The sequence below is a fragment of the Tachysurus fulvidraco genome, chromosome 1, assembly GCF_022655615.1.
Source record: "Tachysurus fulvidraco isolate hzauxx_2018 chromosome 1, HZAU_PFXX_2.0, whole genome shotgun sequence".
NCBI classification, from domain to species: Eukaryota; Metazoa; Chordata; class Actinopteri; order Siluriformes; family Bagridae; genus Tachysurus; species Tachysurus fulvidraco.
The window spans coordinates 21,294,116-21,430,796 of record NC_062518.1 but is presented as its reverse complement, the minus strand read 5'-3'; the positions used below and the strand labels follow the sequence as shown (position 1 = coordinate 21,430,796).

The window sequence follows — 136,681 nt, the reverse complement described above, 5'->3', positions numbered from 1 at the left end:
CGTAATAACCACTAAGCCACCCCGCCCCCTAATCGACAGATAATTATACACACATATTTATGAAATTACATCAAGGTTAGAAAGACATGATATTTATGTGGGATGGAGGGTATTAACAGTTTACACTTCAACATGGCAGCTAATTACTGTATTCATCCATCAGCCGTAACATTAAAACAAACCCAACCCCCGTGGTACCCATTGTCCTGCAAATACTACTTACTTGATCCATTAAAGCATTGATAGACTTCAGAAGATCTCTCAAGGTGTGTTGTGATATCTGACAAATCCTGTAAGTGGCAAGATTTAGCGTCTATGGATTGCTTGTCAACACTTTGCCATTCTCAGTCACTCAGATCCTCACGCTTGTCCATTTGTCCTGCTTCCAGCACATCAACTTAAAGAACTGACTGTACACTTGATAGTTGACATTGTGATCAAATAATCAATCTTATTCCCTTCACCTATCAGTGTTTTTTATGTTGTGGCTGTTCAGTATATAGCAGCAGCAGCAGGATTGCTAACACTTGCTCTATAAGTAAACATGAATGACAAATTATGACTATGTTTGCTTGTGCAAGAAACATAGCTAGAGCTGTATATCTAACCTGTGACAAAGTGCTGTCTCAGCACTTTCTTTACTACAATATACTCTCCTTTTGTGGGAAAATATGCTTTTTTTTTTTTTTTTAAAGCCAAGCACAATGTCTTAAGTAGTTTTGTTTGAAACAACAAAAAATGTGCTGAGAAAGCAGTTGGTTTGTAGTTAAGTTTTTCCTTTTTTTTAATCAGCTCTGAAGTGGCGATAAGATGCCAAAACATGTAGTCTAAAGAAAGGGAACTTATTATTTGAGTTTTAAAAAGGTTATCTTTATTCTGCTATGTTTTGACACAGAGAAAATCTGGCTATCCCGTGCACACTAAAACTATTATAATCACTGATTACCAAAGTGCAGCATTTAGCATTGATGTAATTTGTTTAAAAAAAAAAAAAAAAAAAACTCCAATGGACCAATACAGCTGGCACTGAAAATCTTTTTAAATACAGTCTCCTAGGGGGGCTTAGTGGTTAGCATGTTCGCCTCACACCTCCAGGGTTGGGGGTTTGATTCCCGCCTCCGCCTTGTGTGTGTGGAGTTTGCATGTTCTCCCCGTGCCTCGGGGGTTTCCTCCGGGTACTCCGGTTTCCTCCCCCGGTCCAAAGACATGCATGGTATGTTGATTGGCATCTCTGGAAAATTGTCCGTAGTGTGTGTGAGTGAATGAGAGTGTGTGTGCCCTGTGATTGGTTGGCACTCCGTCCAGGGTGTATCCTGCCTTGATGCCCGATGACGCCTGAGATATGAATACTGAATGAATACAGTCTCCTAAACGTCCCAGATATATAATAGGACATGCTGGATGCTATAAAATGTTATTTTATAAGCTGCTAAAGAATACAGGTGAAAGCAATCATGTTAAATGAAATTATTAAACCATATGGGCAGTGATTAATGTGATCATTCCAACTAGGACTGTCCTGTTTCAGTATACAGGAGATTCATTTTAGATGATTATTACAGTGTTTGCCACCTTATTTCTTAAAATCCTACAAAGTTCTACCGCTCAAATATAGAGAACATCCTGTTTAGTAGCATGGCTGTATGGTTTGGCAGATGCTCTGGCCATAACTGCAAATTTCTCCAGAGAGTCATGAAAACAGCAAAACTTATCACAGGTTTTCAGGGCATTTACTAGTTATGGTGTCTGTAAAACGCTCACAATATTACCTCAGATCTTAGTCCCTGAGCACACACTCTGAGCATCCAGACATGAATAAGCACACTCGGTTTACCTGCAGGCTAAAAGTTTTCTAAATAGCCTCTAGTCAAGTTCAATCCAATGTTCACACTGTCAGAGTCTGAGAACAGCACCAGAGAGCAGAGATTGCAATGAGTATAGCCTAGTTTAGCCTCATTCTGGAACTAATATGCAGAGATGACAATAATCCATAAAAATTCGGAATATTTAGGGTGATCTGGCCAGAACTGTGATTCTGCATACATTCTCCAACTAGCTACTGTATATAGTTCGCATGGCTATATCTTTCTATCAAAAAGACCAGGGAAAGAACTGCTTTAAGCAAAGTGCATGCATTCGTTTATTTTTGAGCTCATCCTCAAATCCAATTTTGTTTTCTGTTTTGTTGGCAGGCTGTTGACTATGAGAGTCGGAGCTCATATTCCTTCTCTGTTGAGGTGATGAACCCAACCGTTGACCCACGTTTCCTGCGCCGTGGCCCCTTCAAAGACCGTGCCTCCATCCGAGTGGCTGTATTGGATGCAGATGAACCGCCACGTTTCTCCCGGGCCCGGTATCACATGGAGGTGTCAGAGAACTGTGCTCCGGCATGCACCGTTGGACGGGTTAGTGCCGTGGACCCAGACACAGGACTCAGCAGCAACATCAGGTAACGGCCTGAACACTTATTTACATATTTCATATCTCTTTATTGTGACACATTCTAGAAAATAATTCTGCTTTACGGTCCTTGACAGCCAGACCCCAAAAAGCTGACTCTTTCTATATAACCTCTCTGCATCCCCACCTATGTCCCTCAGTCTCATCTATGTAAAGGTTCCTGAGACTCAGCAACTTCTGTGAATTTGGAGTCTAATATATCTGTGAAATGATAGGCCTTTAAAGTGCTCTTAGTGGCCTTTGTAATACTATTCCAAATATCTGTTATGGACTGCCGCCCCCAAGTCATCCATGACTGATTTAATCTTAAAAGCTCCACAACCCAAACAATCACTGTTCTGAAGTGTCCCCAAATTTTAGAGATCCTACCCAAGCACATTCAATCTTCCAGATAGGGTACTCCTAACTGGCATTGTTGCTCTTGCCCTACCTTGCACATCTCTGCCAGTGTTTAGCACCAGTTTTCTACAGGTGTACCCGGAAGTCATTGCTTTTCAATTTTATCTTTGATTGCCTTTTCATCTGTCATGTATCTCCCCGATTTACTCTATCCTTCATGCCTCTAATGTCTTTGTATCACTCAGTTGTCCATCCTTACCTGGTTCACTTCTACCTCACCTCTCTGTCTCTTTCTCTCAGGTACTCCATTGATCCTCAGTCAGATCCGGAGGCTTTGTTCCGCATCACCCCAGATACTGGGCTTATCACCACGACAACAGAGCTGGACCGTGAGCAAGAGCAGTGGCACAATATCACCATCATCGCCACACAAAGAGGTAATAACAGGTTTCCGTCTCTCACGCTCTCACAGTTAGATCCGAGTTATATTATTACAAGATAGCAGAACAACATGTAGGCTTATTGTTACAGTATATAGAAACAAAATAAGTCAACTTATATATTATAAACTGTTGTAGCAAAGACATCATTTATATTTACATTATTTACTGTAGGGTGTCACCCAAATGAGGATGGGTTCCCTTCTGAACCTGGTTCCTCTCAAGGCTTCTTCCTCATATCATCTCAGGGAGTTTTTCCTTGCTGCCGTTGCCTCCGGCTCGCTCATTAGGGATAGGGATAGATCTATAGTATTTTAAATTTTAAGGCAATCTTTTTAAAATGAATTTTAAACTTTTAAACTTTAAAAATTTTCCTCTTATTTATATTATTATTAAATTTATTTCTTTTTCTTTCTCTTCTGTTTCCATACTTCTGTAAAGCTGCTCTGAGACTTGTTTCACACATAACTTTTTTAGATTTGAATGCAATTGTGATTCTCAGTTGTACTGTAGTTCTGTAAAAGAAATATGCAGACCATATGGATAAAAAAATGATGAATGATTTCAAAATGTAAACTCTGCTTGTCCTTCCAAAATGTAAACTCTGCTTGTCCTTCCTTGTTTATGGTTTATGCTCAGCAGAGATGCTCAATTAGATTTGACCTGAATTGACAGATTTTTTATTTTATTTTTTTTATAAATTAGATTTAAAGATCACACAGTGCACTACATGTAGTATGATGGTGAAGAAATAAAAACCAAATGTTAAAAGTACATATTACATATTTTAATATTTATTTATAAGGGGGCACTGTGGCTTAGTGGTTAGCACGTTCGCCTCACACCATGGTATGTTGATTGGCATCTCTGGAAAATTGTCCGTAGTGTGTGAGAGTGTGAGTGAATGAGAGTGTGTGTGTGCCCTGTGATGGGTTGGCACTCTGTCCAGGGTGTATCCTGCCTTGATGCCCGATGACGACTGAGATAGGCACAGGCTCCCCGTGACCCGAGTAGTTCGGATAAGCGGTAGAAAATGAACGAATGAATGAATATTTATTTATCATACTTGAGTAAGATTATAAGGAATAATAATCATGATTATACAAATGAACTATTTACTTATTTAATTTCAGATTAACAAAAAATTGGGAATTGTTTTTTTTAAACTGAAGTACAGATAGCGATGTGCTCTCTTTGCTTTTTTTTTTTTTAGCACCATTTTTTCCCCCTCAGTTAAATTCTTCTCCTTGCTGTTTTGCCAAAACTCAGAGCACTCATATTTTTCAGCTGAATAACTGTTACATTCTAGTGGTTCTACTCTACAATCACACACATCTCTACTGAAAAAATGTATGCAGTTCTACATTTTAGTAAGTCTTTATACTAGGACAGCATTCTGGAATAAAATGAAAAAAAAAAAAATTTAAATAAATAAAAAGCCCCCAAAATGCCATACTGTAAATTTGTAAGCAGCGCTCATTCAAATTAAAAATGATGAAACAAAAGAAACGGAAAAGATATACAACGATTACGTATGAAAAAATTGTAGTTGATTAATATACAAGGCACACCAATGTTTTGTCCCTGAATAGAAAGCTCAAGGTTTAGAAATGAGAGCAGAATACAGTTCATTTATCTGCCAAAGTTTTCTTATGAAAAGTGAGGATTTATTATTTCAGACCAACGGAACCTATTTCTAGGAATGTTGTGCGATGTGCTTTTATCTATAACATGTTGTTCCACTGAGTGTGTGTGTGTGTGTGTGTGTGTGTGTGTGTGTGTGTGTGTGTGTGTGTGTGTGTGTGTGTGTGTGTGTGTGTGTGTGAATACAGTCCAATCTAAAACCGACGTCTGACACTGAATGTTAATGTGACGAGTCTTTTGTAGGCATACTTTTTCAGTCTCAGAACCAATCCATTATAAGTCCAAGCCTATGACAGGTCCATACTGTCCGAGACAGCCGAGCACAAGCTATTTATTTGATATGACAAGCATTAATCTGGAATGGGAGAAATGATCGAAGATCTAGTCCAGTATAAATTTATAAAAAGTGTCACACTCTGGCAGTACCCCAGCCAAACTACTTGGTATGGTTGCTTGTGTTAAATCAGCCAGACTCTCCCTTTGCCTGGACCTGCCTGGCCTGGGTGAACTGGTCATGTACAGTATATTGATTTTTCCTTGGCAAGCAAAATCACTACATTGTAAAAGTGTGGCCAGGAACCTTGTACCTTGGGCTCTGTGAGGTTGGGAATAGCTCTATAGATGGATCTGCATCCTAGAATGGACGGATTGCATCTGACAAAGGGAATCTAGAAATCTATGTATTGTTACACTCTAAACAATGGCGCATACTTATAGCTAGCTTTAATATGCTGTTTTATTCAAGCAGAATGTGTGGATGCTGGGTGAGTATCGGATTCAGGAAAATAAAAAAAACATAGCACGGGTCCAAGAAGAAAAAGACATACTCTTATTCTGAAAATAGAAAATATATAAATGCATGGCGGACACGGTGGCTTAGTGGTTAGCACGTTCGCCTCACACCTCCAGGGTTGGGGGGTCGATTCCCGCCTCCGCCTTGTGTGTGTGGAGTTTGCATGTTCTCCCCGTGTCTCGGGGGTTTTCTCCGGGTACTTCGGTTTCCTCCCCCGGTCCAAAGACATGCATGGTAGGTTGATTGGCATCTCTGGAAAATTGTCCGTAGTGTGTGTGTTTGCCCTGCGATGGGTTGGCACTCCGTCCAGGGTATACTGTATCCTGCCTCGATGCCCAATGACGCCTGAGATAGGCACAGGCTCTCCGTGACCCAAGGTAGTTCGGATAAGCGGTAGAAAATGAATAAATGAATGAATACATGGCATAGACTTCGCAAAACAGGTGTATACCCTACTGTAGGTAACAGCCCAGTGATATGGCAGAGGTGCATATAGGGCCAAAAACCCTTTGTGATGGGGTAATCCATTACACTACTGTACATGACTAACTAACAAACACTGCTTTTTTATTCTCTTACATCAGATAACCCCAGCCAAGTGTCCAGAGTGCTGGTAGCCATAGAGACATTGGACCTGAACGACAATGCTCCAGAGCTGGACAGACAGTACACAACAGCCATGTGTGACTCCACCTCTGTCGGACAGGTGAGCTGATCACCAAAGACTATTAACTTTTACATATACAGTATATTTATTGTCATTTAAATTAGTTTAGGCTTTCGTGCTTTTGACGGACATTTATGAGTAGACTTTTTGTGTCATTGTGTTCCACACACTATTTGAGGGTGCATGGGTGTGTGCTGTTGAAGCATTAAAATAATTGGTTATGGGGTGAAATGATGCACCAAAGTGAAAAGTAAGACTGCTTTAACCACCTCAGAGAGCATTTCCTGAAGAGTTTTATTTTGTATTTTTCTCCCCATGCTTTGGGAGTTTCCATGTGAATGGGTGTGTGAATATATGTGCATCTGTGCCCTTTGTTGGCATGGCACCCTATCCAGGAGGTCTCCAACTTTGTGCCCTACTGTAAGTTCCCTGGGATAGGCTTTAGATTCCCCACAATCATGTGTAAGACAATTCCACAAGCCCTCTGAAGAACTTACTGAATGCCACAAAGCATTGACCACGGAGAACGCTTCCATAAATGTTACATAAATGTCACCTTACAGAAACCTCTAAAAATAACACATTTGTCAATCTAATGATTTCTTTGTGACTTGTTTATATAACATTTATTCTGTACGGCCTAATCTTTCAAATCCAAAATTTCCTCATCCATCGCTGTTTGCCTTCTCACCTTTTTATCCACAAACTAATTGAATATCTACTCCACTGTTTGTTTGTGATTTGCTGTTTGTCTCACTATGTCATGATATTTTCCCACATGTTTAGTTTTTAATTGGGTCTCCGTGCCCATCTGCTCGGCTTTCCCAACACATGTCTTCGTTCAGAGGTTTAATTTGCACTCATTTCTAGAGCTCCCTTTCAACTTCGAACCGTCTACAGCAGCAACGTTTCATCGACTTCCGAGATGTACTGAGCTGTTAATGTGACTTGACAGTCTCTTAATCTTCATGTATTATGGAAAACATACAAAAAATGTTCTTCCCCTGCTGCAGCAAAACTGTCCTGCCAGCACTCGCTTCTGAACCACATTACACTCGTTTTTCTTTCCAGCATGTCCCCAAGGTGTGAGGGAAGATCCTTGATGCAAGATGGTGGGGTATGGTTATTTCTAGTCTAAGTGGGTCTCATGGGCTGGAGATACAGTATATTAAGGCATGTGCTAAACGTGTATTTGTAGGTTCTGCTAAATGCTCAGAACTTCATTCACTTTGGTATTCATTCATTCATTCATTCATTCATTCATTCATTCATTCATTCATTCATTCATTCATCATGACTAACCTTTTCCAGGAACACGGCAGAGGCTCCCTTGATAGGATGCAGTGGCAGACTATCTCTAGGCGGCTTCATACACATACACCACCAGTCCCACACTTATTCATATCTTGGCATAATTTCAAATCCCCAGTCCACCAACCAGGATTTTTTTTTTTGCGAAACAGCACAAACAGTAACCGGAGCTTTACGGACTCTTGAGTTCTGAGGCAACGAAGCCAACATATAAAAATAAATAAATAAATAAATAAATAAATAAATGTATGTGTGAATTGTAGCTTTATTCTCTATATCCTTTATTTTTCATTCTTTATTGATTGCTGTCTATTCATTGCTCTCTTATTCCCCATCTCTTCCTCTCAGGTGGTGCAAGTGTTGAGAGCAATTGATAGAGACGAGGGAGGGAACGACAGCACGGTCTACTTCAACATCCCTCCTGAGTCCAGTGCTGCACTCAACTTCAGCATTCGAGAGAGTGGAGGTGTGCGTTGTGTTTTTGGCCCTGTCTGATGCAGTCTTCCCGCCCCCCTCTTTTCCACTGCTTCTTTCTCTTTCTTTCTCTATGCCTTACCAGTTTCCTCTCTCTCTGCTTTCTCTTTACATATATTTCTGTCTGCAGCATTGTCTTCCTCTGCATCTCTCGTCATCGTTTGTATCTCTGGTTCCTTTGTTGCACTGCTACTTTGTTTGCCTTTGCTTCTTCCTGCCACATATATCTTCTTTCTGTGCTCAGACAGAATATGCCTTGGCATTCTCCATAGCATTCAGACTCAATGGTCTGGACAAATGTAGTCCCAAGCAGGAACGGAATTAAATTTCACTTGACTGATTTCAGTGGAATTAAATGTCTATCAGGCTCCACTTGAGCTTCAAGCCTTCTCTTTTCTTTTTTCATCTAACCATCTATCTCTCCATTTCCTCTTTCCCTTTTCTTGTTTATTTGTCTGTCTGTTTTTCTCCAGGTCCCACTGCAAGCCTGGTTCTAGTCTCTCCTTTGCAAGCTCACTCCCGCTCTTCGACAACCTCTTTGACGCTCCATGTTCCTCTGGTCCTCAGGGATGTATCATCAGGTCTGACTAGCACGGCGACAGTCACTGTGTCAGTGTGTCCCTGTCTGAGAGGAGGTGCACGAGCCAGTGAGAAGGAGAAGCAGAGTGATGCGGAGTGGGAAAGGGAAACTGTATGTTTACCCCAGCACTCCTCTTTGCCTTCTCCGGGTCTCAGCACAGCGGCCCTTCTGGCGATTTTAGCATGCGGGGCGACACTTTTGGGTATGACTGTGAAAAAGATCATCTAATGACTAGTCATTTTTTTCTGTGTATCTCTGAGAATGCTTTCTGTTCTAATGGCCTGTTGGAATCATTTTCTCTCTCTGGAGCACCCTGCAATTTCATTGGAAAAAAAATATATCAAACCACAGACAGTATGTATTCCATTTTTATAAATGACAAAAAAAAAAAAGATTTCTCTCTTTTTTTTTGTCCTTTTCCATTTCCCCTCTCTCTCTCTCTCTCTCTCTCTCTCTCTCTCTCTCTCTCTCTCTCTCTCTCTCTCTCTCTCTCTCTCTCTCTCTCTCTCTTTAGCTGTCACTGCTCTGTCTCTGTCCCTGCGCAGACAAAAAAGGGACTCACTTTCTCCTCTAGAGGAAGATGACGTAAGGGAGAACATCATCACGTATGATGACGAGGGAGGCGGTGAAGCCGACACAGCTGCGTTTGACATCACGGCACTCCAGAGCGCCCCGCACGGTGCAAGGAGGGGATACCGAACCCTTGACAGTCGGAACATGTGAGTCGGTGCAAGTAAAATTTTAGCTCACAGCACACTACATAGTCTTTTCACTGTGCTTGCACAGTGACGAATATAAACATGACAATATTTCAGCTAAAAGTATCTTAATCTTTTATTGCTTTCCTAATTAGACGCCTCTCTCAGCGTGGCCAGGATAAATCACGAACATACAACAGCTGGGCCCAATCAGGACCTATGGACAGTGGGCAGTACCCTAGCCAGACTCCTCTATATGGCCGTTTGTGTTACAGCAGCCAGACACTACCTGTGCTACGGCGGTCACAGGGTCCATACGACCCTGGCCTAACCGAATTGGGATACCGCTTTTCTGGTGGCCAGCCAGATCACTCCCTTGTAATCCATAACCAAGGTGCAATGGTGGGGCCCCTAGAACCGGGACACTTGTACATGGGGCCTAGTGAGATGGGGAATAAAGAAGGAACTACGTCCCAGGATGGAGCCACTGCATCTGAAGAAGGAACGCCGCAGAAAAATGATACCAAGGAAGATTTGGTTGGTGACGCCCAACCGAGCCAGGATCTGAATTGGGTAAGAATCATCTTTTTTTTATATAATAACCAAGCCGATTGTTTAAAAAGGGAAAAATAAATAAATATATTTACTAAATATTATTCCTTAATAAAGGTAATAATGGGATTTAATGGGATCCAAAGATTTAACTTCTTTCATTGATCATCAGTTTTCTACATTACGCACAAAGACGCAGGACTTTAGTCTTTTAGTCTGTCCAACTCTAATGTCCACACCTATACACTGTGCTCAAACAGACCACCTTCGGTAGCTTTCATGCTTATACTGGGACAACACCATAGTCTGCTGCAACATGAACTGAGTCCAAACGTTTACAGTCGCCACTATTTCTACATTGGCGCTCTCATTATGCCTTATGTTTGAGAACAATGACATTCTTTTTAACTCCTGTATAAAGTCATTGTAATTGTGCTAACAAGTGTCCCCCATGACATTAGCATAGCATAAAACCGCAAAAAATTCTGAGCACCAGGATAACTCAATACATCACAAATATCTCAATATAAACACATAGTGTACTTTTTCTTTAATTTTAATGTGATTAATTCCTATCTAGACGATATATATATATATATAGACGATGCAAAAATTCAATCATTTATTGACAAGTTTATGTGAACAGATTATCGGGAGTTTTGTGTTTGTAGGATGAAAGAAAATGATTACTTTCTTGCAAAATATTATTGTGAAGGGAAATAGAATTGATTTACATGCAAAAGAAAATGAGACTGTTGGAGTCCAATTTACAGAGCTCTCTTAAGCTCCTCAGTTTAATCTCTGCTACGGCTTCGCTTCTCATCTTATCGTCTTTAACTTTCTGCCTTTTCAGGATTCATTATTTTCTCATCTCAAACTATATATTTATTCATAGTAACTAATTGTTTTTCTCTGTTTTTTTTAATGTTCTCCCCGTCTTTATAAAACTCGATCCTTCTTCCTTCTCCTCTCTATTTTGCTTCATTTAGAAGCATAAGCATATCCTGACCCACTTTAACCTTCCTGCTCCTCCCCATCCCCAACAGGTGCAGTCAGATTCTGTGCCACGGGAACTGGTGCTGACTCGATCCGGCTCACTGGCCAGGCCTGGGGTTTCAGGTGGCTGGTTGTGTGATTCAGCCACATTGCCCATGGCAGGGCGACGGTCCTCACGTGCTGGGCTCTCACCAAAAAAGAGTACAGCTGGCTCCACAGATGGCACAGATGGCACAAACAATGCCATGCAATCTGTCAGCCGCAATTACTCCACTGTCCTGCAGGGGGAGCAGCAGAAGGACTACACTGCCAGCTTGAGCCGAGGTGGATTGGAGATGGGAAGTAGTTTTGTGGTAGCAAGGCCAGAAGGTGGGATTCCACTGTGTGTCCCGGAGAGCACAGGGTTTGTGGCAGACTGGCAGGAAAGGGTGGGTGTGGGGGCTTACAATCTGGGAAGGAGGGATATGATGCCCCAGCTGCTACCCTACCCTGGGCAGGGTCGAGGGGCATTTGGAGGGATCCTGGGATATGGAGGAGCTTGGCCATCAGTGCCTGAAGCAACAGGAAGGGGCATGCAAGGAGGTGGTGGCCAGTCTCTGACCTTAAGAGTTGGAGAGTTTCTGCGGTTACGTCTGGCACAGGTGACCTTCGATCCAACACAGCCACCGTATGACTCGGTTCAAGTGTATGGCCTTGAAGGCACAGGGTCACGGGCTGGCTCGCTAAGCTCCCTGGAGAGTGAAGGAGAGAAGGAAGCCAACAAGGAGGAGTGGGGTGGTGGGTTGGAGGAGTGGGGCCCACGTTTCCACAAACTAGCTCAACTCTTTCAAGAAAGGGAAAAAGAGATAGACGTTGAAAAGGAGAGCGAGTCAGTGACACCCAGAAAACAAAACAATAAGGAGAATCAGGAGAAAGAGGAGCAGTCTGGAGATGAGAGGAAGGACAAAGACTGAGAGTCGGCTTGAGTCAGGGATGGTGTAAGGGTATGGGAGGGATGAGTAAACAGCAACCAGTGTTAGAGTAATTGCTAAAGAAGGGGGGAGAGAGAGAGAGAGAGAGAGAGAGAGAGAGAGAGAGAGAGAGAGAGAGAGAGAGAGAGAGAGAGAGAGTAATTGGGTCAGACATTGCTAAACAAACACTAGCTAAATAGAGAGAGAGAGAGAGAGAGAGAGAGAGAGAGAGAGAGAGAGAGAGAGAGAGAGAGAGAGAGAGAGAGAGAAAGCTATGGTGTGAGTGATTGATGCAATTTAAAGCAATATGTGTTAGAAGGCAGAACAGTGAGAGCAGAAGGAGAAACAGGGAATGTTTTGTTTCTCAGTTTCAGAGTATTAACCATTCTCTAAATGTTGCAGGGAGTGGTATTCCCATGATATCTTTTTTTATTCACACACACACACACAGAGAGAGAGAGAGAGAGAGAGAGAGAGAGAGAGAGAGAGAGAGAGAGAGAGAGAGAGAGAGAGAGAAAGAAAGAGAGAGACTTAAATTATGCTTTTGGGGCAAGACAATACCATCACAAGGGAGTCTGGAAAAAAATAGCACCATGACTGATAAACAAAGAAATACATAAAGGTGATAGATAAAGGTTTGTACAGGAAGTGCTGAACTGAATTTGTCTGCTCATGGTGTTAGCAAAATGTTTATCATGAAAATCAACCTGCACACTTACAGAATAGACATTTTTCCAAAAAAACAAAACAAAAAAAACTTTTTTAAAAGTTAAAAAAAAGAAAAGAAAATTAATTTCTTAATTTCTTTTGATGCCTTTTCAATGCAAAACATCTTGACTTGGATTTAAGATGGACCCAAAACATACATATGTCAAAGAAGAGGAAAAAGTGAAAGAAGTTCACATTTGCAACACAGGATATCCAACTGCCATGTTAAAAATGCGAACAAACTTCTGACATGGCTTTAAATGGGGCTACAGGTGTAATGTGATCTAGTGTCAGTGTTCTTTTGCCGGATCCATGCATACAAAATTATAGGGTTTTTTTTGTTTTCCACTTTTTTTTTTGGTGAGTAAAAGCACTTTTCAGCACAACGATAATTTGCTGATTATTTTAATTCAGTTATCGTATTGACGAAGTCTGGAACAATTTAAAGAATATTCTGATGTCAAGAATTGAATTAGCTCGAGAATTCAGGAGAAGTCTGGAATGCACTTTTATATGTGAAGCTCAGTAATAGATATGACGATACCGTTGTTGTTTTTCCATATGAAAAAAAATCAGTATAAATATTATGACATTGTATGTAAATGTAAATATTGAAAACCAGTGTGTCAAGTGATTACTGAGTACTGAGTGCGTACCGTAGTATTCAACAATAACAACATGAAAAGTCATTTTAAAGAAAGCTAGGAAGATGAAAGATTCAAATGTCATGTTGGATTACAGCACGGAGAGCTGAATCACCTGCAGAGGAATAAACTGAACTGAGTGGACTTGTCTGGATTATTTTGGATTAACAACTCTACTATAGGGCATCAAGCCTAAATGGAATCCAGAACTTATCCACCTGACTGCTGAAGTCAAAAATATTTTGTCCCACAGCCAATGTACAGAATTTTCATCTAAAGATGGACATATGGATGTAGCCATTTTTTCCATTCTCTCTACAAGGGTAAACACACACACATACAAAAACATACACACAAAGGGTTGCGTTCTAACAGGATACAGATATCAGTATTAAAAATCAGAATATTAAAAAAAAAAAAACACATAATGTTTACATTTGAATCATTTAAAAATCAACCAAAATATATTTTGGGTATGTTGCTTTGGTAATCTCAAACCAAAGATTATGAAAATAGCCAACATTCCCTGAAACCTCCTTTGGCAGTTTAGCACCCTGTTGCTGAAAGCCAGGTAGCAGCAATGTCACGCCTTTAAGTAATTCCCATGAGGAGGGGACACTCTTTATAGACACTCCTCTTAAAGTGGCTTGACATGGTGAGGGTTTGATATCTAGCCAGCCTGTAGGTCAAGGTGATGACATTCACCAAACAGTAGGCCAGGATCTGAATAGACACATTAGGCCCTTTGTCTTTCATTAACTTTTGGTCTAAGGACAGAATGGATTTTGTGGCCTAAATAGTACTATAGAGCAACAATTAATGCTTTACCAGGCACAACGTTATGGAAAGCTGCGAGGTCAATTGACTGATTTACAAAATCGTGTGACATGACCTTGCTCAGAAATCCATAGTTCAGCAACAAGGTAACCACCATCCCCAAGTCAACAGGTCACCCACACTTGCCATGCAAACTATTTGCCCAGATATTACCTGTGATTTGATGTGATTTTTATTGAAGTACTTGTTAGCAAAAGGCATTTGTCAGAGACACCCATTTCAGAACAACGTCTTGCAGAGGATCACAAGGTGGGACCTTAAGAGATTCCAGTATAAGGAGGAGATCCCCAACTAGGCTCGTATGGAAATGTGAATGCAGGTACCACAAGCCTTTCAGAATGACCCAGAGATAATATTCGAGCTGAGATAGCATCCACATATACTGTAGCTATACGGTCATGTCTACCATTCCCTAGAGAAAAAGGTAGTACCTTTAGGCACCAATTCCAGCTTATGGTGAATAAAGCATTCACAGAACAGATTCTACCTAAGGTGATTCAAGACCCATACAGTATACTAGGTGCTCTTACATTTAAAAATGTTTCTGGACTGCAAGTTCTCTCTATAGAACTGCACCAGTACAGCAGGTTGGATTGAGTTAAACACACTTGATATTATGTGTAAACCAGGTTGATAAAGCATCAGACTAAATCCTGGTCTAGGTTTCCCACCATGAGAAGCAAGGAGTTGACTGGCTTTTCCATGGTCTTCCAATCAACAGAACTTCCGTATATTGACTGTTTCAGTGCTCGCAGTAAAACGGATAATGTATTGCCAGTGTATGCCACATGGCATACAATATAATAAGTTCCCACTAGGCCATCATTCATTTAGTGCATGCGGAGAGACCACAGGCATGTGGCTCAGGTGGTCTTGCTAGTGATCCATCATTTTAGCTAAAAGCTGTGCCATGGACCTTTTTGTCTGAATCATCCTTTAAAATCTTGTCCTGTAAAATAATGAATTCCTTTGCAACCAGTAATCTGTAAAATGGTGCACTGGTGCTGTGGGTTGTGTACCACCATCAGATACCACTTGGGATATTTTGAGCGTGTCTACTGTGCCACAGCTAGTTTAGAGCATGGCAGTAGCACATGTCAGTAGATGTTGCTGAGATTGAGAGCAATTTATTAAGAGCAATAAAAAAAGGAGGCTACATATATGTTTGTTAGTTAGACAGTGGGATCTGAAACTAGGCATACTCCACAATGTGCAGTAAGGTACAGTAAAGGCTACCCACTCGTCCACACAAACCTCATGTAGGCACATTCCTGCTGGTTGGTTAGAAGACAGAGAGGTCATGATATATTCCAAGATGGGAGAAAGGAGAATGAGACCTAGTTGGAAGACAAAACAGCAAACTTGTAAAGGTATTTATTAAACATCACAGTGAAGGAGAATAGCAATACTAATGAAGCCATTTCAACTCTAGATGCTTCTATAAGGTGTTCTACTGAAAAGTGCTCAAAATGTATAAAACTGTACTCGCTATGGCAAACGAAATGAAAGGAGACTATTGCAAGCTTTATAGGAGATGGGATACAGTACCAGTAACTCAGAAAGTACCGTAGTTACAAGTTGCTAAGCAGTTAGCTCCACCCAGTATACATGCATGTTCATTAGGCTATTTTTGTGCAATTAATCATAACAAAATATAGCTCATTGTATTTTAAAATAAACAAAACTCACCACAGGGTGTCAGATTAATGGTACTTATAATATATACAAAAAAACCCAAAAAAAACCTCAACCTACCGACTCTGCAGAACGTTGTCTGTAGTAAAATTGTAGAAGAACAATAGCACACAATGTGTCGTTTCAGGAAGTATTCAAAATGTATTCAGAACAAGTTGCTTTTTATATCTGTTGTACTGAAATACAATTTTGAATACATTTCAGAAGCCGTAGTCAGTATTCCTCCATCATGCTTTTTCAAAGCCAACCCTTGCACACACACACACACACACACACACACACACACACACACACACACACAGAGAGAGAGAGAGAGAGACACACAAATGCACACACACCTTCTCAATGTCCTGCGTGATCTGATCATTAAGTGGGACGTATTTTCTCAGAGCCACTGTGACTGGGCCAGACCAGAACTAGATCCACTGTATTAGTGTACAATCATGATAACGGGTAGAGGAGGAGGCCGAGCCACTACACCCCACACATCTTTTATTCACCAAAACAACGGCATCTCATCGGTTGATATTAAAACTTTTGAGTTCTCTTTAAGCCTAGTGCTTTTCTTCTAGAACCTACTGTACATTTATAAATGTTGCTCCAGTACTAGCACTAGTTCTGCTCATGTAATGCACTTATACAATATACAGGATTTCATTCATTAGCAATACATTTCTAACAAAATATCCATTTTGACTAGCATTGTGGTTGAGAATGTTGGTATTTGCTTTAAGGCTCGCCATGTCTGGCTTACCACAATGGCTCTGCCTCCTTTTTTTCACCATTATTAATCCTGCTCTATGCAGAGTGATATTAAAATCTCATGATGCCATATGAAAAAAAAAAAAGTCTATTTATTATATTATTCTGTTGTATTTTCTCTTTTATTTTTTGTAAATTTGAATAAAAGACATATGTTTTGAGGGTTTTGTGTGTGCTTAAATAAATAATTTCCTAAATAAATCCATTTTTGACTGTCCCTCATGAAGTGTCTATTTTTACCTGCAAGTGTGTATTCTTGTGTATAAGTGCGTATGCTTGGCATTGTCACGGAGTAATAAGCGGCCAGCCACTGAGATCTCTTTGGATGCACTCCAGGCAATGTCAATGCTGGACGACTCCTACTGTGAACAGTATGTCCACTCCAATCTCTTTTCCTACCAGTCTCTGACAAACACTGAACACAAAGTCAATAATAGGACAGAGCAATGCATTCGGAACTTTAAATAAGACAAACATTGACTCTAAAAGTGTATTGGAAGGCAGGGAGAGATAAGGAAGTAAGGAAATAAGTGGCTAGAAATATTAACATACCTTGCATTCAGAGTCTTTTTATTTATTTTTCAAAATTTGTTATGTTATAGACTTTAAAAAGCAAGCTTTCATGTGTCCTGTCCTAAGAATTGTCTGTGTTTCTGTGTCTGGCCATGCAGTCATTATATCCAAATTGGTGGAGTGTTCCAGTGATGGTGGACCTTCTGCAAGTTATGTAGCTCTGGAACTCTGGAGCTCAACCAGAGTGACCAACAGGTTCTTGGTCACCTCTTGGTTACCAAGACCCTTCTCCTGTAGATTGTTGAGTTTTGCCTGGTGGACCAGCTCTAGGAAGAGTGCTGGTTGTTCCAAACTTCTTCCAATTAAGAATTACAGAGGACAATGTGCTCTTGGGAACCTTCAATGCACCAGATCTGTACCTTGCCTTGTAAGACAATCTTGTCTCTGCAAGTAGTTCCTTTGACCTCCTGACATTCATATTTGTAGCTTTGAAACCTTTTACAAATCTTATCCAGTCAATTGGATTATTCTCAAACAGCTCCCTAGTTGGTAAATCAGTATATCATGTACCCGAATTCAGGCATTGGTAATGGCCTTTGTCCATAAGCAGAACTCTCAGTTTATACCAATGCAATTAAAATCAGTGTTTTAACTTCTGGTTTATTAAGATTTTATTCATTTCTAGATGCATTTAATATCTGTGAAGCACATTGTAGCAGCTATAGACAGTTGTTCAGCCTCTCTCTTATTATTATTATTATTATTATTATTATTATTATTATTATTATTATTATTATTATTATTTCATTGTTAAAATTAAAACCACACTGAAAAAAGACACAACTCATGTACTCGAATAACTCCAAAGCATGGATCATTAAGATATTCCTGTAGTGGAAAATCTGACTGTATAAAATCTAAACTTTTACCTCCAACCAAAGTGCTGAAAATGAAGAAATAAATATTTCCTGACCGAAAATAACAATTAACTATGGAATACATTAAAACTATCAGCACTTCATCTGATACTCAGATCAGGATCAATCGTTCAGCAGTGGCGAGGTATAAAGATAAAATACTGACATTTACTACCTATTTTTGTACTGTGTAATGCTACAGTAACTTTAGCTGTGCAATTTCAGCTCACTGTAACAAGCTTTCTTTTTTTAGAATAATGAGGCTATTAGTCTTCCCCTGAAGCCGTTTTGTATTCACCGAACAACACATTCCGTCAGGAGGAACATAAATACATGCAGACTGTATATGTCTGGTTCCTCTAAGTCTCTTATGCTCTTGTATACTTGTGTCTGATATTACAACAGTTCATGTGTGCTCTGTTACCTCTGAATGTTTCTCCATCCCAATAATCTTTTTTTTTTTTATAGTTAATAATCTATTCCTTTCCTGGGTTAAAGGGGCATGAGTGCACCTGTTCAGGTGCAAATGAAAGACACACTGCTGTGCGTTTTCAGACCATTAATCCATACAGGATTGAAGCATGATGTGTATTTTGTCTCCTTGTGATGCCTGAGCATCTGGGAGGTGACGATAAAGAGGGGTTGACAGGGTCAGGTCTGCTAAGGTCTACAAACCATGCAAACAAGGGAAGTAATTTATGACGGTAATTAGGAAACGTGTCGTTCGACAGTCTGCAAGGTTTTCATATGAACGGTCTAGGGTAACAACAAAACAGCTCAGCTACTGAAATATTAACCTGATTGTTTTTAAAACATATGTCTTGTTTTATTCTCCTGGGAATTATAAGAAAAATAGACTGCAATGTTTCACCTTCATAACTGGGAGTTAAATTTCTCCCAGTTTTCGGAGTAGGAAAAAATAATCCAAAGCTGGAAACACAACAGTTGCGTCACAGCAAAACCATCCAATAGAAGAACACATGAAGTAGGTTATACCAAAGTCTTTCTAGTAACGTCAGTCTGCTCGGCGACCATCCTGGCAACGATCCCAGGCAGTTATTTTCAGACCGGGCTTCTGGATGTGTTGACAAGATGACCTTTCAATGGGATACTCTTAAAACCATACAACAAAATAATATCTGGATTTTGGCCTGTTTTTTTTTCCATCTTGCTCTGCCTTCTACGTATATACTGTATGTGTTAACTGCCAGGAAAATGTGCCATATGAGTGTGTGAAACAGTGATCATGTCTCATATGTCTCATATTCTTGCCATTCTGGACATTTTCTTTTATAACTAGAGAGGCATATATACATAGATAAACAGATAAACTACATAGATGGGGCCAAAAAAGTATTGTCCAGTAAAGATTTGGAGATTTCTTATATAGCTTCTTATAGGACACTTTTTAGAGTCTCAAATAAAATATTTTACTGAAGTAAACAGAGTAGAAACAGAGTAGAATCTCCTTAGGTAGTTCTAAAAGAAAAATATTTTTCTTTTTTAAATCGTTTTTCTTTTTTAATGTTTGGCTCTCTCTTTTTTAGTAATGAGGAATGGTCACCTGTTTGATGCTTCCATAACTTTTCATTTAAAGAGTAAAGCAGCCACAGGTTGCTAACCCTAATCCTAACCCTAATTCTAACCCTAATGGATTTACAGTATTTTGGGATTGTTAAAAGATTAATAAGGAAGGAAATTATACAAAGTAAGTATACAAAATTTACTATTTGGCTGTTAGAACACCTTACATAAGATCATCATCAAATATTTGACATTTTCTGCCAAACTTGTTTTTTTATTTGGAACATTTTTATTTCTTCTTTATTCCATACCCTATTGTACCTCTGTTATACTCTACAAGGGTATATGGTACTGTATTTGTGGTACTCACAGTTCTTACCACTTTATGCTTGGACTATTTTTTCCTTTCCTTATATGTATATATATTTTTCTCACAAAGTAGACAGAATGCTCTATTTAGAGACCAGGGTCTTGCTACATGCTTATCCTGGCACAAAGCATCAAATTTAGGTTTGTCTGTAAATGTTTCAAGCAGTCTGACAAATTTTACTGTGCACTGTCTAACCTCAGAGAAAGTAAATCCTGCCTTGCTTGTTGTAGCCAAAAATATCCCCAATCAATAGTTTCAATAGTTTTGCAGTTACGCAAAGCCTCAATTTTTATTACACGGTTCATTTTTTTATTACAAAGAATGAATTACAAGGCTAAATAATATGTTTCATTCTAAATAGAGAAAGTTTTAGCAGAAAATGATACATACATGCGTTGTCTCTGATACATGCTATTCACTCCTTCACCTTTAGTGAATATTTTACCCTGTTCAGGGTCACAGTGGAGTCAGCCCAGTGGGCAGAGCATTGCACACACACACACACACACACACACACACACACACACACACACACACACACACACACACACACACACACACACACACGCACACACACTCACACACACACACTCATGCACACACACTCATGCACATCTAGAGGCAATTTAGCATAGCCTTTCCACCTACAAACTTTCATATTTTTGGATGGTTGGGAAAAAAACCCTAAAGCAAACCCACACAGCCACCAGGAGAATTCAGTTTTATTTCTACACTGATTTTAACAATATACCTAATCACAAAACAGCCCATTTACATCCATGGAACAATTCAGATGTGGCAGTTTGTGAGGGAAAACTCCAAATGAAGACAAAAAATTCTTATGAACAACCTGTATATTAGGAATAAAAGTCCAGGAATGAGCATATAACACTATTTTGGGAGCACAAAAGCAAGTCTTTAAGTAAGAAAGTGAATCCCAAGTTGCAGAAGCTCTGAGCAGATTACCCACGCAGCAGGAGCACTTATACTATTTTTGGTAATTGTTTCTTCTATTCACTGTTATATAAGCAATTTAAGTCACTGTGCAACAAAAGGATGTGTGGTCTAAAAAAGAAACGATGCCGTAAATCTTACTAAATACTTACAACGGGTTTTAAAGCGAACACTGGTAATATATGAGAACCATTCACTGAGGCACTAAAAGCTTAGCATAATAAGTTTTTTTTTTTTGCAGGCAAATTGTTCTCGAATGGTACCATTGAAACAAGTGTCTGATTTTTTTCCCCCAGAAGTGAACTAAAGGTTTGGTTTCAGAGATACTGCAGGTGAAGATGAACCACATACTTCATAATTAGCCTGTTGAATAATTAATGCATCAAAGCAGAGAGAGAAAACCTGTATTCACATCATGCCAAACATCAGGCTTGAGTATGCGTCATGTTGGTGGGTTCAGCAGGAAACTCATACCTTATTCTTTTTGATCCATGGATACGTTCCCCGGGCTATCACGTACAAACACAAGTTTTTTTTTCTTCAGAAATGTTATCGGTGATGCAGTACACACTGGATAAAGTACTCGTGTCACATAAAGCAAAGGGTTATATAAAACTTTACTTTTAACCATTTCATTCATGAAGCTTTGCAGATCTACATTTACAGCATTTAGCAGACACCCTTATCCAAAATAACTGACATTTTATCTTAATTTATACAACTAAGGGTGGTGGCAGCTTGGGTACCTGGGAAACAAATGCCTAACCTTATGATGGGTAGTCCAACACGTTAACCACTAGTCTACTACATCCCCAGAGTTAAAAATTCACTGCATCTTTTACATCTTCCAAAGTGCTCACTGGGTTGGAAAGCGGAAAATTAAATCTTCATTAACAATCTTAATTAGCCTTCGATCTCCCTTAGGTAAGTCGACAGAAAATCCATGCATGGATAAGTTGTGAGGCTAGTAGGCTGGAGAGGGTGCAATTTGGGAGAGGACGATACTTAAAATAGGGACAGTTAAAAGAACAGCGAGCGTTGAAAGATCCAGTAAGTTGAGAGTGGAGGTAGAAACCGGGAAGTCGATCATCTACATACAGTATATTTTCATACTATTATCAATGCTACTATACACCATTTATAATCAGTTTCTTATAGTTATTCTCTTTTTTGATTGTTTATTCTCGAGCTTGAGCCAAGAACAGGAATCTAAGGCTACCGTAAGCACAGACTTCCTGAAATGTAATAGTTGAAGAACAGAATTTGGCATCAACCGGATGAATCCAATCCCTGACCCAACTTTGAGGGTTGTGTAATGGTGTGTGTATTGTTTGACCCTTATGAAGCTTTGTATTGTTTATGCAGGTCTAATGAGACATGTCACTATGTGGTCGGGCCATGGATGAACGAGAAATGAAGATTAATCCTCCATTATCTGCAGCAAACTCCATTGACCAGATCACCGCAGCCTACAAACACGGTAGCCCTGGACTACAGTTCCAAAATCATAAAAACTCAAACACACATTAATTTCTATTCCCAGATTCAAAGTATTTCACGGTGTATTTTCATCTGTTCATACCAAACCTTTAATACTGTGATGTTTCTTTGGTTTTTAGATTTGAATATTTTAGAATATTTTCTTTCTTTCTTTCTTTCTTTCTTTCTTTCTTTCTTTCTTTCTTTCTTTCTTTCTTTCTTTCTTTCTTTCTTTCTTTTTTATCTCACCTACATTTTCTCAAACTTCAACAATACTTACAGAAATTGGGTGATCAAAAGTCCTATACAAACATGGACCACAATTTCCACCAACCATGTTGGCAAAGAATATTCTACACTGTACTGTATATGGACTGTACTATAAAATGGCTCTTTGGTTGCAAAAACATACTGTAGTTCCCCAAAAAAGTGCCCTAAAAAAACTTAGTGCCATATTGTCCACCTAATACTTCTTTGTTAAAAATCTTTACTTACTTAGCAATTACCTTATGAGGAAAGCAATCTATTTCAATAATATTTTTAAAAAGATATTATTTTATATCAAGTATATTGTCAGTAAGTAAAAATCATCTGTAACATTACCAGTCCAAATTTGCTCAAAGCCTGTCTTCGTTTGTACAGAACCTTGTTTATCCTGAAACAAACACCTCCTCTCAGAAATATAACATCAAATGCCGAGTTCTCCTGTCTGATCTGTCTTTAAGGAGCAGCAGCTCAACAGGAAATGTCAATGTGCCATGTTTTCTTCTCTGTTAGATATGAATAGTCATGAACAAATATTTCAGGACAGCTCTATAAGATGATATAACATTTGATAGAAATGTGGCTAAAAAAAGAGAAGGATTTGTGCCATATTAAATTCAGCAGAGGGCCTATAGTTGACAGGAGGGTGAATGCAGGATGTCTCAGACTTAGACCGAAGTGAATGGACATTTAACAATGGATTTGATCGCTAATGAACAAAATACAAAATAATGATGCTCCTACATGCAAAGGATAAAGTCAAAGACTACTAAAGTACTAAATGAAAGAATGTTCAGCCTTAGCATATTGTGAAGGAGAGTCCTGGGAATTAAAATAACAGTTATTATGCAACAGTCAAAGATGGCGGGTCTGGAGGGCAAGAACTGCAACAGGTTTTTCATTTTTGATTCATTTCTTATATTTTCTTATTATCTACAGTATCACCACCACACAATGTGTCGAGCGTCTCTGAGATTTGAAGTCTGGAATCAAGCAAAAGAAAAAAGGTACACAGATTTAACCTTTATTTAACCTATTGGGATTATTGGTACACCAGCTATTTTTACACCATTAAAAAAAACAAATCTTATGGATCCATGGATCAAGTTAGAAATGTAGTATCCAAACACAGTGATCTTTTACATTTACAGCATAAATGAGGAAAATAAGTTGACTGCATGATCTCAGCGACCTAGGGGCCATATACTGAAAAAAGGAAATCACAAGTCGTTTTTTGTAATAAATAAACAGAAGAATCTTAACAGGAATTCTAAATTTATTCAGGAGACAATGCGATTTGGCAATAATATGAGACATATGATCCCCTTTGTTTTTATTCCCATGAACAGTCTGGCTGTGGCATATTGAACCATCTGTGACCGAGACAAGGTGAACTGAGGCAACAGTAATCCAGCCGAGATGAAAACGAAGGCATGGATCACAATTTCAAGGTCCTTACAAGAAGTGTTTTCATGGTGTAAGAGATCTAAGTTGAATAAAGCTACTCTTTACAACAGTTTTGATTGATTAAGGAATGGGAGCAGGGGATCAAAACAAACACCATGATTTGAATTTGGGAGAATCTGAAATGCTTATGCTGCCACCTAGTGGCAATTTATTTCTATAATTTACATCTCCACTTCAGTAGGTGGCAGTAGTAGTAGTACTTCTGTCATTAATACCACAGCCATAATAATAATAATAATAATAATAATAATAATAATAATAATAATAATAATAATAATAATAATAATAATAATAATAGTCATTGCTTTTCTGTTTAGGGATTTTTGTGGTTTGATTACTCTGGCCGATTAAGATTAGGAAGCTAAATGTTACTTAAAATGCAAAGCATGTGCTCTGTGTAGACTACATCGAGTTATGAATGTATAATTGAACTTATGTTTATTTCTGTTTGTACAGAAATATGTTCGAAAAATAGTTTGATTTTGGTCTTCAGTGAGTTTTTAGTTTGTCACTGAAGCAAAACCACAGAAAATCGATATTGCACCACCTATTTGTAAATAACTTGTGTCTGTCCAGTCAACAAGGTTGCCAAGTTCAAAGTGTAATGTTTACATTTTGCAGATACAGCAAAGCAAAAAATGTTTAAGAGTACTAACTTGTCTTCAACTCAAGGGCTAAACAAAGAAGAAAGAATGTGTTTGCCTTTTCTTGTTCCCTAACATCATGAGTTAGTTTCAAGTATTATAGTGCATTTTGTGAGTTGTAGGTGGGATGAGGAATTGGGCCAAAACAAGCATCCACATGCTGTCCTATCAAGTGCTACATCAAATTAGCATTCTTTTGTTGTTGTTTCTCCCTGTTTGCAATCCAGTTGCCTTCATTCATGCTACTTAAAATTAACTTTAAATTTCTACAACACGTATCCCCTGACTTATTCTTCACTTACTCCTCTTCCAGCCCTCAAAGTCAATTTGTCATAGTCCACCACAAGAAATATAAGGAAGACCATTCAGAATGCTAAGGTTTCCTTCTGCAATGTTCCCTGAACTGCTCTGCTCAAAATCTCACATCAACAGTAACATCATCACTCTTCTGATTCTAATGATCATGACCAAAGCATCAACGCTGGCAGTATTGTGTAATGGAGAAAATGTTGTCCAGTTACATGATTGGTTGTTCATCAACATCTTTGATCACCCTTCTGAGGGGAAGGATGCATATAAATAAGAGGCAAAAGTGCAAAGAAATAAAAAAAAAAAACTATAGGAAGAGAGTGCACTTGATTATGCAAATCTTTCAGAAGAAATTAGTTGAAAAAATAGCCCTCATTGCGATTTTCCATCAGGGGCTTAAACAAGACACACTTAGTCATTATTAGAATTGATTATTGTCACATTTAATAACCTTATAAACATTTCTCCATGGGAGAAAAGACAATCCAGCCTTAGCCATGTGTCAACCTGCACCAAAGACAGTGGTCACACTTGTTTCACCTTTAATAGTACATCTACACAGTAGGGAAATGGAAGAATGTGGAGAAATGACTCACACCATCACCCTGTACCTAACATCACCTTCCCACCTGAGTAGCAGTTCAAAGTGGAAAGTGTATGAGAAATCCTCCATGCAGTACTGACATAAGTAAACCACAGCTTCATTCTCTTAAAGCATTTGTTGCTTTGTAGCACATCTTTTTCTAGTCTTCATCGACTTGTAAAGCACTTCCAGGACCAGGCCAAAGACCTCCATCTAGATTTACAACTGATGATTGGTCTTGGGAGAATGGATTCTAACATAGCACTGAATCAGCGCTATTGAGGGTCCATAATGACATTCTTGGAGCCCTGGATGGGAAAAGCTCTGTGGTTTTGGTATTACTGGACCTAACCGCTGCATTTGACACCGCGGATCATGCCATTCTCATCTCTCGTCTCCAACATGTTGTTGGTCTGCAGGGTGCGTTGCTAAATTGGTTCTCATCATACCTCACTAACAGAACCTTTTCAGTAATGCTTAATGACTATTCTTCCTCGGTTGCTCCTCTATCATCTGGTGTGCCTCAAGGATCTATTCTTGGTCCTACTCTGTTCTCACTCTACATGCTGCCACTTGGTCAACTCATCTCCAATCACAATGTTCAATTTCATTTCTATGCTGACGACCTCCAGATCTATCTTCCTGTGATTCTGAGTAATTGTTCTGCATTGGACCCGCTCCATAATTGCCTTCAGGATATCAAACAGTGGCTTTCCCAGAACTTCCTTCATCTGAATGAAGAAAAGACTGAGTACATCCTGTTTAGCCCAGATTCATCCAGCAGTTCTCTTACTTTTGGTTCTCTAACACCTCAGTTTGCTCCTACCGTGCGTAACCAGGGTGTTATTTTTGACAAGAGTATGCACTTTGACAAGCAAATCAGTGCAGTAGTAAAGGCGAGCTTTTATCAGCTAAGACTACTCAGCAAGGTAAAATCATTCTTGTCTCAAGCTGACCTTGAAAAAGCTACTGTATACATGCCTTCATCAGCTCAAGGATTGACTACTGTAATGCTCTCTACACTGGACTTAATCAATCACTTCTCAATCGGCTTCAAATAGTACAAAACGCGGCAGCACGTCTTCTCTCCAACACCTCCAAACGCTCACACATCACCCCTGTCCTCCACTCGCTTCACTGGCTTCCGGTACGGTTTAGGGTGGAGTATAAGGTCCTTCTCTGTGTGTTCAAGGCCATCAATGGTCTGGCCCCAGCCTATCTCACAGAATTAATAAAGGTCTACCGACCAGCCAGATCTCTCCGCTCCTCTGGACATACCTCTCTGGTCATTCCCAAATACAATTATGAGAAGTTTGGAGGCCGGTCATTTGCCATCAAGGGACCAAAGCTGTGGAACGCACTTCCAGCACATTTACGATCCATCACTGTGCTGAGTGTTTTTAAATCACAGTTGAAGACATGTTTATTCATACAAGCTTTTAACGCGTAGACCCGGTTTCAACTGCTATTTTATGTTTCATTGTGTTCTTATTGATTCTATTTATTTTGTTTTTTATTGTTGTTTTACTGGAAAGCACCTTGTGCTCCTTTTGGCTGTTGTAAGGTGCTCTATAAATAAAATTTGATTGATTGATTGATTGACTTTGTACCCCCTAGTGAACTCTAAATAAGTGCCATTCACCAAGTATTGAAATCTTACTTAATTACCCACAATTTTCAAGGATTCTCTTGGCTACACAACACCCCAGTTTCATGGCCTGATAAGATGATCCTCAACTGGTCATCAAAATGCTAACAACCCCATCCTCATAGCCTCAAATTCAATTCAGAGCCTAAAAAAATGAAACAAATCCAAAAAAATTGTAATCTTAAATATTTAATAAGGCCACTTAATGTGCACTCCTTCCACGCCAGACATATGTGCCATAGACCTTGGGCATGTCATGCCATCTGACCTGTACTGTATATTGATTATAGGTGACCTCGGTCCCATACAACTGTTTTTTTTCCAGCACTGGAATAAAGTAAATCAAAAGCTATTTTTTGTAGGGTTCTACATAGAAAATCAAAGGTTTTCCACAGCAAAACAACCAAAGTACCTTTAGGGTTCATTGAAAAGAACATGCTAAAAAAAAATTTTTTTTAAAAAAATAAATAGGTATTTCTCAATGATCATTGAATAAAAACCCAAGTGTAAAGTCATCAAAACAGTTGTTCGTGCTCTGAGAGTATCTTAAAAATGAACCCACACAAAATGAATAATCTCCTTTTTTTGTCTTATACTCTAAAGGTTTTGTTTTGGTTTGCTTTTCTACAGAGACCCTTGAATATCCCCGGAATCATTATTCTTTGGACATTATCTTGACTATATACAGTACAACTGTAAAAAGGACATTAGTTACAGTATAATCACACTCCCTGGTTTACTCATAAGGGATAAAAATAAATGTCATTTAATTTAAAGTATTTAATTTTTTTTTCTGCATTCTTATATTTCTGTAAAGCTGCTACTTTTAGACAATGTCTATTGCAAAATAAATTGCAATACAAATAAAATTAAATGGAAAATCAAATTGAATTATTGGGGATTATATCCAAGTTTGGCATAAAAGTGAAGAAGTGTGCATTCATGCATATCTTACAAAAAAAAGTTTAAATAAAAAAAATAAACAATTAGTCTGTCTTGCTGACATTATTCCATAGTATGATGTTACCAATATTAATTCTATTATATTTCAGGTGGTAATGGTGTGACCTGGGTAGAGTACATTGGTCGACTGGAACACACCCATTTAAGAAGGAGAGAACAAAGACCTTACACACTCATATCTGGTAAGAAAGAAAGCTTCCATTTGAGCAGGTTGAACTGGCAAAACAAGTACTTTTATCAGAGAACATGAAAACATCTCAAGAATGAGGAGACAAACTTTCACAATGTCAGACTTTTGTCTTAAATTCGTTAGAGGTGGTTAAGAGGTTCCTGGTATATTTGAAGTCTACATCTACATTTATCAAGTGATCTTCTTGGCCCCATCTTAATGCTAATGTAAATGCTGTATTTCTATTCTGTTTATTTATCCTTTATTTATGTAGATAGTAGATAGTGGACCAATGCTGTGGGTTAATTTCAAAAGTGAAACAAAACCTGTGAGTCATCATGGCCATTGCTAGCTACTATATATAAGAAGCCCCATATAGTCTGAACTGAAGATTTTTACCATCAGCACAGATTTTTACCATCAGTTTAGATTATGTAACATGTTTATGTAATCTATCTCTCTCTTTCTATATAAAATGTATATTAATCTTAAATTTATATAGTAGATTATCACAATTTGTTTGTGAGGTTTTGCCCTACAGATCTATCTATCTATCTATCTATCTATCTATCTATCTATCTATCTATCTATCTATCTATCTATCTATCTATCTATCTTATATATTATCTATTTTTGCAGAATTTGCTTTTGTTCACAGAAAACTACAAATATGCAAAATAGTAAGCACTGGATTCTTTTTCTATCACTAACTATATTATATGATAGAAGACACTATTTTATATGATAAGCTGTACTCAGTTTAACACAGCACGAACTTAAGAAGGCTTTGTCTGAATGAACGCTGTAATGATGCAGAAATCGGCCAAAAATCTTGGAAAAGCTGCAGTAATTTTTTTTAAATTTCATGAACCTCAGAATATCATGGAGTTTGTTTCATTTTTGTAATGGTAAATTTGCACAATCCTGAAGGGAACAAATTGTATTCTAGTGTTATTTGAAAAAACAACAAACAAACAAACAGTGTACACCTGAAATATACTGTACTTTTAGCTACAGTTCTGCATAGTGTCATTGCAGACCATTGTAATAATATAGTTAAATTGTGATAAAGTGGAAGTGCATTTCTAGCTAGTACTTTTGTATTTAGTAATAAATACATATGAATTGAGACATTTAGCCAATTGACCTTCAAATACTGCAACACCTAGACATGTAGACAGAGTTTTATGCCATCAAAGAAATGATCTACTTATGTGAAATTGTTAGTGATTTAAAAAAATATTCTGTGCCATAGATTTAATTAAGATAATCTCACACAAGCTCATAACTGAGATGGAGGATGATGACTTTGATGATCATGAGTATGTACTGTAAGGTGAGTTTGTGTGTGTGTGTGTGTGTGTGTGTGTGTGTGTGTGTGTGTGTGTGTGTGTGTGTGTGTGTGTGTGTGTGTTGCACATCATAGTGTAATACAGTAAATACAAGAAAAACCTGATGTTATGAAGAGATGGGAAACATACAGTACCATGTTTTGACAATATTCGTGCTTTTCTGTCTGAATAAAGGTAATCAGGTATAGAAAATGCAGACTGAAGAAGAAAATATTGTTTGTTTGTTTTTTCTGTTAAGAATATCGGGGTTCAAGCAGTGTAAAAAAAAAAAACCCTACCTGCATGCATGAATAAAAAGATCCGAACAATTATTTATTAAGTGTGTAAGCACATAAGTTGGAGATGGAAAAAGACAAAAGACAATTATTGTGTTTTAGAGAACGGTGTTTGTAAAATTCAGCATCTTAAACCACAATTCATTAAACTCTGAATGCCAATTGAATCTAATGATAGCAGTTCCATGATTAGAGGACAATTTATACATGTTATAACCAGAAATATGTAATTGTACATATCATGTAATGAAAAGGTTAACACTGTCCACTCAGTTAGCTTGACAAAAGCTACCTAACATTTGGTCTCTCTTCGGTCACTGACACTTATTCAGCCATTGTTGAACGCGGGTATCCGGCAATGCCTAGGGTTAAAGATATGCTTGGGAGCTACTGCCTTGCCCATGTCATCTGGAAGAGCTCTCGTCTCTTGTGGCACACAGATTGCCTGAAGATGGGTTCTGTGTATCTAGTGATAAAACATTTTCTCCCGAAGCTCACAGGCAAATTTTGGTGGTCCACTACACACAAATCATAAGGATGGTCTGTGTTTGCGCCATCTGTTTAGGTTGGTGCACCAGATTTTGCACCAGATTTCTCTTTCTGAGAGATATTTACTCTCCAGACCGCATGATAAGGAAGCAGGCTGGGGAATGCCATCTCCACCTGTAGGTGGTGAAATAAGCATTCACTCATTCATTCATTCATTCATTCATTTTCTACCACTTATCCGAACTTCTCTGGTCACGGGGAGCCTGAACCTATCTCAGGCGTCATCGGGCATCAAGGCACTATACACCCGGACGGAGTGCCAACCCATCGCAGGGCACACACACACACACTCTCCTTCACTCACACACTCACACATTACGGACAATTTTCCAGAGATGCCAATCAACCTACCATGCAGGTCTTTGGACTGGGGGAGGAAACCGGAGTACCTGGAGGAAACCCCCGAGGCACGGGGAGAACATGCAAACTCCACACACACAAGGCGGAAGCGGGAATCGAAGCCCCAACCCTGGAGGTGTGAGGCAAACGTGCTAACCACTAAGCCACCGTGCCCCCCTGAAATAAGCATAAAAATATAAAAAAAATTTGGCTAGGCAGAAGTGTCTTTGTTCACCTCTGACCCTCTGACCCAGTTGACCCACTGACCCCTGTGGCTTTTTTCTTTTTCCCACCCCCTCTGGGGCAGGATTCTATAGTGCAAATACAGCCGGGGTTCCATATGTAAGGTTTCCCTGATAGCTCTGCTCACGAGGGACCTAGCGTGGGCATGGCAACCTTATAGTTGTGGTGCCTCATTGGCCCAGCTGAGTCTGGCTTCCAGACCTAATTTCCCTTCTGTAAATTTATGGTATTTGTTTATTTGGCAGACAGTTTTATCCAGAACAACTTATATTTTATCTCATTTTATACAACTGAGCAATTGAGGGTTAAGGGCTTTGCTTAGGGGGCCAGTAGTGGCAGCTTGCACAGTGCTCCTTGGAATATTCCTGCCAGGAGAAATCTCCCCTCAAAGGTGCAGGGGATAATTTGTTCCCCATGTCCTGAGATTTGGAACCTCTGGGTCTGGCTCTTGAGGGAAACCTAGACTCTGTTCTCCCAACATGAGGTTGTGGAAACAACATTGAACTTTGTCACTGGTAATCAGGGCTGTCAAGATCTAGTTCACTGCCCTGTAGGTACAGTGCTAGAGTTCCTACAGACATGTCTCTTTGGTTGCCTATCACCCTTTACATTGAGGTATATGTGGCAGCCATTGCTTTGAGGCACATGCCTGTTCCTTGGTCTCTCGGTTTCTGCACAGTGCCAGGTAACAGAGAAGGGAAGTCGCTGCGTCGTTTGCCACGCTCTGGGTGTCCACTTGCTCTTGTCCACTCAGACAAGTAGAAGCTGGAGTAATGTGACGTGAATGCCCTTTTATGGTATTTCTGGTGAACTCCACTTTGTCACATGACTTACATCCATCCAAACACAACTTCCACAAAGAAGCGTTTCCATAGCATCAGTCATGACACAGGGTCTGATTCAATTTAATCGATTTAATTTAACAACATGGCTTCTACCCTTACGATTTATTAGCTTATAAAATAGCACTTAATCCAGAAAATCATGCTGTGATGGTGAATGAAGTTACAAGTTACGATAGAGACCCAAACATACATTTCAGGTTGATATATTATGGATGTGTCAAAATGTCTGAATTCATGCTGCTTCTTGCTCAGGCAAATATCAAGAAGAAAAACAGACTTAATTCCAAGAACATACATGCTGTAACTTAGACATCCCAGCTTATGCTATGTCAATCTGTGTAGTGCTTAAACTTGTAGTTGTGTCTCAGGTCTGAGCATGCAAGTTCAGTGTTAAATCACCATTGAAAACAGCTCTAAATTTAGCTGTGCAACAGTGTGTAATATATCTTTTTTTTCCAGTGGCTTAGAAGCATATCTTACGGAGGTGGATGATGAGTATAACTACATAAGAGGAAACGTGGTGGATGACCACCTTCATCCATGTCGAATCTGCGTTGAACACAGGATCTACATCATGTATCGCAGCACTACATGGGCTAATGCCATGAAGATCCAATCTGAAGGCTTCACCCCCTCTTTAGATGGCATGCTCGGCCGTGGGGTATATTTAAGCCGTGATTATAGGAAAGCATCTCGATATCCACTACACGGACGACATCAGAGGCTAGCTGTTATCAAAGTAAATGTACGAGTGGGTTTAGTGAAGAAAATCAATACACAAGGCCATCCCCTGCAGAAGACATGGCATGAGCATGGATATGCCACAGCCTGGGTGCCTCCTAACTGTGGAATGGTGGACAGTGGTTTAGAGGAGGACTGTGTGTATGATCCAAGGCGAATCCAAGTCCTGTAGATTATCCCAAATTAGTCCAGAGCTGATGTGTATGGTTCTTGTGCACTGTATGTACACAAGCATATGAATCTTCTTGCACCTTAAATTTCATTTTATTTGATCATTTAATAAAATCAAGAAGCAGTAAATAAAAGTGATGGTATGTGTGTTTCAAAATCCATACCCACTGCATTGTAACTGTGTTTCTTCTGTTAATAAACTGCGTTCACTAGTAATTCAACACTGTAAAAGAAAATAAATAAATAATAAATAATAAAGAAATAAATTATGAGAAAATTGTTTAGGAATATTTTTGAAATTAGGTACAAAACCATAAAACTGTATGAGTTTTGCCCATACATCTATAGATGCTGTAGCTATTACTGTGTTTAAGCATTTTTATCTTTGTTTTATTGCATCTTGTGTTTTTTCTACGTAATTTTAAATTTGAATACAGTTTCTTTTGTTCTCGGAGAGAAACATTTCTAATCACAAAACAATCCAAATCATACTGTCAATCTTGACCCAGATAAAAACTCAACCTCGTTAAATTCTACAATTATATAAAAAATAAGAAATAAGAATAGAATTATATTGTTAATGATACCATTTTGCCAATGTTATTGGCATGCTTTAGTTGTTACTGAGGTTAATGTTAGATTTAGGGTGTGTTTCAATCATTTCCCTAGCTCAAATGTCAGTGGTCTAGAACATTCAGTGCTTATTACAGTATGTTCCCTTACTGGAAATGACAACATATATTCTTAAACGTCTCAGCTTACAAAAATGGTGTACAAACTTTATGCCAACTTTGTCTACAGTTGCAAGTAGCTTGTTAATGTTGCTGTTGCTCTCAAATGATTAATTACTGATTTTTAACCTTATTTGACGATCTGTATATGAAGTCAAGAAGTCAAGAAGCTTTTTATTGTCATTTCAACCATATATAGCTGTTGCAGTACACAGTGAAATGAGACAACGTTTCTCCAGGATCAAGGTGCTACATAAAACAAAGACAGGGCTAAGGACATGTAAGTAGTCTTAGCCACATAAAGTGCAACTGTGCAACCTGGTGCAAACAGTGCAGGACAAGACAAGCAAGACAGTGCAGGACAAAAGACAGTGCAGGACAAAAAACAGTGCAGACATTAATTTACAAGACAATACAAAAAGTACAAAAATGCAATACACAAAAGACAATAAACAGTAACAGAAACAGCGCCGACCGACCGGTGTAAATACTGAATGTTCAAACAATATTTTGTGCAGTAAAAGAATGAACAGCAGCAGGTTCTTAGCAGCAGGTCCTTTGGATTATATATGGAGTTGTGCAAAAAACAGCAGATGACTGAGATATTGTCCAATATGTGCAAAAACAGCAGAAAAGTGTGCAAAACAGTGTGTGTGTTTTGTGAGGGTCTGTGCAGTCCATACAGATGATGTGTGTGTATGTTGTGCTCAGTATAGTACAGTTCGGTTATTGAGAAGTCTGATGGCTTGTGGGAAGAAACTGTTACGCAGTCTGGTCGTGAGGGCCCGAATGCTTCGGTACCTTTTTCCAGACGGCAGGAGGGTGAAGAGTGTGTGTGAGGGGTGTGTGGGGTCATCGACAATGCTGTTGCCTTTGCGGACGCAGCGTGTGGTGTAAGTGTCCATGATAGAGGGAAGAGAGACCCCAATGATCTTCTCCGCTGTCCTCACTATCCGCTGCAGGGTTTTGCGATCCGAGATCGTACAGTTCCCAAACCAGACAGTGATGCAGCTGCTCAGGATGCTCTCAATGGTCCCTCTGTAGAACATGGTCAGGGTTGGGGGAGGGAGATGTGCCTTTCTCAGCCTTCGGAGGAAGTAGAGACGCTGCTGGGCTTTCTTGGTGATGGCGCTGGTGTTGAGTGACCAGGTGAGGTTCTCCGCTAGATGAACACCCAGAAATTTGGTGCTCTTGACGATCTCTACAGATGATCCGTCGATGTTCAGCGGAGAGTGGTCGCTCTGTGCTCTCCTGAAGTCCACAACCATCTCTTTAGTTTTGTTCACATTCAGAGAAAGGTTGTTGGCTCTACACCAGGCAGTTAGTTGTTCCACCTCCTCCCTGTATGCTGACTCGTCGTTCTTGTTGATGAGACCCACCACGGTCGTGTCATCGGCGAACTTAATAATATGATTCGATCTGTGCATTGCTGCACAGTCGTGAGTCAGCAGAGTGAACAGCAGTGGACTGAGCACGCAGCCTTGAGGAGCTCCAGTGTTCAGTGTGGTGGTGCTGGAGATGCTGTTCCCGATCCGGACTGACTGAGGTCTCCCAGTCAGGAAGTCCAGGATCCAGTTGCAGAGGGAGGTGTTTAGTCCCAGCAGGCTCAGCTTCCCAATCAGGTGCTGAGGGATGATTGTATTGAATGCTGAACTAAAGTCTATGAACAGCATTCGTACATAAGTGTCCTTATTGTCCAGATGGGTGAGGGCTAAGTGGAGGGCTGTGGTAATGGCATCGTCTGTGGAGCGGTTTGGACGATACGCGAACTGTAGGGGGTCAAGTGAGGGTGGTAGCTGGGTCTTGATGTGCCTCATGACGAGCTTCTCGAAGCACTTCATAACTATGGGTGTGAGTGCAACGGGACGATAGTCATTGAGGCAAGACACTGTAGACTTCTTTGGGACAGGAACGATGGTGGTAGTTTTGAGGCACGTAGGAACAACGGCGCTGCTCAGGGAAATGTTGAAGATGTCCGTAAAGACATCCGCTAGCTGTTCCGCACATTCTCTGAGCACCCTGCCAGGAATGTTGTCTGGTCCAGCAGCCTTCCGTGGGTTAACTCTGCATAGAGATCTCCTCACGTCGGCCGTGGATAGACAGAGTACCTGGTCGTCGGGACGAGGGATGGTCTTCCTTGGCGTAACGTTGTTCTGTACCTCGAACCGAGCGTAGAACTCGTTCAACGCGTCTGGGAGGGAGGCGTCGCTATCACAAGCAGGTGAAGCTGTCTTGTAGTTTGTGATCGCCTGTATGCCCTGCCACATGCACCGGGTGTCTCCGCTGTCCTGGAAGTGGCTGTGGATTGCCTGGGCATGTGCACGCTTTGCCTCTCTGATGGCTCGGGACAGTTTGGCCCTTGCTGTTCTTAGGGCCACCCTGTCCCCTGTTCTGAAGGCTAGGTCCCTAGACCTCAGCAGAGCACGCACATTAGCAGTCATCCACGGCTTCTGGTTGGGGCGTGTAGTGATGGTCTTGAAAACGGTCATGTCATCAATGCACTTGCCAATGTAACTGGTCACTGCTGACGTGTACTCCTCCAAGTTGACGGAGTCGCCGTTGGTTGCAGCCTCCCTGAAGATATTCCAGTCAGTGCACTCAAAGCAGTCCTGAAGAGCAGAAGTGGCTCCTGCTGGCCAGGTTTTCACCTGCTTCAGAACCGGTTTTGAGCGTCTGACGAGTGGTCTGTATGCAGGAATTAGCATAACAGTGATGTGGTCTGAGTAGCCGAGGTGGGGGCGGGGCTCCGCACGGTACGCGCCGGGAATGTTTGTGTAAACAAGATCCAGCGTGTTTTCACCTCTCGTAGCAAAGTCCACATGCTGATGGAATTTAGGGAGCACTGACTTAAGATTTGCATGGTTGAAATCTCCGGCGATGATAAAAAGTCCGTCGGGGTGAACATTTTGTAGGTCGCTAATAGCTCCGTATAGCTCACTTAGCGCCTCTTTAGCATTAGCGCTAGGAGGAATGTAAACTCCGACAATGTAAACAGTAGTAAATTCCCGTGGTAAATAAAATGGTCTGCATCTAACAGTCACAAACTCTACTGAAGATGAGCAGTAAGTAGAAACAAGCACAGAGTTCTTGCACCATTCCGTGTTGATATAAACACACACACCACCACCGCGAGTCTTACCGCAAAGAGCTGCATTTCTGTCGGCTCTAAATGAAGTTAGCCCGTCCAGCTGAATGGCGGCGTCCGGAACTCTGTCGCTGAGCCACGTCTCCGTGAAAACAAACACACAGCAGTTTCTAACCTCTCTCCGTGTAGAGCGTTCGAGTCGGATGTAGTCCAGTTTATTGTCCAGGGAGCAAACGTTGGATAGTAGAATGGACGGGAGAGCCGGCCGGCTAGGGTTTGTTTTTAGTCTAGCACGGACGCCCGCTCGCTTACCGCGCTTCCGCTTCCTCGCGAACCGCTTTCGGCGTCCCCTCCCCTGGTCTCTGGTATCAGGCGACACCGGGGACTGGAGGCCTGGTCTCCGCAGCAAGCCGAGGTCACGAAGCCTAACCAGTACATCATCGTGCAGGTTGGTTGTTACACGATTTCTGTACTTTATTAGGTCCTGGTGTTTGTATACATGTTTGTATACATGAACACCGCTGTCTCTGGCATCCATGTAGAAGCAATGGTCGGGCTCAAAACCGTAAATAAAAACTTAAAAACGTCATTAGCACCGTATTGAATCCGGAGAGGCCGCTGCGTGCTACTGCCGCGCCGCCATCTTGGATCTCTATATGATTTGATATAACAATATGATTTGATTCATGACAATATATGACAATATGACAATATGACAATATGACTATATGACTATATGACAATATGATTTGATTCATGGAAAAACATTCTGGTTTTAAATCTATCTGCTAGCGTACGATCGTGCTTGATGTAGCATGACAGAAATGCATGTCATTATGCTAACCAACACAAATAAAGTGCTAACTGTTGGCCAGGAAAATTATGTTGGTCTAGCATTGAGGTTTCTTATCTTTATATATATATATATATATATATATATATATATATATATATATATATATATATATATATATATATATATATAAATTTTTCAGTTTATGTCAACAGACTGTTCTCCATTTCCTTTATTAAGACAGTTCACATGAGCCTCTTCTCAAAGCCAGCTGTGTTCCTAACTTGACACAACTTGGATGAATGGTAAAGTAAATTGTTTTATTGGTTAATCTTAAATCTCTTATCAGGATTCAAGTCCCTTTTACCTTCCGAATAGGCACGCAACCTTGAAACCATACTGTATATAGACATTTTTGTAATTAGATTTTCTTAAATTTTTCCTTAAGTAGTCAAAAAACTGGGTTGCCAAATATTATGTAATTAATTCTGTGTTTACATGCATAGCCATTCAAACCTATTCTACTTCTTTGTTGCTGGTTTTTTTTTTTTTTTTTTAGCGTCTTATTACGTTTTAGAATTACTAGAGTACTGAATAATCAGAGATGCATGCATAGGAAAAAAGATAAAAGAGTCCATAGTTCATACACAATCAGATATCTGCGATATGAACGCAACGTTCAAAGCGAAATAACACAAAGGTAGAAGAAAATACAGCCGAAAAATTTACTTTAATGTTTAAGTTTCTAAGGAAACTTAACCTTCTTAACAAATAACTAGAATGAATGATCTCAAAAATGACTCGTAATTACTGCTTAAGTACTGTAAGGCTTAATGCACAGTGAGAAAGTTGCCCCATGTGTGTAAATGCACAAGCTGATAAGAGCTGAGTGACACTGTGTCTACATTGCCATGTTAGATGATATAAAAATACAATGCAATATATGAGTTTGATGAGCAAGCTGTGGCCAAAACCAGTAAAATGAACTGCAGCAGAATGTTGTCAGAGGATTTTTAGGACACCTCAGCATGGGTGTTATTATGCGTTGCTTTATGCCAGCTAGGCCTGTGTACTTTTCTGATAACATTTAACCAAAGCACAACACAACACTGTCCTGTATAAGTATTGCAGTGTGATAAGTAAATAACATGAAACCTTTGTTTCTGAGATTAATGCATGTATACCAGAGAAAAACTACTAAGAGCTTCTCATGTCCTACAGAAACACTTCTAGAGCTTCACACGTTCTACAGAAACACTACTAGAGCTTCACTTGGTCTAGAGAAACACTACAAGAGCTTCACATGTCCTAGAGAAACACTATTAGAACTTCACCCGGTCTAGACAAACACTACTAGAGCTTCACATGGACTAGAGAAACAGTACAAGAGCTTCACATGTCCTAGAGAAACAGTATTAAGGCTCCACATGTTCTAGAGAAAAACTATTAGAACTTCACATTGTCTAGAGAAACACTACTAGAGTTTCACATGGTCTGGAGAAACACTGCTAGAGCTTCATGTGTCCTAGCGAAACACTGCTAGAGCTTCATGTGTCCTAGCGAAACACTGCTAGAGCTTCATGTGCCCATTTTGGCTTTTTTTTCTGTTTTAATACTCGAATGATTCTCTGTCAGAATACTGAGAAGGGATAGAAACATTAGGCAGATGTTGAATTAGACAGCAAATCTTCCATGTCCTCACACAAGGGAAAAGCTTCACCACACGTTGCATTCTTTAGAAACTGAAGCTTTTTTCCTGGATGGATACAGGTTACAAACTTGCCAAGACTAAAGGCGGTACTGCTGAGTCATCATGTGCGTTGTTTTATAAGTAGTAGCCACATGATATACGAGAGAATCAAAAGAGAGGTGTGAAGCTGACACAGGTAAGGTTAGATTCTTTAAGACATTTATATAGTTTCTCTCTCTCTCTCTCTCTCTCTCTCTCTCTCTCTCTCTCTCTCTCTCTCTCTCTCTCTCTCTCTCTGCAAATGCATTAAGCCTTAATTTTTAATCGTGGACTTAACCATTTTAATATGTCAATGCAAATAAATTTATTGCTAATATACTACAGTATGCATTAAATAAACCTCAGTATATGTTTCAATCCAGGATACACCAGCATGTTTAAACTTAAACATGTTTTTTAGCAAGTCCCCATATGATTTTTAGCAAAGCCCACTCAAGATTCTTTATACTGTATCATGTTACCTGGATGATCAACAGCTGTTGTTTTGAACAGTTAAACTGCCCATAGTTCTTTAGAAAAATATTCTTCTGCATATTTGACTCCTATCCAGCAGTAAATATGTGAAGTTGTTGCAAACATGGACCGCTGAGCAAGAAGGCAACATGATTACAGCACTAAGAGCCAATGGGGGTGTAAACTTTTAAACAGAATAAGTGAGGTAATTTTTTATTATTTTGTCATATTGGGAACATGTAAATATCTTCTAAATCATGGTGGTACTGAATAAAAATGGAGTACTTTGTTTAACCTGCTACAATCTGGTGTTCACATACGTGGACATCACATTGCATCTAAAATGCAAGCCAAACCAAAGCTCGGGTCTTAGGAGGTTAAAGTAATATCAATTGGCACCAAATATTCTGGTCAAAAGTTTATTCCCTAAACGATCATTTCAAACCTTATTCCCAAACTAAATAGCTTCTAAATGACAGTAGCAAAATGACAAGCCATGTTCATTTCACAGATTCAGAGGCTCTTGAGAAGATAGAATAAATGCTGGAATCTGATGAGAAGATGGATGCTGAGGTGGAGGATGACTTTCATCTTGGCTATTCTGGGTAAGTGTTTTGGTGACAAATCTCTAATTAACTCTTTGAATAGCAATATTTATAACCTGTCCTCATGTGATGACTGAATAACCAATTAAAATATATAAAATATGAAAAAATGTGTTATTCTGAATAAAATACTGTGACCTAAATTATATGTTTCAATTAATATTTAATTTAATTAGCCCAATATTTTTCTTTTAATAGAGAATTAGAAGAATATCATAATGAGTTGGAGGAAGGTCTTCAGAAACCCGAAGATGAGCTGATGGCTGACTGCCGTTGTTATCGTCCACGCTATCCCGGTCACAGGTTTTTCATTATGTATCATGGCACTACATGGGCTAATGCTGTGAAGATCAAAGCTGGAGGCTTCATCCCCTCTTTAAATGGCATGCTCGGTCCTGGGGTCTATTTAAGCCGCAGTTTTGAGAAAGCCTCTAAATATCCACGGAATGGCAGACAACAGAAGCTAGCGGTCCTCAAGGTGAACGTACGAGTGGGAAAGGTGAAGAGGATCGATTATCAGGGCCATCCCTTGCAGACAACATGGCATCAGCATGGTTATGACACAGCCTGGGTGCCTCCCAACTGTGGAATGGTGGCCAGTGGTTTAGAGGAGGACTGTGTGTATGATCCAAATCGAATCCAAGTCCTGCAGATTATCCCAAATTAGTATCCATTAAAAACGACAGATCAGTTGATAACTACTGTCCATCTCCTTCAAATTTTTTTCAGCCCAAACCCAGAACAGTATTCTGCAGTCCTTATGAAAGTGTTTAGATCATTTCAATTTGAACCATTTTATTTCACAAATTTAATCAACACTTTGATCATTTCAGATCATCTCGCACCATTATCGACATACAAATACAATTCCAAAAAGCAATGGCACTGATTTCCCCTTAGGTATTCTTTGAATTTTAGAACCGTTTTAATAGAAAAGGTTTATTGCTCTCCAAGGGTGCTACATAAATCCATTTTTTGTTGATCTATTAGCCATTTGCAACATATCAGGAAGAACTGAAATGACGATTGTAATGTACGCTGTAACGTGATAAATAAATGAATCTGCCAGCCAAAAAAACTACCATTAGTCTACCTTTTTTCACAAAAAGTGTAAAACAATCCAATTCCTGCTTTGATTCCAGATACTGTCTATATTTTATTAGTTAAGGCAGTGGTCCCCAACCCCCAGGCCGGTCCGTGGACCAAATGGTACCGGGCCGCCCAAAAAACATTAAATTATTTCCATTTTATTTACTGTGGTGTATTTCTCTCGGGTTTGTGCGACTTTCCATGGACGAGAGGTTAACCGGGAGCTGAGTGACGTCACCTACAGCCGCACCAATACCGCGCATGTGCAAAATATCATGCTATCAGGCCGGGTTTAGGTGACGTCTGGAGCTGAGCGGTATGGAATAAAAACACTGTCAATAATAATCGTACGTAATTCAAAGCATTTGTGTGTAAATTTTAATTTTGCGCACTTGGATCCCAAAATCTACGGCCATGACAGTTTACAGATACGAGATTTTGTGTGTTTGTTCAAATACAACTCCAAAATGTACAACTATGACAGTTTACACACACAACGCCTGTTTTCACAACACCTCTTTTTTACACACGAAAACAGTCTGCAAAACAACTGTCAAAAATACGTCATCACGTTCACAGGCATTACTATCCGAGGGAAGATGAATCGATTCCAAGAAGTGCGCATGCGCCCCGCCCTCTTTTAAACCACTGGCCCCGAAATGGCGGATCAGCAGCCAAGCGCTCACTCATCGTCAGTGTTGTATAAAGTAGTAGAAAGCATTACTTGAGTAAAAGTACAAGTATCATACTAGAAAAAGACTTTGGTGGAAGTGAAAGTCACCTTTTAGAATACTACTCAAGTAAAAGTCTTAAAGTATCTGATATTTACTGTACTTAAGTATCAAAATTCATTTTCTGATATTTAATGTACTTAAGTATTTGAAGTAAAGTAAAATTTCAGTGATTTTCGGTAGGCATAAGAGCAGGGGCAGTTATAGGGTTTCATCCTTAGGGGTTTTAGCCCTCAGTGAGAATTTAAAACAAGAAGAGTTTTATATTATATATTATATGACTAAATAGTAAGCCAAAAGTTATGGTATTATTAAATGGCAAAAGTGGACACCAAAACTTTATGCATGATGTAATGATGCCAGTCTAGAATCAGATCAGTTCATGTGTGTGTGCATTCTCTACAAACAGTGTGTCCAATGCAGTCATTAATAAACTAATATTCACAAAGACCAAATCAAAAATATTATTTTTGTTATTATATTATTATAAATATTATTTTTATTTAGTATTGTATGGATTGTTTGCATTAATATTTTGTTTGTGCTACAACTCTGGTAATAAGAATAGTGAAATTTCACTGCTTTTGGTTGCTGTATTTGCAGCTTTCCGATTAACGTTATAGATAAACGCCTCCAGCTCTGACTGCGCGTACCTGTGCTTCTCCGTACAGCGTGCGGAGGGTAATGCAATCTAGGAGCAGTGATTCACCAAACCTCCCTTATTACAGTCACACACATTTCTTCTGATTTTATTTTGTAGTAACGAAGATGCTTAGTGGAAATATAACGGAGTAAAAGTATACATTTTACCTAGGAAATGTAGTGGAGTAAAAGTGAAAGTTGACATAAATTTAAATAGCGAAGTAAAGTACAGATACGTGACATTTCTACTTAAGTACAGTAACAAAGTATTTTTACTCCGTTACATTACAACACTGCTCATCGTCTCAGTTAAGTTGGTAATTCCTTCCAAATTCGGACATGTTTAAGGGCTAGTTATCACTAATAACAGAGAGGAGTAATATTACAGATATAGGTTAACTATAGTAAGTAAGATTAGCTCTCAGAGTAAGGTTACATTAGGTGCTTAAAGAATACAGCTGTTTAGGAGGTCATCACTGCAGTCTGTAGCGTGATGAGATAGGCCTACATAAAAGAATTAGCAATTTTAAGTGTTAACTTACTAACAGCTGTGTACATGCACTGGAATACACAGGTCATGCAATATGTGTTCACTGCTTAATTGTTAAAGTCAAATTTTATTGTTTATCAGGTTCCATTAGGTGACATCTTGCACTCAGCCCAGAATCTGGTGTTGATGTTGACCAACACCTTAAGTGTTGGACATCAGAAAATGGGGAACCAGTCCAATATCAGTGGACAGTCAGCACAAGAAAGAAGGTCCAAGTCAAATGGGCAGTCAGTGCAGCAGGAAATGGCTAGGTGTGAGGTGTGTGTGTGTGTCTTTTATGTAGGCCTATCTCATCACGCTACAGACTGCAGTGATGACCTCCTAAACAGCGTCGGGCCGGTGGCGGGTTTAATTAGGGAATTCTGGGCATATTCGGCCCAGATCAGGTACTTGCTCCATTCGTCCTGCTTGTGCTGAGAGTACGTACAAAGGAAGTACTGTATTCTTTAAGCACCTAATGTAACCTTACTATGAGAGCTAATCTTACTATAGTTAACCTATATCTGTAATATTACTCCTCTCTGTTATTAGTGATAACTAACCCCTAAACATGTCCGAATTTGGAAGGAAAAACCAACTTACCTGAGACGATGAGTGAGCGCTTGGCTGCTGATCCGCCATTTCGGCGCCAGTGGTTTAAAAGAGGGCGGGGCGCACGCGCACTATGTGGAATCGATTCATCTTCCCTCGGATAGTAATGCCTGTGAACGTGATGACGTATTTTTGACAGTTGTTTCGCAGACTGTTTTCGTGTGTGAAAAAGAGGTGTTGTGAAAACAAGCGTTGTGTGTGTAAACTGTCATAGTCGTACATTTTGGAGTTTATTTGAACAAACACGCAAAATCTCGTATCTGTAAACTGTCGTGGCCGTAGGTTTTGGGATTCAACCCCGCAAAATTAAAATTTGCACCCAAATGCTTTGAATTACGTACGATTATTATTGACAGTGTTTTTATTCCATAAGCGGCTGCAAGCGGCAGTGGTGTTGTAGCTTTGGTGGAGAGAGAAGGTGTGTATCGCTCTTCTCTCTGTTCACCGGTACTTTGTCATGTTTGTGCTTGGTGTACGTGTATATTGTGTTTGCTCAAATTTAACCCACAAATTAGCAAAAATGAGAACGAAACAGACGTCGTTAGAAAGTTAGAAACTCTGCCGGTGTTCTGGATTAAAGTCATGGCGGAATACCCTGAGATTGCCACAACAGCACTTAAATCCTTATCGCCATTTCCGACTTGCTACAGTATCTGTGTGAAGCGGGGTTTTCTGCAGTGACGGCAACCAAAACAAAATCACGGAATAAACTGGACATAAGCAACACACTTCGGGTGTCACTTTCTCCTGTTACCCCAGATTGAACCGTCTAGATGCAAAGAAACAAGGGTTCTCGTTGATTTAGCATTGTAGTGAGTTAAAAAGGCATATTTAAATACAATTAAATTAAAATTATTAATTTTAATTTAATTGTATGGCCACCAACACCCACCCACCACCCCCAGCGGGCCGCGGTAAAATGATCAAACATTGACCGGTCCGCGGTGAAAAAAAGGTTGGGGACCACTGAGTTAAGGTATTCATGAATTTGTAGTTGTAAACTAAATCGAACCTACTCTGTCAAAAAATAAAATAAAAATCATGTTGTAGTACACTGGTTTTGAATGTTAATTCTCCTGTCAATTACAAGACATTTTTTAAGAAAGACCCGACCCGAGACAAACCCGAAAAAATGCTCATTAAAATTCTCAGTAAAATTCAGACCATGAAATGATCCACTGCAGGCAAACATGTCACGCTTGTCTGTCTTCAAAACTTGAGAGCCCTGCAATGTATTACATCCTCTTTACAACCGTACAGGATACTTAAAGGGTATGGACAAAGATTATCATTCCTTATTACAGCAGAACCAGTTCAGTGGTTTAGGTATGTTAAAATACAATAAAGTTTCATAACTAAATCTCAAGAATCCTTGTAAAAAGAAAAGAAAACAAAAGAAAACAAAAAAACAAACAACAATCCCAAATCCACTGAGACTGGCAGAAAATGCAGCCAATCAGTTGTGAGAGTGGAGTGATGAAAGTATAAAGAAACAGTCTGCATTTTCTGGCAGAACAGTAAATGCTATCCAGCTGTAAAGTTGTTGAGAACTCATGCTAGCTACACAACTAGTGAATAAATAGAAGCGTTGTTAAGTTTCTCTAAATATTTGCTTTTTCTCAACATCACAACATCTCACACAAAAACGAGTGCTTCAAAGACACTTACAGTATATCTGTGTCTGTAATTTTTCACTGTGGGCTATGGCTAGTGTGCTAGCAACTTTTCTGACAGGCTAGATCACAAAATATATTGAGTACAAAGATTTAACAATCAAAACAATCATAAAAGACCAGGAGATAAAGTTTGCTCTCTACACCCTAGCAAAGGTTGACAATATTTTAGCTAGCAAGGATTAGCTGGCTAAGCAGTTAGCAGCTGGCAAAGATACATGGAACCTTAGTTTATTTTGGACTTACTGTATGGGCACCTGCTCATGACACAAGCCCTTATATTTGTTTATCTGCTATGTTTTGTCTTTTTGTCTGATGTCCACTAACACGCAAGTAACCTTTTTTATACCCACAAGTCTGATATAAAATGAGCCAGTGAGACATGTTTTTCCCTCTGTTAGGATAAACTTTTCGTGGTTTTAGATTACTTGGTTAAATGGGTTTAATATCACTATTTACTATGCAGAAGCATTTTTGTGAGAAAAAATCCAAAAAGATTTATTTTCTCTGAACTCTTCTATGAATATTTTACCCTTTAAAGAGTAGATAAATACTGTGTGTATGAAAAAGAAATTCAATGCTAAACATGGGAGCCATCAAAACCAGTGTTTGTTAGTGTGATACTGAGCAGATCTCTAAGAGCCCTACACTGGTGGAGAATGCGGGAATCGGACACGGAAGCAGTTCCTGAGCCCTCTGTGGGGCAGGTGCCACAGCATCTTATTCAGGCCAGCCTCCATCAGCACGAGGTGACCCAGGAGTTGGCCAAGAGTGACTGGAGCTTTGGAGATAGTTGCCATGTGCCAGTCCCTACGGTCACTACCAGCTGAGGAACGGAAGGCGGTAGGGCTGAAGGGCCCGGAGAACCCCAAAGACTTCCTGAGCAACCTGGAACACGCCAAGGCCACTCTAGAAATTGGCCAGGAGGCTCGAAGAAACTTCCAGGCCAGCCCCCGCCACCCCCAGCCCAGACAACAACAAGCATCCAAAAGGGTATGGGAGACGGAGTAAACACCGCTCCCGCCCGGCCGCTCCCACCGTCATACTTCCAGGTGAGGAATGGGCTTCACTACTTCCACACAGACAGGAGAGGAGAATCCAAGCCAGCATACTCTGCTCCTGCTCCAAGTAGCCCAGAGAGGCTATGTGGCCAGAGAGCTGCTCCTGCTCTTCAGCAGAGCCAGGATCCCCAAGGACATCCTCTGCGACCAAGGTACGCCATTCATGTCAAAATTAATGATGGATCTGTGTCGGCTGTTGCAGGTCAAACACCTGAGGACGTCGTTGCAACAGCCAGGTAAGTGCGCAGACACCAAATTATATCACATCAACATTTTGAAAAAATGGATTCACCCACCGGCTGTGGTGTCTGCATTTGCCTCTCTCCACTCAGATGCCCAAGAGCATGAACTAGTAAGGAGGGGAGATGATCTCACACCAGCCCAGCAGCACAACCTCACAGAGTTCCTGGACCAGACTGGTCCAGAACAAACAGCGCTGGTGAACCATGAGATCAAGGGCTGCTAAAGCCCCAGGAGAAAAAAGTCCAAGCCGTGAGAGAATACCCTGACCCACTTCAAAGAAACAGGGATTGGTGGGCTATAACAGATGCTTTGTGCCTAACTTCTCCTCCTTAGCTGCCCCCTTTCAGATCTAACAAAGAAAGGTCAGCCAGACCGTGTGCACTGGACAGACGGCACAGAACAGGCATTCTGCCAGCTCAAGGAGGCCCTCACCACCCAGTCACTACTGCAGAATCCGAATTTTGATCGCCCCTTCACGCTACAGACGGCTGCGTCCTAAATGGGGCTAGGAGCCGTCCTTTCGCAGGGGTTAGAAGGGGAAGAGCACCCGGTCCTCTTTATCTCCCGGAAGCTGACCCCCGCAGAGAAAAACTATGCCGCAGTGAAAGAGAAGCCATGGTCAAGTGGGCCGTTAAGGACCTCTGCTAGTACCTGGCAGGGCAACACCTCACCCTTGTGATGGACCATGCACCTCTGCTCTGGATAACCAAGGCGAAGGATACCAACGGCAGGGTAACTAGGTGGTTTCTCTCTTTACAGGATTTCTCGTTCCAGGTCCTACACCGAGCCGGGAGCCGGCACAGAAACGCCGATGGCCACTCGAGGCGCTACGCCCTCTGGCCATGGGCCTAAATTCCGAGGATTGTCACGCCCCAAAAATTATTTAAAAAATATCGCACTCTCTATTGTCAAAAATATATTTATGTATACCTAAATAATTGTGTAAGTAGAAAAAAAAACAAATGCAAAAAATGCATTTAGAACCAGTTGAGTTCCCCCTCCCCTTCCTCACAGTGGTTTGACCCACTGCCTGCTTTCCCAGTTCATCTCACCTACTCTGCACACACGAGTCAGGTGTGTGGCTGCGGTTCAGTTAATGTTGAACTCCATTAAGTAGAGGATATTATTCACTTTACATAAAGCGATTCTCTTTAATGTAGTTGATGCAGACTCATCCATAAATGAGTTGTGGCAAAAATGCTGATTACCGATGTAATTTTCCATGAATCTGCTATATTAGCGATTAAAATATTACTTATCTATTTAATGTTAGCTTGTTTACAATAGCTTGTTGATTAATTAATTAATGATTTTGTACAAAACATTGCTTATTTTATATATATTTTTCACAATAACAGTCATGTTTATATTTTATTGTATGTTGATGGCTTAACTGTAAACAACACAAACAATGCAATAAATAGTTTTGAAGAAAAATCTGCTTTGCCATTGAAAAACTTTGAAAATAACCATAATTACGCAGTCTCCATGCTACAGTAATATCTTTATAAGTACAATTTGACTGTATTTTTTGTGTCCCCCTTCAAAAATTGCTCATGAGAAATTTTATATTTATTGTCTCCCCCCTACTGTTAAATGAAATTTACACCCATGCCTCTGGGGATGACTGCTATCAGGCAGGGCTAAGAGCAGGGTGGGGGTATTTCACATGCACCACCGCAAATTCATGGAGGAAAAAAATGCTCTTTGCCACTGTAAATGGCGCTAAATGCCAGATCCCTAACTTCAGAACCATGGCCAGCCTGCAGGGAGTGAGAGCGAGGTGGGGTGGCCAAAACTCCCACTGAAAAGCATGGGCGAATCAGGAGCGCAGCTGGAGAATTCACCCTCCAGAAGGAAAGCACAGCAGGAAGCAAAGCTCAGCTGCTAGAGAGGGAAAAAGGGGGCGTGCCTAACGGGACTAATGCTTGTTGTCTCTTTGATACACATTTACAGACACATCCAGCTGATCCAGGACTTCAGATTGCCGGCTGAGCCTACACTACACTACGCTCCTGGAGAGGACTGTTTCACCTTTACACTGCCGTCCCCCTCCTGCTGCCAACATAGGTTTGGAGCCTGGACTTCTGCCCAAACGCCCCTTAAAGGAAGGAACTATTTACTTTTTCTCCTTTCCCTGACTTTTTGCTGCATTAATCTGTGAAGAAATTAAATACCACCCCACTGTTTGCTCTAATCCCGACTCTGTGCCTCTTCTTCTGTGTCCCATCTCTCTAAGTCTCTCTCTCTATACTGTATGTATTTAGTTTCTGTCAACAGACTGTTAATGATTTTTTTCTCCATTTTCCTTATTAAGACATTTCACATGAGCCTCTTCCAAAAGCCAGCTGTGTTCCTAACTTGACACAACTTGGATGAAGGGTAATGTAAATTGTTTTATTGGTTAATCTTAAATCACTTTAAGATTCACTTTAAGATTCAATTACTCAGGATTCAAGCTCCCTTTTTAGGGATATAACCATATATAGGCTTTTTTGTAATTAGATTTTCTTGGTTTATAAATTTTGTAGTCAAAAGACAAAAGTAAAAAAAAAGTGGTCAATAAACTGGGTTGCCAAATATTATGTAATTAATTAATTGTTTACATGCATAGCCTTTCAAACCTACTCTACTTCTTTGTTTTTTTTTTTTTTGGTGTCTTATTATGTTTTAGAATTACTAGAGTACTGATTAATCAGAGATTAAGCCGAAAGACAAAAACAGCCGAAAAATAAACTTTATTGTTTAAGTTTCTAAGGAAGCTTAGCCATTAGAATGAACGATGATCTCAACAAAGACTCGGAATTATTACTTAAGTACGGCTTAATGCACATTGAGAAAGTTGCCCCATGCATGCAATTGCACAAGCTGATAAGAGCTGAGTGACACTGTGTCTACTTTGCAATGTAAGATGATATTAAAATACAATGCAATATACTGTGCTGTGGCCAAAACCAGTAAAATGAGCTGCAACAGAATGTTGTTGAGCTTGCTTGCTAGCTGCTATGAAGGGACGCAGTTGTATGCATCTAATCTTTAGGACACGTCAGCAGGCCTGTGTACTTTTCTGGTGACATTTAACCAAAGCACAGCACAACAGTGTTGTGCCCTAACCCTAACCCTAACAATAACCCTGTATAAGTCTTGCAGTGTGATAAGTAAATAACATGTAACCTTTGTTTCTGAGATCAATGCTTGTATCCTAGAGAAATACTCTAGGAGCTTCACATGTTCTAAAGAAACACTACTAGAGCTTCACATGTCCTGGAGAAGCACTACTCGAGCTTCACATGTCCTAGAGAAAAAGTACTATAGCTTCACATGTCCTAGAGAAACACTATTACAGCTTCACCCGGTCTAGAGAAACATTACTAGAGCTTCACATGGCCTAGAGAAACTCTATTAGAGAATCACATGTCCTAGAGAAAAACTACTAGAACTTCACATCGTGTAGAGAAATGCTACTAGAGCTTCATATGGTCTAAACAAACACTACAAGAGCTTCACATGGTCTAGACAAACTCTTCTAGAGCTTCACATGGTCTAGGGAAACACTACAAGAGCCTCACATGTCCTAGAGAAACTCTATTAGAGAATCACATGTCCTAGAGAAAAACTACTAGAACTTCACATCGTGTAGAGAAATGCTACTAGAGCTTCATATGGTCTAAACAAACACTACAAGAGCTTCACATGGTCTAGACAAACTCTTCTAGAGCTTCACATGGTCTAGACAAACTCTTCTAGAGCTTCACATGTCCTAGAGAAACACTACTAGAGCTTCACATCGTTTGGAGAAACACTACTAGAGCTTCACATCGTCTGGAGAAACACTGCTAGAGCTTCGTGTATCCTAGCGAAACACTGCTAGAGCTTCATGTGCTCATTTTGGCTTTTTTCTGTTTTATTACTCAAATGATTCTTTGTCAGAATACTGAGAAGGCATAGAAACATTAGGCAGATGTTGAATTAGACAGCAAATCTTCCATGTCCTCACACAAGGGAAAAGCTTCACCATATATATAGCGTTCTTTAGAAACTGAAGCTTTTTTCGTGGATGGATACAGGTTACAAACTTGCAAAGAATGCGGGACTGCTGAGTCATCATGTGCGTTGTTTTATAAGTAGAAGCCACATGATATACAAGAGACTCAAACAAGAGGTGTGAAGCTGGCACAGGTAAGGTTAGATTCTCTATAGACATTTACAGTATATAATTTCTCTTCTCTCTCTCTCTCTCTCTCTCTCTCTCTCTCTCTCTCTCTCTCTCTCTCTCTCTCTCTCTCTCTCTCTCGATCTCTCTCTCAAATAAATTAAGCCTTAATCTTTAATCATGGACTCAACCATTTTAATATGTCAATGCAAATAAGTTTCCTACAGTATGCTTTAAATAATCCTCAGTATATGTTTCAATCCAGGATACACCAGCATGTTTAAACTTAAACATGTTTTTTAGCAAGTCTTGAAACGTCATGCATTTGTAACAACTTGTGCAATTTTTATTTGCCAAAATCCCCATATGATTTTTAGCAAAGCCCACTCAAGATTCTTTATACTGTATCATGCTACCTGGATGATCAACAGCTGTTGTGTTGAACATTTAAATTGCCTATAGTTCTTTAGAAAATTCCTCCTCTGCATATTTGACTCTGATCCAGCAGTCGTTATGTGACTCAAGTTGTTGCAAACAAGTTGTTCCAAGAGCCAAGGGGGTGTAAACCTTTAAACAGGATAAGTGAGGTAATGTGTTATTATTTTGTCATATGGGAAACACGTAAGTAAATGAAGTAAATAAAAATGGAGTACTTTATTTAAAGTAAAATCAATTGGCAACAATTATTCTGATCAAAAGTTTATTCCCTAAACAATCATTTCAAACCCCATTCCCCAAATAAATAGCTTCTAAATGACAGTAGCAAAATGAAAAGCCTTGTTCATTTCACAGATTCAGAGGCTCTTGAGAAGATAGAATAAATGCTGGAATCTGATGAGAAGATGGATGGTGAAATGGAGGATGACTTTCATCTTGGCTACTCTGGGTAAGTGTTTTGGTGACAAATCTCAAATTAACTCTTTGAATAGCAATATTTATAACCTGTCCTCATGTGATGACTGAATACCCGATTAAAATATATAAAATATAAAATAATGAGAATAATGTTTTTTTTCTTCAAAATAGAGAATTAGAAGAATATCATAATGAGTTGGAGGAAAATCTTCAGCAACCCAAAAATGAGCTGATGGCTGACTGCCGTGGTTATCGTCCACGCTATCCCGGTCACAGGTTTTTCATTATGTATCATGGCACTACATGGGCTAATGCTGTGAAGATCAAAGCTGGAGGCTTCATCCCCTCTTTAAATGGCATGCTCGGTCCTGGGGTCTATGTAAGCCGCAGTTTTGATAAAGCCTCTAAATATCCACTGAATGGCAGACAACAGAAGCTAGCGGTCCTCAAGGTGAACGTACGAGTGGGAAAGGTGAAGAGGATCGATTATCAGGGCCATCCCTTGCAGACAACATGGCATCAGCATGGTTATGACACAGCCTGGGTGCCTCCCAACTGTGGAATGGTGGCCAGTGGTTTAGAGGAGGACTGTGTGTATGATCCGAATCGAATCCAAGTCCTGCAGATTATCCCAAATTAATATCCATTAAAAAACAAAATCAGAGCTATCAGAAACCGACAGAAGAGCAGTTGATGACTACAGTTTTTCACTCTGTAAAACACTTTCTTAAAAAATCAACAAGAAAAATCAAGGTCATTAAGAATGCACTTCTACTGTGTAAAATATTAAATCAGTGTCAGCAGCCTGAGCTTTAATCGCAGTGACCTGGGTTCGATTCTCAGGCAGGAAAACTCTTTAAATAATGAAATAAATAAACAATAAAAAGTCAAAGTGTTGTGTGGTTAAATCCATATACTGTAGAAAAACAGACAGCACAATATTAAAATGTGTTAGCACATAATTATTCATTCATGTTAATGTTGTTTAACACATACAGTAGGGATAAAGTTGATTGATATAGTTTGCAACATGCAGTTGTGTATACAAACATCAATGTGAATATTTTTGTCGAATGTATATAGAAGGAGAATTTTATCTCGACACATTCTGTGTCATTCTTTAATTTCTCTTCAAATCCCACTGTAGTTCTAGTACATAATTGGTGAAACACTGGGGCACTAGAACCCAGGGGCACTGCTCCTTTCCACACAAGAGTGAAATTAATATAGTAGCATTTATTCATTTGGCAGACACTATTAACATTTAAAACCAGTGTACTACAACATGATTTCTATTTTATATTTTTAGAGTAGGTTTGATTTAGTTTACAACTACATTTTTCATGAATATCATAAACATGTACTTAAGGTGTTATTAATGCATGAATTCATTAATAGTTTTTTATTTGAGCATCAACATTATTAGTATTAATTACTGTTAATGCAGGTGTAAGTGCAGGATTATTCATGTTCTGTTACCAAGTTTTATTTATTTAATAATGTGTTAATACACTTAATGTGTTAATACACTTACCTCCACTGACATGTTATGCAAAGTGCAATACGTTCACAAACAACACAAATAAATTCTGTAGTCTTCTATAGTGTATTAAAAGACAATTTATAGACTATATATTGAATTAGAAATCTAACTAAACTAACCAAAACATTCACTTTGACTCTAGTAGTAATTCCTTAGCATGCAACCTTGGACAGTGATGGAGAGTTAGTGCTGTATTTAGAAATATATCACATACAGGTATGTTTGTCCTCCTCCTCCTTCTCCTCTTCTTCTTCTTCTCTTTTTTTATGTAAAATTTCCCATCATCAGTCACAACCACAGCATTTCCAGCATTTTCTCCAAACAATAGAATCTCTCGACTTGCGTTGCACCCAGACATACTTGTGATCTAGACACTACTGAAATGTGTTACTACTGACACAGTAACAAAGAACATACAAAAATCTACAGCATCTGAACATCTATGACATTTAGAAAAAATCTCCAGACCATTTCCAAAAATGTAATACCTTTACCTGTTTCATCAGTTCCTTCTTTTGATTTGATGTCTTTCTTTGATGTCTATAGCAGATTAGCTATAAATCCTAAAAAGAAATTTAAAAAATCCTAAAGAGAAATCATTAGCAGAGAAAAACCTTTTTGTACAAAAAAAGGTACTATCTATTTAAGTGTCATGGACGCCATGCGCAGTTCCTCCCCAGACGAACAGAGGGCATTCTTTATTATGTTTCCATGTTCTTGTCTGGTCCAATTCCTACTTTGATTCCAGATACTGTCTATATTTTATTAGTTAAGGTATTCATGAATTTGTCACCTCTGTCATAAAATAAAATAAAAATCATGTTGTAGTATACTGGTTTTGAATCCCTGGTTTTTCTAAATATTTGCTTTTTCTCACACATCTCACACAAAAACGAGTGCTTCAAAGACACATATCTGTGTCTGTAATTTTTCACTGTGGGCTATGGCTAGTGTGCTAGCAACTTTTCTGACAGGCTAGATCACAAAATATATTGAGTACAAAGATTTAACAATCAAAACAATCATAAAAGACCAGGAGATAAAGTTTGCTCTCTACACCCTAGCAAAGGTTGACAATATTTTAGCTAGCAAGGATTAGCTGGCCAAGCAGTTAGCAGCTGGCAAAGATACATGGAACCTTAGTTTATTCTTTAACCAGAGTGAACATTTAGTGAACTTAGCTAAAATTAAGTGATTAGATTGTTCTGGAGCTTATTTGGTCTTTGTCATTTTACAGAATTAGCAAAGTTACACGTTAGCATTGCAGACTTATGGGCACCTGCTCATGACACAAGCCCTTATATTTGTTTTTCTACTTTGTTTTGTCTTTTTGTCTGATGTCCACTAACACGCAAGTAACCTTTTTAACAGTACACTGTAATTGATCGATTTATTAGACACTTTCAGTCAGTATAAAGAAATTAATTATTTTATATCCACAAGTCTGATATAAAATGAGCCAGTGAGGCATGTTATTCCCTCTGTTAGGATAAACTTTTCATGGTTGAAGATTACTGGGTTAAATGGGTTTAATATCACTATTTAAACATTTGTGTGAGAAGAAAACAAAAAGATTTATTTTCTTGGAACTGTTCTATGAATATTTTACCCTTTAAAGAGTAAGAAAAAACTGTAATAAAAACTGTGTGTATGAAAAAGAAATTCAATGATAAACATGGGAGCCATCAAAACCAGTGTTTGTTAGTGTAATACTGATCAACTGGGAGTCATATATACCATATTGGACAACATTTATTGCTTGTTTATACCACTGTGTCGTTGACATTCAGGCAAATTGCTTAGTATGTACTGTATTATGCTGTGTATTTGGTCACAGTCTTGAGAGAACAGTACAGCTGTTTCCCTCCATTCACTATCCTTCCATTCATCCAACTATACCTGCTCACTGTTTGCTCTAATCCCGTCTCTGTGCCTCTACTAAAGACAGATTCACAAATAACCTGCCTGATCTGTCTGGACTTCTTACTGTACCCTCAAACACAAACGATCTAGATGTAATGACTAACAGCATAGGTGCTACATTCACTAGCGCATTAGACACTGTTGCCCCAATAAGACTAAAGAAAGTCAGAGACAAAACACCTGCACCTTGGTATAATAGCCATACTCAGTGAAGTGAAGTGAAGTGAAGTGAAGTGAAGTGACATACGACTAAGTACGGTGACCCATACTCAGAATTTGTTTTCTGCATTTAACCCATCCAAAGTGCACACACACAGCAATGAACACACAAAATTCGGGTTACAAGTCAGACTCTCTAACCATTAGGCCACGACTGCCCCCTCACAACTACTCACAACCTCAAGAGAGAAACCTGTAACCTCAAGTGAAAATGGAGAAAAACTAAATTAGAGGTTTTTAGAATTACATATTAGGACAGTATGTCCAACTATAGACAGGCTCTAAAAGCTGCTAGGGCTGAGCACCTGAGCAAACTCATAGAAAATAACCAGAACAACCCCAGGTTTTTATTTAGCACAGTGGCTAGATTAACAAGAAACCAGAAATGTGAACACACTATTTCATTACAGTTCAGTTGTGAGGATTTAATGAGATTCTTTACTGATAAAATTAAAAGCATCAGGAACAAAATTGGTGATGTTCAACATGTGAGAGCAACTTGTGACTCAGTCTCACCTAAAGTGCTACACTCACAGCTACAGTGCTTTACAAATACAGGACAGGAAAAGTTATATAAGCTTATTACTACAGCTAAATCAACAACTTGTTCACTAGACCCCATCCCAACAAAATTACTAAAAGAAGTGTTATATAAAGCTGGTGAGCCTCTCCTTAATATTATTAACTCCTCGCTATCTTCAGGTTACGTCCCTAAATCCTTCAATTTGCAGTTATTAGGCCCCTAATATAAGAAACCTAATTTAGATCCTAATGACCTATCAAATTGCAGACCTATTTCACATCTTCTTTTTATGTCTAAAATACTAGAAAAGGTTGTGTCTGTTCAACTGAGCTCCTTCTTACAGGAGAACAATATCTTTGAAGAGTTTCAGTCAGGTTTCAGGCCCCATCATAGCACAGAAACAGCACTTGTTAAAGTTACAAATGACTTGTTCTTAGCTTTTGGATCAAGACTGTATGTCACTATTAGTTCTACTTGACCTTAATGCTGCATTCAACACTATAGAACACAACATTCTTCTAGATCGCTTACAAAATTACACAGGTATTCATGGACTGGCTTTAAGTTGGTTTAAATCCTACCTGTCTGATCGATACCATTTTGTAGAATTAAATGGTGAATCCTCCAGCTTATTGCCAGTTAATTATGGGGTCCCTCAAGGATCAGTCCTTGGACCCCTGCTCTTCTTGATATACATGCTTCCATTAGGGAACATTATTAGAAGACATGGGATTAATTTCCACTGTTATGCTGACGATACACAGTTATATATCTCATCAAAACCAGATGAAGTAGCCGAATTGTCCAAATTAACTCAGTGCCTTAGAGAGATAAAAGATTGGATGAGCTGTAACTTTTTGTTATTAAACACTGATAAGACAGAAATACTACGTATAGGTCCAAAAACCAGTACACAGAAACTCTCACAAGTTAACTTCCATTTAGAGGGATGTACTGTTACTAGTAGCTCAACACTGAAAGACCTGGGTGTTGTATTAGACAGCAACTTATCTTTTGAAAATCATATTGCCCATACCACAAAAACAGCCTTCTTCCACCTTAGAAATATTGCAAAGCTAAGAAACATCCTCTCTTTATTTGATGCTGAGAAGCTAGTTCATGCATTCATGACCTCTAGACTGGACTATTGTAATGCATTACTAGGTGGTTGTCCTGCATCTTTAATAAATAGGCTACAGTTACAGTTCGTGCTTCGGGCCCATCATGAAGGAACACCTAGAAGAAGCCCAGCGTGCACTGCAAAGGACGTACAATTGGCCCACCCAGGAAGCATACAGATCCCCAAGAGCATGAACTAGTAAGGACGGGAGATGATCTCACACCAGCCCAGCAGCACAACCTCACAGAGCTCCTGGACCAGTTTGTGGATGTCTCCTTGTCCCGTAGAGGACGTACAGCACTGGTGCACCATGAGATCAAGGGCTGCTAAAGCCCCAGGAGAAAAAAGTCCAAGCCGTGAGAGAATACCCAGACCCACTTCAAAGAAACAGGTACCTGCCTGGATTGGCGGGCTATAACAGACGCTTTGTGCCTAACTTCTCCTCTTTAGCTGCCCCCTTTCAGATCTAACAAAGAAAGGTCAGCCAGACCGTGTGCACTGGACTGACGGCAAAGAATGGGCATTCTGCCAGCTCAAGGAGGCCCTCAACACTCAGCCAGTACTGCAGAATTCGGATTTCGATCGCCCCTTCACGCTACAGACGGCTGCGTCCTAAATGGGGCTAGGAGCCGTCCTTTCGCAGGAGTTAGAAGGGGAAGAGCACCCGGTCCTCTTTATCTCCTGGAAGATGACCCCCGCAGAGAAAAACTATGCCGCAGTAAAAGAGAAGCCCTGGCGGTCAAGTGGGCCATTGAGGACCTATACTACTACCCTGCAGGGTGACACTTCACCCTTGTGATGGACCATGCACCTCTGCTCTGGATGGCCAAGGCGAAGGACACCAACGCCAGGGTAACTAGGTGGTTTCTCTCTTTACAAGATTTCTTGTTCCAGATCCTACACCGAGCTGGGAGCCGATGGCCACTCGAGGCGCTACGCCCTCTGAAAAAATTATTTAAAAAATATCGCACTCTCTATTGTGAAAAATATATGTATGTATACCTAAATAATTGTGTAAGTAGAAAAAAAAAAACGCAAAAAATGCATTTAGAAACAGTTGAGTTCCCCCTCCCCTTCCCCACAGTGGTTTGACCCACTGCCTGCTTTCCCAGTTCATCTCACCTACTCTGCACACACGAGTCAGGTGTGTGGCTGCGCCTCAGTTAATGTTGAACTCCATTAAGTAGGGTATTTTATTCACTTTAAATAAAGCGATTCTCTTTAATATAGTTGATGCAGATTCATTCATAAATGAGTTGTGGCAAAAATGCTGATTACCGATGTAGTTTTCCATGAATATGCTATATTAGCGATTAAAATATTAGTTATCTAGTTAATGTTAGCTTGTTTACAATAGCTTGTTGCATAGTGCACTGCAACTAACACACCAAAGCCGTTTTGTTGTTTTTATACATAGAGCAATTACTGTAAATTGATTATTTATTTAATGATTTTGTTACAAAACACTACTTATTTTATATATATTTTTCACAATAACAGTCATGTTTATAATTTATTGTATGTTGATGTAAACATACATACTGTAAACAACACAAACAATGCAATAAATAGTTTTGAAGAAAAATCTGATTTGTCATTGAACCTGAAACTGAAACTTTGAAAATCACGGGCCAATCAGGAGCGCAGCTGGAGCATTCACCCTCCAGAAGAAAAAAGGGGGCGTGCCTAATGGGACTAATGCTTGTTGTCTCTTTGATACACTTTTACAGACACATCCAGCTGATCCAGGACTTCAAATTGCCAGCTGAGCCTACACTACACTATGCTCCTGGAGAGGACTGTTTCACCTTTACACTGCCGTCCCCCTCCTGCTGCCTAGGTTTGGAGCCTGGACTTCTGCCCAAACGCCCCTTAAAGGAAGGAACTATTTACTTTTTCTCCTTTTCCTGCCTTTTTGCTGCATTAATCTGTGAAGAAATTAAATACCACCCCACTGTTTGCTCTCTGTGCCTCTTCTTCTGTGTCCCATCTCTCTGTCTCTCTCTATATATATTTAGTTTCTGTCAACAGACTGTTAATGATTTATTTCTCCATTTTCTTTATTAAGACAGTTCACATGAGCCTCTTCTCAAAGCCAGCTGTGTTCCTAACTTGACACAACTTAGATGAAGGGTAATGTAAATTGTTTTATTGGTTAATCTTAAATCACTTATCAAGTATCAATTACTCAGGATTCAAGCTCCCTTTTTAGGGATATAACCATATATAGACTTTTTTTGTAATTAGATTTTCTTGGTTTATAAATTTTGTAGTCAAAAAACTAAAGTCAAAAAAGTAGTCAAAAAACTGGGTTGCCAAATATTATGTAATTAATTCATTGTTTACATGCATAGCCATTCAAACCTACTCTACTTCTTTGTTGCTGTTTTTTTTTTTTTTTTTTTTGGTGTCTTATAACGTTTTAGAATTTCTAGAGTACTGAATAATCAGAGATGCATTCATAGGAAAAAAGATAAAAGAGTCCATAGTTCATACACAGATGAACTATGGATACCATATATCTGCGATATGAACACAACATTTAAAGTGAAATAACACAAAGTTGGAAGAAAATACTGCCGAAAAATAAACTTTATTGTTTAAGTGTCTAAGAAAACTTTGCCATTATAATGAATGATGATCTCAATAAAGACTAGGAATTATTGCTTAAGAATTATTGCTTAATGCACAGTGAGAAAGTTGCCCCATGCATGCAATTGCACAAGCTGATAAGAGCTGAGTGACACTGTGTCTACTTTGCAATGTAAGATGATATTAAAATACAATGCAATATACTGTGCTGTGGCCAAAACCAGTAAAATGAGCTGCAACAGAATGTTGTCGAGCTTGCTTGCTAGCTGCTATGAAGGGACGCAGTTGTATGCATCTAATCTTTAGGACACATCAGCAGGCCTGTGTACTTTTCTGGTGACATTTAACCAAAGCACAGCACAACAGTGTCCTGTATAAGTCTTGCAGTGTGGTTGGTACTGTAAGTAAATAACATGTAACCTTTGTTTCTGAGATCAATGCTTTTATCCTAGAGAAATATTACTAAGAGCTTCACATGTCCTAGAGAAACACTTTTAGAGCTTCACATGTTCTAAAGAAACACTACTAGAGCTTCACATGTCCTAGAGAAGCACTACTAGAGCTTCACATGTCCTAGAGAAAAAGTACTAGAGCTTCACATGTCCTAGAGAAACTCTATTAGAGCTTCACCCGGTCTAGAGAAACACTACTAGAGCTTCACATGGCCTAGAGAAACACTATTAGAGATTCACATGTCCTAGAGAAAAAGTACTAGAGCTTCACATGGCCTAGAGAAACACTATTAGAGATTCACATGTCCTAGAGAAAAACTACTAGCTTCATATTGTCTAGACAAACTCTTCTAGAGCATCACGTGGTCTAGGGAAACACAAGAGCTTCACATGTCCTAGAGAAACAGTACAAGACCTTCATGTGTTCTAGAGAAAAACTACTAGAACTTCACATTGTCTAGAGAAACACTACTCGAGCTTTACATGGTCTAGAGAAACACTACTAGAGCTTTACATCGTCTGGAGAAACACTGCTAGAGCTTCATGTGTCCTAGCGAAACACTGCTAGAGCTTCATGTGTTCATTTTGGCTTTTTTTTTCTTGTTTTAATACTCAAATGATACTGTCAGAATACTGAGAAGGCATAGAAACATTAGGCAGATGTTGAATTAGACAGCAAATCTTCCATTTCCTCACACAAGGGAAAAGCTTCACCAAACATGTTGCGTTCTTTAGAAACTGAACCTTTTTCCGCGATAGATACAGGTTACAAATTTGCCAAGACTAAAGGCAATATAAGTATATAACCACATGATATAAGAATAGTATATAGTTATAAGTAGTAGCCACATGATATACGAGAAGCAGCCGCATGGTATACGACAGCTGGCATAGGTAAGCTTAGATTCTCTTTAGACATTTACAGTATATAATTTCTCCTCTCTCTCTCTCTCTCTCTGCAAATGCATTAAGCCTTAATTTTTAATCGTGGACTTAACCATTTTAATATGTCAATGCAAATAAGTTTATTGCTAATATACTACAGTATGCATTAAATAAACCTCAGTATATGTTTCAATCCAGGATACACCAGCATGTTTAAACTTAAACATATTTTTTTAGCAAGTCTTGAAACGTAATGTTGTAACAACTTGTGCAATTTTTATTTGCCAAAATCCCCATATGATTTTTAGCAAAGCCCACTCAAGATTCTTTATACTGTATCATGTTACCTGGATGATCAACAGGTGTTGTTTTGAACAGTTAAACTGCCCATAGTTCTTTAGAAAAATCTTCTTTTGCATATTTCACTACTATCCAGCAGTTGTTATGTGACTCAAGTTGTAGCAAACAAGTTGTTGTAAGAGCCAAGGGGGTGTAAACTTGTAAACAGGATAAGTGAGGTAATTTGTTATTATTTTGTCATATGGGAAACATGTAAATATCTTCTAAATCATGGTGGTACTTAATAAAAATGGAGTACTTTGTATAAAGTAAAATCAATTGGCACCAATTATTCTGGTCAAAAGTTTATTCCCTAAACGATCATTTCAAACCCCATTCCCAAACTAAACATATTCATTTCACAGATTCAGAGGCTCTTGAGAAGATAGAATAAATGCTGGAATCTGGTGAGAAGATGGATGGTGAGGTGGAGGATGACTTTCATCTTGGCTATTCTGGGTAAGTGTTTTGGTGACAAATCTCTAATTAACTCTTTGAATAGCAATATTTATAACCTGTCCTCATGTGATGACTGAATAACCTATTAAAATATATAAAATATAAAATAATGTGTTATTATAAATTCTGAATAATATACTGGGACCTAAATTATATGTTTCAATTAATCTTTGTTTTTTTGTTTTTCAAAATAGAGAATTAGAAGAATATCATAATGAGCTGGAGGAAGATCTTCAGCAAACCAAAGATGAGTCGATGGCTGTCAGCCGTTGTTGTCATCCAGGCCATTCCAGTGGAATGCTGGAGGCTTCATCCGCTCTTTAGATGGCATGCTCAGTCCTGGGGTCTATGTAAGCCGCAGTTTTGATAAAGCCTCTAAATATCCACATAATGGCAAACACCAGAAACTAGCGGTCCTCAAGGTGAAAGTACTAGTGGGAAAGGTGAAGAAGATCAATTATCAGGGCCATCCCTTGCAGACAACATGGCATCAGCATGGTTATGACACAGCCTGGGTGCCTCCCAACTGTGGAATGGTGGCCAGTGGTTTAGAGGAGGACTGTGTGTATGATCCGAAACGAATCCAAGTCCTGAAGATTATCCCAAATTAGTATCCATTAAAAAACAAAATCAGAGCTATCAGAAACCGACAGAAGAGCAGTTGATGACTACAGTTTTTCACAGTGTAAAACACTTTCTTCAAAAATCAACAAGAAAAATCAAGGTCATTAAGAATGCACTTCTACTGTGTAAAATATTAAATCAGTGTCAGCAGCCTGACCTTTAACCGCAGTGACCTGGGTTCGATTCTCAGGCAGGAAAACTCTTTAAATAATGAAATAAATAAATAATAAAAAGTCAAAGTGTTGTGTGGTTAAATCCATATAGAAAAACAGATAGCACAATATTCAAATGTGTTAGCACATAATTATTCATTCATGTTAATGTTGTTTAACACATAGGGATAAAGTTGATTGATATAATTAGCAATATGCAGCTGTGTATACAAACATCACTGTGAATACTTTTGTCGCATGTACAGTGGTACCTCGAGATACGAGCAGCCTAACATACGAGTTTTTCGAGATATGAGACGGAGCTCGGGCCATATTTTCGTTCAAGATACGAGCCCAAATCCGAGATACGAGCCGTGTTTCCGGAGCGTCCCGCTAGTTGGCGCGCAGGGTCGAGCATCATCCGAGAGCATCTCTCGCTCACTCGCAAAAGAAAGAAAAGTGCAGCCAAGAAGGCAAAAACAAGTGATGATTAAATTTACGTAAATGTTAAGCTTAGTTTAAGTTTAAAGTTAAGTGCATTGTTTTAAGTTTTTTCTTTCATTTGAAATAAGGAAAGTGTGATTTTAGTTTTAAAGTTATGAAAATAGTTTTAAGTTCTAAAAAAGCACCGTTTACGTACGTGTCTAGAGTGCCTGCATCCCTTCCTCCCTCCTCCTCCTCGCCGTTCACCTTCATTAGCCGCACTCGTCTGTCTCCAAGGTAAGACTATTATGCTAAATAACTCTTCTATTTCTTTAATTCATATTTTGTTATGTATTTGTTAATTATACATGTTTATTTGTTATTTAAAAACATATCTTTATTCATAATTTACAATGGTTTGGGGATTTTTCATAGGTCCGGAACGGATTAAATCGAATTCAGTTATTTTAAATGGGAGAAATTCGTTTGAGATACGAGCCGATTGACTTACGAGCTCGGTTCTGGAACGAATTAAACTCGTATCTCGAGGCACCACTGTATATAGAAGGAGAATTTCATCTCGACACATTCTGTGTCATTCTTCTTTAATTTCTCTTCAAATCCCACTGTAGTTCTAGTACATAATTGGTGAAACACTGGGGCACTAGAACCCAGGGGCACTGCTCCTTTCCACACAAGAGTGAAATTAATATATAATATTAATAATGTTACTCATTAATATATATATATATGAATGAGTAACATTTATTCATTTGGCAGACCCTATTAACATTTAAAACTAGTATACTACTACATGATTTATGAATACCTTAACTTTTAAACATGTACATAAGGTGTTTATTAATGCATGAATTCATTAATTGTTTTCTAACTTAAACATCAACATTATTAGTATTAATTACTGTTAATGCACGTGTAAGTGTGGGATTTTTCATGTACTGTTACCAAGTCTTATTTATTTAATAATTAGTTAATACATGTAATAGAAAATATTGTGAATAACAAAAATGAACATTGAACATTCTGTATTAATACACTTACACACCCGAAAATAGGAACAGCAAAGATATCAAAGGGGAACTGAACTGTTTCCAGTTGCACATTAAGTAGAAGAAACAAGAACATTGCAGGTTGCAGGCGTGTCTAAATAACGGAGACTAATGACAAGATTTGAGGATGTCAACTGCTTGTGCAAAGACAAGATTAGAGGATGTCAAGCACAGTGGATTACACTACACTACACACACACACACACACACACACACACACACACACACACACACACACACACACACACACACACGAACCTTTTGTCTATCTCAATGTATAAATAGTCCAATACCTCAACATCCAACTAACTCACTCTGTTCAGACTTAGGTCGGGACAGACTGACTTCACACTTGCAAGTGTATTGAATAAAAAAGTTTGATATTACACAGGACTCTGCTGTGTTCTTCTCTGCAACTTAGAAAAGTTCACTATTATCTCCGATTAATTGAATAGAACTCCCACCACATACACTTCCCTCTACTGACACATTATGCAAAGTGCAAAACGTTCATGAACAACACAAATAAATTATAGTCTATAAAATACAATTATACATCATATACAATATATATATCGTTATTTAGTTAGAAATCTAACTAAACTAACCAAAACATTCACTTTGGCTCTAGTCTCAGAATTAATTCCTTAGCATGATGTATATTAATAAATGTGTTATACAGTTAGTGCTGAATTTGGAAATATACCACATACACATATGTTTTTCCTCCTCCTCTTCTTCTTCTTCTTCTTCTTCTTCTCTTTTCTTTTTTAAAATTTCCGATCATCAGTCTCAACCACAGCATTTCCAGCATTTTCTCCAAACAATAGAATGTCTTGTAGTCCTGCTTGTGTTGCACCCAGACATACTTATGATCTAGACCAGTTTTATTCAACTAAAATTTAAAGAGGTTCAGTAAGAGAAAATTTCTTGAAGCAAAGGTCCGGAAGATCATAATGTCTAACTAGTTAGTGTGATATATATTTAAGTAGCCTAGTAGTTGTATCAACATCTGCAAGCAATCAATACCTGACAGTCAAATCAAATAAATTCAGTACAATTCAAAAACCTTTTGACAATATTTATTGTCACGTAACATAGAACTGAACATATGTATGATTGTATATATGTATAATGTTCTCTCATTAAATAAATAAAAGTAGGGCTACATTTCAAAATAAGAGAAAATAAATAAAATGTGAAAATTGTGCATGTTTAAATAAAGTGCTTAACTTTCCCTTTTATATCTCAGTGAGAGAACTGAGCTTTAGCTTGGCTTGGGTTAGGGTTAAAACCGGGCTTGAATGGAGTCAGGGCCGCTCTCATACACATGTGGAGGTGCTCATTAGTGACCCTGCAAAAATATTTAGTTTGGATTATGTTCATTGTAGAGAAAGCTGCCTTGCAGTTGTATGTAGAGCCAAACATGGTCAGGATGTAGAGGGCTACTTCCCTCAGACCTGGAAAAGCTGTCTTCAGATTTGAGTGGAAATGATTGTTCAAAACCTTTATGTTTTGTCTCATAATGGCGTTTCACATCACCACTTTTAATAAGTGACAAAAATGTAAAAAAAAAAAAAAAAATGTAATGTCCGCAACACTGTTCTCTCTGTACTCTCATATTTGTTGGTTTATTAAAAAGCAAGCAACGTTTCGACCCTACTGGGTCTTCTTCACTTTAGCAGTTTCTTTTGTCCAGCACCTGCCAGAAGGTGGGAAATGCTCACAATTACTTGTTTACCACTTTTAATAAGTGCCACGATTTCTGAACATATGAGACACACTGGTTTAGTGCTCCAGTGGGAAGTGTGAACAGAAATGAGTCTGTCCATTCTGGAGTAAATGTTTTCGCTGTACACTTTTTTTTTTTTTTTTTTTTGGAGAGCGTCATTTGTTCTTTCTTCTCCCTTTCTCCGTCTCACTCGTCTGTTTCTCTCCCTTAATCCGTCTCACTCGTCTGTTTCCCTCCCTTTGTACTGTTGAGTCACAGTGTTTACTTCAGTAATGCACAGACATGATTGACTGAGTGGTATCACGTGGGATGACTTAACTCGCATGCAATTGGTCTGTGCGTTTCCACTACCACTACCATAAAGTTTGCAAAAGCTGCTCCGGTTACAATAGAAGCGCCCCGTTAAGTTTTAAATCATAACCTTTTGTTTTGGCTCTAGGTCCGGGTCCGTATTGGACAGCTTCTGGGTCCGGACCCGGACCGCGGTCCGCCTGTTAGTGACCTATGATCTAGACACTATTGAAATTTGTTACTACTGACACAGTAACAAAGAACATACAAAAATCTACAGCATCTGAACATCTATGACATTTAGAAAAAATCTCCAGACCATTACCTGCTTCATCAGTTCCTTCTTTTGATTTGATGTCTTTCTTTGATGTCTGTAGCAGATTAGCAATAAATCCTAAAAAGAAATTTAAAAAATCCTAAAGAGAAATCATTAGCAGAGAAAAATGTCATAAAATAAAATCTAAAAAAATGTTGTAGTACACAGGTTTTAAATGTTAATAGGGTCTGCCAAATGAATAAATGTATGGACCAGGTTGTAAAGTGGAAGCCATACACTGTGAGGCATCTGACTCATCTGACGCATATCAGTTAAAAGCTTAAAAAAAACTTAGCCTTACTTTAAGTAAATAAATGTGTCCCACAAGGATCAATTTTATTCCCTTTCCCTTTTCTACACCAAAACATGATAAAGAATGCCCTCTGTTTGTCTGAGAAGGAATTACGCATGGTGTCCATGACACTTACAGTACATATAGACAGTACCATTTTTTTGTACAAAAAGGTCTTTCTCTGCCAATGATTTCTCTTTAAGATTTTATTTTTTAAAATCTCTTTTTATGATGAGTCAGATGCCTCATAGTGTATGACTTTCTCTTTACAACCTGGTGTACACAAAGGATACTTAATGGGTGTGGACAAGGTTGTAAAGAGGAAGTCATACACTGTGAGGCATCTGAGAATCAGTGATATATTCGGTATTTACTAGCTAAATAAAGCATAAATAATTTAAAAATTGTTGTATTTTTCCCTCTTCACATTATTAGTATCATTTAGTGTTAATGCAGGTGTAAGTGCGGGATTATTCATGTACTGTTACCAAGTCTTATTTATTTAATAATGTGTTAACAAGGAAGTCATACACTGTGAGGCATCTGATGTTAATGCAGGTGTAAGTGCGGGATTATTCATGTACTGTTACCAAGTCTTATTTTTTTAATAATTTGTTAAAGAGGAAGTCATAAACTGTCAGGCATCTGACTCATCTGACTCATACACTGGTTTTAAATGTATCTTGCACCTAATAAAATATAGACAGTATCTGGAAGTCAGCTATGGCTCTCCAACCATTAAGGAGTATAGAACCTTTTAAATTGAATAATTGTCATATTTCTAGACTAGAATTATGACTAATTTTAAATTTTTAGTATAAATGATCAGTTAAAAGTACACCTTAGCCTCACTTTAAGGAAATAAAGGTGTCCCACAAGGATAAATTTTATTCCCTTTCTATTTTTGTAAATGCTTTAGGTCATGAAAATACTAAAATTTGTTGGTTACTCTTTACACATTTGAGTACTGTAGGTCATGTGCTTATGTTTGTTTTTCATTTGTTTCTTTTGATCTGCTTGCTGACAAATAAGTAGAATTAAATTGTATATGCTTTATGCTGTAATCAGTAGTGCTCATTAAAATTCTCAGTAAAATTCTCAGACCATGAAATGATCTGCTGCAGGCAAACATCACGTTGATGCACACTGAGACACGATGGAGTGAGTCAGATGAGTCAGATGCCTCACAGTGTATGACTTCCTCTTTACAACCTGGTCCACACAAACAGGATACTTAAAGGGTGTGGACCTAGATTGTCATTCCTTATTACAGGACAACCAGTTTAGTGCTTTAGGTTGGCATTTACAATAATAAAATACAATAAAGTTTCATATTTTGAACTAAATCTCAAGAAAACAAAACAAAATAAATAAAACAATCCCAAATCCACTGAGACTGGAAGAAAATACAGTCTATCAGATGGAGTGATGAATGTATAAAGAAAGAGTCTGCATTTTCTGGCAGAAAAGTAAATGCTATCCAGTGCTAAAGTTGCTGAGAACTCATGCTAGGTAAACAACTAGTGATTAAAGAGAAGTGTTGTTAAGTTTCTCTAAATATTTTCTTTTTTCTCACACAACATCTCACACAAAAATGAGTGCTTCAAAGACACATATCTGTGTCTGTAATTTTTCACTGTGGGCTATGGCTAGTGTGCTAGCATTGTTCACTTCATGCTAAACCTTTCTGACAGGCTAGACCACAAAATATATTAAGTACAAAGATTTAACAATCAAAGCGATTAGAAAAGACCAGGAGATAAAGTTTTGCTCTCTACACCCTAGCAAAGGTTGACAATATTTTAGCTAGCAAGGATTAGCTGGCTAATTAGCAGGCTACATGGAACCTTAGTTTATTCTTTAACCAGAGTGAACATTTAGTGAACATAGCTAAAATTAAATGATTAGATTGTTCTACAGAATTAGCAAAGTTACACGTTAGCATTGCTGACTTATGGGCACCTGCTCATGACACAAGCCCTTATATTTGTTTTTCTGCTATGTTTTGTCTTTTCGTCTGATGTCCACTAACACTCAGGTAACCCTTTTAACAGTACACTGTAATTGATTGATTTATTAGACATTTTCAGTCAGTAAAAAGAAATTAATTATTTTATATCCACAAGTCTGATATAAAATGAGACAGAACACTGTTGGATTTTAGTGTGAGATGTGTTGTCCCTCTGTTAGGATAAACTTTTTGTGGTTGATTACTGGGTTAAATAGGTTTAATATCACTATTTACTTTAAAGAAGCTTTTATGTGAGGAAAAAACAAACAAAAAGATTAATTTTTTTCTGAACTGTTCTATAAATATTTTACACTTTAAAGAGTAGATTAAAAACTGTCTGTATAAAAAAGAAATTCAATGCTAAACATGGGAGTCATCAAAACCAGTGTTTGTTAGTGTAATACTGAGCAACTGGGAGTCATATATACCATGTTGGACAAAATTTATTGCTTGGTTATACCACTGTGTCGTTGATATTCAGGCAAATTGCTTAGTATGTATTATGCTGTGTATTCGGACACAGTCTTGAGAGAACAGTATAGCTGTTTCCCTCCATTCACCATCCTTCTTTTCATTCAACCATTTTCTCTGCCAGCCTAGACTTGAGGCACAAGGAAGGGGACACCCTGGATGGGGACCCAGTCGATCACAACCCAGAGTCATACACACACAGACACACACACACACACACACACACACACACACACACACACACAATTTAGAGATGGCAGTCAGCCTACCATGAATGTCTTTGGACAAGAAGATGAAACTATAATACCAGGAGGAAACCCCCAAAGCCCAGGGAGATACCCCAACCCCAAAGATGTTATGCAAACAAGCAAACCGCTAAACCTAAATAAGGACAAAGGAGGTCATGAAGTGGTGTACACACTAGGCACTATGCCACATTCTCTCTACACCCCTTTGAGGCAATTTAATGGCATCAGTCAAACTATGGCTGGGGTTTTGCGAACACGGGAAACCCGGTGGAGTAACCCAAGCTCAGGATTCAACTTTAAACTTGGGATTCTAGAAATGTTAACCCCATTGTGTTGGAAAAAAAGCTATGAAACAATTGAGTATACAGAGTAAACCAGATCTGTCTGTTACTGCGGTTAAGAGGTTAAGTCGAAATCCACACCCACACCACATGTTCATTCCTGCTTCAGGAGAAACGAAACTAGCCAGGCTGGCTGTTGCAAAAACTTCTTTTTCTACTAACATGGATGAAAAGACAGCAAAGTCTGCCGATCTCAGCTACACCGCAGCCTCAGATGTGGAGTGTGATGTGTGCACGGAAAGGAAGCAGAAAGCAGAGCAGTTCTGTTTGGATTGTATGGCTTCATTCTGTAAAAATCATCTAGATCTGCATAACATTATGCATATGGGGAAGAGACACAGGCTGGTGGAAGCTAAAATAAGCCTTAAAGACAGCATCTGTCCCAAGCACAACAAATTAATGAAGATTTTCTGCCGCAAAGATCAGCAGTGCATATGTCACCTTTGCATTAATAATAAACACAAAAACCATGATGTCGTCTTAATTGGGGATGAGGTGCCTGAGAAGAAGGTATGCTTTTTTTTATTGTTTTCTTCTACAATGGCATAATACATGGCATGTAATGGCTAGAGCATTCATTACATTGCATTTTTTTTTCTTGATTTTCAGATGAAACTTGGTAAAATGCAAAAACAGACAGTCAAAAGGATTCAGACCCGGGAAAAAGAGGAGCAAGGTTTAAAACAAGCCATTAAATCATTCAAGGTCTAGTTATCTACTGTATACGTATCTCAAAATTGGGTTTTGTTATGTAGTATTGATCTTTCTTGTGATATGTGTGCGAATACAGTGTTCTATTTCTTTTTAAGGCATCAGCAGTGATGGCGGTGGAGGACAGTGAAAGGAGCTTTACAGAGCTGATTCGCTCTATTGAGATGAGGCAATGTACAGTGAAGGAGCTGATCTTGGCTCAGGAGGAGGCTGCTGTGAAGAAAGTTAATACATTTTTAGAAAGACTGGAGCAGGAGATCAGTGATCTGAAGAGCAGAGATGCTGAACTACAGCACCTGGAGCAGCTCTCTCAAGCTGAGAATGACATATATTTTCTACAGGTTAGTACATTTACAAAAGGATATATTCTGCAAAGGTAGACTATCATGCCGGTTATGAACTGCATTTATGTGCTGTCTAATCAAATCATCTTAAAGCTTAAGGGACGTAGCTGTAAACATACAGTAAGTGAGTCAGTGAGTGATTGAGATTAGTGGATGGATTAAAGGATGGATGGATGGATAGATGGATGGATGGATAGATAGATGGACGGATAGATGGATAGATGAATAGATAAAGGATGCTGTTCAATCCATAGGCAGAAGGCAGAATGGACAGACGGATACCGCTGTTATTCATGAATAGATGGATTTTAATCCATAGATGTACGGATGTTGTTGATTCCATGGATGGATTGATACATAGATGTATTTCTTCCCACAAATAGATATATAGATGGATGGATGGATGGATGGATGGATGGATGGATGGGTGGGTGCTGATAATTCGATGAATGGAGGAATGCATGAATGGGTATGGTTTGGTGCATGGATGAATGGATGGGTGTTTATTCAACAGATAGATAGGTGTATTGTAACTGTTATTTCACAAATAGATGGATTTGTTGAATATATGGATAACATTTACATTTACATTTAAATTGACAGCATTTGGCAGACGCCCTTATCCAGAGCGACGTACATAAGTGCTTAAATCTCTAATACTGAATACATTAATGCTGGTTCACTAGGTTACATACTTAAGATACCATGAGTTTAAAACATTTGTTCAAAGTTACAATGAAAAAAAAAAAGTGTCAAAGGGTTTTTTTTTTTTTCTTTTAAATGCAAATACAATACATTACATTTATGGCATTTAGCAGACACCCTTATCCAGAGTGACTTACAACTGAGCAATTGAGGGTTAAGGGCCTTGCTCAGGGGCCCAGCAGTGGCAGCTTGGTGGACCTGGGGTTCGAACCTATGACCTTCCGATCAGTAGCCCAACACTTTAACCACTGAGCTACCACACCCCCCATAAGGATAAGGATAAGGATAAGGATAAGGAAAGAAGTGCTAGTTGAAGTGCTTCCTGAATAAGTAGGTCTTCAACCGCCGCTTGAAAATAGCCAGTGACTCAGCTGTCCGGACCTCTATGGGAAGTTCATTCCACCACCTTGGTGCCAGTACAGAGCAGAGTCTTGTAGTATACTTGCCTCTTACCCTGAGAGATGGTGGAACCAGTCGAGCAGTGCTGGTAGATCGGAGGTTGCGGGGTGCAGTGCGAGGAATGATGAGGGCTTTGAGGTAAGAGGGAGCTGGTCCATTTTTGGCTTTGTAGGCCAGCATCAATGTTTTGAATCGGATGCGTGCAGCTACCGGAAGCCAGTGGAGGGATCGCAGCAGCGGGGTGGTATGTGAGAACTTTGGCAGGTTGAAAACAAGCCGAGCAGCTGCATTTTGGATCATTTGCAGAGGATGGATTGCATTCATAGGTAGACCTGCCAGCAGTGCATTGCAGTAATCCAGTCTAGAAATGACAAGAGACTGAACAAGTACCTGGGCAGTCTGTGTGGACAAAAATGGCCGAATCTTTCTAATGTTGTAGAGAAGAAACCGACATGAGCGAGTCACATTTGCAACATGAGAGGAAAAGGACAGTTGATTGTCCACGGTTACCCCAAGGTTGCGAGCTGTGGCTGAAGGGGAGATCAGATCGTTGTGCAAGGATATAGCAAGATCATGACCTGGGGATGAATCACCTGGGATGAACAGCAGTTCAGTTTTGCTAGTATTGAGCTTTAACTGATGAGCAGTCATCCATGATGAAATTTCTGCCAGACATGCTGAGATCCGGTTAGAAGCTGTGGCATCTGAGGGTGGGAAAGAGAAGATAAGTTGTGTATCATCAGCATAGCAGTGGTAAGAGAACCCATGTGATGAAATAACTTCACCAAGAGAGTGAGTATACAGGGAGAAAAGAAGAGGACCAAGTACTGAGCCCTGTGGGACACCAGTGGAGAGTCTGCGTGGAGCAGATGTCACTCCCCTCCATGTTACCTGATATGAGCGTCCTTCCAGGTAGGAGGCAAACCATTCCCAAGCTGATCCGCAAATCCCAAGACTCTTGAGGGAGGATAAGAGAGTCTTGTGGTTGACCGTATCAAACGCTGCTGAAAGGTCAAGGAGGATAAGGCCGGATGATAGTTTGGCTGATCTAGCAGTATGTAGCTTCTCAGAGACATCCAAAAGGGCTGTCTCTGTAGAGTGAGCTGCTTTAAAGCCAGACTGTTTGGGATCTTGGAGGTTGTTCTGTGAGAGAGAGACAGTTATTTACAGAAATGATTACATGTGTATTTATTTCATTATAATATATTTATTATATATTACATCTTAATATGATATGATATTATGATATATGATAATATGATAACAGATGGATACAGTTGATTCCATGGATGGATGGATAGTTGGATGCTATATACTAATATTTAACTATATCATATTAAGATGTAATATATAATAAATATATTATAATGAAATAAATACACATGTAATCATTTCTGTAAATAACTAAAATAACTTCTGCTGGATTAAAGACATCAGTCTCAGACATTACTATAATACACTATATGGGTCCGTATTTTAAATAATAAACAAATAATTCATTGTCAGTTCTATTCATTTCTAAATAGTTTAATTCATTTATTTAACATTCCAAAAATTCCTTTACTAGCATGTTGTGAGTCTCACAAGAAATATGTTTTATTTCCCAGCATGCTTCTTCTGTTCACCACCTCTTACAGTTCATTCAGAACCCAACACTTTCAGTCAATCCATCCTGTCCATTTGACCTGAGCATTGAAGCTGTTTCAGATCTTAACAAAAAACTGCACATAATCTGGCAGTGGAGCTTTATGACAATCTCCGAAAGAGGTAATCTTTGTGATCATTATTTTTTTTTGCAGAGAATTTTGTTTCCAAAATGCATATTTGTTGCATAAAAATCCAATTACACTTATTTTTTTCCCCACAGTAAAAAACACTGCCATCGTATCTGCACCATTACCTCGGACTTACCAGGAGCTCTTAAAATGTGAGTTGCTTTTGCTGTTTGTTTTTTTGTTGTTGAAACCAAAGTGAAACAGAATGTAAAAAGAAGAATGTTCTGTATAAAAGAAAACCTTTAATCAGATCTGGGAGTTTTGCTAAGTTTGCTAAGTTACTGAGCAATTATGCACCAACGACAGGTACAGTACAACCTTCAGGCATTTTACAGATGGTCACCTTTAATGACTTACTGATTGAACAAAAGTCACATAGAAAAAGTCAAAACAATCAGATGTGTGTAGTACATGTGCATATATTGTGAAGACTTCCACGCATATCTATGATGGTACCATAGTAACTATCAGGATGGGCAAAGTATTAAGAAGTACACATAACTGCTAGAAAAATCATGTTTTCTTGTCAAAAGGTACATTTTTAATTTATCTAACACTGTTTAGAAGCTACTACACCATCTTTTCTTGAAAACATGAATCTTTGTAAATTTGCAATATTTACCATTACTTAGAATTTGACTTGCAGCTGATTAAGCCACTAGCATATCCTAGTCTAATCTGGCATTAGAAAACAATTGAAAACAAGCCCCATTTATTACATATAGGGTGCGGTAATGTTAGCAAATAAGCCAAACTTATCTTGAACTAAATTACTCCAGCAAGTCATACCAATTCAGCAGCAACTGACTGTTCACATTCTTCCACAACAGATGCTATCAAACTTACTCTGGATACAAATACAGTGCACAACAGCCTCCAACTGAGTAACCTGAACAAGGAACTGACTGCTGTACAAACTTCAGCGAACTATCCTTCCCACCCTGACAGATTTGAAAGGCGGATGCAGGCCTTATGCAGAGAAGGTCTGCGTGGTTCACCACGTTACTGGGAGGTTGAGTGTGGTACAAAAGGGTCATGGATTAATATTGCAGTCTCGTACAAAAGGATACAAAGGAAAGGGAAACAGGCCCCTCTATTTGGCAGATGCAAAGACTCATGGGCCTTGCGCAGCTATGGGGATATATACCAATTCTGGCATGGCAATAAGTACCAGAAACCCCCCACCGACACATCATTAGATTGTTCTAGAATAGGAATCTATCTGGATCATGGAGCAGGAATTTTGGCCTTTTACAACGTCTCAGGTAACTTTAGCCTCATCTCCAAGGTCCAGACACAGTTTACAGAGCCTGTATATGCTGGTTTTGGACTAGTAGGGACAGGATCTCATATTAGACTCTGTGATTTATAAGAGTTGTAGTTAAGATCAACCTCTTTCTCAAAGAGAATATCCTTGTTGCACTTCAGATTTCAGTATTACTCAATACATATTACTATGGTTCTACTAGTTGTCATGTAATGGGGAAGATAAATGGTGATAGCTTCATCCTTATACTTTGATGCTATATCTGTATCCTGTTATTTATTTTTTTGTGCCACCAAAACAGTAAAACAATACATTTTATACGAAGTGACACACAATAAACTACTATTACACAAACTAAGTTCTAAGAGTATGTGTTTTGTTTTTCGACTGGAGTGTATTACAGTATGTATTAAAAAAATTATCTACATCTATGCATCCATATCTAATGATCTAAAAATGATGCTTGATTTATGAAAATTGTTCTCTTTTCAAATGGGAATTTCCCCCTAAATGTTTCATTTATTTCTAATTTGGTTCCAAGAACTTATATGACAGATAAGCCTTTCTTTCAATCAGCAATGTTGGCATCTCTGGAAAATTGTCCGTAGTATGAGTGTGTGTGTGCCCTGTGATGGGTTGGCATTCCGTCCAGGGTGTATCCTGCCTCGATGCCCGATGACGCCTGAGATAGGCACAGGCTCCCCATGACCCGAGGTAGTCTGGATAAGCGAACATTTTTTTGCATTTCACTAATGAAACACTGTTCATTGAATTTTTGTAATTTCACCCTGTTTGGCTTATACAAGGATTGGAAATCATGTGGTAGAAACAATCGACTAAATGAAGAATATGGTGCTCATGTGGTTAAAAAAATTTCAGTCCTGTGAGTCAGAGGCCTCAACCCTACAAATCCACACCCTCCTTTTCAGAGCAATATTTGGACTTCTCTTTGGCACACTTCAGGAGAAACAAAACTTACAAGTTCCAGCCTGGTTTCAAACTGGTGCTACCATTATCTCCTTTTGTTTCCCGACCAGTATGGATGAAGAAATGGATATGTCTTCAGATCTCAGCTTTATTGCACCCTCAGATGTAGAATGCAGCTCGTGCACGGTAAGAAAGCGCAAAGCAGAAAAGACTTGTTTGCAGTGTTTGGCTTCATACTGTGAAGATCACTTGGACATCCACAACGTTCTGCATACGAATGCCAAGAGGCACAAGATGGTGGCAGCTACGGGAAGACTCGAAGAGCGAGTCTGTCCCGAGCATGACAAACTCATGGAGGTTTTCTGTCGCACAGATCAGCAGTGCATATGTCACCTGTGCATTACAAATAAACACAGAACTCATGATGTCGTCTCGATTGACCATGAAGTGGCGGAAGTGAAAGTAGGAATATTTTTGAAATCATATCATAATGTGTAGGTACTGTATGATGTCAACTACGTCTATATCTCTTTTTTAAATATTTTTACTTGTCTGGCTTTTCAGTTAAAGCTTGCGAAGATACAGAGGGAGATTACTGACAGGATTAAAAGCAGAGAGATCGAAATGCAAGCATTAAAACAAGCAATCGAGGATTTCCAGGTTTTATTTGTGCATTAATTCATGAAGCAATTTGCATTAGCATTTGGAATCATATTCTGAGTCATATTTTGCTTCCATATTTATAACAGACTTCAGCAAGGCAGGCAGTGGAGGAGAATGAGAAGAGCTTTACAGAGCTGACCAACACCATACAGTTGAGGCAGGGAACAGTGAAGAAGCTGATCCTGGATCAGGAAGAAGCTGCCGTGAAGAATGCCAAGGAACTTTTGGAGCAACTACCATCAGAGATCACTGATCTGAAGAAGAGAGATTTTGAACTACAGCGCCTGGATCAGCTCTCTGAAGCAGATAATGGTGTCTATTTTCTACAGGTAGGCAGCCTAAATAAAACCAAATGACACAAAAGCTTTAACAAAAGGTTGCTTCTTGATGTTTAGTGCAATTGTAATTGCAGATATATGAGATGAAATAGACAAATAGATGTCTCAGGATAAATGGGATATGGTCTGGGAATACCCATTGGATGTGTCTGTCATATACCATCAGTGTCTTAATTTTCGTTATGCTACGTTCACACAAGTCGCTAGTCGCTGTACTATGATGTCAGCAGCAGGAATTCCAACTGCTGGTTGCCATAGTGATAACATTTCTCCATGGGTGGAGCAACTAGCATTTCACTTTATAACCTATCAGTTTTCTTGCCTCTAAAATGAAGCATTCTGGAGGTAGAATTGGCATATGTATATAAAATCTAGCAGTGTATATATGCATCATATCATCTGAGATAAAGGAGAAACAGTGTTTGCTCTTTACAACAGATCTTGTTCGCTGCACTGGACATGCCACATCTAGTCGCCAATGGTCGCTCTTGCTCACCTGCTTTTAGATAAAATAATTAGTAGATTTAAAACACTGATGCTTGCCTAAAAAACAAACAGTACCCACTAATCTTAAAGCTTTTTTCACACCTGCAATGCAACACACGCTCTCCAATACTCTAATGCTGTTAAACTGGTCCCACAATCTCTCAGAGTACAGGTTAGGCATACATCAAGACTCTAGCACCTAGACTGTGGAACAAACTTCCCCTGGCTGTCCAAACAGCTGAGTCACTGGCAGTCTTCAAACAATGTCTAAAGAACTACCTCTTCCTGAAATTAGCATTTAAAAACTGCTCAACTGGTCCCACTATCTCTCAGGGAACAGGAAAGCTATCAATCAAGACTCTACTTTTTCCCTATATGCCTGAAAGGTTGAATCACTGGTAGTCTTCAGCAATGGCATCTAAAGACCAACCTGTTCTCGAAATACATAACTTTACACTTAAAAACTGCTTGACTGGTCCCACCATATCTCAGAATTTCAGGAAAGGCATGAATCAAAACTCGTCTCTGTTCTGTCATGTAGGTGATGAAAAGAACTTCCCATGAAGTGACATACCATCACCTAAAGTAATAAAACAATTAAATAAAATACTTGTGTTATGTATGTGATTTTTTTAGCCCCAACAGTGTTTTTAGACCGATAGAACTCTTGATCACTAGTCTGTGGCATAGTGAACTACTATCAAGACGTATTTATTGTTAGACACTTTAAAACCCTTCTCTACTGTAAGTCGCTGTGGATACGGGTGTCTGCCAAATGCCATAAGTGTAAATGAATATTGTCTGATTCTGTTCTGTCCACAGGGTATTTTGTCCACTCCTGCACTTCCTTCATCCCCGTCCTCCCCTGTCCTCTTTGTCCATCCATACTCCTCTTTTCAGCTCGCCACTGAAGCGATTTTGGACCTTATAAAGCAGATGAACCAAGTTTGTAATATGCACTTCTCCAACATCAGTAAAAATGGTTAGTAAAGACAAAAAAAAACATCTAAATTAAATCAGTTTAACCAGCAAGGAACTTACCAAGACTGATCTTTCTTTGAGCAGTCCAGACGGCAGACATTCTGAAATCGCCTGAGTTGAAAATGCGGGATGTTTTATTGCAAAGTGAGTTTACCATACCACCTCTATCTAACATTGCAGTTGTAATCATTTATACCATCCTACATCTGTTACTCAATGTCCTAACAATGGTTCTTTGCAATGCTTCCTATCTTAGATGCTTCTGAGCTCACTCTGAACCCTGACACTGCACACTTTTCTCTCCGCTTGTCCAAAGAGAACAGGGAGGTGACTGCTGTGAATCAGGCACAGGATTACAGTAGCCATCCGGACAGATTTGTCTGCAGAGCACAGATCCTTTGTGACCAGCTTCTACAAGGGACCCCACAGTACTGGGAGGTGGAGTTCAGAGTCAGCAACTGGGTGTGCATCGCTGTTTCCTACAAAGGAATCTACAGGAAGCAAAAACGGGGTGGTCTCTTTGGCAGAAACAGCTGTTCTTGGGGCTTACGCTGTTATTACACTTCCTTCGAATTCTGGCATGATAATAAGTGCATAAATGTTAAACACAACAAGCGTTGCACCAGAATAGGAGTGTATCTGGATCACGGAATAGGTGTTCTGGAGTTTTACAATGTCTCTGATGATATGAGTCTCATCTATAAGGCTCACACCAATTTTACTGAGCCTGTGTATGCTGGGTTTGGCCTAGGAGGGAAAGGCAGTCACATCATGCTCTGTGATTTGGAAAAGGAGAAGGCCATGAGTAAATAAACAGACTAACATGTTGGAACTGGAATAAAGGTTGTGGAACAATGATGTAATGATTGGATCTTTAAGAATCTTATAAATGTACAAGGGTTGTTTGATTTTTTTTTTCAGGGAGTAGTTACACAAACGAACACCAGATGGCAGAACAGAATTAAACTCTCTCTCTCTCTCTCTCTCTCTCTCTCTCTCTCTCTCTCTCTCTCTCTCTCTCTCCCCCTTTGAAGTACTGGAGCAAGAAATATGTTGCAAGAATATTTTACTGTGTTGTATACAAGTTGTTGTATAATATCACTTCAATAAAACTCATTTACAGGTTTTTGTATGACAGATGTGCCACTTAAACCAACCTTCCATCCATCCATCAATACTCTGTACCACTGCACAGGTTCACAGGGAGCCTGGAGCCTATCCCAGGGGACTCACCGCACCCCTGGACATGGTGGCATCCCATCACAGGGCACAATCACACATGTTCTGGGAGAGAAAATACAAAATCCATGCACACAGGGTGTCGAAACGCTACCATGACACACACACACACACACACACACACACACACACACACCCCTTTTTCTTTTTTTTTTTTTAAAGAAAAACTGTACTTTTTAGCTGCAACGGCATAAATGAAAACAGGTAAACAATAAATTGTCTGGACATGTATTCCACATTAAATGTAACCATAAATGGATGAAACGTCTGATATACTGTTCTTTCTTAAGTAAAGGACTGTAACCCATTCAGCTCTGACTCAAAGTGTACCTTATTTTATTGATGTTTAAGCTACTTTTCCAAACTGTACTGACTCGAATGAATTCAAAGAACTTGACATCCATTTTCAATAAGCTCTTTTATTTAATTCCATGAACCCAATATCACAGATGTATGCAGCTTTAGAGTATCAGTGTACAGTCAGTGTACATCAGTTTAGAGTATCAATGTACTACAAATCAACAGTTGAAATCATTATACCCAACTGAAATACACTGGGTCATAGAAAACAGGAGAAAAGATAGGAGAACGAACAAAATTAATAAATTATATATTAAAGTAAAAAAAAAAAATTTACTAATGCTAATGATGCTTTTATTTTGCCTCATTAAGAGGTAAATGCCAGTCAGCAGGTGGTTTTTTTCTCATCTCCCAAAATGGAGGAAAGTTCTTCTGTTCAGATACTCGATTTCTCTCACTTTTTTGAAGACTCTCCTAAAAAGAAAAAAGGGACTTGAAGACTTCAGAAACACTGCAACACTTCAATGACCATTTGATGCTTTATTACAGACACTAACCTTGGCATGTGGACTGCAATTCCTCTCCCATTCTCTACAGGCTTCGAAGTCGTCTTTCCACTGCAGGCAGACAGGGGACGTCCCATATGTGTAGTAGTGATGGAAGCGGTTGCTTAAACTTTTACAGTGTTTGAATTCAGCCAAGTAGACGTCACATGCCCGTGGTGGCTGAAATGGAAAACATGCGGAGATTAGCATTGCTGAAGAACAATGAACTGCATAACTGCAAAAAACAATAATCTATATAAATTATTGACCTTTTGCTTATCAGTCAAGAGAGGGCATTAAATATATTCATATTCATTGTCTTTAAATTTAAAACTTTAAGCGTATAAAGTTTAAGGTGTTACTATGATATTCCAGTTGGTTGCTAAGGTGTTGCCATGATATTCCAGTTGGTTGCTAGTTGGGTGCTGCACGATTAATCATATCGCAATCGCGATATCAAGCCTTTGCGATTATATGACGCAAAATGCTGCGATTTTATGAAATAAATAAATGCATGGGTGGACATGTTTTAATTTAAAAAAAAGACCAGTGAGTTTCAGTTTAGTAGTGTAGTGTTAATTTCGTCAGACGAGACGAGACGAAATATATTCGTCGACAACCTTTTTTTTATGATTTAGACGAGATGATGACAAGACACCGCTGTCCAAAAACGCTGACTAAGGCTAAATTAACATGCATTTTTGCTGACGAAAAAAGACGAGACGAAAATGTTTTGTATAAAATAAAAACTAAGATAAAATCTCTCTTCATTTTCGTCTACAATTGTCTCTGCTTTTTCATCAGCTGTTACGCCTTTAAAATATTCAGAACGAGTTTGCGGCTTCGCGCTGTTGCTCAAGTTACAGGTCTCATACGCCTGTGGCTGCAACACACTGCTGAACAATTGTATTGCTTCCGCTAAAGAAAATAGTGTGCTCCGTCTCTACGGTTAGAATCCTGTGTGTCCATGGCAACGCTCTGTTTTTCATGGCAACGGTGTATTATAGTTAGCAGCGGTCTGTTATCAAGAAATAAAATAGTGTGTGCGTAGAAAGAGTTCGTCCACACGCCGCTCAAAAAGAAAAAAGTCCTGAGTGCAAGTCCACGTCTAGGCGGCTTTTTGTGTTAAATGATATTTCCTGTCACTGCGCAGGTGCTTTTATTGTACATGACAGCTTATGTCCCGATGACCGGTCTTTGCATTACGATTAAAAAAGCAGTATCAATAAAGTAAAAAATGTGATGTGCAGAGAAGTTCGAGTGTATGCACTGTTTAAACGAGTGTTCTCAACTTCTCACTGATACTTTTGTGATTCGCGGAGTTTTGACAAGTTTTATAGCCTTGATATTGTTTCTTATTCAAAAGTGGTGACAGAAAAAACTCTTTACCCCCAACCTGAAACCTCTTCCCCTGTCACAATCACATCATAAACAAAATTAATAATTAGGCTTAAAAGCAAATGTATAGGGAATCAAGTTTAACAATTACATGTAATATTGCTCCAAATATCATCAATAATGGTGTGAGCAATACCATGTATAACTTGTATAACTAATATAATATATATATGATTTTAGGCTTTTCATTAATCAGCATTAATGTATTATTTTATATTTTAATTTGAAAATGTTTTGCATTTGTTTGTTGTTGTTGCTAGTTTGAGTTTAGAAATACAAATTGCAGCATTTCCAGTAATCTGTGTGTGCATTTTCCTTGAGAACCAAGCAAGTTGACTCATGATACCATTTGTTTATTATATCGCAAACGCAACACTGACCTCAATAATCGCAATATGACATTTTTCCTAAATCGTGCAGCCCTAGTTGCTAGGGTTTTGCTTGGACATTTCAGTTGGTTATTATGTTGTTGCTATGATTTTTCAGTTGGTTGCTAAGGTGGTGCTATGTTATTTCAGCTGGTTTCTAGGGTACTTCTATAATATTCCAGTTGGTTGTTAGGGTGTTGCTCTTACATTTCATTTGGTTGCTATGGTGGTGCTATTTCGTTGCTTTTATTTGGTTGCTAGTATGCTGCTATATTAGTTTGTTGCTATACTATTTCAGCTGGTTACTAGGGTACTGCTTTAATATTCCAGTCGGTTGCTAGGGTGTTGCTATAATACTCCAGTTGGTTGCTAGGATGTTGCTATGACATTTCAGTTGGATGCTACTATGTTGCTATCTCAGTTGGTCGCTAGGTTGTTGCTATGATTTTCAGTTGGTTGCAAGAGAGTTGCTATTACACTTCATTTGGTTGCTAGTGTGTTGCTGGGACATTTCAGTTGGTTGCTATGGTGTTGCTATGAAATTTCAGCTGGTTCCTAGGGTACTGCTATAATATTCCAGTTGGTTGCTAGGGTGTTGCTGGGACATTCCAGTTGGTTGCTATGGTGTTGCTATGATATTTCAGCTGGTTCCTAGGGTACTGCTATAATATTCCAGTTGGTTGCTAGGGTGTTGCTGGGACATTTCAGTTGGTTGCTATGGTGTTGCTATGATATTTCAGCTGGTTCCTAGGGTACTGCTATAATATTCCAGTTGGTTGCTAGGGTGTTGCTGGGACATTTCAGTTGGTTGCTATGGTGTTGCTATGATATTTCAGCTGGTTCCTAGGGTACTGCTATAATATTCCAGTTGGTTGCTAGGGTGTTGCTGGGACATTTCTGTTGGTTGCAAGGTTGTTGCTATGCTTTTTTTAGTTGGTTGCTGGGGTGTTGCTATTACACTTAATTTGTTGCTATGGTGTTGCTCTGACATTTCAGTTGGTTGCTATAGTGTTGCTATGTCATTTTATATGTAAGCATTGACCCTGAGGCCTAGGCAGTAGTCCTGGGTATACTATAGAGCCATCAGATAGCTCTTGGGGACGTGCCGCCATTTTGTTTACCTTACAATCTTTTCAGGGGTGCAGTAATAGTGATGTTGGTGGCCTGAAGCGGTGATTACGTTTTAATACACTGTTCATTACATTATCTGCCATTATTATTATATTTTTCGCGGATGTAACCGTAAGAGAGCTTTTTTAAGTCGCTCTTATCTTAGCGCGGTTTAGACCTTAACGCGTACATTTCGCGTAGTACGCAGAGCTGCTAGCGTGCACGAGGTAACTACGCGTTCGGTGCAAGTGCGCATGAGCGACAGCTTCAAACATATAAGACTACGTAAACATACACTATATATAACTAAGAAAAAGGAAGACATACGCGCCAAGGTAACTGTGTCTCTCCCATTGCGCCTACTTCTTCTTGGGCTGAAATGATTGATTCTGTACTGCCACCTAATGTCTGTTTCTGCCATTACAGCTAACAAATGGTACAAGGTTCAAGATTTATAATTTTTTTTTATAATGAGTCCAAAGGTCCAAAAACAACTGTAATGAAGAATAAAAAATAAATGAACGGATAGATAGACATATAAATGAATAAATAATTTCAGAAATAGCTAGGAGTCTTAAAAAAAGAGGTCGTCTTATGCTTCTTATGCTAAAGAAAAGGGCATGCAATATTGAGTGGGTCCATCCATGCATCCATTTATCCATCCATGCATCAATCCATCCATCCATCAATCAATCCATCCATCAATCCATCCATCAATCCATCAATCCATCTTTCCATCCATACATATTCTGTACTGCTTATTGTACACAGGATCACAGGGAACCTGGACCCTATCCTAGATGTTTTAATATAATTCTTACAAAAGACATAAATGGTTATGGATTCTTTATTTGATCATCCATCCATTTCCTTCCACTTGTCCAAGTTTGGAGTCATGAGGCAGCCCTCTAAGCACAGATGCCTGTTCTTCCATCTCCCTAGCCATCTCTTCCAGCTCCACCACAGGGACACCCAGTCACTCCCAAGCCAGACAACAGATAAAATCCCTCTATTTAGGCTTTGGTCCTAACCACAGACTTCTTCTTCTTTGACATTTCCAAAACACCTCCCATTGAAATGAGACGGCGTGCAGTGAAGGAGCTGCCATGAAGAAGGCCATGGAGCTTTTGGAATGACTGCCATCAGAGTTCAGTGACCAAAAGAGCAGAGATTTTGAAATGTTGTTGAATTGCATGGGCATAATGAGTTGTGTCTCAGGATACACGTGTAATGGACTGGAAAACCCCATGGATATGGGTGTATCCTAGTGTGAATTGCATTCAATTCTGAAAAACAATGAAAAACTTGACTCTGTTTAAATTTAGGCTAACTTCTATCCTCACCATAGCATCCACCTGCAGAGATCATGTCGCTAAGATGCTAGTTTAACAAATGCTTTCTTTTCAAGTGAGAAATTCATAAACTTTGATTCTCCTGAAGCTGACTTGTGCTTTTGGTCGTTATCATGCTGGAAGATGACATTTTATCTTTATCTTCAGCTGCTTTAGTGAAGACTGAGGGGCTTGTGTCTAAAATAGATTGGTATTTGAAGCTATCTATTATTCCCATGCCACCTTTACCATGCTTTAACATGGGCATGTCTTCTTTGGGCGATTATATTTACTGATTTATCTTTTATAATTATGCACAGCAATGCGCTTTTATGGTCTAATCATCTCTTAACACATGTCAAGCTACCCTTACTTGCCAGATATCCCTGCATCTTTCCTTTCATAAAAATTTGATAAGACACCCTATTCTTGGTCATGTCATTATGGTGCCCAATTTTCTGTGGTGCTGAGAGCCCTGATTGTGTTCCATGGTACATTTAAGGTTATAGACTTTTTTTTTTTTTACTTTCTTTTGATCAATAAGTTTTCACAGCAAGATCCCCTACATGCTTTGTAAGCTCTTTGAAGACCAGCCGCATGTAATAAAAAATATAAATTTTTTTGTATATTTATATATTGGCTTTTAAAAAGTCTACGCCTAATAAAAAACATTAATAAGGAGAAGTTTACTCATCAGAAATAAACAGAGTGAATGACTCAGTGATTATTTTCCCACTGAGAGTGTGAACAGCTTGTGAACATGAACCGAGATGACATAATCAAAGTGAGAGAGAATTTCTCCTTTCAAGCTTGTAATTCTTTCAAATTTAGAAGTCATTTTAATTGACATATATAGATCAGGCTCTAAATGTACTGTAAACAACAGCAATGTTTCTGTTAGTAGAACTGGAGTGACATACATCAATCACACATGCTTTAAAGATATTTAGCACCCTTTATTACTCTGATATTACTCTGAACAGATGTTTCAGTCATTTTTAGTACCATTTTTAGTACTTATAAATGTTGAATAAAATATAAAAGAACATATGTTTGCAAATATCCATTGATTTAAAAAATGGAAGCAGTGTTACAAGGATAACAATGAAAATTTATGACGTTCTTGATTAATTTATTTATTTATTTATTTTCAGTTTGACCATACCAACAACCAACAGCTGAGGGCAGAAAAGATTTTGCAATAGTTTCGGAGAGGCTTTAAAATGAAAAGAAAACAACAAAACACTAGCATATGAATTTCTTCAACTTTGCAATGACATTACATGACATTATTGCACTATAGCATTACGCGGTTGAATTCTTGAATCTGATCGGTCAGAAAGTTTTCTCAGAGAAAAAAAAAGAAAGGAGTCTCTAGTGTCAGTGTAATTTTTCAACCAGGTAGTTCTTGTGTTGATTATTTTCAACCTTTTGTTAGAAACTATTCCCCCTTTTTCAGTGCCTTCCGCTGGGAATGGCTCTTTGCAGGCATAACATGTCTGTGCAACACTGACACAAAGCTTTCTGTCACAAACTAGACAACTTCACACCAGAGACCCTAGAGGGCAGATGGAAGAGACTGAACTTGATACACAAACACTTTCAAACTGCCTGGGGATATGAGTATAATAAAATAGAATAAAAAATAGATATGTTGCCTAAATTCGAGCAAACAAAATGGATCCAAATATATAGATCAAATGGCAATGATGGCAATTCTAAAAATGTGAAATTAATGTATATAAACTGTAATAAAGAATTATGTGCAGCGCAAATGCATTATGTGCAGTTAGTGGAAGTGACCTGATGGACACAGTTGATTAATATTGTCAGTCCGACTGAGACAGTACTCTTGGGTAGATGTAAAATGGTGCTTAATTACAGACTAGTCTCAGAAAAAAAAATATAAGTTTGTTAGCAAACTATACATTTGGAACGCATGGCATTGTGGCCATTATTTAGTTAATACATGTGAATCTATGTCTCATCCCTTATACTGAGCAAGCAGCTACTGAAAAAAAAGTTAACTTAAAGTCAGGGTCTCCATTGTTTGAAAGCCAATGTTGACATTTGAACTCACCAAAACAAACACGCCCCTAACACAAATAGGTCCCACCCCTGTATTGATAGCTCCGCCCACACCCAGGCAACTAATAAAAAGAAATGTGTCTTTATCATAGCTAAATTGAAGAACAATACGATTGCAGATAAACAAACGGCATATATTAGTTCTGTGTAACAAAGCAAAACCAACGTTACTCACGTTACCTGTCAATGTTAAAATCGCTTTCTGCTAATGTCACACATGCGCACTGAACACTCTCTCCGCCCATATTGACAAGACACACCCCTTTCTGCTCATTGGCTACATGTTTGTTTTGTTTTTTGTTATGTTTGTCGTCCCGACTCAACGGAGCCTGAACCTATTCAACCCTTAGACATATTCAGAATATTCTCCAAGTCCCACGCTCCCCTCAAATTTCCTGCAGTTGTTGGGAAGAAGAAATTCTCTAATTCATTTCTTTTTAGTATGAATGATATTGTGATATCGATTTAATGAGGTCACATCAAAAGCACAACCCTGTCATCGGAGTTGTCTGAAGCTGTTTTGTGAATGCTTGAATGCATGTTTTTAACAATAATAAAGATTTGAAGATATGAGTGAAAAGAAATGACACCCCATTGTAGAAATTCCCACAAGTATCAACTTAATCTATTTTTTAAAGCGACCGGATATTTAGATTCCCTTGTACTTTGTTTGGTGACACATCAATAAAAAATGTGTCAGCATTTTGCATTGATGCAAAGATTTTTAAAGTTCATAACAAGTGATATGGATGTGCATCAAGCTTCTAATTAAGATAAGATAAGATATACCTTTATTCGTCCCACAATGGGGAGATTTCCCTGTTACAGCAGCAAAGAATTATATATATAAAATTGCAGAAGCAAGGAGGGCACGGTGGCTTAGTGGTTAGCATGTTTGTCTCACACCTCCAGGGTTGGGGGTTCGATTCCCGCCTCTGCCTTGTGTGTGTGGAGTTTGCATGTTCTCCACGTGTCTCGGGGGTTTCCTCCAAATCTATTCTGCAGCTGAGGCTAAAGATATATAAATCTACTGCTTCTTGAAATACAGGGTATTTTAGGAAATGCCTCCTGGGCATTTTTAGTTCCTTTGTGTCATTTCTAGGGTTGAATCATTCATACCACAGAAAAGAAATCTTCTGCTATATCTTAAATTAAAGATGTTAGTTTATCACCATGATAGTCTAATACCATGTGTAATGGTACCAGCTGACATGATTGTCTCTTATAAGACTGCATAAATCTACAGCATGTGCTAGAAAGAAATCAACCCCAGTCTTGCTTTTTCATACAAATCTGTATATTTTTATTACATTGTTTTATTGTTTAAAATAATCCACTTTACAAGAGATTTATCAGCCAATAATCTGATGTAGATGCCAAAAATTAATCCATATATTAGTATTGTTTGGTTTGTTTGTTTGTTTTTGTGTGTGTTTGTTTGTGTGTGTCTGTGTGTTTGTTTGTGAGTATGTGTGTGTTTGTGTATGTGTTTTGTATGTGTGTGTGTGTGTGTGTGTGTGTGTGTGTGTGTGTGTGTGTGTGAGTGTGTGTGTGTGTGTTTAGCTATGCTCACTTCTACGCCACTTGATTTATGAATGATGAAAATATTTCTGAAATATTTTGCCATAACTTTGCTTTTTGCTTACGTTTTTTGCATTTCGTAAAATGTAAAATAAAATTAATAAAATAAAACTAAAAAATCTGCACACAGACAAAGTAAAGCAAAGTAATCCTGTGTACATAGACTAAGGGTTTTAGGACTCGCTTTACCGATTCGATTCTTTGTGAATCCGAGTTTGACTCGTATCGCGCAGATTTGGATTCATTCGTATCAGAGCTCAATAATAATAATACTAATACTAATACTACTAATAATAATAGTAATAATTCTACGCTGTAGCTTTATTTGTTTGCGGGTGTGGAATATATTTAAAGTACATTTCTCATCCTTTACTGTGTATGTTTAACCTCGAATCTTGGATATAGTGTCGTTTAAAATGAGTTAATTGAAAACTAGATGCACCTTTCTATATAAAAAAAGATACAGACATGAATCAAAACATGCACATTATGAGCCGACTCATAAATTGATTCATATCAGAGGAGTCGACTCGGTAAAAGGAGTCGTAATACTCTTTTCGTCTCTGCATCCGCTTTCTCTGCCTTTGATATGATATGATCACAAGCACCGGACGCTCTGAATCAAGCCGTCGGTTCCTCCGTTCGTGAGTCCAAGGACGAGGAGACGCACGCGGGACCTCCGGGGCAGCACGAGCGCAACATGGCCGCGAAGGACAGCGTACCGGCGAGCTTTTTGAGCGTGAGCCGGGAGATGACAGGTAAATATTTACCGCATGCACGCGCCGGACGCACTGAAAAATTAATGATGCACTTCTTGGGAAATGTCGCTCTAGCTTCTGGGCAGTGATTTATGATTTACAGTCACGCTCGCGCTCGTTCATCTCCAACTTTTAGAGCTTTGTGTACGCTCGTGACAAAGTAGTTTATTATGGGGATTATAACTGTACATTGCACAGTGCATTACATAAACTCTGTGCTTTACACCTGACCATTAAATCAATGCATAACACAAATATTGTTCTTGATGTCTAACCCGAGCAATGGTTGGTTCATGATGCATGTGTTATTTGTGTGGAAGTGTGTATGAGTGTGTGAGTTTGTGCATGCAAGTCTTTCTTTGAGTGTATGTCTGTAGGGGGATGAGAGAGGGGGCGAGATGGCGCACTCCTTTGAAGTGTCTGGAATTGGAGTTGTGCAGGCAGAAAGAGAGAAAGGGAGTGTGTGTGTGTGTGTGTGTGTGTGTGTGTGTGTGTGTGTGTGTGTGTGTGTGTGTGTGTGAGCACATCTAATGTCTGAGGAAGCAGGTCATCCTCTGATATCTTCAGGGTGTGCATTTCCCATGCACAAGCACATCACATGCAAACCAATGAGTCACAAATGTAGTGAAGACATCTTTGGCACATCGTGTACGTCGTGGCAGTGTAGAGACCTCTCAGATTTAATCACTCAAATGGGCATACTGTGATAATTATTCTTCACCAACAACAGTTTTTTTTCACACTGTTCAACACTGCTCTTATCACTCTCTCTTTATTTTTCATCCAAGATGCATAAGCGCTTTATTATTGTTTAGGGTCATGTTTCGAATTGGAATCTATCTTGAGACACTGGGCACTTGGCACGGAGCCGGAATACAGCCTAGATGGGACAGTAGTCTATTTCCTTACTAAGTCACACCAGCAGGCAATTTAGTGCATATAATCTGACTTTCTGGGACGAAGAAAGAAACAACCTTAGAACCCAGAGGAAACACACACAGAGATATTGAAGTTCCTCACAGAGAGTAACCCAAGCTCAAGGGAATTTGAAACTGTCCCTGAATCTCTCTCTCTCTCTCTCTCTCTCTCTCTCTCTCTCTCTCTCTCTCTCTCTCTCTCTCTCTCTCTCGCTAGCCTTGATATCCTGGCTATCCACAAGAACGGTCAGCTTTAATTAGTGATTCTGTTTCAAAGTTGATTACGAATGAATTATCTGTTTGTCCTAGTTATCCCCCATTAATTTTCTCCCTGCTCCAGAACGCATTGCTGACTGTAAAGATGAGCGATTGGTATATTAAATGTGACATGAATTCAATGAACACTGTTTTTTTTTTTTGTTTGTTTGTTTTGTTTGTTCGTTTTCCCCTCCCTTAACTTTTTAAAGAAATATGTACAGCCAGATCTCAAGCGATATGATTCATCCTGCTGCAGTTTTTATATCAGAAGAGTAATAGAGCCTGGACGTTGTGTGGTGTGGTATGGTGTGTGAAGTGTGTGGGAGTGTGTCTCTGTGGCAGTAAAGCAGTGTGTAGCACAAAAAAATAGCAAACAATATTCAGAGATGGAGTGTTTTTTTAATCATGTTTCCTGCTTGTTGATGTACGGCTACCCTCATTCACAGAGAGCATCAAGAGAGTGATTGACAAACCATCCATCAAGTTTGCACAAGCCATCAAAGTGGAAAGCAAGAATGGGAAATCAGAAGACAGGGTTTTGGTAGGTCATTATAACAATTACTCTCTTTTACTGATGCATAATTAATGTAATTATAATGTTTGAATATAGCATATTTCACTGTCATTTAAGCATGGTGGATTTTCACGTCAGAATGTGTTGCCTATATTATAGTGTATGAAAGAAATAAAATAAAAACAATTAAACTTTGGGCTTGTAAAATTCTCATCGTGTCGGTGCGGCCGGCACTTATTTCCAGGGATTTCAGTACAGCGTAACAGATATTGCGTCATCAGGCAGGCGTGGCCTATTTGATCATCTAACCCTAACCATAACCGTAGTTTTTGGTTGTTTATTTGTTTTCTGAAATAAATCAACCTGTATGACTGTTTTGTCCTTCGTAGTATGCTGTTTTTTTTTGAAAGAAGGCGTTTTTCCAAGACCTCCGGAAACACGCCCACTTTACGTCGTGGTAACGAAACCCCTGGAATTTAGTGCCTGTCGTGTCAGTGCACATGTAATCACTCTTTACATCCATGGTGAGCAGAAAAGCATAGCTCAGTGTATAACATTACTCTATGGTGTTGTTGGCAAACACAAAGCATAGATATACAGGATTATTATTATTACTGATCAGCTTGTTTATTATTGATTAGTGATCAGCTTGTGATTATTTTTAATTGTACTGCGATACATTGAGTTGTTTCTTGTCGTCCTCTGTATTTGTTCACATCTGTACGACTGTCTGTCGATCTTCATTTCCGCATCTTTCTGACTCTCTGTTTAGACCTTCTTCTTATCTACTGTATCGTTTAATCTGGCTCACATTTTGTCTTCCTCTGTACACTTTTCCTTCATCTACTTTCCCTGTTCTTTGTTTTCTATTATTTACGTTTCAGGGTCGTATTCTCAGTATTTAGTGTTTTTGCTGCAAAATTTTGTTTGGCTGTGCATGCCTTTTGGGAACCCACACACAGACACACATGCACACACAGACTGTTTTATGTGGCCGTTCTACCCTGTCTGCCACCCTTTCTCCTTGTCTCTAAGTGTGTGAAAAAGTGTGTGTGAGACACGTGTTCTAGAGACGTCAACACAGGGCTTTAGGTCACGTTGAAAAATTCGGTCTGAAAGGCTTGTCATGCACACACACACACACACACACACACACACACACACACACACACACACACACACACACACACACACACACACATGCATGACTTTGTTTTATTCCTTATGAAGATCCTCCACTGACATCATTATCATAATGTCACCAAATAGTCCTATGTTATATGTAAATTTAATTCTAAACTTAACCTCAAACAAAAAAAAAATGTCTACACATGGTCCAAACAGTCAGATATTCCTGTCCTGGACACTTGGTGCCAACTCGGTGGAATGGAGCCAGAGAAGAAATATATGAGTACAGAGTGTTTTTAGCCAACTGGCAGGTCTCTGAGAACAAAAGAAAAGAAGACAAATATATGAACATACGAAGGTATACGGGGAAGCAAAGGTTACGAATGCTGCCTTGTATCTTTCTTCCTTCAATAATTTATCCCATTTTATTTCTTTCTCATTTCCTCCGGTGTCTCATCCCACACCTTCACATCTTATAACAGCTCAATTAGAGGCTGTGATTGCTACAGTGAGTGGTGTGACAGCCCTCTTGTGCTAGCATTTTCTGCTTTGTTGCACAGAGATTCACCCCAAAAAATTGCTATGGGGACAATTTCTGCCAAGACCAAGTTGTCCTGTAAGACTGTTCTTCCATTAATTACAGAAATAGTAGTATGAAAAAAAAAAAAAAAATAGTTTTCTTTATGCCCATCAGGCTTGCATCAGAGCTACAAGCTAATGCATTTATCAAGTTATAGGTTCTTATTTTACCAAAAACATAAAGCATACTGTATAGCACACAGTTCTGCATTTGTAAATAATGGCATTGGTTAAGAATACCTAATAGTTAGGAATTCTAAAAATGAACTAAGGTTTCACTGAGGTTCAATACTGTGGTGTAAGAGGCAGCCATCCTAGATGCCACCATCTTGGAACCATTTTTCCTTTAGTGCAGTTTACTCTCATTCTGCTCCTGGCATTCATATACTTGTAATAAAATCTTACGTTTTTAGGGGTCCAAATCAGGCTTCGGGGCCCTGGTGGTCCAGTGGCATGATCCCATGCCACTCAATTCAACCAAGCCACTGAGGGGTTAACTTATAAAATGCAAGGGTTGTGTAGGAGGTCTGCAGAGTACAATACATGCCAAACCAAAATATTGCAGATTGGATGATCCTCTGTGGCAGCTCCAAACAGGGAGCAGCCAAAGAACAACAGCATCTTATGTCAGGCTTGGGGGCAAGTGGCTTAATGGTTGCTTAATGGTTGAGTGAAGTGGTTTGATTTGTACCTTCACTTTGTGCAAGTTTGAATGCTCTCCTGCTTGTAGGGTCTGGGCACACTACAGGGTTTCCCACAGCACTTTGCAGTTTGGGCAGCTCGCCTAAGCTGGGTCGTCCAAAAAAAAAAAAAATTTTGCTTCACAAAAGGCTGTCAAGTGCATTTCGGAGAATAGCGCGGACACGCTTCACACACTGCGAGCGGGCACGCGTGCCACACGGCCGAAATGAGAGAAAGATGTGGTCCGTCACTGTCTGGAGGATAACTAGATAACTAATATTGTATTAGTCTATAGTTCTTGCAAATTTAAAGTAAGTTAGCTGGTGATTTTGTTGTTTGAGTTCTTCACCTGAACTCAAACATAAACCCTTGAACCACCACACCCCCCAACACCCGACCACCCAATGCCCCCCCGACCCCGCCCACCCGCCCAACCCTACTGCCTTAACTAACAAATTTTCTGCGGGAAACCGTGCACTAGTGTCCACCTTACGCAAGGACATCTCTGGGAAATTCTCTGGGGTGTGTGAGTGTGAGGAGGTGATGGTTGGCACCCTATCTAGTATATCTCCTGCTTGGCCCATAGGATAGGCTCCAGGATCCCCATGACCCTGATAATACTTTCTCAGAGTAGCTGGCAATATTGTCAAGACCTGTTGGCAAAAGTACTGTACTACAGGTGTTTAACTTCTAGTACAGTTCCACATATTATATTGTAACAACTTGGAACCTGGAGAAAGTGCTGGAGAAAATTTCGGTTCTGAAGGGTAAAGCTGTTCACAGGGCAACCAATGCATGTACATGGCACAAAGCTATGTTATATAGAGTAACAGCGAGATAAATGCCTTTATTAAAATAGGTCATAGAACATCTGTTTGGAGTTTGCCCAAATACATAAGTAAACGTGGTAAACGTTTGTCAGACTGCTGATCACTTTGAGGTCACCATTCTTACAATGAAGCATGGTGGTGGTGGTGGCGGTGGTTTTGGTTTTATGCTGAGAGCATACTTGTCACGAGCAGGAACTAGAAAAATTGTCAGGGTTAAATGGAAAAGCAATTGGGCCAAATATAGGACGATCTTAGGGCCTTTTTACACCTGGTCACGTCATGTGTTGTCTCTGTTCCGATAGCTATCTGATTTGTTAAAACTGTTCCATTTACATCAGGCCACATAAATGCGTCTCGGCGAATCGGATATCAATCCGATCTTTCTACTCCCTCCCAATATGCAAATATATTTTACCTCATTTTCAGGGTAATTGAAATGGAACACGCCTTGGTGTATACGGATTTCAGAATGCAATCATAAAGAAGACGTAAAAACTTGTTACGACGTTTATGCTACAAAAAACAGCATTTACTGTTTGCTGCATTTTCGCTGGCGGCAGCAGCGCATTTTAAGACCCAACGAGACACCTGGGTTAAAGATTACTCGCGAGTGATGTACTTCCGTTTGGGAGGAGTTTAGCGCTGATGTATGTTGCTTGAACAACCACATTCATTTACACCTGTCCAGTTTCATCTGAAATGCGTCCCAGACCACCTCCTGAAGGGGTTTGAACAATGATTTATATCTCGAAACCATTTCGGAGGGCGTATACACCTGGTCTTTTTACGATCGGATAGCTACTGTATCTAATCACAGAAAACACATGAAGTGACCAGGTGTAAAAAGCCTCTTAGATGAAAACTTTTCAAATCTGAAAAATACGTGTGACTGTGGACGAGGTTTGTCTTCCAACCGGTGAATAATGTTAAGCAGAATGGTTTAAAACCAAGAATCTGAACTAAACAAATGACTGTAAATAGTAACTGAATATTTCTTATATGGTATACTAATGTGGCTTACAAATAATTGTGATAGTATGCCATTTTAGATATAGTTTGAAACCTTTCCACCTTATTAAAATGATATCTTTTGCATTCTGGTTGTCCTACGCACATATTTCGACGCAAACACATGGATGGATAAGGAAAGGCAGACGATGTTGTTTGGCTATTACATGAAAGTGGGGTTGTAAACATTTCAGGCACGTATATAGCTTTGCTTGAATGTGAGGGTAGCTATTGGATTTGATCAGCTTTGGAATGAAAGCAGTGGTAAGGGGTGGAAAGTTAATACCGGTTGAGGCAGATCTGATGCAGCAGCTGTGACCCAGGAGTGTATAAGGGACAGAAAGAGAAAGAAGAATAGTACGGGAGCAGAAAGGTTATGGGGGCACAGTGTGATCTGATGTGTCCCTTAAGGCTACTTGTCTCCTCCATGGCTGCTTGTCTTGTCCCTATCTCTTATCCTAGGTGCTTGGTGGCAGCTGTGAACAGTCTGATTTGGAGCATTTTTGGCTTTTTATTCTGCATTGTCTCTCAGTCCGTTTCTTTTATTCAGTTCAGCTAATTTTGATTCAGGTCACTGTGCTTTAGTTTAAACTGACAAAGCAGATCTAATCTCTTTGTGTGGGCATTAAGTCTATTAGCCTCGTCGGAGTAGAACAATTCTATAAAAAAGCCTGTGCTTCTTGACCTGAACAAATAGTCCTGGTGAAATTCTTCTGTGTGTCACAAAATATCAATGGTTCAGAGAAGCTGAACCAAGGCTAGCAAATTCACGTTCTTTGATATATTGTGATATAAGGTGAACAATGCTGTTCATGTACAGTACATTGGTCTCCCTAAATATGGTCTTGTCTTTGTATTGTAATGTTTGTGTTGATTTTTCACATGCACCAAGTTTAACAAGAAATACCTAAAGTTCCTTCAATTTGTACCTGTAGCTCCTTCTACAAACCGGAAGTTTTGAGAAAATAGCATACTGGTAGGCATGGGCAAGAGTAAAAACTATGGATGCACCGATACCACTTGTTCTCTTCCGATCTGATTCCGATACCTGCGTTTGCCGGTATCGGCCGATACCGATATCAATACCGATCCGATATCTGTGTTCTTTTCTACCTTTAAAACTAAAGAATGTATACAACTCATTTAGTTATTAAGATTTATTTGTTTCTGGCAAAGAAATACAAAAATGCCCATTATTGGATGAAAAATGGAAACACAAGAAACCTTAAATATAGTATCAATGCAGTAACAAACAGTACTTTTAACAGTTAGTGGTATAACAATCTAAACTATACAGTATATACCGCAATTATTAAATCAAAGATTTTCTTTAGAAAAGGCAATATTTTAAAGTGAATCTTAAATTAAACTCTTGAAACACAATGCAAAATGTATTAAACCGTAAACCTTGCACCCAAATGAGCGACATGTTTAACGCACTGAGGTAAATAGAAAGAGCGCCTGCTAAACTTGCCTTTTTGTCGCAGGCGGTTGTGCAACGTATTTCCTATGAAATGTATTGTATTTATTTTCATTAATGTAATTTAATATGTAAGGTATTTTTCTTATAAGTTCAAGCAATAGTCTGTGACGTTTGCTGTTTATTAATCAACCACCACGGGCATGGGCGTCGGAAGTAAATAAAAAGTGGGCGTGTCCTCTCCCACACACATATAATGGTTCCGAAGCCTATGGTTTTCAGGAAGCAGGCACGTGGTCAATGCTGTAGGTAAAACGCGGAATGGAGTTTAATTTATTAGGGCATTCCTCGAGCAGAATGGATTCGACTGGTGGCACTCTGAAAAGTAATAAAAAAAGACATGCGCTGAATAGAGACGGTAAAAGTGGGTGGGTCCAATTTATTGCTCTTAAAAAGTGGGTGGGTCCTGTCCCACCCATATATAATGGTTCCGACGCCCAATGACCACGGGTATCGGATTTGGATCGGTCACGCACCACCGATACCCGATCCACTCAAAATGCTTGGATCGGCGCCGATACCGATACAAAATATCGGATTGGTGCATCCCTAGTAAAAACGTTTTACAATTTATTGTGTGCTGCTGCGCAACGGGACCCAATGAATGCTCCTCGGGTAGCATGAGAGAGGAAGGTGATAATTTCTTAAACTGACTTTTAATAAACATGATTCAAACACAGAATCTGAAGAAAGGAAAACACCATCTACCATTAGCTAGATGGACAACACCTGATTACCTCCTGATCAGTATAATCTTACCCTTACCAAGGTCTGCCTAGAGTTGTTTATGAGCCAACTTGTCTCCAGCTCATTGTGACCCTCTAATAAGTTCATACAAACAATCTCTGCTAATAACAATCTCTAGTCACAACCAACCAACTACTAGTCCTGTACACAGTTTAGTTTAGTACCATACAGTTTAGTTATAAAACAAATGGAGCAATTAAGAGTATCCAATTGATGTTTTTGAGAGGTTAAAGAAACTGGAGATCCCAGTGGAAACCAATGCAGACAGTGGAAATGCGTGCAAAACGTTTACACAAATAACTACTAGGTTTACTGTCTGTGTTGGTGTAATCAAGGTTCTCCAGTTTCCTAAATAAAATTGGCTTGATATGGGTTAGGTACAACAAGTTACCCCTAGGTGTTAATGTGTATACAGATGGTGCACTGTAATATACCGACAAACTATGTTGTGTGCCCACTTCATGACAGGGGTCCTCTGGTGCCACTGTGACATTTGGCCATACTTTGTAGCCAACGTTTGTTGACACCTGGTCATCAGATCCATACATGCTTGTAGATGCAGTAAAGGGAATTTGTAATTCTACAGCATACAAAGACATTCTAGAGCAGGGTTGGTCTGGGTTCAAGTTTTCATTCAAGTCACATCGGGAGCCACATCTCTTCCACCTGTCTTTTTAATCAGGTGGTCCTGGCTTTCAGTAGACTTAGGTGTGGTTTCTGCTTGGTTGAAATGGAAACCTGCACCCACACCAGCTCTTCCTGGATAAGATTGTTCTAGAAAACTGTGTGCGATCTACAGTTTGTGGAAGGATCACACATGGGTTGTGGTTTTCTCAGCTTTCATCATGGCCTGCTACATCGAAAGCTCTACTATGACTAGCTTGACCAAGCGTAAAATACACAGTTATGGTAGACTTCTGGTGCCATTTTTTCAGGTGGCCTTGTCCAATGTTTATATTTGAATTGAAACAAGTGGATGGAAACCTTTATGTTCATTGGTAGCTTGGTTGCCAGTTTGGTTGAGGTCCTGAGCCATGTGTCAAATAGGGAGAGAGAAAACAAAGGAAAAAAAAAGGATTTCAGGTTGCTGAGCTCTGCCCAGGTCATGCTGTCTCTTGCGAGTTTTTTGGCATCATTTGAATGTTATCTTTGAAGTGTAGACAGCTAATGAACCCATGTCTCATGCTGCTTTGCACTTGCCCCGTCTGTCCAAGTCTCCTCTCTTCCTCTCATTCATTATTTCTTTCTCTCTATCTCTGGATCTTCCTTTGAAGTCAGAAGTTCGTCATGGTGCAGTGATTTACAGGTCAATACTGAGAGCTCTTTGCCCATGATACGGGGCATTAAGCCCTATCACCAGTATCATCTATTGCTTTCTCTTTCTCTTTGTCTCTCACTACATTTTCAATTGCTATCTCAGTGAACAAAACCTTTTAGGGTTCTGTTTAAACGACAGAATCAACAGACTTCATTCTACTAAGTTCTCAGCAAGTACAAATATCTTGAATATAGGCAAATTCAATTAAGTTTTGTTTTTTATTCTGCCTTGGAATATAATAATACCAAAAACAAGAAATTCAGAAGTTTATTTCTTAACGAGCAAACCAGTCACAAATCCTCTGAGGCAGTATAAGGAGTAAATGAAACTTTGAGAGGAACCAGATTCAAAATTGAACCAATCATCTCTTGGGCGATACTGGATAGAAGACTTATAAATCATTTCATGATGCTGTTGAAGATCAGTACAATGTTTGTAGGAAGGATGTTGAGTATGAGATTTTTGCAAAGAAGAGTCATGGGAAGTGCACATTATTCATTCATTCATTCATTTTCTACCGCTTATCCGAACTACCTCGGGTCACGGGGAGCCTGTGCCTAACTCAGGCGTCATCGGGCATCAAGGCAGGATACACCCTAGACTGAGTGCCAACCCATCACAGGGCACGTGCTAACCACTAAGCCACCGTGCCCCCCTAGTGCACATTACAGTCTTTATAATTTCAGGCAAATGGTTTTAAGGAGTCCTGGCAATATTGGATAATTTTAACCTTGTACAAGATTTTGATATGAATTCCAGCAAATACCAATATTAAATTCTTCAATTTTGTGCTGCATTGTCTATACAATTAACTACAGTTGCTATGCTTCAGTGCTCACTGTACCCTTGTTTTATGCAGCTGTGCACAGATTTACTGTAGTACATCCTTCAAGCACAACACGGCATATTAAAAATTGATGTATCTGTTTAGCCGCTGAGGTTTTCTGAGGCAGTTTTCTTCTATCTTTTTCTCTATACTTTGTCATTTGTGCAGTACATTTTTTTTCTTTGGACCTGTCAAAGCCTCGACAGGGTGAAAATCTCAATAACAGGTTGGTGTGTTGGAGAGTTCTTTGTCTTTCTGGGATCTGTGACAGGACATGTTGGTTTAAGCAGAATGAGACTTACAGAACACCCAATTTTACATCCACTTTCTCCAACTCACCATCATGTTACAGCTAGCAGATGAATTCACAGAAGAAGTAAAACAATGGACAGGAAAAGCTGAAGTCTTTTTTAACAGGATTCTAAGTGACCATGTGGCTTCTTCTCTCGCAATTACTGAATCATTAGTTAGAGGACTTGAGGGGCTGGAATTGACAGAAAAGAAAACAAAATGGCAGGCAAGAAGAAATGAAGAGAAAACGGATTGTTATTGTATTGGTCTTATAAAGGTTATTTGAATTGGCTAGATAACTACATCGAATCCCAAGTTCAAATCCTGCACAAGCTTTCATAGAAAGGAAGCAATACTCTCACTTCCCTAGTAATCACAAACACTAGCCAATCATGGGCTTCTGTGAGCTTGTGTATGCAGAAGAGGGTGGGTAGCACTTTTCTCCAAATTTTGCTACTCAGTTTGAAAATTCATGAATTCATATGGAAGTCAATGGCACTCATTCAGATTTTGCATGAATGGACAGAACCTCCTGTGGGTGGAAATTAGCAAGGGGTGTTGGGGCATATAAGGTTTACATCATGTACATTATTTCTTCAGTTATGGTTCAAAGACTGTAGGTTGTAGTTCTTCTTACACAGATCTGACATCTTATGAAGATATATGTATTTCAGTTTTACCCAAACCTAGCATAAAGGAGACAGGCGTATAGTGGCTTAGTAGTTTTACAGGTTTGAATCAGACTTCCTGGGTTGGGGGTCTTGATTCCTACCCTTTGTGTGTAGAGTTTGCATGTTCTCCTTGAACTTCAGGTGTTTTTCCTCATGGTTATCTGGTTTCTTTGCCCAGTCCAAAGCCATAAGTTGTAGGCTGACTGGGTTCCCGAAACTGTCTGTATTGTGTGAATGAGTGTGTAAAGTTGCTGGGAAATGTGACACGTATACAACGACGTCAGACTCGGCTCTGTGATGGCTCTCTAGCCGATGGAAAGGCAAACCGGTTCTTAGAAGGTTCGAACCAGGTTCGAACTTTGAACCAGCACCAGTGCTAGCTCTGAACCAGCACCCGGTTCTTTTTGGTGGAAAATTGGTATAAATGAGCCTTGCACTCTGAGTTAGGACCCTGTCTACAGTATCCCCTGTCTTGTTCCTCAGAGTTCCCGGAGAGTAGGCTTCAGGCTTCCTGCGATCTTGCATAGTACAAGTGGTTCAGAAAATAGATGGCTGGATGAATAGAGAAAAGATTAGCTGTAGTGCTAAATGTTGGCAAAGTCATACTGTAATTACATATAGTTCTGTATAATCAGTGTAGACATGACTGCCAACAATACATTTACAAGTTACGAGTCTAAATGATCTAAAAGGAAAACAATACAGGAAGTGACACAAAACTTGTGGGACATCATATTTTATATTTTGTAGAATTTCAATTACCGCACACAAACTACATGACACAATGAATGAACGAAAAAAACAAACAAATCTAAATGTTTCGATGATACTGTATACAATTTACTTCAGATAATTCACTCATATTTATCACTTTTATCTCATAACTTATGTTTTCTGCATTCTTCCATGACAGGGAACTTTCAAACGCGGTTCTGTCATAAGAAAGATTTTTTTTTTTTACTTTACTTTTTACATCCTCAAAGACAAAAAAAAGTGCGACACTGCAGAGGAAAGCTCAATAGAAGAATATAATGGGACAAAACCTGAATAGAGAAAGGAAGTAGACGAAGGAAGGACATTCTTTGGCTGTTTCTCTAATTTCCAGTCTATTCAGGAATCACTATTGAGGACCTGTTCAGGATGTTGTTTATATCTGAGAATATTAGCATGGTATTTTATATATATATATATGTATATATATATACGGATATATATATACATATATATATATATATATATATATATATATATATATATATATATATATATATATATATGGATTTAAATTACCAGCTATTATAATATTCTTTAATTCGTTGTCAATATCCTGCACTGCTATAGATCCTTCTGTTAGAGGTAGACACAATTGATCTTGGAACCCACAATGCATAAATAATTCATACCAATAGACAGCGTTTTGGATTTTTCCAGGTATTTTGAACTACCGTGACATATTAAAAAGCAATCAATATTGTAACGATAATCTGATATTGCTTCATGGTTTTGGAATAGATGTGTAGGTGGAGAATAATATGAGGTAGAATAAAAGGGCTTCGGTAGAAGCATAAATCCAGGGATAAGCATTTCTTTTGGCTGGTTTTCAGAAGGCTAATTAAGCCTAGTTAATTAAATCCTTTTTATTTAATAGACACCTTATACTGACAAGGTAATTTAGACTATTCCTAATTTATGTGTAGATCTGACTCAGTCGCTTCGACTCGCTTCGACCCATATTAATCTTCTGGGGGATTTTTATTACTGTGAAGGCGGAAGACTCTTTTTGATCATCAAACCTTTTAGCTTTTAAGATAGGAAAGAGTGTCCTGTGTTAAAGCTGTGTGAAGGGTATTTTTATCTTATTAACCACACAACAGAGAGAGAACAGGAAGCCACAACAGGAAGTAGTTTGTTTTGCAGATAAAATCAGATTTAAATAACGTTGTAAATTTACCAGATGTAGTTACCATGTTGTCAACGTTACAATAATAAATCGACTGTGAAATATGTTTTAGGTGTTGTCTACGTGGCGGCTTTACCTCATGGCTCCAAAATTACCAACCAAGGTGATGTAGCATTTATAACTCTTTATAAATATAAACTTCGCTCTAGGTCACCTCTACAATAGTTTAAATGCATGATTATTGTGCTTATAGGTAGAGCAAACATTTAACTACCTGGAGATTCGTGCTATAAGCCCGCATCCAGAGAACCAGGTGAGGGCCATTCTGCAAGAACACATTTAACCTATATTATACTTCTTTTAACAAACAAACACTTTGTGTTTGTGGCTATCTCTCAGGTCGTCATAGAGACGGACAAATCCACCTACATCTTCAAGCTACAGTCAAGTGACCACATGGACCAGCTGCTCGGCCACATCAATTTCACCCTCTCACGCATCTTTAACAACTCCATCTGCGTGTGAGTGTTAAGGGTGTGGGTGATATATATAAAACCACTTGTCATGACATTGTTCACATTGTACATTTAGACATGGGAACGTGGACTTGTTCAGACTGCAGTACGGGGCGGAGTTTATGCGTTCTTTCTCACTTTGCCAGCAGGAGTTCTTTAAATAAAAAAAATAATAATAAAAATAAAGTCTGCATTTTCTACACTATGAGTCAAAGACTCAGGGAATGAGTCACAGACTCTGAATAAGAGCAAATGGTTAAGCTGTGGCAAATGGTTAAGTAATTTATTTTGGTTAACACTTGATTTTCAAGCATTACTTCTATTCACAGCTGGTTTTTCACACGTATGAGGCAGAATTGCTCTGATGATACTTAACATGAAAAATAACATCTCTGAATTCTCTCCTTTCTCTCTTTCAGTCCCGCTATCTTTCAAGCAGATGGTGAGATTTCTGATGGGGGGCATAAATATTCACCAAGCTCGGAAACATCATTGGAGGCTCAGAGAGCGTGTGGTGAGGAAAAGCCCCTCACACACTGCGAGATAATGACCTGTTAACATGCCTTCTTCATCGTGGCTAATTTGTCGTGCATATGTTATTTGTTCTAATTTGTTGTTCCTATATTTAGCATCTAATCGTCCCTCAGTTGTTATTTCCTTTCAAATCCAGTCAAAGTCCGTGTTTTATCCTCATCTTTCTGTACACTGGTGGGAAATGTCCTCTTTTAGACTTGATAGTAAAAGCCGCTCTTGGAGTTAATTTCACACCAGTGACTTTGCAACACATTTTGGACTCTTCCAGGAGGTTTTTCTGAGACCTACGCTGCACTCTGTGACTACAACTGCATTAGCTGCAAAGAAGAAGTGCAGTGGGTAAGATGATGTCACATCCTATCTCTGTGTTCACTTTAAAGTTTTTTTTTCTTACGTTATAAAATCTCTCTCCGTCTTTTGTTTTAAGGATGTGGACACTATATATCACTCCCAGGACAATAGGGAGTTTAATCTGTTGGACTTCGCTCACCTAGAGAGCAGGTGGAGTATATTCTTTCAAAAATAAGCCACTGCAACAATACAACACATCAACGCCAAACTATATTTATACCTTCTTATATTTTTGGACCATTATTCTGAACAAATGGGCTTCAAACAATGCTTTCAATCACTTTCAGGCCCAATGGAAGTCCATGGCACTATTTTGTCTACTTATACTGTATTAATTGGGCTGAATTTGTTTACATATCCAAAATTAACGTCTCCAACGACCAATAACGAGTGGTCCCGGGAAGGGAATTTTACAAATCGCATACATCCTTCGTAGAAACTGTGAAACACTTTCTATTTGCTGACATTGACTTTCACTGTTGATCTGCTGCCAAAATTGTCTGGATATGTCTGCATTTCCTGGCGTGAGACACCAAACAGCACTTTTAATCACTTTCTAATTATCATTACCATTAAAATAAGTAGTCAAATGTTTCGGCTGATGCTTCATTGTGGGCCGATTAATTTTTTTTTCTTTTGTTCAAAAACCAAAAGCGTCCTTTTTGTCGATTTGCCTTGAACGATATCGTTCTGCATCCCAAATAAATAATGTTAGTTATGTATACTCATCGTACACTCACTAGCTGAAAGACTACCAAAATATAAGACGGTGGAAGGAGGCGGGGCTTCGAGAGATCTCTGAGAGTTCAGAATACCAACATAACAGCACATGTTGATGACTTAGAGATGGGAAAAAAGGAAGAATGCTCTTTTGCCGTATTTATGAGTGATGACTCATACCAGATTGTGCGTGTGTTAAAATGCGAAGCTCCCACACTAAAACATGAGAAGGTCTGCGATTCTATGATTTATCTCCCTGGAGCTGGGTTCAAATACCAGCTGTATCCCATGGCTCGTTGATAAGCTTTCTCTGCCAAGCTGAGTTGGGTAACATGATGAATATTAGTGCGTGAATGAGGCACAGTAACACGAATAGGAATATTGAATAAAAGGAATCTTCTAATATGGTAACAAACTCCTGTTTGCAGTGGCATAGAAAGAAAAAATCTCTTGACACTTTATCTCTTGTCTTTACATCTTTTAATATTTCTTCCAAATTTAGTTATTGCAGTGAATGGTTCTGCAAGTATTCATACCAACAAACTGTTCTAGATTTAATAGCATATAACGTACATCTAATTTGAATGCTAAAAATAAATATTCACCCAGTCATTCACATTCAATTTAGAATAGCCGGTCAATCTAACCCAGTGTTTTGTTTTGTTGGGAGGAAATAGTATAATCGGCAACTGTAGCTATAATTTTCTTATCAACTGTAGCTATAATTTTCATTTTAAATGTGGTCACATGTAAAAAGCGAACATTTTCATTTATATCTAAAATAAAAGTCTAAGAAGAATGCAACAAAATCTCTCTTCGGTTATGACAGAATTCACACATTATCGAAGCTCTTATTAAAGCCAATCAGCATCTCTGCTGATTTCCTTCCTCACACTAGCCATGGCACAGAATGGAAGATTTCTTCCTCATGTCAGATATAATTTTCAGTTTCACTTCCTGTGTGATTGTATACGCCTCCAGCCGTACAGAAATAGCCTCATATCTTGACACCTTTGTCATAGAGACACACACGGAAAAAAAAAAACACATAAGAAACAGATGTGATGAAGAACAGCTGGAGATCTTAAATCAAGCATAAATTCATAACATGGCTTAATACACATGGAAGGCAACAATAACGAAACAAAATAAATAGTCCATATGCCCAAACAAAGGAACTGTAGAGGCCCAAAACCAAAATGTGGCTTAATCACAGACCAAAACACAGAACAGGAGAACACAGTCAGGTAACAGCTGCTACAGTACATGGTGATAATATGTGACTTACATGAGGTAATTAAGTGTCGTGCCAAGCTTAGTAAGATTATTAAGATGTTTATTGACAGCTATTGCTACTGTTAACAAGAAGAAGAAGAATCTAAGAAGATGAAAAAGGAAGAGATGTCTACAACACAGATTCTGAAGTTAAAGGGTGTGCCATGAATAGTTGCCATGATAATTTCTCATAGATACGTTGCCTGTTTTTCTGATCAATATTCTCGCTGCCAGCTTCGTTAAGGTGATATTTCTTTGCCCTGACACTAAAGTTTATGCCATTTATCTCTGCTATGATATGATATATTTGAGCTGTTCCGCTTTCTTCCAAGAAAGAGAGTCATGGAGCCTCGCCAAGACCCTTCTTTTGGGAAATGCAGCTTTAATATGGTATTGAAGTAATGTAATGCTTTTAGATTCATGACATATGACATATGTGGCTGAACAGGAAGTACCAGGTTATTTTTATGTTTAGAACCCTTTTTATGATGCCGTATCCATCAATGATCATTAAAACTGCGCTTATAACTTTCTGTGACCATTCTATCAGCACCTCATAAAGCTCTGGTAATTGAATTTGTGTTCAACTGCAAACGTTACTTTCCATTATAACGTCACAAGATGTACTGTACATAAACTCTGTAACTAATTATGTCTTGTGAATCATTATAAACCAACTGATCAGGGATGAACATTACGTTGCATTTTAAACGTTAAGTTACAAACTGCTAATTCATTAGATTTTCATAATTATGAAAAGAATACGATTCCATAATTAGAGGTTCATGAGGCATTATTAGAGTTTATAGACATGCTTAGAAAGAAATCTAAGCACTTTTTTTTTTTTATAAAAAGTATTGCATTTAGTATTATTTGAGTTAAGAAAATCCCTAGAAGGAATCATTACCAACCTCAAAGCACAAATTAGTATGATTTATTATTTATGGCATCATAGAAAGTGTTATTGTGAATGTGTTTTTATTTTTTTTTTCAGTGCAAAGCTGCTCGTTGCTACAGCTTTAGAGATAATATGTCCATGAGAATGAAGTTAATAAGATTCTTCCTCCCAGTTATATAAAAAAGTCCCTTGTGAGAATACAGTCATAAGCCTTTGCTTCAATTTAAGGCACAGACTTCTCTCTCTTTCTCCTCCTTTCTTTTTGCAGCTCTGTGTCTTTTTTGAAGGAGGAATAGGCATTGAGTGGGCTACAGCTTGTTCCTTTTTTTTTCCACAGTACAATGGTTTTAGGCCTACGGCCAGCATTAAAAGCGATATCACAGACACGTGGTGCTGAGTAGCATCAGTTTCCCCATCGATCTTCTCTTCCTCTCTTAGCTTCTGTCTCATGGAGTGAGCATATCCTGCTGAATGTGTCATTTTGTACTATTTCTGGCTCTCGGAGTTTGTTTCAGGATTCACTTGTGACGGAAAAGATTGGCCAACTGCCTTTTTTTGGAGTAAAGTGCCTATTTTTTTCTCAATGTCTCCTTTGTGTGTGTGTGTGTGTTGTTTTTTTTTTGTTTTTTTTTTGCAGAGACCTCGCAGTCATCGTGGCATCTTTGGCGTACAATACATGGTTCACCAAGCTCTACTGCAGAGACATGCGCTTAGTAAATATTTCAGCAATTTTTTTATCTTGCTTGCATATACTGTATATTGGGAATATACTTCTTTAGGTACTCATTAATTATCACACTCCTTACTACTACATAAATGTATATAAAGCTATTATCCATAAGATATTAACTGATCAGATCCAAACTGAATCTTTTTTTTATTTGAACCTGCCAAAAGAATTTGGACATTTTTGACAGCAAGCTAAGGAAAACGTTAGCTTATGATATAAAACATTACATGGTAATGGAAATTACAGGTTACAGTTTGTTGAACAAAATCAGAACCATCAATACAAATCTCTAAATTTCAAATCTCAGCAGTAGCTCGAGCTAGCTAGAATAAGCGTCTTAAGTTTTTTTTTTAGTATCCCATTTTAGATGTCAAATTTTTTTAATTAACACAACAATCAAGCAAACTCCAGGATATTCCGCAGAGTTTGCAATTTTTAAAATTACCACAGATTTTCCGTAGATCTTCTGCAAATCCTTTTTTGATTAATATGTGAAACATGATTAAAGATCTTATGGGAGTTTTGAACAAGAATCCTGTGTTCCTCTGGAAAAAAAAGCACAAAATAATTTGCAAAATTTAGAAAAAAAATCAAGCATTCTGATCCACAAAATCCTGTATGGTCTAAAATGTTTTCAACACATTGAAGTTCTTTTATTTTTAAATGTCTAATTAAAATCCAATTGCTGTGGTACAAGAAGTGAAGTGAAGAATCCTTTGTTTGCAGTTTTGCAAAAAAAAAAAACAGCAGCAAAAAAAAAAAAAAAAAAAAACAGCAGTAAAATCAAGCAAAAACTGCACTCTGTAATATTAAAAGTTTTAAATATTATATTTAATTCAGAACAGCAAGGAAAACCTGATATAACACATAAAATGATATAATTTTATTTAATGGTTTATTTAATTAGGTATATACAAATTCTAATAGTTGAAATTTATATTTATAGCCTCCAAGCTTGGGTTTCTTTTGACCTTAATTTCATAGTGGAGGCAATGCAAGTAAAGTAATTTAGCGATAACATTACATTATGGAGATAATATATTCTTTCTTTTCTACCAAAGGAAAACAAACTTTTATCCTTTACTAATTTGTAAAATTTAGACCAGTATTATTAGATCAATATAATTTACACTTTATCGGAATTGACCATCTCCATACATTAAATAGACCTTCAAAGTTCTCAACCGTCTAATGATTGACTGTATGCTATACAGTATAATTCAATGGGCATACAGTGTTAAAAATATATCAACAAATCAAGAATTCATGCCATTTTATCATTTGTGACAATTACACGATGTAGTTAGCGATACATCATGAATAGGCTAACAGACTCCAGTGTCGAACTTGAGGATTAGCGCTCCTGGCACTTACCACAGTAAAATGGTTCAAAAGCTGTCTACTTTACCTCACAAAAAGTTATGAACTCCATCTACTTTTAAAATAAAAAGGTAAGTTTTGTGAATTTGAAAGTTAGTTTGTTTGCTAATTCTAGGGTAGACTAGCATGGTCTAGCAATCCGGTATCTAAAGTAAATGGCTAGGCTGCTGGTCAAATGCTAGCTTGTACAGAGACAGAAAATTGCTTTAAAATTGAAAATAATTTTAGATAATTGATTTGTCACTTTTTACATGAAAACCTTCCTACTTTTTTAGTGTTTTTTACTCCCAGTTTGAACGGATCTAGACACTTTCATCACATATTTTGCCTTTGTATTGTATATTTTATGGTTTTTAACACATTGTGTTATTTGTTATTTTAATAATTTGGGGCCTTTTGATGCTGGGGATTTATTTTCCTTTAATTTGTCATGTGTATTTTTTCTTCCTAGATAAAGTGTAAGTAATGCACAAGGCAATGGAGCCATGAAGAATATAATCTAATTGTGTGTGTGTGTGTGTGTGTGTGTGTGTGTGTGTGTGTGTGTGTGTGTGTGTGTGTGTGTTACAGAGCTCAGAGGTTGTGGAGCAGGTTCTCCATACCGTCAGTAAATCCAGCAGTCTGGAAGAACTCACTCTGGAGAACGCCGGCCTTAAAGCGTGAGATGTACTCTCTCTCTCTCTCTCTCTCTCTCTCTCTCTCTCTCTCTCTCTCTCTCTCTCTCTCTCTCTCTTAACAGTCTGTGTATCTTTTCCTTTCATTCTGTGCTGCGCTTGAACTTTCTGACAGCCACAACTCGATTTCATTATTTTTTCCCCCTATTTGTCTTGTTTTTGCCCGTAGAGATTTCCCTCAGAAAATGGCTACCGCTCTGTCAGAAAACCCAGCATCTGTGCTCCACTCCCTCAACCTGGCCCACAACACATTCGACAATCAAGGTGTGAAGACAAGCGACTGTCACCTCGCTCTTTTATTTATTCATTTTTCTCATTCTGTTTGTCAGGTTAGGCTTCTTCTTCTTGATCATCTTCTTCTTGATCACTTAAATGCTAGAGGTTATTGTATTGTGTTTGTGTGTGTGTGTGTCTGTGTGTGTGTCTGTGTGTTTGTGTTGGTGTGTGTGGGTGTGGGTGTGTGTGGGGAAGATTGCTCTTGTCTATGTGTGCCAAATCCAGTCCTGTCAAACACACCAGATGCTATCCATGTGCCTGACATGTTAACAAGTGTGTGTGTGTGTGTGTGTGTGTGTGTGTGTGTGTGTGTGTGTGTGTGTGTGTGTGTGTTATTTATATTTCAGTGACTGCAGCAAACCCACTTGCTGTGTCATTTTTTCAGCCCAAGCTAATAGATTCTGTGCATGTGTGTGTTTGTGTGTGTAAATGTGTGTGTGCATGGTTGATTTTGCAGGAGTGTCAAATCTCATCCAGCAGGTGTGTCAGCTCAGCAAAGGCCTCCGTCTGCTCAACCTCTCCAAGACCTCATTCTCCTCTAAAGGTGTGTGTGGCACACATGCAGGAGCCAGTGCCCCCTGCTGGAAACCTTCACACTCCCTCACACACCCTCACACGATCAGCTCGGATAGGTTAGATGATTTGACACATCAAATTATGCTTTTTAATCAAGATTGCGTCATGAAAGTCTGTAATTATTTTACAATAGTGAGGCAGGAGTGTATTAGAAATATGTATGGAATAAAACACTTCATCAAAAAAAATTCACTATTTTGCATTAAAAATATGTCATTTTGTTTGTTTCATGTTTAAAAAAGTTACAAAAGACTGTATTGAATGTTAAAAAGCAGCTATGACACTGGAGACTCCTTCCAAAAATGTAACTTAATTAATTCATTTAATGCAAAGTGAATATTCTTTACTCAGATAACTTTAATTGATGATGTTAAGTGTCAGGTGGGCATGATGGCTTAGTGGTTAGCACGTTCGCCTCACACCTCCAGGGTTGGGGGTTCGATTCCCACCTCCGCCTTGTGTGTGTGGAGTTTGCATGTTCTCCCAGTGCCTCGGGGGTTTCCTCCGGGTACTCCGGTTTCCTCCCCCGGTCCAAAGACATGCATGGTAGGTTGATTGGCATCCCTGGAAAATAGTCTGTAGTGTGTGAGTGTGTGAGTGAATGAGAGTGTGTGTGTGCCCTCCGATGGGTTGGCACTCCGTCCAGGGTGTATCCTGCCTCGATGCCCGATGACACCTGAGATAGGCACAGGCTCCCCGTGACCCGAGAAGTTCGGATAAGCGATAGAAAATGAATGAATGAATAAATGAATGTTAAATATCAGGGATTTTATTGGTCATATATTGTATAAATGCATCAGGATTTGTTAATTCATCCGTTGAAAACATTGTATTGAAACTGAATCAGTTGCAGAATAGATCGATGCACGTTTCCTTCATCGCACTTACTCTCCTGTAACCCTGACATCTGCAACATGACCCGATGATTCAATTAGTCCTTTCATTATTGAGAAAATGACTCAGTTGATTACTCTGATATGGCATCGTATTGATGGAAACGTCTGACAGAACATTAGAGCGCTAAACGACAGCAACATCAAAAATGTTCAAAAGCAAACGCAGTCTTTTTTTATTAAAGCCAGGAAAGAAAAATAATGTCCTAGCTGTATATAAATCGGAAAGGAAAATGGAGTGGACTGAATTAGCCTTGATAGCTGCGTTTGATGTTTGATGAAGCATGCTTTTTGATGTGGCACACTGCCATTGGAGCATCCTCTGCCTCCAAATCTGGGGCAATGATCCATAATTTGTGGATTATTTTATTTATTTATTTATTTAATAGATGGTGTTCATTTTCAAAAATGAAAAGGAGAAAATGTAATTCAGACCCTGATGACGCTTCAGTTTAGAAGTCATTAAAATTTTAAATATAGTACTTTAATTGTTGCTTTTATCATTAGAGCTCTGGAATGTTCCAGAGAACATTAGGAAAAACAAACTCGTTAAAAGAGTCTTCTGATTAATCTGATTATAGTGCACTTATTATGCCTGGGCTGTTCATGGTTCTTAGGCTTTATAGTGTATCTTGTTAAACAGAAATGTTACGGATTGAGATGATGTGATAGATTTATATAATATTAATTACTGATTGTTATTAGTGATTTCTTAATGGAATATATATATATATATATATATATATATATATATATATATATATATATATATATATATATATAAAACACTGGATAGATTTTCTGCTATTTCTTACATACTATTTTCAGCATGTTCTAATTAGACCCCAATTAGAGAATTAATTAGGCATAAAAAAAAGCTTGATGTTTAACCCGAGAAACCTTTTTGTAATTGTTTCAGGCAGAAAAGTTTAAGCTTTTATTATTTCTTTCTAAATTTGCACTACAACCTGCATAGTTTTTGCAAGTTCCTCTGAATATAAATGAGCAAAAATCCTAGAGGGAGGGGAATTTTAATTTAAAGAAACACCTTTAACTCTGTCGGTAACACTGACCCTTATTGGAGACTCGGATAATGCTAACTTACAGAAAACCTTGCAGACTTGACAGCATTTAAATCTGTTCCTGTGGTGTGTATTTCGTATAAATCTTGTGAAAGCCATTACTATAGAAACTTTATCATAATAGAATAAGCAGTGCTGTAATAGAAAACCAATCAGCGCCTTTGGTCCAATCACAATCGAGAATTAAACAGCACTGTTGTATAGAATTATAAGCACATGCATTATAAATTGCATGTATAGAAATATGCTACTACACTACAAGATTTCATTATCAATTCCTTATGCAAACTTGTTCCTGGAAGGCATTTAATGAAGCATGAAGCATGTTGGTTGGAGCATTATGTAGAGGGGATGCTTTTTTTTTATCCGCAAGAGCTTTAGTGAGGTCTGGGGTGCAGTTAGTCTTAAAGTTAGTCCTAAAAGGTGTTCATCGGGGTTAAGGTCAGGACTCTGTGCAGGCCACCTTCATCAGCATGATCTTCATAAGCTTGGATTCGTTCAGGATATACAGTCTTATTTAGTTTGTTAAATGACTCCAGACTGATTTGGAGGTACATCCTTCCCTCAGGGCAACAACCCTACATGTGCTGCCAATACTGCTTGGGTACACTTTGGTTTCAATGTATCAAGAATTGAAAACCGCTGTGTCATCAATGGTCTCCATTTAATCAAAAGTTTACATACCCCAACAGGAGAGCTGGGGAAGATAAGCTTATTTATGTATCAGGATTACACCAGCTTGATTATCCTAAGGCATACCAGTATACACTTTAGAGCCAAAAGGAATGATAATTATACACCCCTGACCATTACACCAATATGTGGTTCTTCGATGTACTGTAATTTTATTTTTTTGAAGATTTTGTAGATTTACAATGTTCCTTCACTGAAACTAAGCAGCCCAAACCTGTTTCAGCATGACAAAGTACCTGTGCACAAAGCAAGCTCCATTAAGACATGGTTTGCCAAGTTTGATGAAGGTAAAAGCCTTGACTTCAATGCCATTGTACACCTTTGGGATGAACTGGAACACCAACTACACCCTAGACCTCACAAATGCTTTTTTGGCTGAGTAAAGGCTGCCCAGAAGAGTGGAGGTTATTCTATATAAGTGCAACATCTAAAATGAGATGTGGACATACTGTAGGATTTAATTGAGATGTATCATCAATCCTTGGGCCATCTAGTGTTTTAGCATGAAAGGTCCATTATTCTTAGGTTTCAGGGAATTAAATAAACATCATAGCTATTTATAGTATCACCAGCCACTTGCTCAAGCAAACAATCTGTGAAAGTAACTGTACTGTCTCTAATGTATTATTGGTTATTTATTGTTTTCCCCCCTCAGGTGTTAGTTCTCTGTCTCAGGCTCTATGTTCCGCTGAAGACTACTCAAACTCTCTTCTGCATCTCGACCTGAGCAAGAACCCGGGCATTCTTTCAGGGGAGGATGCTACGGTTAGTGCACACGAACAAATGAATACACACAAACACACACAAGCTTAAGGCTGATTATGAAAAAGTGATGGTGTTGTAACTTTGTAAAGGTTTAGAAAAAAAAAACACCAAGGAGTTTTAGAAGGATTCTAGTCACATGTTAGGAAGTGGCTAGATAAAGAGAAAAAACTCCCACAGCTTCAGTACTTTGAATCTGTAGCTCTGGCACTTACTCCATAAATGTCTGTCCATCTGTCTGTCTCACACCCTTAAACTGTATGTCTGTGCTCCTGTTTGTGTAGAATCTGTACCTGTTCTTGGCTCAGCCTAACTGCTTGGTGCATTTGGATCTCTCAGGCACAGACTGTTCAGTGGAATCAGTAAGTTTTCCTGAATACAGTAAACGACTCAACAATTCAGCATTCAGTTCAAACTCAGGTTCTTGTAGACTTTCCAGAGTAATCAAAGGAAACGTTATGGCGGATGTTACGGGCTGCTATTTATTTATTTATTTATTTATTTAAGTTTAAAACTTTCTTCTTAGAGTGACACTGGAGTTAAATAATGACCTGTTCATTATGTTCATTTATGAGGGTTAGAATATGTGGAGCATCTGCTACACAAATTTATATTTTTAAAAAATGCATTAATGTAAACCTGCGATTTGAAGCACAGCCAGCCTTACTATAAGCTGCTGTTACAGAAAATGAACCGACAGACAGATCTAAGAATTTAACGACACTGAAATGAATGGGTTTTTATTCCGTTTTCAGCTGTTTGGCGCTTTACTTCGAGGCTGCTGTGCCGATCTGTCCTACCTGAATCTCTCAAAGAACTCCTTCTCTCACAGGTGACTTATCAGTCAGGCTTCAGCACTGACCATGGATGAGGTTTGGACTTAAATCTATGTCTGCATGCTGTAAGCTTGCTGTCTCTAAACATGGTTGTAGACCGTAAAAGCACTCTGTGTAATAATATCTCTCTAACATTGTTGGTTAGGACAGAGTGGCTTCCATTAGTCAGCATTGTGTGTGTGTGTGTGTGTGTGTGGGTCTTAGAGAGAGAGAGAGAAAAAAAAGCTGGAGGGTGCAGACATACAGGAACACAATGATGTATATCTGCCTGCCTAAACTCCCCCTGGAACCCACCACTGCAATAGCATTCTATCCCCATAACTGCATTATGAGAATTTTTATGAAAAATGAGACTCGTTTGAGCAGAATTTAACTCTTCTATTCCCAAGTTTCTTCATTTCTCTCTATCTCTGTCCCTCTCTTTCTCTCTGCCCGAGTCATGATTTGAAAAATGCATCATCGTTTGCTGTACGGTTTTCGAAATGCTTTCATTAAGAGCAGAACACACATAGATAATAATGAGGCACGCAGTATTACATAAGTGCCTTACATAAGCATTCACCCCTATTGCTACGAAAGCCCTAAATTAGTTCTAATGTACATAAAGGTGACTTGTGCAAACAATTAAAGGTGCCTTATGATCGCAATATAAATACACCTGTTTCTGATAGAACCTAGATATTGTTGACTAATCCACATGAAGTCCAAGGATCATCAAAACAAGTCCAGACTCCAACTTATTACTCCCACAGCCACAGCCATCTTTAGTCTTAGTCTTATTTTTGACATTAAGTCAAAGAATAGAAAAATATGTGATTATAGACTTTCTTGAAGGAGGTTATTTGCTAAAATTCAGCAACAAGGCAAGGAAGTTACACAACACCCTATATGATGCTCCCACCACCATGCTTCACCTTATCCTTCTTATCCAAGGAAGTGTATACGTTTAGTCTTTAGTATTTAAAGCACTATACATTTTTTGATTTCTTCCATTTAATTCGAATCCCAGAGGCCCTTTTTTTTTTTGCATGTATCAAGCGATGACATCATGAGTTCACAGTGTGAATGAATGTTTCTATCAAATGAGTGATTGTGTATGTGTGTAATTAAAAACTGTTTAGAGTCACTGGGAGTATTCAGTGTCTCAGTGTCTATAGAATCTCAGTCTGTCTAAGGGCTGGTTCATTTTGTAACACAAGAGAGCACATGAATATGAGAGATTAGTCATTATACTCTTTGCTCGTGAAACATGCATGCACACCACACACGCACTTGCTCTCTCTCTCTCTCTCTCTCTCTGGGATGATCTTGAGGTTTCATCTTGTCATTGTGTCATCCATTATGGAGTATGTTTTGGTTTTTGCATTCTCAAGAAGCTGGAGAGAGAAGATTTTGACGCAAAAAGGGGAATTAAAAAAAAGATTTTGTTCCTTTTCCTTCTACTCTCTCTCTCTCTCTCTCTCTCTCTCTCTCTCTCTCTCTCTCTCTCTCTCTCTCTGACAGGAAAGTGAAAGAAACACTTGCCACCTTCCGTCAGTTCTTTAGCTCAGTGTTCAGCCTCAGCCATCTTATCATGGCCTCAATGAAGATGCCCCCAGATGTGCTCAGGTGAAACAACACCACTTATGTAACATAGAACAATTAAGCAGCAACATAACGGTACAGTGTTATGAAAACATATCAATCCATGCTGTACTAAATTCTCCATGACTCCGTGCCCACACCGAATTAGCATACCTAACTGAATCATGCAAGCTCATTTCCATTCTTACACTCGCTTACATGCGCTAGAGGATTTTTTTTAAACTTGGTGAATTCCTGCCTTTATTCTGAACATTTTTCACCATCTTTATTATTAGTTTTGTAACACTATAATCCTAGAAGCATACATGCCATATTCTGTTTATTTCATCTACTTCTTTTTTTTTTCTCCAGGGCATCCTAGACTACTTGTATATCTCATTATTTGTTATGAAATTACTATTTTTCATATCATTTCATACGACGTGGCAGCAGAGCAATGCATAAAATCATGCAGATACAGTACAAGACAAATGCTTCAGTTCATGTTTAAATCACGCGTCAGTATGTGGGAATTTTTCCCTCTTTCTGCTGCCATATGGGCTGTTTTTTTTAGAAACAGATGATCGCCTGGGACTTTCACTTTCTAGCATTTTTATAGATTATATTTTTACATAAAAAAATTGACTATGAGGCAGTTCTGTTGTTGGAAAATCCTCGTTGGGGATTTGGGGATGTTTGTGATGACAGTAAGTCAAATAATTGCTCTTCACAATCATGCTGAGCAAAACGCTGCAAATCAAACTGTTTTGTTTTTTTTGGAACGTTTTGGAAATATTAAATGATTACCGCTAAAAACAGAAATATCTATGAAAAAAAGTCTAGAGTGTCTATTTCATATTAGCCACCACTGTGGAGTGAGACATAACAAAGGCATTCAATGCTGAACATAGACACAACAAAAACATTGAGCTGACAAGTTACACGTCTATTCATAAAGCTCTTTCGTTTATTATCAGACCAAAACAAAACCTTTGCCAAATCTTCTTAGCGCTCATAAAAGTCACCCAAGCACAGAAAATATGAAGGTTTGGTTCACTTCCTGCGGTTTGTTTACTTGGAAGCAAACCAACAACACCTTTTTCAGGTGGACTTGTTTTGTACACCTTCGAGTGTGAACCGCACTGAGGCGGAAAAATATCCCAGGGTTAGATTTAGATGGATTAAACACCGAATACGTGAAAGCATGTGTTTGCTCGTTAATCTTTTAAGTAATAAATTGACACTTTCTATGATGTTTTTCTCTCATTAGGGCTCTATTTCTGGGATTGTCCTCCAACCCGCATATCTCTGACCTGCATTTGGACATCAGTGGTTGCGAGGTAGAGCTACTCACTTTTTTCTTTCGGGAAGAAAAACTTCATGCCAAAATCCATCTAGGCCAAGAACTCCAAGGCGTCCATTTTTCTCATCAGTATTAACCCCCTTGATCTATGGTTTGGAAGAATGCCTTTTCATTATCTGTACAGTCTGCGCTCTTGCATCAGCACTGTCCTGTCTGTAGTGTTGCATAAGCAGCAAATTGATGAGATGTATTAATGTACTGTAATGTGTTTGGGAAGAAGCTTGTGCTGGTTAGTGCGGTTATTTTTGGCGACTCCCGACAAGATGTGGGAGGTAGAGATGATAACAATGGAAGCCAAACAAGACAAGTCCATATGTTTTTTTTTTTTTTTTACAATTACATATGTTTATTTTCAACAGAAAAGCAATTACACATGAATACAATTGAATAAAAGCATTCAATTACCACAAAGGGGCTTACAGAAATCCAGGTGTCTCAGATTTACATCCGGAACAAATAAGACAGAGGATGAAATCTTGAGGCAGAACCAATTTACAGCATTTCCTTCTATAATTTCTAGCAAACAGTATATGTTTATTTTTGAATGTTGTGGGAGTGCACTGAGCATGTCCATATTGTTGTCTGCTCATATGCAGTTTCTATTTTGAAACCACAAAAAAAAAAAAAAATTAACTTTTTTACCACCCTCCTGAACCTTTTTCTAAAATATCATACGTAGCCACTCCTTTGACTTATAATTGAGAGCGGCTAATTATTTTATTCTTTTTATGAGCTAATGTATTTTTTTACATAAGCTAACATTCATTCACTTTAGTACGTATTAAAGGTTAGGTGCACGATGTTTGAAAGCCAATGATGACATTTGAAATCACCAAAACAAACACGCCCCTAACCCAAATGGGTGTCACCCCTGTATTAATAGCTCCACCCCACACATACATATGCAACCCAGGCAACTATTATGGCGGAACCTGTTGGGGCAGCTGGCCGAGGGGATATTTTTATCAATAAATGAACACAAAGACTAATACTATGGTAATACAAATGTGTTTTTGTAGTGTGTTGTACCGTGAAAGGTTTAGCTCCGTTTCACGCGGAAGACGACGTTCAACACCTAGAAATTGTCGGCAGGTATCCGCCATGTCAATGTTCCGATCACTTTCTGCTAATGTCAGACATGCGCACTGAACACTCTCTCCACCGCATATTGACAAGACACACCCCCTTTCTGTTCATTGGCTACACTTTGTTTTGTTTGTTGGCCCGACTCAGTTTTCTGAAGCATTTTTCATACATTGTGCACCCCGCCTTTAATGTCTGTAAATATGGAATGCTTCGTTGTATGTTTTATACTCCCTCTTTCTTTCTCTCAGCTCAGATCAGCAGGCGCAGCAGTAATAAAAGACTTGTTTCCCCAAGTCTCTAACATCAGTACCCTAGACATCTCAGATAATGGTAAGGAGAAATGGCATTCCAATACACCCTGTAACTAACTCTTACACTCATCAGAGAATTTCAGCAGATTTAATACAGAATTCTCAGCTTATCCTTCAAATCTTGTGGCTTTGTTAACATTTTTATTTGTCACGAATTGCAGTATAGTGAGATTCCTTATTCACATATCCCAGCTTATTAGGGAGCAGAAGCTTATCAGGCAGGGTCATACAGCTAGGCAGATAGGGTTAAGGGCTTTTTGCTGGGGCTTAGACCTTCTGATTAGTAACGAAGAGGTTTTAACTATTGATGCACCACTGATAAGAATAATAGTTGTCGCTGCATCAAGTGCTATTTTATAAGCTACTTGAAAACATGAATAAAGATTTTAGTAATTGATGTGATAATTATAATGGGGACATTTGTCAACATATTGCATATACACTACACCCCTATTAAATGTTTATTTAATTGCTTGGTATAGCACTACATGCTATAAAAAAAAGACTTGAAAATCTGGCAACCATGGAGGTCAAAACTACACCATGATCATTTTTGTAATCTGAATATTGACATAATGCACTTTGTTTATTAACTCATATTCTAATTCTCTGTGTGTTTAATTCACTTCAGGCTTGGATGCTGATCTTTACTCAGTCATCCCGGCCTTTTCCCGCCACCCCTCCATGAAGCATCTGCTGCTGGGCAAGAATTTCAATGTCAAGGGCAGGTATGGAGCAGATGGCTCAAATGTGCACTAATAGTCCATGTCCATTGATGCAGAGCTTGTTTTGTACCTTGGCTAACCTTTTAAGAACCAGCTTTAAGACTGTTACATAATCAGAACCGGAAAGCATTTAAAGTAAGGAAAATCAAGTTATTTGGCTAAAATATTACTTTAAACTTTTGTGGAAGAATCCAGTTTTCTGAACTGGCATTGTCATATCTTAGCTATTGTACTGTATCTAGCCAGCAGACCTACTCATGATACACTATATTGCTTCAGGAGATCAACAAGTACTAAACAATCTGTTTAGAAAATAGGAAAAAGTATCAAAGTTAGCTAGGTTCTTGAATGTAAATAAGTCAATAAGCAGCATTAACCTAAGGATTAATTTTATCGCATTTGACATAATATACAAGACAATAGCAGATTCAAAAAGTCAGTTAATTAATTGCATACTAAGCTGGGCTTGAAGGCTGCATAAAGGGTTTTTGAAATCCAAACTGAGAGCAGAGCCTGTATTTAACTGTATTCATTTTTATATAGTTCACTCATGCATTACATGCAGTAGGCATCTCATTTCTTCATCTCTGTCTCTTTCTCTCTGCAGGTTGATGGATGAAATCCTACAAAAGCTTGTGCAGTTAGTGCAAGAAGAAGAGTGTGTGAGCTCTCGAAGATACACATGCATTCTTTTTCTCGGCACTCAAAAACACACTTTCTACTCCTTAGCAAGCATGAACTCTGTTGTCTGATGTGTTAATTACAGTGCAGCTGAATAACTGATCCTTTTGTCTTTCTTTCTGTCTCTGTCTCCCTCTGAATGTCATTTATTTAATTTTCTCGATTTCAAGACGTCCTCTTACACTGCAGAGTTTTTGTTCTATGCTGATCACAATGTGTCCACACATATTGTACTTATACATTACCATTGCTCTTTATTAAGTTGTTTTTTTCTCTATTGCTAAAATGTATCCCTCTCTTTTTGTCTGCAGGGTCTGCAGAGCTTGTCCCTTGCTGACTCCAGACTGCGATCCAGAGGAACAGTGCTGGTGAACGCTCTCGGCAGCAACGCATGTCTCAGGAAAGTGGATTTGAGCGGTAATGGCCTGGAGGACACAGGGGCTAGGATGCTGAGCAAAGCCCTGCAGATCAACACTACTCTCAGGTAGAGTAGGGCTCAAATCTCCACTACAAACAGATTATTACTTGACAAAATAACATAGTTAACAAAATATATAATAAATATATAATGATTTAACATCTGCTGTATGAATTGATTAAAAAACAACACAGGAAAATCTTTGGTAAAAACAACCCTACGAATATATTCAAGTTTCATGTCGATCCATTTAACCATTTTCGAGATACAGACTCACATCCTGTTTAGCAGCTTTGCTTTCAAATTTGTTTGTGTGTTACAGGAAAACAGGTTTGAAAATCAAAAATCCTTCTGATAGGATTGATGTAGATTTATCTCAAGATCATTTCCTCCAAATTTAGTGAAGATTAAACGAATAAATTTTTTGTAAAATTTAAAAAAACCTGAAAACTCAAAAATGGCGGGAAATCCAATATGTCAGAAAATGAGGTGGAAAAGGAATCTTTAATGTATTAACGTTAATGTTTAGGCCCAGTGGTAGTGCTAAGACATGAAGTTGATGGGATGTGGTGTCAGGAAAATAATAATAATCTATTCTATGTGTAATTGTGCTATAATGTGGAGTGATGCTAATTTGAGTTGCTTTCTTCTTAGAGTTATTTCCCATATTGTTTGTGTGTGTGCGCTATTTCTCTTATACCATATCAGTGCCCAGTATTTATGAATCTATTAATTGTTTATCATTGAATTTAGTTGAATTGAAATCAAACTCCAATGATGTTAACGTTTTAAGAGAGCTTTTAGGCACAAATACCCAGAAAAAAAGTTAGCCTTAGCATGTAGCTACCTACATACTATCATGTGTGCCGATAATTGATCATATCTCGGTAAAGTAAAAGTGTATTAAACATTAGTATATTTAAGGTACATTATCAAATGCGCTAACAGTAGCCCCGCCCCCAGCCTCTGACAAAAGCGGTTCTTAAGTCTAGACCAGCAACGTCCACTTTTCCTGGTTCAGAGCCGGTGCTTTTGGTGTCGAAAAAGAAAGAACTGGTTCTAAATTAGGCTCTGGCTCCGAACCAGCACTCAAACTGCCTAGGTGGAAAAGGGGCAAAAGAGACAAGATATCAGGTAACATACAGAACTACAGTAACTCAGAGGTGCCTAGATACACACTGACTAATGAGACATTGACTAATTAGACCAAAACAGCTGAAACAGCAGGCGAGACCAACTAGTAGACAGAACATTAATCCCTGAACATGAAGCCAAATTAAAACCCTTTATTGTGTGTCAGAAGGAGGAGTGTTGATTGATGGGTAGTTCTAATGAAATTCAGTGCTGGGAGCAGAGACAAATATTTCTGATGTGAATGTCCATCACATCTTAAAAACAAGTGTAAAAGCACTATTTTAAATGTTATGATGGATTTCAATGTTTCATTTTCAGTAGGGGGGGGCACGGTGGCTTAGTGGGTAGCACGTTCGCCTCACACCTCCAGGGTCGGGGTTCGATTCCCGCCTCCGCCTTGTGTGTGCGGAGTTTGCATGTTCTCCCCGTGCCTCGGGGGTTTCCTCCGGGTACTCCGGTTTCCTCCCTCGGTCCAAAGACATGCATGGTAGGTTGATTGGCATCTCTGGAAAATTGTCCGTAGTGTGTGATTGCGTGAGTGAATGAGAGTGTGTGTGTGCCCTGCGATGGGTTGGCACTCCATCCAGGGTGTATCCTGCCTCGATGCCCGATGACGCCTGAGATAGGCACAGGCTCCCCGTGACCCGAGGTAGTTCGGATAAAAGCGGTAGAAAATGAATGAATGAATGAATTTTCAGTAGGGTGTAGTGATATTTATTTAATTACTTATTTGGAAGGAGTCTCTAGTGTCAGTGTTGAAACTGATACATACCTGATACCCGATACAAGCTGACATTTATGTCATTTAACTATAAGAGAAAAAAGGAGAGTTGCTTTGCTACAATAACTTTGCTGTTAGAAAGTACTTGATGACATGTTTTTTGTCATTCCATCAATCCAGCCACTCATTTTCTGAACCACTTATTCTACTCAGTCAGGTTAGCATGACTTTGGACTGAGGGAGAAAACCAGAGTTCCCAGAGAAACCATAAAACCATTATTACAAAAGTAACTGTGAATGGATGAAAAAAATTTTTTTTAGGATGTGCTGCTATTGGAATCAAAGTCAAAGCAGATCACCGTACTGTTGATTAGTCTACTTTAACTATTAAGTGTTTTATTTCTTACTTGACAGATGGATTTTCATCGTTCCATTTTTATTTCCTGTTTTTAGGAACGTGACATGGGATCGGAACAATACGACAGCAGCTGGGTTTCAAGATGTAGCACGCTCTATGGAGCAGTAAGCTCCCGACACACACACACACACACACACACACACACACACACACACACACACACACACACACACACACACTTCCACTCTACAGTACACTCAAAACTGTTCTATGACTCAGTTATTTGTTCCTTTTTTTTAAAAATAGAATTTTCTAATCCTGGCCACTTAACCTTGGAGCCTCATTTAGTCACTGTATCTGGGCGGGTTAACACGGCCGAATAGAGCGTGCGCTATAAAGCGAATTGTAGAAGATCTAAAGGTTTTTCTTTAATGGTGCCTTGGGAAAATTTTCATATGTTGCTGCTGCTTCATAGATATGTATTTATCTCTCTGGCTTGCTGTTTCATTTCTTAGTAATTTTACTCTGCAGTGTATGCCTGTACCACTGAGCGATGTTACACAGGCATACCGCAGTTCCCCCGAGAGGACGGAACAGGCAATGACAAAGGTGAGGAAGCGGGAAATGAACAAAAAACGTGATTGAGTTTTCAGGTACAGACAAGAAACAGTTGCAAGTGGAGCTCACCTCCGGGTATTACAATTTGATGGAAATGTAAATCATTATGGCAGGAGGTTACCGATAACAATGATGTAATAGGGTTTCACACTGCTTTATAAAGAAATTATTATATTTCAAGTGTGTCTAGCGGTACACAAACACACACAAACACACTTCCAAACACAGCAGGGTTGTACTGCAATCTCCCGTCGATGCAGGCAACACACTGTAACCCAATCCAATAACTCAGCACCCTGTGTCTCTGCTGTTACCTCTGTAGTGCCATAGCTCTGCCCACTCTCACAGGTTCCAGAACTTTCTCAAATGCAAAGTGATATTTCAGAAGAAATGTCATAGAATGGAATTTGTTGCAATGAACAATGGCTGAATTTATTCATACCTTTCTATCCCTTCCTTCCTTCCTTCCTTCCTTCCTTCCTTCCTTCCTTCCTTTCTTCCTTCCTTCCTTTCTTTGTTTCCTTCTTTATTTCTGTTTCACTGCCTTTCTTTCTTTCTTTCTTTCTTTCTTTCTTTCTTTCTTTCTTTCTTTCTTTCTTTCTTTCTTTCTTCCTTCATTCTTTCCTTTCGCTCTTTTTATATTCCCTTCCTTTCTTTATTTGTTTCCTTCTTCAATTCTGTTTCCCTGACTTTCCTTCCTTCCTTCCTTCCTTCCTTCCTTCCTTCCTTCCTTCCTTCCTTCCTTCCTTCCTTCCTTCCTTCCATGTTACATTCCTTCCTTCCTTCCTTCCTTCCTTCCTTCCTTCCTTCCTTCCTTCCTTTATTTCTTTGTTTCCTTCCTTTCTTCTTTGCTTTTTACATTTCTTGTTATCGTTCCTTTTTATTTTTTCCTTATTCTTACCTTCTTTGTTTGTCTCATGTTTTCTGTGCTAAACTCACAGTGATCCTGACCCTGTTTGCTCCCTGAATCTTCCAGATCCATGCCGATGCCCTTATTTTTTTTTTTTTTGAGTTCTCGTCATTTAGAGATCACACGCTGCTTCTGCTCATGGCTTCTCATTATAGAAAGGAAATTATTAATAACTGTTCACCAGGTGTCAGGTGTCCTCATATCCTGTCCACGAGTATTTCCTCACCACTGTGACCTCTGGCTTGCTCGTTAGGCATACATTACTAAATGAATCCATCAATATTTTTTCATTACTATACATTCTTCAGGTAAAAATTATTATTTTTTTAAATACTCAGTAGTACATTTGTGCATGTTTACAATCATAGCATTGCGTAGAAGCTTTGCTTATGAGGGTGACTTTGAAAAGTTTCATACTTATCTTGACTGTCCAAGCGTTTAATTCGGCTCATTTCCATATGACTGCAATGCTTATCTGAACATCATTGTCAGTGTCGAACACGCAGTTTCTAACTCCGATCGGCTCTCTGTCTCCTTGTGTCTTCCTCTCCATTTTCCATCTGTCAGATCCAGCGGGCATTGTTAAGAAACAACCAGACTCAGCGCTTCTCTCAGAAACAGGCTCTCAGACTGCATCAGGGTCTGGTGACTAGCACTGCTGAGCAGGTACTCTTACCATGCTGACAGTCAGGTGATGCAATAAGCAGGAAAAGGTTGCCGGGGACTGAGTTTGTTAAATATAACCAGGACTGGAAGACAGCTATGTCTGTTAATCTCTGATAAGTCATGCATGCGGAACTGAAAATCTAGTACAGGTTGGCAGAATTTTTAATGGGAGACATTGAACTAAATTATAATTATAGAAATATTACTATTATTAATAATAAAAAACTATCACACTGGGAGTCTATGGCAGCCTAGAGAATAATTCTTACTTTTATTAGGTGGCCAAGCACAAAAAATAGCTTATAGTGTGTGTATATATATATAATTTTTCCTCTTCTTCTTCTTTAATAATAATAATATTATTATTAATAATAATAATAACAATAATAATAATAATAATAATAATAATAATAATAATAATAATAATAATAATAATAATAATAATATGCTTACACAATGGGAGCCAATGGCCACCCATAGAACACTTCCTATTGTTATTATGGGGCCAAGCACCAAAGTTGCATAGTTACACACAGTGATTGTATATTTTCTTTTTCCTCTTCTTTCTTTCTTTCTTTCTTTCGGAGGGAGGGAGGGAGAAGAAGAGAAGAAGAAGAAGGACGAAGGAAGGGGAAGGAGGAGGGAGGGAGGGAGGGAGGGAGGGAGGGAAAGAAGAAGCAGAAAGAAGAAGAAGGAAGAAGAGGAATCATAGGAGTAAGATCGGATTATTCTGACTCTTCTGTCTTCTTCTCCTTCCTTCTTCTCCTTCTTCTTCTTCTTCTTCTTCTTCTTCTTCTTCTTCATATCCTTCCTTCTTTCCTTCCTTCCTCTTTCTTTCTTTCTTTCTTCTTCTTCTTCTTCTTCTTCTTCTTCTTCTCCTTCCTTTCTTTCTTTCTTTCTTTCTTTATTTCTTTCTTTCTTTCTTTCTTTCTTTCTTTCTTTCTTTCTTTCTTTCTTTCTTTCTTTCTTTCTTCACCTTCACAACAATGGAAGCCAACGGCAGCCCATAGAACACTTATTACAGTTTTTAGGGGGCCAAGCACGTGCGGTAGCTTTCATATAATGATGTATGTTTTATTATTATTATTATTACACAGTAATATTACACAGTAAATGTTCGCACCAATTTTAACCTGTGAGCTGAACTGCAGCTGGCACTAATCTCAGAGTAGCTGTTATAGAAAATGATACCACTTTGTTGAATATTTAATCCTGAGTAAATCACAGTTTTATAATCGCTTATTGTCTACATAGCAACATCTAATTCACTTAATCCAAGATTACTCATTTAAAAATGTGTTCTTATTAAAAAAATGTTTGTTTTGCATTCATGCAAAGATTCCCCAGTGTAATAAGTTGTCCACCACATGAAAATCATCAGGACACGATTACTTGGCTCACAGACATCCCATAGCGTTAAACGTCATTAATATAACAGTAGAACAAGTATGAGTTTTTCATTAATAAATAAAGGAATTAGATTTAAGAATGAAATCACTTTTTATTCTCTCTCTATATGTGCTGTAGGTGATGGAGCGCTTGTGCGTACGCGTTCAGCAGCAGGTATGTGTATTAAGAGCAGCAGGTGAGGGAGAAGATTTACAGGCAGCCAGACAAGTTCTGAAGGAGGCCAGGAACTCTCGCGCCGTGAGTCTCAGTATTCATTAGGAAAGCAAACATTAATGTTGATATGCAGTTATTTCTAGCTGATTGTTAATAACTGTCATCTCTGTTGGCTTCCAGCTTTACCCTTCGCTGTGTGAGCTGGCTCATGTGCTCTCCGTAGATGGGCCAGTTAGACAAAAACTGGAGTCTCTCACTGGAGAACTGGCGAAAGCAGCAGACAAAGAGCTACAAGTGAGGTTTTTTTTTTTCTTGTCTTCTCTTTTTGGTGATTGTACAGTAGTATGGCTTATCAGCTTATTAGAATTAAGCATTCTCGTTCGAGCTTCTTGTTTAATAATAATAATATTTTTTCTTCAACCATTGTCAAACCTTGGACATCGAATTTTTTTTTGATTTTATTTTTTTTATTTCTGGTGATTCAGGTGATTGTTGACTCCATGGTGTCTCTGTGCCGAGAACTCTGTCCCCTTTCCTCGGCTGCAGCAGAGCATCTTTCTCCTCCTCTCTCTTCTGTCTCTGAGCGTGTGTCCATCCCTCGTTCTGACATCCGCAATGCTCTGATGGAGAGAGCAGCCCAGGATATTAACCAAGCTTTAGAGTAAGAAATGAGGCATAATAATATATACAGTATTACAGAAGAGCTGAAATGAAAACTTGGCGTGTCACTTGGTGCGTTACTGTGCTAACACACACACAAACACGCACAAAAAATTCATGCTCATGTAATTAATAAGCAAGGACTTTACTAACCATTTACTCTCTCTCTCTCTCTCTCTCTCTCTCTCTCTCTCTCTCTCTCTCTCTCTCTCTCTCTCTCTCTCAGAGAAGTCAAGATGTCTGTAGTTTCCTATCTCACCAACTCGGTAGTGGACCAGATCCTTCAAGAGCTCTATGCCACTCACAAGACACTGGTACTGCATTAATCCATTACTATTCTCAACAGGGTTGCCAGATTTCAGGTAAATTTCCAGTGCAAACTGAATCAAGCAAAAAAAAAAAAAAAAAATTCTTCTGATTCACAGAAGATAAGGGACCCAGCATAGGAGAGGTTCTATACTGTACATCATAGATACACTGTCTGCACTTGCATTTTCCTTTTATTGGCTCTGGCATGTGTTTCGCACAAATCAAGTACATGCTCAATTAGGCTTTGCGTTAGTTCAGGCAGGCCACGTCGTCAAGCGTGCATCAGCTGTTAATCAGCAGTCCACGACGCGCACCAATCCGGTTACGTCATCCATATTACCCGACCATTTAAATTCCCATTCATTGAGCCGCTTTCTAGCGCATCGCTGCTGCTGCGACTTAAACTCCCTCCACCAACCCCGACTCCACCATGCCGAACCCGTGTTTGTTGTACCATTTACGTCTTAAATCTCCACTCATTTTCTCTCTCTCCCCCTCTCTCTAATTATTTTATATTTATTCATCCATTTATTCATTTATTATTTGCAAAAAAAATTTTTTGTAGTTGCTGCTGTCCCCGCTCGGTCCATGCATGCGCACTGACGAGCGCGCAGATTCCTGCCCCGAACAGAACCATACCGCCAACATTAACTCTATGCTATCATCTAATCAACTCTCATTTGACAAGTGGTCCTGACAGAAAAAAGATTATGGCAACTATAGATGTTTTTAAACATAACTCAATGACACGCTTATATCCAAAACAAGCCCAATTTGGTGGGTCAATCATAACCCTGGCAACCCGTGATGTGTCAGCTGACATATCTGTGTAGCAGTATGTTTAACTAAAGAGCTATTAGTACAGTAGTAATAGTAATAGTTGTATGTGTTCATTCCGGTCGTAGCTTCAGCAGGTGGCTCGGATGAGGCGAGCTGAAGACGGCACGATGGTCCGTCACACGCTCCGGCATACTGACACCGCCGACATCCCAGAGGACGATTTCAGTATCAGCATAGTAAGAAAATAGGTCCAGTGATTTTGAGAAATGGAATCCAGGCAATATCTCGTTTTTTTTTTGGTTTTTTTGCATAGCAATACAAATACAAATGCTTCCAAATACTACCTGTATTGTTGTTTATTATTTGAAATCGATTTACAGGAAAAAGCTGAAGCTATGCTACATGGTTCTGCCATCTGGTTTTGAATGTTTTGACATTTTGACGCACACCGCACTCTTTACCCATTCACTCTGTCTGTGCTCAGGATACAATAGCCATAAAGAAGCGCACCTCCAGGACACGACGCATCCGGCCCGTCTCCACCAGGCTGAGTGAGTCACACTTTGACAGCTGCCACCAGGACAATTAGACACGTCTGACTCAATAGCAAAATACAGCTCACAGATAAGAAACGTGTGTGAAGGGATAATAATGTATGAAAGGATGTCGAGCGGTGACTCAGCATTCGAGGTTCTGCCCAAGTTCAAATCGCAGCACTGCTCAGAAGAGCCACTTTTGTGACTTTGCAAATGAATGAATGTAACGTCGGTAATTCGAAAACAAACACATTCGATGGCCACTTTATCAGGAACACCTATACATCCCCTGCAGATCTTTATAGAGTTACACAGTGCTGTTCATTCTGAGATACCTTTCTTAAAGATGCACAATGTTTCCAGGTAAAAGTGTAAATCTAGTGTAAGTCTCCCTTGACTTTCTTTTTTCTTCCAGGTCTAGGCGACGATCCCAACTTCTCTCCTTCACTAGCAGCGCCTCGTCCGTCTGCCCCGCTTTCTCACTTAAGCTCTTGGGATAATTTGTCCAGCTTGCCAACCCAAGGTGCACCTCTGCGCCACATAACCCACATCAGACCCCGCCCACCAAGAAGGCATCGACCAGGACACACCCCTCCAGATATGGTAAAGAGCAGACGAATGCTTAGCTCAGTACAGCATGACAAAGACAAATTAATAGGAATTGCTGGACCAACGGCTATTCTTTTTATTTATGGTAACTGAAATATAATTATATATATTTGACCCAAAATACCTAAAATAACCTCAAAGTTTCGATGTTGATTTCTGAGCCTCGCCGCATAAATTGCATTTCCCTTTAACTTGAAAGGCCGCAGGCGGGATTTCTGTTTCCTCTTGCAGATCTGCTTTGCTTTGCTAATCGAATTAATCTCACGAACTAAACACAGGCACTTGTTTCACATGACAAGATGCAGGATCCTTAAACGGTTATCTGATCCGTAATTATCTACAGGATCATCTAAAACAGCCACAGGCCTGAAATTTAAAATAAGCAGACGTCCTTGTTGTCCTGATTCCAATTGGTTTTCGCTTGTCTTGCAGCATTCTTCTGAGAACGGTGGGGTGAACCTGCTGGATGATGGACTACCTGATTTCTACACCAAGAGAGTCTTACCAGACAGGTATACCCTTTGTTTTGTCCTCGTCTTTATTAGTGAACATTTGAAGACTTCGTAAGGAAGGAATTAGCGTTAAGTCTGTAATGAACTCAGAAATGACGCTGACCTCTTAGTTCCTCAGGAGCTCTTGCTTAATTGTACTCGACTGAAAATTATATATAACAACTATAAAATAGGGGGGCACGGTCTCTTAGTGTTTAGCACGTTCGCCTCACACCTCCAGGGTTGGGGGTTCGATTCCCGCCTCCGCCTTGTTTGTGTAGTTGTGCATGTTCTCCCCGTGCCTCGGGGGTTTCCTCCGGGTACTCCGGTTTCCTCCCCCGGTCCAAAGACATGCATGGTAGGTTGATTGGTATCTCTGGAAAATTGTCCGTAGTGTGTGAGTGTGTGAGTGAATGAGAGTGTGTGTGTGCCCTGCGATGGGTTGGCACTCCGTCCAGGGTGTATCCTGCCTTGATGCCCGATGACGCCTGAGATAGGCACAGGCTCCCCGTGACCTGAGAAGTCAGGATAAGCGGTAGAAAATGAATGAATGAATGAATGAATGAATGAACTATAAAATAGTGTCAACCAAATAAGGATGAGGTTCAGATGGATGTTAAAGATAAATAGTCAATTAATCTGTCAGCAGTGCTGCTGTTGTAGGAAATGTTATATTCTCGATTCAGATTGTCAGAATGTTTTGACCTACTGACCAATCAGCATAGAGGATTTAATAACAGCGTGGTATAAATGCCTTAGAATCGAATTTGCAGTGCAGACTTTCTGTTGTCTTTTACAGTCAGTTGTCCTCACATCATGTCCAGTCTCTGAGGCGGAAGAAGAGGCGCAACGTGCTGTCTATTTTTACTGGATTCAGGAAGAACCGTTACTCCGCATCATATCAAGAGCCGGAGACTGCAATCCAGGGGGAAGGGTGTGGGGATGAATGCCGCACCGAGTAAGTTTTTTTTTTTTAAACGTCATCTAGACAAGCAAGGTGTCGTTTTGTTAGGAGGTAGAAACACATCCAATATGCGGTATAACCGAGCCATGCATGTGGGTTGGCTCGTCCTATATTTCATACTGCTGAGTCCTCATTTCTCATCTGTCATTTCTCAGAAATATCATCCAGTCGTGCTACTTACATCAGATCAATAGCTGCTGAGAGGATATGAAAGAGGCTGGAGGCAGATATAAAGGCAAGGGAGTGGGCATACAAGTTACTCGAGCGTATATAAATCATTCAGGCACATTTAGAAAATGTACATAAAAGAGCACAAGAAAGAGAGAGAGAGTGATGTTTGAAGTGATATGGAATATACAAGGAAGCTTCAGAAATCAGGGTGTTGATTTATACACCCCATGAGCAATGCAAAACTCCCTGAAACCTCATGATTGCAGTGTGAATAGTATAATGGAGATTATTAGGTATGATGCAGATTATTATATATGCTCTGATCCTACAGTGGGTTTAAATAGGTGTAGATTGTAAGATAGAGTGCCAGCAGGGATGCTGGCAGGCCTTGCCTTGACAGCATCACTGAAAAAGAGAGAGCCAGAAGGTAACACAGGCATGAGGTCACCCTGGGACATCAGCATCCAGCCAAGCCACTATCAACATGATAGACTTGTAATTGTTTCACTATAAATAACCAAATAAAATGGCTTTTTTTTTTTTTTTTTTGGTGGTTGTTGCTTGGGTTGCTCATTTGTTTTCCTTGTCTTCTTCATGTCTGCATTAAGGGTATAAATAGCTTTTGTCCTTAACTGGGTAGACAGGCATAGGACATAAATGTGTATTCACTCATTCAAAGCTGTGTGCTTTAATTTATTTTAGATTGTTGCATTTGCACTATTATTATTATTATTATTATTATTATTATTATTATTATTATTATTATTATTATTATTATTATTATTATTATTTAAGAATTAGTTTTAACCCTTCAGGCTTCAGTATTATTATTATTATTATTATTATTATTATTATTATTATTATTATTATATTTTACTCTAATTTAATTTTTATATTTTATGTAATTGAAAATTAATTATTAAAAATCGATTTTTAGGACATTTACAGTAAATTTATTTATTTATTTATTTATTTATTTATTTTATTTTATTTAAAACATTGGCTTCATGACAATAGCTTTGTCCTCTGAAAGGGATTTTTTTATTTAACCAAGTAACTAAATACTGTTTTATTGATATTATTTATTTAAAAAAAGGTTTTATGGCAATATTTACAATATGTATTTTTTTTTTACAATACCATCAATCTGTCCATCCTATTGGTTTTAAACGTAATTCCATATAAAGGTTAATCAGTTTTATGTATTAAACTATTAACATTAATTTGAATTCCAGCGCAGGACCCGAGGTTCTGTACTCTGTGATTCATCGCCCTAAAGACTTCCAGAAAGCAGAGACCCAGAGAGAGGAAAGCAATTGCGGTCCACGAGAAGAAAGATTTTTTCAGGTCTCAGGTCGAAATTTTTATGGCATTCTCCTGCCAGGGATGAGGGCAATGAGTCCCTCCTGCACCCCACAGAGACAGGTAAGCTTCATTAGAACTGATACTCAGAGAATATAATTATTAATAGACATCAAGAGAATTTATTATACCATAGCACATGATTCATTTACAGAAGCTCTGCCATGACTCTCTCTTTCTTATCAGTCACCCGAATACAGCGAAGTCTTCATCTCCCCAGACGTCCCCGCAAACAGGGATGATGAAGGACAAAAATCTCCTAAAGACAATCAAGATGAACCACATGTCCAGTGTTCGACCTCGTCTTCCACTCAGTCCGAGGAGGAAGTGGCGACCAAGTCTCAGCAGAGACCCGAGCCTCCTCCACAGAGCAGCAAGCCAAGACTGGGGAACACAAGACAGCACCATCTGAAGGAAAATTCTGGTAATGCGGGAGTTTTAAGAAATAATGAGAGTATCGGTTTGTACGGATGTTTTACAGACATGTCATGAAATGTCCTGACTAAAATGGTCCGTGAGGTTATACAGGCAAAGTATGAGTAATAGTTCTTGTCCTTTAGGTAAGAGTGCTGAAGAAGATTCTGAAGGAGAGAAAGATGGGGTCGATAATGAAAAGGACATTCAGGAAGCCCAAACACAGAAAGCAGAAGGACAAACTCCTCCCATCTCTGAAAAGGTGTGTGTGTGTATTAGTGCAGACCTACAGTACAGTAGTTAGTGTTTGTGCATTGATCTTTAGTATTAATTGTAATCTTACTGGCTTATAAATGATCAGTTAATATTAGTGTTAAATGTCATTTCCCAGCTTGACGATTCACCTGAGAAATCAAGTGACCAGAACCAAGTACAGACTCCTGTACCAGTTGCTCCTACCAAGTCTACATCCAGATTATTAGATTCACCCGTCCCTCAAGGTAAAATCAAATCAGCTTTGTGTACAGTATGTGTTCTCAATTAGCTTTGAAAGCTAATGCACCTTTGCCGGAAGGTGCCATTTTTTCATCTTCAGCTGTCTAACAGAATCCTGAAGATAGACAACCACTCAAAGAACATAATACCCACGGTGAAGCATGATGGTGGCAGCATGACTACTAATATAGGGACTACTAATATAGATGTTTCCATGAGGCCTTCTATCTTGACTGCTTGCCAAAAAAAGACAGTTAATCACGTACAAGAACCTTGTATCCTTAGTGAAGCCCGGTGGTGGCTGCATCATGCTATGTGACTGGTTTTGTTTTTCTCTAGCAATTGTCTAGTTTGAACGCACTTCTTTTTGTTGTCGCTACATCCCATTAATGCTGGAAAAAGTGACATGATTTATATAGGTTTCTTTAATTGCACTTTTTACTGATGATGATGATGATGATGATGGTGGTGGTATCTCTGATGGTATGCATGGCTAGGTGCAGAGAAAGACTCTTCCTCAATTGGACTGGACGCAAAGACTCACAGGTACCGAAAGGCTCACTCGTGTGAGGCAGGTAAGTGTTCTTCTCCTTTTCTACTATTCTACTGACTATTCTATTGGTTAGACTTAAAGAATACGATCGAGTTCTTACTGTCTTTGTTAAGGCTTTAATTCAGGAATGGAGGAAGACAGCCCTGGCGATGTGGAGAGGTCCACAGACCCTAAACCACCAGTGAAAAAGCCTCGACTGCCCCAAAGAAGAAACAAATCGTTTGATATTCCTGGTAAAATTCCTGTCCCTGAGACTTTTATATACAAATGCTTTAATGAAAAGGTGTGTGTGTGTGTGTGTGTGTGTGTGTGTGTGTGTGTGTGTGTGTGTGTGTGTGTGTCTGTGTGTGAGTCTGTTTGTGTCTGTGTGTGTGTGTCTGTTTCTGTGTGTGTGTGTGTCTGTGTGTGTGTGTGTGTGTGTGTGTGTCTGTGTCTGTGTCTGTGTGTGAGTCTGTTTGTGTCTGTGTGTGTGTGTCTGTTTCTGTGTGTGTGTGTCTGTGTGTGTGTCTGTGTGTGTGTCTGTGTGTGTGTTTGTGTGTGTCTGTTTGTGTGTGTGTGTGGTGTGTGTGTGTATTTCTGTGTGTTTCTGTGTGTGTGTGTGTCCTCGCAGATGGCTCCGAGCTGACCTTTAACTAATCCAGACTATTTAAAAAGGTAACATAAGGTTTTGTCTTTTTGTCTCTCTCTGTAGGTAAACAAAGTGCAGAGCCAAGCAACAGTGAAGCCTCGTGATCAAACAGGGTTTTTTGTTTTGTTTTTATTTTTCTCTCAAGTAGATGGAGGTCAAGCAAGAGAGGGACAGGATCATGAGGAATGATGCTATGCTTGAATGAAATTGCATTCCCAATTCAGTGTCAGTCATGTTCACACACACACACACACACACACACACACACACACACACACACACACACACACACACACACACACACACACACACACACACACACACACACACACACAGCTTGACTGGTGTCTTTCATACCCTTTAAATCACTTGTTTTGCATAATTCAATTCATATTCCTACTTCTGCCTGTTCTCCATCTCTCTCTCTCTCTCTCTCTCTCTCTCTCTCTCTCTCTCTCTCTCTCTCCTCACTTTTGCTTTCATTAATCTTTACTCATTAAGCAGTACTGCTATCCTTTTTTTATAAGGTACAATAAGCAATATTTCCCTCTTGCACCTCATAAGCTGTGTATGCTGTTATTTACTTGCCTGGCTTCTTGCTATGACTTCAGAATATTATTGAACATCCAGCGTTGCCCCAATTTCTTTTTTGTGCCACCTAGAAAAGCAATCACACTGGTGGACACAATGTCTCGAAGGGCCAAAAAAATTCCTTCAAAAATAATGAGCAGGGGATTACTTTTTTCTTTTTCTTTTTTTTTTAAATTCTGACATCAAAAGTGAGTGCAATTTCACTTTCATGCGTGTTGCATTTGTACCAGACTGTAATACAATCACTGTCCAATCACAGGCTTTTTTATAACATCTTTGATAATGATTGCTCCTACTGTAGTTTATCCTGCTGTGAGATACAAAGTACAGAATCATGAGATGCTGGAGCTTCTCCTTCTGTGATAGGAAAGTGATTGCATTTCAGTGTGACCAAACTGCAACCCAGTGATGAAAGTGAAATGCAGTGCAGTAGCAAATCCAGGGGCATTCAAGGAACGCAAGATTCGATGCAGTGAAGGTTTAACTTTTCCACATAGTGTGGTAGTTTGTCTGTCACAGATGTTTTAGGTATTTTGTGATTGCGTTTCTTTATGGCACTGATTTGTTTCCATAGATTTTATGTATTTTAGAACCTGCAGGATTTCAGTGTATAGCATCTCCATAGCAACGCTGGTTAAGCTGATTTGCACCAAGCGTTGATTCATTATGCCTTTAGGCTTGCTGTTTTTTTATTGTTTCGTTGTTGCTAGGTTTTAATTTTTTTTTTTTTTTTTTTGAGAACGTTAACGGCATTTCAGATCAAAAACACAAATGTTCACGTATATTCTATGCTGTTCCGTAAAGAGCAGAATTTTACTGTATTTAAATGAGCTCTATTTTTTACTGGTGTTGTGAATGTGACAGTCAATAAACCGGAGAATCTCAGTCTGAGGAACGTTTTCCTTTAGCAGCACTTAAGGGACAAAAAGCCTACTCTAAATATAATGGTCTGTTCTGCCATGTTTTATGCTTTATAAGTGAAAAACTTTAAAGGAGTTACTGAATTCAGCTACAGGAAGAGGGATATTAATTAGTAATATACATTCAGCCTTTGATGGATAGATGGATGTGTCATTTGGCAGTCATAATGTAGTTCCTTATCTGGTCAAAAGAGGGCGCCAGATGCCAACAGCACATTTTTAGTGCTAATTTTATCAGTAGTTTATTGGGTATTTGGGAAGAAAGCCTCCCATCCGAGGTAATTTATAAGCTTGTGGAATTATAGAGGATTTGCCAAAAAGGAATGATCCACAATCACAATATTGCAAAAAAAATGAGATACCAAAGAAGTCATGATGGCTTTCCAATAAAGTATTAATATTTGCACTTTTTACAAATGTTTGTAATAATGTTTAAATACTATTGGATTTTGAAGGTGGAATGGATATAGCCAAAGAGCTAACACCCCAGTAAGGTGCTAAAGAGGACTAAACAGCTTCAAGAC

The 136,681-nt window shown here is 38.9% G+C and overlaps 4 protein-coding genes and 1 long non-coding RNA gene across 10 annotated transcripts in view; 4 read left to right on the top strand and 1 right to left on the bottom strand.

Annotated features, from left to right (window-relative positions):
* LOC113644125 overlaps positions 1–12,432 on the top strand; it is a 131,240-nt gene extending 118,808 nt beyond the window's left edge. For all 3 annotated transcript variants that reach the window (XM_027148716.2, XM_027148717.2, XM_047800548.1), the window contains 8 exons: positions 2,193–2,449; positions 3,100–3,236; positions 6,261–6,382; positions 8,003–8,120; positions 8,602–8,910; positions 9,223–9,427; positions 9,562–9,979; positions 11,005–12,432. In XM_027148716.2, the coding sequence (XP_027004517.2) occupies positions 2,193–2,449; positions 3,100–3,236; positions 6,261–6,382; positions 8,003–8,120; positions 8,602–8,910; positions 9,223–9,427; positions 9,562–9,979; positions 11,005–11,907 (2,469 nt within the window). In that variant the 3' untranslated portion in view covers positions 11,908–12,432. The remainder of the gene's footprint in view (positions 1–2,192; positions 2,450–3,099; positions 3,237–6,260; positions 6,383–8,002; positions 8,121–8,601; positions 8,911–9,222; positions 9,428–9,561; positions 9,980–11,004) is intronic.
* Positions 12,433–58,918: 46,486 nt separating this feature from the next.
* Positions 58,919–62,263, top strand: LOC125146322. Its single transcript, XR_007144774.1, has 3 exons — positions 58,919–59,335; positions 61,836–61,929; positions 62,124–62,263. It is a non-coding gene; the product is annotated as an uncharacterized LOC125146322 (long non-coding RNA).
* A 1,045-nt stretch (positions 62,264–63,308) lies between these two features.
* Positions 63,309–79,990, top strand: LOC113644087 (tripartite motif-containing protein 16). Of its 4 annotated transcripts, XM_027148632.2 has the most exons (9): positions 63,309–63,425; positions 69,436–70,410; positions 70,510–70,605; positions 70,710–70,952; positions 76,593–76,688; positions 76,778–77,020; positions 78,338–78,497; positions 78,581–78,640; positions 78,753–79,979. In XM_027148632.2, exons 2-9 carry the CDS (start codon positions 69,907–69,909, stop codon positions 79,307–79,309), a joined length of 1,959 nt encoding a protein of 652 aa, XP_027004433.1. In that variant the 5' UTR covers positions 63,309–63,425; positions 69,436–69,906; the 3' UTR covers positions 79,310–79,979. The 4 variants fall into 4 exon arrangements, with proteins under 4 accessions (XP_027004433.1, XP_027004438.1, XP_027004437.1 ...); XM_027148637.2 differs by lacking the exons at positions 76,593–76,688; positions 76,778–77,020; positions 78,338–78,497; positions 78,581–78,640; positions 78,753–79,979 and adding exons at positions 73,697–73,826; positions 73,927–73,986; positions 74,665–75,459; XM_027148636.2 differs by lacking the exons at positions 76,593–76,688; positions 76,778–77,020; positions 78,338–78,497; positions 78,581–78,640; positions 78,753–79,979 and adding exons at positions 73,667–73,826; positions 73,927–73,986; positions 74,665–75,459.
* A 144-nt stretch (positions 79,991–80,134) lies between these two features.
* On the bottom strand, positions 80,135–83,908 carry c1h22orf39 (chromosome 1 C22orf39 homolog). The gene is made up of 3 exons (XM_027148514.2): positions 83,784–83,908; positions 80,593–80,760; positions 80,135–80,509 (listed from the first exon to the last, which is right to left on the bottom strand). Exons 1-3 carry the CDS (start codon positions 83,808–83,810, stop codon positions 80,390–80,392), a joined length of 315 nt encoding a protein of 104 aa, XP_027004315.1. The 5' UTR covers positions 83,811–83,908; the 3' UTR covers positions 80,135–80,389.
* Positions 83,909–88,985: 5,077 nt separating this feature from the next.
* carmil3 (capping protein regulator and myosin 1 linker 3) lies at positions 88,986–136,122 on the top strand. Its single transcript, XM_027148670.2, has 40 exons — positions 88,986–89,214; positions 90,836–90,930; positions 102,475–102,525; positions 102,616–102,675; positions 102,762–102,883; positions 103,297–103,391; positions 103,680–103,750; positions 103,839–103,912; positions 107,293–107,368; positions 109,336–109,424; positions 109,609–109,703; positions 110,173–110,259; positions 113,615–113,724; positions 114,006–114,083; positions 114,477–114,553; positions 116,061–116,165; positions 117,391–117,460; positions 118,818–118,899; positions 119,512–119,608; positions 120,213–120,267; positions 120,598–120,770; positions 123,013–123,081; positions 123,433–123,526; positions 125,013–125,111; positions 126,639–126,758; positions 126,855–126,968; positions 127,160–127,335; positions 127,561–127,648; positions 128,549–128,659; positions 128,908–128,974; positions 129,375–129,562; positions 130,001–130,080; positions 130,859–131,017; positions 132,430–132,619; positions 132,743–132,980; positions 133,117–133,232; positions 133,362–133,470; positions 133,963–134,040; positions 134,132–134,251; positions 134,710–136,122. Exons 1-40 carry the CDS (start codon positions 89,157–89,159, stop codon positions 134,748–134,750), a joined length of 4,077 nt encoding a protein of 1,358 aa, XP_027004471.2. The 5' UTR covers positions 88,986–89,156; the 3' UTR covers positions 134,751–136,122.
* Positions 136,123–136,681: the final 559 nt, after the last annotated feature.

Coding starts and splice junctions, on each gene's coding strand:
- LOC113644087 (XM_027148632.2), top strand. CDS start 69,907: ATGAAACAATTGAGTATACAGAGTAAACCAGATCTGTCTGTTACTGCG. Junction 70,411..70,509: donor ATGAGGTGCCTGAGAAGAAG/GTATGCTTTTTT, acceptor CTTGATTTTCAG/ATGAAACTTGGTAAAATGCA. Junction 78,641..78,752: donor GCGGGATGTTTTATTGCAAA/GTGAGTTTACCA, acceptor TTCCTATCTTAG/ATGCTTCTGAGCTCACTCTG.
- c1h22orf39 (XM_027148514.2), bottom strand. CDS start 83,810: ATGGGAGAGACACAGTTACCTTGGCGC. Junction 80,761..83,783: donor AGACACAGTTACCTTGGCGC/GTATGTCTTCCT, acceptor TTTCCATTTCAG/CCACCACGGGCATGTGACGT. Junction 80,510..80,592: donor ATTGCAGTCCACATGCCAAG/GTTAGTGTCTGT, acceptor TTTTCTTTTTAG/GAGAGTCTTCAAAAAAGTGA.
- carmil3 (XM_027148670.2), top strand. CDS start 89,157: ATGGCCGCGAAGGACAGCGTACCGGCGAGCTTTTTGAGCGTGAGCCGG. Junction 90,931..102,474: donor AATCAGAAGACAGGGTTTTG/GTAGGTCATTAT, acceptor AATATGTTTTAG/GTGTTGTCTACGTGGCGGCT. Junction 129,563..130,000: donor GACACACCCCTCCAGATATG/GTAAAGAGCAGA, acceptor CTTGTCTTGCAG/CATTCTTCTGAGAACGGTGG.